Raw genomic sequence first — 121,758 nt, forward strand, 5'->3', positions numbered from 1 at the left:
CCCCGCCGCTCTCTCCAAAAAGGAGGAGAACCGAGGAGAAGAGAATGAGGTCTGTGTGGACGTTGAAGCCAAACTTAAGGCAGAAAAGGGGGTGCGTGAAAGGGTAAAGAGAGGGATCCCGAGACGGGAGAGGGACAGGCAGAAGCAGGGGGAGGGGACAGAAATGCTTTTTTTGGGGGGGAGTGGACGAGAGGCCATGAAGTGAAGTCATGGAGGCCTATACACTTGACTTTCTTTGACATGTGAAAAAGTAGGAGAAGTCAGAGCTCATCAATAAAACACTTCGGAGGTGAAAGAGGGCTCCCTAACAACCATCGCATTCCTGACTATGGGTTCAATGAGTAGACAAACGACGCTGCCAGAGAGTAAGAGAGAGAGAGAGAGAGAGAGAGAGAGAGAGAGAGGGAGAGGGAGAGGGAGAGGGAGGGGTGAGGGACTGGCCGGCTTGAATGGGGCCCTCAGTGGGCCGGCGAGATAATGAGCTGAGAGGACCGGCTCAAACTGTCACCGAGGGTCCCGCGGAGAGGAACAACACTTTGGCCAATACTCCTTCATCAAACAACCCGTAAACTAAACGAGCACATTCATCTGTTTCTCCTTCCTGCATTGTTTCTACTCACTTAGACTGGTGGCTCAGCCTATAGGCCTACCGTGAATGAGTGCAGCTTATATCAGCTAAAGGGTGGGGGGGGGGGGGGGGGGGGGTCCCCAAACATTTTCACGTCAAGGACCCCCGCCGTATTAGACATGCATTAGACCACAAACACCCCCATCGCCCCTCTCCAGTCCAGTCACCCCGTCTAACAGGGGGCTGCGGTATGACGGGAGCTTGTGTTGTTGGGATTTACTGTAAAAGATGAGTGGACACTCTGGAGGTGGAGTTACTCGTTGAATAAGCTCCAGAGCCAATTGCGTTTCCCAGATATATGTGATTTTGAGAGTGAGCTAAAATTAAGCCAGTGTTTAGGCGGAATCTACCACTGTAACAGATTATTGACCAGGAGATTGCACTTGTGCAGTTTACTTAACTCTCATAACGTGACAGCTGCGGGAAAGGCTTCTGCTGGAAGCCACGTGTTTTATTTGGGGTTTTTTTGTTTTTGTTTTTGTTTTATTTTATATATATATATATATATATATATATATATATATATATATATATATATATATATATATATATATATATATATATATATATATATATATATATAGGCAATGGAATCTGTAATAGTTAGACATCTTCGACTTTGATATCAAGTCTACATGTAAACATTTCACCAGTGCAACTCTCCAAAAAGCATACACTCACATCCGGAACCCACCTATTGTAGTGCAAATGTTCTTACCACTCACTTGTCACAGATTGCAGCTGTCAAAAAGTAAATTAAAAAAAAAAAATCACACCACTAACCGTTCTCTGCTGAAAGACAGATTCCACGATGTGTTTGTCAAGTAGTTTTCTTTGGAAACAATACCTCCAGTAGGTTATTGATTTATTTGGTTTAAGCTGTAAATCCGCACCGAGAGCTAATTCGTTGTCTCCGCTCAAGAGATTTCTGTATTTTCACTCCTCTCAATCTTCGCTGGTATGCCAACCAGGCCATCACAAGTTATAGCTACCAGGACTCCTTTACAATCAGATATTTACTCTGTCCGCGTATGTTTCTGTGTTTTGTTGAGGGTGGATAGAATTGCTATAGAATTCTGAAGGAAAAAAAAAAAAAACCTATAGGTGATGTTGAGAAAGCAATTAGCCCAATTCGGATTAGCAGCAACTAATGTCACTGGCCACTGAAAGGAAAGCCTAATCTGGTCGCTATTTTCCCCTGAGGCAATGTGGTATTTGTACCCCTCTAGAAACTTTGAAATACAAAAAAGAAAGAATGAAGAAAAGAGGGGATAAAAACATAGGGGTGGGGTGGGGGTAGGGGGGGGGGGGGGGTGGAGTGGAGAAACACATTGTTTTTCGATGGTGAATAGGGGGCATAGCGAAGGGTCAACTCACCCAATTTATTGTTTTTATTTCGGATTACAGTTTTGATTTCACATGATTTACACACTAATATCACATAATCCAACTATCTGATCTAATTAATTATATACATTTGGTTACTTTTTAATTTATTACTATTTATTTGGGGAATTTATAGAATTTTGGTCAGGTTATTCACATAATCTGTAAATAAAACCGGCAATGGACTTTATTATTATTATTATTATTATTATTATTATTATTATTATTATTATTATTATTATTATGCTTTTGTTTTAGGACGTTAGTGTGTTTACTGAGCGTTCTGTTTCAAAGAATAATTTTTAAAACACTTGCGTTGAATTGTGAAACTTTCATTCTATATGTTTTTTTCACATACACTTAAAACGTTCAATATTTTGATTAGATAATTCATATTTTATGACAGCATTGTATTTATTAATATATGTCATATCATATTATTTGTTCTGAAAATCGACCATTTTCGTCCTTGTCACATTTCCAATGTTGTTATAACTGATCATTAATAGTAACTCAGCTTCTTCTTAAGCTGTATGTTATTATTTCGACAGTTTTATTTGAAATAATATTCAGTAATTTTTTAGATTAAATGATGATTAAAAACATGATTAGGAATTATTATTGGTTTTATTATTATTATTAATATTATTATTATTATTATTATTATTATTATTAGGGTTTGTATTGGTCGTAGCCCTTCATTCTTGACTCATCCATCAAACACCCTCAGACTGTCACATTTATTCACTTCCAAGAAATTCATGAGGACAGCCTCCGTTTATGTGCATAAACCATCTCCACATTTATTCTTTTGAATTATGTCATTAACAATAATTGGAGAGTCGCATGCTTGTTCTACTTTAGCGCAAGCATTTCATCAATCTTCGGTTGTTGTTTTGTTTTTGTTTTTGTTTTGTTTTCCTTAACACGGTGGTCCACGTGGCGCGCGAGCCGCAACAGTTCCTTCGGCGGCTTCATTTTCAGCACATTGAGTGAACATAAAGAAACACAACTCCTCGAATCCATACAACTTTCTCTGGTGGAAATATTTGCAGATTGACGACAGTTGGCCTTCTGTTTCGGGTCTTTTGAGCAGAACCCTGTGAATATTACAGTTACTCTATTTTCTATATGCGCAAGATTTCTCATTCTCCTCAACTGTGTTAATCCATTTTTTTTTCTCTATCAAATCCACCCAGCCTCCTCTTGGTGTGGACTGTTTGGAGCTAGTGGCGCTCCAGCAGTCCACAGAACGTGTGTCGTCCACCAAAGCCCTCTCCTGGCAAAAGGCTGAAGGCTGGGATAAACATTGGGGCCAATGGTGTCACAGCTCTGCTCGGCAAGCGTGACTGGAGAAAACACTGAGCCAGACACAGAAGAAAAAAAAACCTCAACCTCGGGCATTTAAATAAACTTTTGTCTCTCCCAGCACGATTAATGCAAATAAAAGAACAATACATGTTCATCTGAGGGAAGTCTAGAATATTGTTCTTATTTTCTAATTATTTGCCAAATGCATTTTTTTAAGCACCAAGATCAACATTAGTCAGAAGCATGTCACGTTATTCTTGAATAACATGCAAATTCCTTATAGAACAAATTCTCAAAAGTTGCTCTGAAATCGGACTGAAAGTCAATCAAGCATCGTGAAGTTAAAGGGCTTTTGGTGTCAAGCCCGCAACTTGAAAAGAAGTGAACGTATTTATGAGATGGACAGCGGCTTTTCCCACTGAGCTGATGGATGCGCACGGAGGTGAATGGATCCCATACACGTTCAATTTACTGTACAGGTCGAAGCCTTTAATTTCCTCGGCGCAAAGCTCACGATAATGGGCGCCTTTAAAGGACTGACGTGCGCTTAATTCCTCGCTGAAGATCGCTAATTACACGCTGTATGTGCGTGTGAGAGATGACAACAAAAACGAAATTAGCTCGCTGTGTTCAACTTTGTGTGGGTGCGCACCTCCTGCAGACTGCAATGGAGCAATGTGGAGGCGCTAAACCAATAATTTTAGCCAACTTTCCCTGCGCATTGAGACCATAATCAATCCTGCACACACGCTCTCTTCTGTGCTGCTGATAAAGTACCAAATTTGGAAAAAATATATTCTCAAAAACGCGATTTTTTTTCATTTCTTTTTTTGTTGACTTGAGTTCAAATGGAAAATAGAGGCAGTCTAGAAAGTAAAGTTCCCCCCCAAACTCACCGGACAAGAGGCGGCAGGGCGTTTGACCGGTATCCTGTGCGCATAAAGCCGCTTCTTTCCTCCCCGGATCTCTCCTCCGTGTCACCGAAATACAAACTTATAGGTCCCGTTGAAAATCTACCTTTGAATCCGTCGTGGAGTTGAAATGTCAATGAGAGTGGGGAAAAAAATCTGCGGCTCTTACGAGCAACTTTCCCTTCAGCATCAGCCTCGCGCTGGCAGTGATTGGCTGGAGCGACGGGGCGACGTCATACCGTGGACAGGACGCGGCCCAGAATGGGGAAGTGCACAAGGTATCCTGCATGTGCAGCGCACCGGCCTGTTTACTGTCCCAGCGTGTCTGCTGTGTGCAGGGGCTGACAGCTTACTCACTCTGCAGGGACACCGCTCGTTGTCTTTAGTTCTGCTTGATATATGCTTATTCATTTGTGTATTATATTATTTCTTTTGTTTTGATCTTATACTGTCCTCAGCTGGCCCAACTTGTGCCAAATTTCAAAGAAAGGCTGCGAGCAAGTTTTTACTTGAACCTATATTATCACTTTCTCCCATTTTGCTATTTGTATTTATTTCTGTTTTTATGGGTAAAGCGTCAAAAGGAGTAGGTACAACTTGCTCCATTGCAAGTTGTACCTACCCCCCCCCCCCCCCCCCCCCCGTGAAACTGTGAGATTCAAGCTTAATTTGTCAGACAACAGCATGCCTCAGTCCCGTGCACTGATTTTAAGAATAGATGTTGCACTATAATAGTGACTGGCTGAGTTCATCCAAAACCTGAGACTATAATGTTTACATTTTGCTGGTCTTGATTTTGCAAGCTTTTACAAGACATCTGTTAACTTGAAAAGTTTGAACATTTCAGCATTACATCAACTTTTGTTTTTTAAACTTTGTATATTGGGATTCATATTCACACATTAATATTTCGTTTTCAAATCCGAGCATGCTCAGTATGCAACAGGCGTAAACAATAAGTCATTTCTACTGTAAGGGCCTATATGCCTCACTTTATGATGCAACGAGACTCCGCACATTAATAAAGCTACAGGTATAATAGCGCATGCTCAGTTCCAAAGACAGTTGTAAACATGAAATAAGTTTATAGACAGCACTGCGTTAAAGCGTTTTTCCTCTTCTCTTTTTCCCCCCCTTGTTTTTATTTCCACAGCTCTATAAAGTTGTCATGTGTGACTCATAATGGGACTCGAGCCTCCCTTTTTACTAAGGCAGGCTAAAAGCCTCAAATCCTATTTCACAACCTCTGATGTTTGTGTCAATTTGAACAAGACGGTGAGTAAATGGGCAACCGCGCCGCCGCTTGTCTCCCAGGAAGAGACCGGGGCAGCGCAGGTACGGGCCAGTCAGGACTGGCTGTGTTTGGCCCATTATTTGGAGGAACAGCCATTAAGAGGCCGCGATACTGTGCAACGCAGCAGGGTGCTCGACATCCGCGCTGGAAACCGCACGGCTTGGTCCCTGCTTATCAGGCTGTCAATAAAACGAGATGGGATACAGCGGTCGAGCCAGGTGCTCCCTTTCCCTTCCCACACAGCCCCGCTCTCCAGAAGCAGATCAGGCGTAAACGCAAATCTGTCCAGCCGGTTTTCCCTCTGCCGTCACCGTGCTGCTGCACAACGCCACCCCCCTCTCTCTCTCTCTCTCTCTCTCTCTCTCTCTCTCTCTCTCTCTCAAACCACACTGACAGTTCTTTCTATTTTGCAAAGCATATATTCATGATAATAACCATCAGCCTATATTTGCATGTAATATCCGTCTTTACTGCTGGATGCATATTTACCAACCACATACATCTCAGTCAAAGTTAAGTATACGATATTATTCCCAGTTACACGTTGATGTGTGTGTGTGTGTGTGTGTGTGGGGGGGGGGGGGGGGGGGGGGTGCACAGGCCCGGAAAACTAACATAAAAAGTTATGGGATGTTATGGAAACAACGTGCGCAAAGCTTTCCAGGGAGATGCCAATCTCTTGCTCGCTCTGACTGATCAAATTTAAAACAAATTGTGTAATGATCGACCTCCCCTCTCAAACCATGCAGAACATTATGCTGCCATAGTCTACGCCTCATGAGCTTATTGTTTACTGCCGCTGTAGCAGACAGAGAAAAATGTCCAGGGGACCGAGCACGTTACCAGAAAGCAGAGGGTGCAAAGCAAGGTTGGTGCAGCGGTCAAAGGGCGCGTTTCATCCATCCAAATTGGGATTAATTGCAATCGACACGAGGAGGTAAGTTCTCCAGCACTCCAAACGTATGCCCCTCCGTTTGATAGAGGGTTGTTTAGATGAAGAAAAAAAAAGGCATTGAAAAGAGTGTTCAGGGTCATTATTAACTTGATAGGCCCTCACGAGAGTATATCAGAAAGGCCAAAGTTATCCACTCCATGCCTGTTGGAGTCATCAGGCCTGTTCCCGCGGACTCTGCCACTCAAACAGCAGGCATGGGGTGCGCAAAGATGTTTAGATCATCTGATCATTCCAATTTAAGATACAGTGTCCAAAGATAATGCAGCCTAATTACCTCACCCCACCGTCACTCCGAGGCACACATACAGACGCACATAGAGAGAGAGAGAGAAAGAGAGAGAGAGAGAGAGAGAGAGAGAGAGAGAGAGAGAGAGAGAGAGAGAGAGAGAGCGAGAGATGGGAGCGAGAGAAAGAGACTAATACTCATCACTTCTCTCTCTTTCTCTCCCCTGTGTGAAATGTTTTAATAAGCCCTACGCGCTCTGTGTGCAGAGTTTGATTTGTTTTCTCTCCATGCTCCCCGGCCCTGGATCGAGACATTAGCCGAATTCCCCCGGGGTGATTGGATGCAATTTGTCCGGAGTAGACAGGCACGTCCTGGATGTTAGGAATTCACTTTGGCTCAACGTGACAAGTCTGACTTCGATCTACAATTGCATCTGAGAGTGCAGGGAGCGGAAAGATCCCATGCCATTAAGTGTTCTTCTGCCCCCTCATTGTATTCTGCAAAATAACAAGTCCATTCATTTGTTCACAAATATTCCATAACAGTTCAATTTGGGAAACCCTTAAACTCCTAGTGAGGTCTGTGTGTGTCGCTAAATAGGGTAACTGCGGTGGCGCACATGTCCGCCTTCTCAGATTGGAGAGGGAATGTCAAAACGAGGGGATATTTTTGCCCAAAATCTGTGACCCTTTAAATTAGATTAAAGATTGACAGTGGGCTGGATTTAAAAAAAAAAAAAAAAAAAAGAGGAAAAAAAACGGGGAAAAAGACTGACACCTGCCACGCAGACTTGCCTTTGATTGATTCTGATGCTTCGTGCTGGCAACAATAATGCTGCTGTTTTGCGCAGGGCTGAATAGGCGCATTTATCACTCACTTGCCAGGAGTGGCTGAAGTCAGTGTCCGTGTCGCGCTGTGAGCTGACAGGGGAAAATGGGAGCTAACGAGGTTGTCAGATGTCCTGACAAGACAAATGAGAGCTCGTCACTCCCTGTGCTTTAATAACGTTTAATGGAAACGTATTGCGCCGTTCAAAATAAAGTGTTACACATACCAGGGTCTGACGGCGACGCAGTTAATTACGCACGGCGAGGTAAATTATGCGTCAGCTAAAGGGTGTTGGCCTGAATTCAGCAGCACCAAAGAGGACTATCTATAAAACACCTATGATTTGTAGGTAGCAAACCAACTTGACCTTGGACTTTGTGCTTTTATATTCTTAAATAAAATATGCCAAATGAAATTATCAACGTTTCCCAACATGTCAGTCTATCGTCATCACCTGTAATGATCCAATTAAATACCCTTCATACATCGAAACAAATATGTCTTGAGGTTTTGTCATGTCTGTTGTGTAATGAGCACCACGTTTTCTTTTCAATATCAAAGATCAAACAATAGTATAAAAATGCAACACTATTTTATTCTCGGGAAGCTTACTATGAACTTTTTCACATGCTCAGTTCTCTCTTTAACGATCTCTACTTTATATCCATCCTCTGTCATTTATGTCAAGGTTTTGAGTTCACCTCCACCGAAGTCTGGTTCTGTGTTATGATGAAATGCAACCCTTGTCACCTGTCACAACCTTCGCAATGGTCTGCTCTGAAAGGGGGGGTCACCATTACTCATGCTGGAGCTGTGATCTGGCTGGGGGTTTTTTTGTACCCAGTACTGAGCACAGAGGTTGTGCATTCTTCTGTGTAATTCCTGGTGTGCAATATAGCCAACACAGGGTATGGTAGTTGTGTTCATGATACATAATCCCCAGGGTTGACCGTGGAGCTGGGCTCCAAAAGTCAACGATTTGTATCGATATTTTGCGTTCTATTGTTTTGTTTTGTTTTGTTGATTTTTATTTGGTAATCGGTGTTTGCGACCAGCTTGTCGGACCTCATGTCTGTTTTGATAAGATGTACCTGATGCACACTGAATACCGCACTAAAATCCAACACGGAAAAGAAAGGCTCGTCATGTAAATCTCTATGTCCCATGCGGGAGCGCACGTCACAGCACGTTGAACAAGCGCGCTGAGTGACAGGTGACTGAATGACATTTGTAAAGGCCTCATTCTGCAATGCTCCTTTCTCTCCTGATGGCAGGGGCGGTTTGCGTGCGTAAAAATAGACGTTATTTCGCTAATGCCATTACCTGGCCTCTGGCACTTGTCTTGTGCAGGGTCATAAAGGTCGGAGCACCTGCTGCAGAGGAGCGGAGGATCCGAGGAGGAGAGGTAATTACACTGCACACTGCCTGGCAGATAGATAGATAGATAGATAGATAGATAGATAGATAGATAGATAGATAGATAGATAGATAGATAGATAGATAGATAGATAGATAGATAGATAGATAGATAGATAGATAGATAGATAGATAGATAGATAGATAGATAGATAGATAGATAGATAGATAGATAGATAGATGGATGGATGGATGGATGGATGGATGGATGGATGGATGGATACATACATACATACATACATACATACATACATACATACATACACACACACACACACACACACACACACACACACACACACACACACACACACACACACACACACACACACACACACACACACACACACACACACACACACACACACACACACACACACACATACACACACACATACATACATACATACATACATACATATTTGTGCAAAAGCAAATTCAATTATAATGTCCCAATAAATGGGATGGCAGTATGGTGCACAGGCCAGTGACTCTATAGCTCCAAGCAAAATAGGAAACAGAACATAAAACAGCAAATGTGACAAACTCAACGCAGATCTGTGTGATATGCATAAATGGATGCAGCGGCGCAACGCAGTACATGAACTCGCACAGATAACTGCGCTATGTAAAACAACACACACTAAATCAGGCAATAACGACGACAAACCGTCTGGAAAATGGTCGCACATAGTGCAGCAAGAAATCACTTCGTCCTCCCCTCCCTCCCTCTCCGTGTCTGGATGACAAATCCTATCCTGAAGTAAATATTTTGAGGATAATTGAACTGATTGTTATTTGCAAGTTTCGCTGTCTTGAATATAAAAGCGGCGGCGCGCCTGTGCGCACTCATAATGACTTTCAGACCATTGGCAAGATATATTCATAATGTGGCGACTCTTAAATCACTAATATGCAATTCTCTACTATGTATGTCAGGGTGCATTATTGATTTGGCCTTTCTGTCTTTTTCGCAGAGCGCAAATGTTCTTTTAACACTGGAAATGTGAGTTGTACTGGATTCTGCAGGCTCTGAAAGGTCACAAAAAGCTCGTCTTTAAAATGTGACACACACTGACCCTTTCGCTGCTTTTAAGAAAGCTCACTAGAGCTCACTAAAAGCTCGCTAAAGCCTGCCAAACTCTGGAGGAAAGGGTGAGGGGGAGAGAGAAAAAAAAACTCGCGACACATAAAATGCAGGCAAAAAAAAAAAAAGAAAGAAAAGTAGCGCAATAAAAATGTGTGTTTGACAACATGTTTGTGACTTATTTCGGAGACACTTTGTTGTACCTTGAACGTATAGATTATTGAGGAGCTCTCTGAGAAAAATAAAGATAATTTTCGGGTCAGTGCTTCTCTATTGATCTCATTCACTCGCATCCTTCACAGGCCGGTTATTCAGCAGCACCCCGCTGTGGATACACACTACATTTCAGTCTATACAGTGTTAAGCCTACATCCAGGCTACAGAGAGCCTCTGTATGAACCACGAAACGTGTCTAAATCTAATCACAAACGTACCGTAATTAGACAAGTAATTACAGGCGTAATTAACAGCCTCTTTTCTGCGCGCTGTGCTTTGATATGGACGGGCAGCGAGCTCCGCGCTTTATGGCGCACAAGCAGCAGCGGCGGCGGCGGATAAAGTCTTTATTATGATTGCTGGAAACCCATCTGGTAATAGTCTTGCCCGAGACCTCCTCCCCCCTAATCAAGGTTTTAATTAAAGACGGTTGAGGGCCACAGAGAACATGAAGGCCAGTAATTAAGACTAACATTGGACCCTAACAGATGCAACTCTCCATGCGTTGGTGCAAGAAAAGAAAAAAAAGGAAAAAGAAAAAGAAAGAAGAAAGAAGAAAGGAAGCACACAGATTAAGAGTCGTTTATGCATTTGTGGAATATTCAATAAATAATGACGGCTGAGGCGGAGGATATCCATGGTATATTGAAGCTGAAAACAATTATCGTAGGGAATTTGCACCCAGTTTGCGTTAAGTCGCCTACAAATTTATCAGACTGACAAAAAAAAATGAAGATTAAACTCTAATGCTGCCGATAACAAGAGGGAATTTTCACAGTAAAATACAGTGTTACATCCTCCTTTGAGATCAGATGGGTTTTCCCATTTACAGGGGGGAGTCCGGGTGTTTGTTTTCATATTTCTTTGACATGTATTGATTTGAGGACAGCTGTAGGGTTTTGTCGCAGGAGAGAGCCCCCCCCCCTCAGTCACCTTGCATTAGTGTGATGTGTGCGCAATAGCACGACATCGGAGAGTCCAAACAGCAGGCCAGCTGACAATAGCATCATTAAAAGTTGACATAGCATAATATTCTTTGCTTGAATCTGTTCAGCTTCATTTAAAAGTAAAGCTATAGGCTACACTCATTGACTTATTTGTAAGGTTAGAATATAAGATGTAAACAAAACTTGTGTAAAATTTGTTTTTTTATGTATATGCTACGCGTAAAACTGCCCTTGGAATACCGTAGTTTATATCTCTGATCGCGACAGATCTACTGAAAAACCTCCCCTCACACACCTTCTTTATGCAAATAGATACAATAAAAATTCTGATGTGCTGTTATGAATATTCACATTTGCTCCAGTCACTTTCGACTGATCCATTATCTATCTTACGCACGGACCTTCATGCTCTCTTACATGCATTTCTTTTTTTCCTTCATAAGTTGCTTTTGCAAAAGTTAAGATTTCCCCCCCTCTCCTCCTTCCTCTTCAGATGGGAAAGCAGATGGGCAGAAGTTTAGCCAAAATCCCCCGCAAAGTTTCCTGTCTGCCCGAGCACCACTGGAGAAACCTACACGAAGAGTGCACTTTGGCTTCTCGACCTGGTCACATCTCCCTGAACAAATGGTAGTCCGCCATCAGGGCCCACGATGAAACACTTCAATAGAAAGAGTCTATCATTCACCCTTTCTTCCACAAGCACGCATGTGAGCGCATGAGCTCCTCCAGACAAGATTGCCCTCACTTTAACTCTGCGTAATTTGTTGTCTCAACTCAGAAAATCTACATCTTACATTCTTGCAATGACCTCTTGTTTCGGAGTTTCTGCATATATAATTGAATAAATAAGTCAAATTCACACAAATGACATGCTTCACATATAGTGTTATTGAGAGCATCAGTCTTTGGGTGAATAACGGTGTCCTCAAGTAACTAAACATTTAAGGCAACAAAAATAGATCTGGGTAACTTATATTCTAATCTGTCTTTTTCGGACCAGAGTCTGAGTCCTACAAACTCATCCTCGAGGATGATAAAAGAAGAGAATTGGCCAGTGTGCCGCAGCAATTTCCAAAGACAGCCCACTTGTGGAGCTTTTCTGCCCTCTAGCGCCCAGAAAGATAATTACATCAGTGAGAAAGACGTCGCAGACTGTTTAAAGATGCTTGCTGCTTTAATTTGCGCACTCCTGACCAACAGTGACCTAAAATTGTTTGCAATCGGGTGAGCAGGCAGAGATTGTGCAGGATGATTGCTTTCACAGTTTGAGCCCACAATGTAGGATCTGCTCCTAATGTGTCTAGGATCTTATGTTGATCTGTAATTTTGTTTTTAATGTATGTTTGGAATCACAGAACAATGGGGTCACATGGTGGCACTGCTAATCATCACTGTCGTTTTTCAGAGAGAAAAAAATGAAATAATGAGCAGATGAATTATTCAACTGACTTATCACTTTAAGTGATAGGGTTAATAAAACACAATACAAGTTTGACCATACGCATGACAACGAAGTCTGTTTTTCCATTATCTATATTTTATAGAATATATGGACCTGAATAATCTCAGAAACACCACAAACACAGGAACAATGAGCAAAATCCAAACATAAAGGCCCCCAAGTCAATGCTAAACACTGTTAAGATAAAAAAAAAGTATATGTTACGTTATTATTGTGAAAATTCAACTTAACCCAGTAATTTATTCTAATTGGCCGTGATGCTTGATGCCAAATCGTTCCGTTAAACATCTATTTCTTTTCTTTAATTTATATTTTCCCAAAACATTTCATTTTAATGAGAAGGTTAAAGGATAAAAAATAATCGGTCCAAATCTAACTAGAACACCCTATGAAGCCTCTATTATTAAAGCGCTTTGTGACTTCTTTTTGTAACAACAGTTTAACGTGGCTGTCGACTCTGCCTGCCTACACACAGGTGAACTTTCATAAACCGATGAGTCGTCAATCATCACTAACAGGGGATTGAATCTTGGTTTAGACTGCTGTGGGCCAGATTAGGTTTACCCTACTGCCAATGTGTTGTTAATAGTAATCCTCATTATATCATATTTTAGGTTTCCTCTGTTAACACCTTGGGCATTAAATATTTCCAATATTGTGCACAAACATTAAAATCCTGATAGCTGCTGACATGTATTGATGTTTTTTCATTCCCCGTCACACTTTGTTCATCGATGCAGTTAATGTATGTATGTAGGTCTCTTTTGTGTCAATAGAAATGACCTGTCATATCACCTCACTTTATGCTGGCAGACTACATACATTCATCAAGGATGTAATAAGGCTCTAAATGCCACAGTATGTAGCTCAAATGAGGTATTTTACACAGTCTTGCATATTGTGCTTATGTATGCTGAAATAAACTAAACCCAGATGGACAACAATGGAAAGATGTTTTTATCAGTACCTCAGCACTACTGGTGATTATTTTATGCAATAAACACATTCAATATATATATAGACAGCCATTATGATTAGTGTAAATGATCAATGAGGATCTTGAGAAATGACACTAGATGCAAACAGTAGTTTCTGGTTGATAATATTGCTGATAATAGTTTAAACTGTTCATTCTGCTTCTAATTAGTCCGGTATACCAATACAGACTGTTAAACATTGCTGGGTGTCTTGATTGTTTCCTTTGTCCTTCTTGTCCTGCATTTCCTTGCTTCTGTGATTTTAAAGGTCAGAAAATATTGCGACTGGAGATAATGGTCGTTGAAACTCTATTTTACACAGATGAAAGTTTGAGTTGAATATTTCTTGGCAACAAAGTTCGTCTCTCGCCATTTTTTTAGCAATCTTATCAAACTTTCCCTTGAAACGTTCAACTTTTATGTGACTTTCTCCACTTCGCTGCATGAACAGTGACCATTGGCCATCACTAACCCATCTTTTTCATTAACGCTTCATCACTGGCTATAGAAGAGCAGCTCTGTGAATCTTTCTGCTCCAGGTACATAAGAAAGAAGCAAGCAATTATCCTTAATATCGCGGTAATGTAAAAAGAATGAGACTTAATTTTCCATCTGGTTGCATGGAGGAAAATGTCAAATGTATTGGATTGAGACCGTTGTTTTAATCATTAAGGGAGCACAGCAAAGGTTGATGAAGGGGTTTCAGGGTTTTTCTGCTCATGCATAATTTAGCCTATTGATCAGGCGGACGCAAAGCTTGTGTTGCCAATAAATGTGTGTCACAGATAGTTCCATAAATTTGACAAAGTAATATATGGTAATGGCTTGTGTAGGGATATTAAAGTATGTTGGAGGACAGTGTATTGTCATTATAATTTGTAAAAGATTACTGAGATTTTAGAAGAGACATGGTTATGGCATCTTTAAAATACAAGCACACACACACACACACACACACACACACACACGTTCACTTTAATGTGCTGCAGAATTTTGTCTTGTAGAAATATGTTTCCTTAGAGGCTCTCTATCTCTCTTTTCCTCTCTCTTCCACACTTTTCCTCTCTATGCATGGAGGGAGGCTGGCATTTACTTGACAATTTCTGCCTTTAAGTGCAGGCTTTAAGTGCAGTGTTTTTATCTACACCTAAGATAGCTACGGACCAGGACAATTTAACAGGCAATTTAACTGACCGTGTGTTAGTGAAGCTGTCTGAGTCCCACTCTTTGCCAGAGCGCCATGGCATGATGGATGTAGGCAGTCTGGGCTAGGTGAAAAGACGCACACGCACACACGCACACACACACACACACACACACACACACACACACACACACACACACACACACACACACACACACACACACACACACACACACACACACACACACACACACACACACACAGACACACACACACACACACACAATCCTATTGAATACACAGATACACAGACGCACAGCCCTGCCATATTTTCCCAATACAAACGCATATGGGCCTATCCACAGCCAACCCCCTTCCATTAAGTCAACATCTTGTGCTGGCGGTTGGAACAGTGCGGGGCTGGAGTCAGGTCGTCCAAATCCGTCAGTAAGAGGAGGCAGAGGTGTTTGTCATCCTCCTCTCTGGGCACCATCCTCCTGGAAGAGAGAAAGGGGGGACAGAGGGTGGTGGAGCTATGAAGCATCTGGCTCTGGTAGCTCCAGCTGCAGGGAGAGAAGGGGACAGGAGCTGTGCTGCAGCCCAGGGGAGACACTCTTTCTGCAGCCAAAACCCCTCTGCTATCCCAGCTCCTGCATGAAACAGCAGAGATGCAAATAAGAGAAAGAGTGCATTTGTGGCCGGAACTGACAACCTAACAAAGTGAGAAAAGTTGTGCAAAGAAAACAACACATTTTTAGTTGTTGAAGTTTATTTTTCAATGAATTGAAGCTGTATTTTGATTGATCAGACTGAGCGTAAGTAGATGCAGAAATGAAGGCTAGAGAGGAATATGAAGAGCAACCACTTGTACATTCTCTCAGTAATCGCTATGAACCAACCAGTATTTTCTTTTAGAACATGCCCTTCAGGCTATTCACAAGATGCCTGCTGGTTAACCTGGGGCCCAAGGGCACCCCGACATTAAACGCATGAGATTATAGAGATAAACATGTGAACATCTGATATGACAAGGGTCCTGTTTTGGTTGTATGAAGCCACAAAGGGATCATCTGTGACAGAAAAAGGACTGCTGTTAATGTGGAAATAATCTTTGTAGCATGCGCACACACTTGAGCTCAGTTTACCTCAAACAAGCTGAGAAGGTGTAAAGAAAGTATTGTGACGCCAAGTGACGAGAATGTTGGACCAGAGGAAAATGTCACCCAAATGATGACCCATAAATCACAGGCCACAGTCACGCAGCCAAGGCCCGGAGACAGTCTTTAGCGTCTAACGTGAGCACACAAATGATGTTTAGCCAGTGGCGGACATTTAGCACCAGACTCCATCACTTCTGCAGGCGTTTTGTCACAGATGTATGGATGAGTCAGAGCCTGGGGACGGCGTTTAGTATTAGCACTTTATGTCTCAGTGTGTTCCAGGGTTTGTTCTCAGGGCATGTAGTTATGCTGATTGAAGGAAGGAGATCAAATTAGAAAAAGGGGATAAGAAGTCCTCAGAGGGGCAACACATGCATTGTTCTCGTAGTGCAAAGTGTGACCTTTATAAGGGGAAGATCTAGGGGGCTGAGGAGGCCCTCTTCCCAGGCTGAGATGTCCTCTAGAATTAATTAACCCCATTCCTCCATTAGGCCGCTGGGATTGCATATTAGATTTGGAGAAGTCCTGACAGGGAGTCTCTGCACTGTTCTTCTGATCCATGCCAGGTGCGCTAACTTCGTTTTAAAATTGACTTTTTGTGTTTGCTTGTTGTAGGGGATTTTTTTTTTTTTTTTTACAAATGTGGGTCATTATTTCCCTGTGATGGACTGGCAACCTGTCCAGGGTGTGTGCAGCCTTTGCTCACAGTTAGCTGGGATTTGCTCCAACATTCCGTGACCCTGCAAGATGGATGGATGGCTATATGGATGTATGGATGTATGTATGTTTGTATGTATGTATGTATGTATGTATGTATGTATGTATGTATGTATGTATGTATGTATGTATGTATGTATGTATGTATGTATGTATGTATGTATGTATGTATGTATGTATGTATGTATGTATGTATGTATGTATGTATGTATGTATGTATGTATGTATGTATGTATGTATGTATGTATGTATGTATGTATGTATGTATGTATGTATGTATGTATGTATGTATGTATGTATGTATGTATGTATGTATGTATGGATGGATGGATGGATGGATGGATCATTATTCATCTCAATTGTAGAAACATGATTGGGAATGATAGGCTAAAGATGACCAGTGACAGAGGTCACCAACAGCTTCAAACAAGGGATGTTCATGGACACTATCACCCCAGAGACAGAAGGTACATCCAGCTGATTTGCAGTCGTATCGTCTCATGTACAGCTCCGACTGACTTTGTATCTTATCGGCCAGCCACGATGATCCTGTGAATTATTTTCAACCTTGAAGGCCAAAAGAGAGAGAAAACAGGGCTCAAAAGCTCAGAAAAAGAAAAAAAAAGTTTTTTTTAAGAGATAGAATCATATATTGTTTTTTGACATCTTTGGGATCAATAAGCTATACCATCCAAAAGCCTTCACAGCATGAAGATACTGTTATGGTTAGTCAGAGAAGTTAATGAAATTAGCGGCACAGATCACAAGCATCTGTTTGATGTCACTAATGATATGTCAAGGGGACTGCTATGTGCTTTTGTTCTGATCGCCTATAGATGCATGTCTGTGTAATGTGATAAATGAGAGAACACAAATTTACCCCTCTTTCGGTAAAACCGGACCATTAATGTCAATCATGCCGATGGCTCCAGCAAGGCAGAGGGTTGCCACCTCACACAACAAGCGCAGGTCCCGACAGTCTCATGATGATGGTCCACAGACGGTCTGCCATAAGAGCCCCAGCTAATCCTTTTTTCATGGTCTTCATTACGACCTGTCAGGACATAAATTGATAGTAAATTGCCATGTTTATTAACACAGCACTTAAACAGCCTCCTTTACACTCCTGCCCCCTCGTGCAAATGTTAACATTTAACAGTGACCAAGAGGATCAATTAAGATGCTGCATGAAATCACGCTGCACTCAAACAAATACCCCCCAAAGACACACACACACACACGTGCAGAGAGAGAGAGAGAGAGAGAGAGAGAGAGAGAGAGATCCCCACATTCACAATTCCACCTTAATATGCCTCCTCAAACATTATGTCCTCTGTTGATGACCCCCTTTGAAGACCTATTCAGACAGACACTTGCTCGCCACATATTTTCAGCTCGAGTAACGATGGGAAGGAAGGGGCATGCTTCACAAAGCACTGCATCAACACAGTCTAGAGTCTAAGACTTGGTGCGGCCTTTGCCATATAACACAGTAATTACTAGATCAAATCTGTTCAAATTGAAGCAACGCTGTTCTGTGATCCCTCCTATACTAATCAGCACGCTGAGGTATGGCTGTGCGACTATAAATTGCTGACTTAATTAAAACCAGGACCTCTCTGTCATCTAATTACAGGGAGAAAAGGTTATTGCTTCAATGCAATTTTCCAAATATGATTCCTTCACAGTTATTAAAGGCTCAGGCGTCGTTTATTGTTTCAGATTTTTCAATATGGAAATGGCCCCGGTGACAGACGTAATGACTCGGGGAAAACGCTTCATCTCGATAGTGGCCTGGCACGGCCATTTGTCTAAGATAAGTGGAGCGGACAGGAGCGGGGAAATGTCATGGGAGGCATCCCATGATTGCCTCCACTTTACAGTTGTCATTAAACAGAGCAAAGGTTTCTTTTCTCCCATGTGGCAGCAATGAGAAGTTTATTAATCTATCCAGAATGGTAGGGGCGGTGAGTTATTATAACTATGAAAATTCACAAGGGAGTGGAAAATAGTGAAGAGTAATTTTGTGATGGGAGACTATATCCGCTGTTATTGTTCAATCTGAAGCTATATTATACCTCACCTCTGCCACCAACCTGAAGGAAAATGGTTTCATATGGAGTTAGAGAATCAGTGATCTTCCAGGAGATTCCCAAATGTCCTCTCTGGAAAGGTATGAACCCGCTCTCTGATCTCTTACGTTCCACTGAAAAGCCAGTAAAAACACCCACTCTCATCAACGTACAAAAGCTGGGGCAGCGTAACGCATCTGCTGAGGAGTGTGGAAAGCACCTTATTGTGGCTTCATTTAACATTTGCAAATCAAACTTTGATGACCTTGGGGAAGGTCTCTGACCTTCCCTGTGATCCTCTAAAAGAGGGTGTTTGACTCTAATTTGACAACCGCTGATATAGATAGATAGAAGTTGAGTGTGATGGATACAGCTAATAGCCTCACAGTGTGTTAGTCTACCTGTGATTACTGCAGTTGTCTTTTTGTCTTGTACTCGCTTGTGTTTTCCTATAATTTATCCATTCAACAGACTGATTGTTTGACCGATTCAAAAAAGACAATTTGGACAAAATAATCTTGTCCGTTGGGGTTACAACCAAAACACCTAATTCTGTTCAGTAGTCATTTCAAGTGTGTGAGTGTTCTTTGATTGCAAATATAGATTAGAACTTAGTGATTTTGAGAAACATTTTAATAATTTGAGATACTCTATTCAAAATGTTCCAGATGTATGGCCTAAAATCACATAAATCAAACAAAACTTGACTTGATCTACTTTCAATTATATGTAATAAATCTGCTTGAGCAACAAAGACACTCACCATACATTGGACTCATTTGTTACCCAAAATAAGAGCATACTTCTTAAAATTACATTTTGTTGTAGTAAGGATTACATGCACATACCTTCAAATACACAAACCAATATATAAGAGTATTACAATCTAGGTTACTGTCAAATTCACTTCCATTGTGCATGATCGCTGTTATTTATAACCACTTAATTATTCACATGTTCAAATGAATTGTTTACGCTTAAATGAACAGCAAAGCTTGTGTTGTAGAAAGCAACAACAAAAAAAGAACATTTTGTAAATCAGATAAATACAGTGTGTGTCTGTAAGCGTGGGGGCAAGAAGAGGCCACAACAGCACTGTATATCCTGGACACTAATGCTCTGTGTCTCCCACCATAGGGTTTTCTTAATTACATTAACCAAATGCATTCTGCAGCGTGTGCAATCTCATGGTTAGCTGAACACCCCTGTAGCAGCGGCTACCCCCCCCCCCCCCCCCCCCCCCCCACACACACACACACACACTCACACACCCATTGCTGAGTGAAATATTCATGTTGAAAGCCACTCTTACCATTTACTTTCTCCTCCAGCATGCAAATTGCCCGCAGTTGTTCAGCTATGGTACTATTATTTAAGAATAATATTCACTTAATAGCGGAACACATTAAAAAAAAAAACATTAAAAAAAAAAGGCTTTTGTCTCATATCACTGAGACACAGTTGTGGGACTGTACCGTTGATGCCATTTCATATTTGTAAAAATCCTGAATATTCTCCAAAAAAAACCAGCATTTATGTGTGTATTTGTAAGTGAAGTCTGGTATTTGTTTTAATGCGTCTCATATTGTATGTGGTTTACTTTTGATTTATATGTTTAGAGTATATTTGGGAGATGCATCTTGATGCAAAACTACATTTGTATTTCTTCATATCTGCACAACACACTGATTCAAATTGACCAGGCAGGACTAATTTAAATACATTAACTATTCATTAATTGAATAAAGAGGCTAGTTAGCCCCAGGGCCTCTTTATAATCATAAACTGGGGTGTACTATTTATGCAAAACAGCAAAGTGCCATGTGCTGGCTTATTATGCTAATGATGAATGGCAAAATACATGTTTCTTCTGCCCACGAAGGAGGATTAGGCATGGCAGTGTCAGCAAGTTGTTTCCAGGGTAGAGAGTCTGCTCTTCCAGATTACAGCATGTTGAGATGTGGCTGAGTAATGTGATTCTTCTCGTCCTCTGCAATGTAGATATGATCACACCCCCTCCCTATAAGCAAACTCTTCCACTGTCTCTTCCTCAAAACATTATGTTGAAAGTTGGGATTTAACTCAACTGGACCACCTTCACTGTGTCACAACAACTTTTCCCCTTTAGTGTTTCCAAGTTGTCTTTTGTTTGTAGGAGGGTTTCACTGACTGCAGCTATTTTCTGATACAATGCATAATTCCAAACAAAAGAAAGGTGAGGGAAAAAAAGCTTACAGTATGCCACAATGTATAAAGCTTTTACATGAGTCGAGATTAAACCATGAATCCATAAATTATGAAAAAAAAATACAGATGGGGAGAGGTGGAATCAATAAACATGCACACTGGACTTGGACTGGAGGAGGAAGTTAAAGCACACAAAAAAGGAGACACAGGGAGCAGCCCTCCGTCTAACTGTAGGTCCAAACTGAGGACATTTATTTGCTGAAGGTGACAAGGTTAACATGTCTGTGGAGAAAACCAAAGGTATAATAATTTAACTTTTAGATATCCTGAGGAGTGTAAAGGAAGCTATGTAGTTATTCTCTGCTAATGCCTAATAGAGAGGGAATGGAGCTGCACTTTGTGGCGGTCCTGAGCACTCACCTCATAGTGACAGTATCCCTCGTTGTTTGACTCCAGTCTGGGGGCCGAAGTTTGCATGTTCTCCTTGTGATCGCATGGGTTTTCTCGGTTTTCCTCACACTCCAAAACCATGCATTTGAAGTCAAATAATGATTTGTAGGTGGAGGTGAGAATGTGAGTTGAGTCTAGGATTTACTCAGATCTATCACGGCCATAGGATGGATAAAGCAGCATAAAAAATGGATGCAAATCAGTGGGATTTAATAAGTTCTTTCACTTCTTTTCAAATAGGTAAGTTGATGGGGTGTTGTGGCACGGGGGTGTAGGGCGTGAGTCAAAGTCCAGTCCAGACCTTTCTGTGTCATTTGTTCTCCCTGTGCATTGGTCGGTGTAAATAGGTGTGTGAATGATAGACTTGTAATATTAATTCCCCTTAAATGGATGGTTGACCTTGAATTGGCCCCAGCTTCTCACATCCATGCACTGGATAAAGCAGTATAGAAGATAGATAGATGTATGTGGATGTATATCAGACATGTATATAGACGTATTCATGGCTGTTACCAGTCCAGCACTTCTATTGTCATACCATTATACGTTTTTACATGTCCTGATATGAAATTCTGTTCCCGAGGCCTGGTCAATGCCAAAAAAAGTAGGTGTTCTGTCAAAGTTTTCAGTCAGTTATTTTATATAACAGCCATTATACTTTCCATCATGCTAATCAATTCATTCCTGGTTGTGATTTTGATTGTGAACAAACCAATAAGTAGTTTTACAATTTGTACTGATTGTATTCTGTTACCTATGGGGCTGAAATAAGTCTCAATCAATAAGCAAAGATGGCTGAAACCTAGGCTCCTCAGCCTCACTCTAGTGGCTCCATGGAGCTCTGTAACAGTTGATTCGATGTAGAATTTTTCCGACACAACAGACAATCAGTATATACCATATGTCACCTGCTTGGCACCTTTCACTGCAAGAGATTAATGTTGAATTTCTGACCCCAGTGGAAGAATCCAAGAAAAGAAAAGTTGTGAAGGGAAACAAGAGTTTAATTCTTTATTTGCTGTGGTAACTTTACTTTGAAGGTGAAACATGCTTTGGAGCTCCAAACACATTATTTTGGATGGAAGTTGTAAAAAAACAAACATTTTAGGGATATATTGTAGACCCCTGGTATAGACTAGTCATACAATAATCTGCACATCTTCTCCTCCACACAAACTCAAACCAGTAGTATTCACACTGTAAGGGGAAAAAAGTATGTGAATTGCTTTAATTTTTTAATTAGTTTTTTATTTATGAATATCAAAATTAAGAATATTCCAGCTCAAACATTTTTTTAAAGAGTTGCTAAATATAATGACTGAGTATATGCAAATCAATGACATATCTTAATGATAAACAATCTAAAGTTATATTGTGTGTGGAATGTTAATTTTGCAAAACAAAGCTGATAACAGAAATGACATGGTCTTGTGTGATGAACTTTATGGAAGCACAGGAAAAACTATATTGATTATGTGGTGGTTATTTTGTAGCTGTGGGGTCTACTTGTCTGTACACACACCTACGTCTAAACAACAGAGAAACATTAACAAAAAACTTCTCAAAGTTCCTCAGACCTTAAGTATTTTTATTTTAAAATCCTGGCTCCCAGGCTGGGTCGTCGCCCTGCAACGTGGCGCCTGAACCGTCTCGTGTTACCGACGTGCTCTGGACCAATGGGACACGGCCTCTCAGCGCAAGAAGGAGGGTCCTGCTTGAAACGGACTCTGCGATTGGCTGTACGTGCAGAGGCAGGAAATCCCTGCCTGGTTGCGTCCCTTCCTTCAAGGAAAGGGGGACAGGAAAGATTGCCCCAAAAAAACCCGTGGGAGTAAGGACCTGGCGTTTTTTTGTTGTTTTTTTCAAAGCGGACCTGCAGGTACAGGTGCCCTCTGCAGGTTTAGCTGTCGGAAGCCTCTGCAGTGTTAGCACTGTTACATGACGCTGCAGAAAGCAGGAGAACAGGCCAGCACCGGGAAGCGACTCTGAGCAGTGGCCCACAGCCCCTCTTTCATTGTGCTTGCTTCAGCCTCACCGCTCAGCCCGATGGCCGGCTTCGCCTCCAGCTCCAGCTTCGTGTGCGTCCTGCTCCTCTGCTCGGCTGTGGTCCACCCAAAACCGACTCTAAGGAAAGAGCGGGTCCTCCACGACCCAGAACTGAGCAGGCGAACCCACGAAGACAACAGGAGCTTCCAGTACGACCACGAGGCCTTTCTGGGCAAAGAGGAGGCCAAAACATTCGACCAGCTCAGCCCGGAGGAGAGCAAGGACCGGCTCAGGTAAGGACCGAGAACCAGCGCCTCCCCTCCCGACGAGCCTCCCCTAGAGATGTGCTTTCTGTTTGTCTCCGATCACGCAGCGACGATCCTCCTGTTTGCGGGTCTGTTGCGTGTCGCTGTGAGAGGCTGGGGACATTAAAGTTTTAACAACATGAGCACATGTGCCTGAGAAAGATGTGCATGCCAGCAGATCTGCAGCCAGATAAAACGGTGCATTACCACCCCGCCGACTCTCTTCGCACACACACACACACACGCTTTCATACGCAGAGTTAATTGCTTCTCGGAAAATCTTAATTATAAATCGCCATTAAAGAATAATTTGATGCAGATTTTTTTCTCTTTTTTTTTTATTTGTTGCCCTTGTGAGGTTGAGACACCTCCTACGGTGCTTCCTGTCACTAACTGCACCTCATGTGCGACGTGGTTGTGTTTGTGCGCCTCTCCAGCGACTGAAGAAGTGGGTTTAGGTTTTTTTTTTTCCTCCACATTTGCTTTAGTGACAAGTTGGCAGCTTGTGATAAAGAAAACTCCTTCCTGTGGTGTTAAGTGGGAGGACCCCTGCAACATCACAACGTGGCAATCCAAGTCTAAGAATACACCTCAGCTTCAGAGCTTTTTTTTTTTTTTTTACTACTAATTTGGGTTTCCCTGCTCCTCCCACTGGGGTAATCTTATTGAGGCCACGTCTTCTACTGTAAAAACACCCAGGCTTACAGTAGTGGTGTAATTTTACTTATCATATAATTGATCTGATTTGGTCCATGTTTACCCTGAATCGGTGGAAAAAACGACACTAGACACTCCAGATGTAAGAATCTGAATGAAATTACAGTAGATCTGTGCTTTGATCTTTTAAAACAGTCTGACTGCTCGTTCCTTTAGGGGGAAAAATGACAGTAACTACAGTAACTGACTAATACAGCAACTGTATCTTATGCTAAACGAAATCAGTAATCTCTTCTTTGTTCGTCCCTTGCAGTAAAATCGTGGACCGAATAGACAGCGACGCAGACGGCTACATCACTACAGCTGAGCTGAAAGCCTGGATAAAACGTGTCCAGAAGCGATACGTATATGAGAATGTGGCAAAGGTGTGGACGGACTATGACCTGAACAAAAACAACAGGATCTCCTGGGATGAGTATAAGCAAGCCACGTACGGATACTACCTCGGTACGGATCAGCTCGTTGTGCCCACACGTTGTCATTTGTTTAGTATACCATGTTTGAGATTAACTATAGTGTGATTTCACCTTCACCAGCCAACCCGGAGGAGTTTGATGAGTCCACAGATCAGTTCAGCTTCAAGAAGATGCTTCCTCGTGACGAGAGGAGGTTTAAAACGGCCGACCTGAACGGAGACCTGGCAGCAGACAGGGAAGAGTTCACATCTTTCCTCCACCCCGAGGAGTTTGAGCACATGAGGGATATTGTGATTCTGGTAAGCCACGTTCATCCCCATGATGTTTAAGTGTGATTAAGGCCAGACTGTTGTCTCACAGGTGTCTGGTGTACACTTATATAGGTGAATAGTGGCAGTTCCGAGGTAGTGTTCCAGTTTCACTGGTACACTATTTCCTTGGTCCTAACCATTTTCTCAGCACTGGGCATGTGTATTTCTACTAACAATAAATACATTCTAAACCATCTATGATATCCAGAAAGTCTAAAAAGTACCAGAAGACTGAGAATATAGCTTTCTGCGTATATATTAGTCATTACAGTGCACCTCGGGGCTCCAACAGTAGGACTGTCTGATCACAGACCAGTTTCTCCAGCATGTCAACATTTGAAATTCGAGCAAATGTTGAATATTGACAAAGCTTCAGATGTTCACACTGACAGCGGGATTTTTACTGGGGTTGATTTTAATCTAGCAAACATGACGTGTGAACACACTCTTCATCACCCGGGGCGCATTTCAGGTTCTTGTGTTAAAATCTCCACATATATATATATATATAAATGCTACATCTGAACGAACCCATAATGAAATTTTAACTCGCCCCTGAAATGATTGAGGTCCTATATTTTTTTGGAACAGGTCCGGTGGGACGAACCGACGGTCCCATTTCAGACTCCATCTTTAAATATAAATTTGGCTACGTGGAACATTGGCGTGGCAAACGTTAGCGGCAATGCACTATGCTGCCGTGTTCATAAAAGTTGTACTACCCATTTGACGGAGTTAATTATTAATCCCACATTTTTATGATGTTGCTGAATTGTTATCAACGGAAGGCTTTAAAGCTGTGGTGTCTTTGCTGATTGTGGGGGGGGGGGGTCTGGCAGAAAGTAACAGAACAGCCATGACCTCTCTGGCCACATACCCTCTTGCAGAGGGACGTTCTGGGCGGCGCATTTCGTCACAGGAGAAACTCAAGGAGGCGACTTTTTTGGGGGGGGCTTTTCAAAGGACGTGACTGGAGAGGAGCGGGGCAGCGAGCTGACGGCTCGTTGTGCTGGTCCACTAGCGAACATGAAGTCATCGGTCTTTGTGCCAGCTATTCACCTCCACGCTCGCACAACAGAGCACCTTTTTGTTTTCCATGTCCGGCTTCATATTTCGGCGTGCCGCTAACTTTTGTTGCCTCTTATCTGCTGTCTGAGGCCAAAGCCACAGTGTGCGACCGACTGGTAAAACGATGAACTCCCTTCTAAGAAAGATGGGTTTTAAGTGGTTTTTCTGACGCTTTCACAGCTTTAATAAAGATGTGTCACATGAGCACTAAGATGACGTGAAACGCATAATCAAGTTTTTTTTCAAATGCCTAAAAAATAATGGTCTCAACTCTGTTCCTTCTTTTGTAAGACAAACTCGCTTCTCTTCCAACTGTTTGTTTTCAGAACAATAAACATTTGTTCTTGTTTACCCTGCTCAGGTTAAGTGGTTGAAAGGAAGTGGATGTTTGTGTCTCCTTGTTTATTATTAGTGAGCTATTGGGCCCCAGGAGCTATAGGGCCATAAATCATTCATCGTGGTTCAGAGAGGACAATTCACCTCCAGGAAAGGATCCATCTGGTGACAGAAATGTAGGCCTGTGCTGCTGCGTGCAGGCTCTACTCCCAAGTGCATTGCAGGTTTGTGTGCACATACTTGTGTCACTGTTGGCTAATAATCAGGTCACACAGAAACCCTTTGAGTAACAGTTCAGTCAAACCCAGGACAAGAGGGAAAGAGAGAAGCCATCTTAAAGCACTTTTAAAGCTTGTGTTTGTCTTCGTTCGTTAAGAGTGTAAATCATCTTTGAATGCAGGGGTCTTGGCCCTCATCAGCAGTCTTGTAATTGTTGTGTCAGTCTGCCAGCCCAGCTGTAAGCCGGCGCTCAGTCGTACAGCCCGGGGCAGCGAGTGTTTGTCTTTATTATTCAAAGTGAAAGTTCTACTTCAGCTGACCCCCCCCCTAATGACATCATTAACTTGTTGTGAATGCAGGAAACTCTGGAGGACATTGACAAGAACGGCGACGGACATGTGGACGAGGACGAGTATATTGGTGAGTTCATGCAGTGCACGAAGGGGGGGAAAAAACACAACACTCAAGTAATTTCAATTAAAGTAAACCAGAGATGAAACACAGCTGCTGGTTTGAAGTAATCTGCCAGCTTATCAACACACGACACGAAGAAGAAAGTCCCAGCGGTGACGATCAAATAAAGTGACCTAAAAATGGAGCGCTCGCTAAATAACAATTTGCATTCATCCACAGCTCCTCAGGATCCTAATTTAGAGATGGAGAGTCGCAGCTGGAGGAGGTTTAGCATTAACACCGTGTTTCACATTCGCTTCCCACATTTCTAACCGGACTAAGCAGTAAAGATGTGGATGTCTCGGCGTCATAGTATCATAATGACGGTAGTGTTTCTAATGGATCAGGACCAGTTAATTATTCATTTTGATTGATTCCCCATTTCAATTTCTACGATCAAGTTGGTTAACGCAACCTCAACAGTGATAAGTATTGAAAACCTTAAAATTGTGGACGCATTTGATTTAATCTTAATAGATGTTTTAGTCTGGTTTTGTGTTAAAGAACCTTTGGTTGGTTTCATTGCTTGAGTTTGGTGTTTTAAGTGTTGTCATTAATGAATAGCTTTTTTTTAACATAGAAAAAGACACAATCAAACAGCTCCTACTGATATGATATTAATTTTGAACATAATTTTCTGGTCTTTAGTGACTTTCTTGGGTGTTTTTAGCTGCATTCCAAATGAAGAGTGTCATGATGCGAACAAATTCGATTTGAATGGCCTGTTGAATAAAATGTTGCTTCTCCTTCTACTTTAGTTATGATTCTGAACATCAGTTGTTAACGTTATGGATTTAAAAGACCAAATTGTTTTGTCACATTTTGTTGTGGTTTACAGCGGACATGTTTGCCCATGAGGATGGGGGTCCAGAACCAGACTGGGTCAGGACCGAGAGGGAACAGTTTTCTGACTTCCGAGACTTGAACAAAGACGGGAAGATGGACCAGGATGAAATCCGACACTGGATTATGCCACAAGATTATGACCACGCTCAGGCCGAAGCCAGACATCTGGTGTACGAGTCTGACCAGGACAAGGTAGGGCTGCTGATGTCTCTGAAGGTCACGTCCTACCTTCTCTGCCTTCATTCAGCCTCGATAAGAATTTTGAGCAAATGAGGAAACATTTGAATGAGGTTATGTTGTAATTTGTTTCACTGATTAAAAAAAAAAACTAACTAAAAACCATAATTCTTCTATTTCCTGTTTTCCAGGACCAGAAGCTGACGAAACAAGAGGTCCTCGAGAACTGGAACATGTTTGTTGGAAGTCAGGCCACCAACTACGGCGAAGACCTCACGAGGAACCACGACGAGCTCTGAGATGGCCAGGCGCCCCCCCCCCCCCGGAGGTGTGTGACGACACAAGTCAAGAGCCTTCGTCTCCACAGACTTAAGACTCCCGCACTTCCTCGCACCACCGCTGATGTGGCAGTGGGACGGAACGGGTTGGATTTCAAGCCAACTCTCGGGACTAAATATGAGGACAAATGCGAGTCGGTCCCGAGTCCGAGGGTCTGTTTCCGTCTCCATGGCAGCGGTTTTGTTCCTGACATTCAGGAGCAAGCCCAGACCCACAGGATGCACTTTCCATCGTTGGTGCCTTCCAGCTGCATCGCCGGCTTCACTGCCTCAGAGATTTGAATAGATAGTCTTGTTGAGAATAGGAACAGACACACAAACAGTAATTTTAATGTGAAACCACAACTCAGAACATTTCTTTATTTATTTATCAGCTAAAGATCTTTTTTTAAACTAAAAACTCAAGTGATGTTTCTTTGTTTACAGCCTTACTGTTCTAATGACTTAAATGATAAACGTGTTATTCCTCAAATGCTTTAAGAACTGTTACTGAACCGATGTTTATTCGCATGTTTTTTGCACGTGTTTGTTTTTAGTGCAGCCCGTGAACAACTCTTCCCTTCATACTTTGTTTGAAATGTATTTATTTCTATACTTGACGTCCTCCTCCACTACGAAATCTGTTTTTCTTCTTGTCGCAACAGTCAAATGGTTCAACTGAGGAATAATTTATGTGCAGAGATGAGGAAGAGGAAAAGCATCTCTGGTCTCTGAGCGAGTCCTGTGGGGAGGAGTTCATTTACTGAAAAAGAATATCTATTTCAATCTTAAATCGATATGATACTGAAACTTCTCCACTGGAAGATCCTCTAGAAATTTACTCCATAGTAAAAGAAAAAACTTGAGTCATCTTTTGTACATTACTGAAACTTAGGAGCTTCATAAAATGCATATATATTCACATATGCAGGACAATTTGAGTTAACTTTCAAGTTTTTCAAATTACATTTTACATGGATAAATCTTTAAAATATTGAAAGAAGAGCATTTTAAAGTGATTTAACACATCCTGGAAAACTCAAAGCTCACTTATATTTAGTTTGTTGTTGTTTTTTTAACCTTTTCTGATGTTACATTTGAGCTTCACCAGTTTACAACTCCATTTCGATTAAAGTCGATTTTCTAAGTACATCATTGGCCTCAACAAAGGGGAATAAAATATTTCCTGTCCTTGTATCTCTGTTGACTCCTTGTTTCTTGTCACATCACTCCAAATCTGGCAGACGTGTTGCCGTTGTTGTCAGCACCTGGCTTTTTATATAATAACAGGGAATTACTTGAGTTTGTCTTTTTGCCACTTAAGTGTTTGACAGGTGCAAGGTAGTAAAAGGCCTAGGAAATGAGCTTTGTATCAAAACACTGTCACTCAAAAGCTCTGTTTGACGCAGGCTAACTACCAGCATATCTCATGAGGACAAACGTTTACCATAAAGGCACAGAAAAATGTCCAGCATCATTTTAAGTGTTTTAGAAGTTAAGCACACTTTTCACCTATGTGTTTGAAGACATTGTTCCTTCACGAAACCTTAATTGTCAAAGAGATGGACACAATATGACTTATTTCCAAAGTAGGACCTTGAACTTTGAGAAATACGAACCAAGAGGTGGACACGTGAGGGAGAAATACTTCAACCTGGAGTTCTGGGCCGAGATCACAGGGGTGCAGGGGGCTTTGCTGCATGTGATGTGTTCAACATCTTCTCCGGGGTGTTTTGTAAGGTTATTTAGCAGGTCTCACTCCGGACCGGCTTCGCTTTGCTAAGTACTGGCAACTCGGGAACCATCAGCTGAGCTTTCATTTCTTTCCCTGCTTGTAGTGCACTGGGTGCAGGGTAACTAACTAACTCGGCTCCAGGAATAGCTGCACCTCATCAAGAAGGTCATTTTGGCAAGGTTTTTTTTTTTTTTTCATTTTTATACTATCTAACATGAAGTATCAAAATGTTGAGTTTATTTCATCACAATTTGGCTGTTTGGATGTTTCTTCCATATCAATTTAAATCGGCTTGCTGCAGTGAGTTGAACTTTAGCATGCAGTGTGGGCCCGTCGTCTCTCCTCCCCAGTGAGGGTAATTAACAATAACATGGTTAGCAGAAGCAAATAGCGGCTCACATCTTTGTGTCCATGAACTCGACGGTGAACCAATCTGAAAACGAGAAGTACTGCTAAATGTTCTTTTTCACACACAAAATTTGACGTTCTTATAACATTTGAAACTAGATAAAAAGTGAAATGAGTTGCTTGGCTTGCCAAACTGCCTATATAACTATATGCTTTGAAATACACACATTTACTCAGATGCTAGGATTTCATTAGCATGAGTCTGGGAATTCCATTTTTATATGGAGAAGTAATTTTAACATTTTGTGTTAAGGCGTGCTATTTATCACAAGTAATAAAATTGTTTGCTTCTTTCAAAATTGAAACAATGAGTTTATTATTATTATTGTCCATTAAATAAGAAATCCTCAAAGTGTACTGAATGAAATGTCTGCTATTGACACATCCAAAGGTTAAAACATAACATGGAGTAAATACTTAGTTGTTTTTCAAAAAACATACTTTGTATTTTCAGCTTACGATCTTTAAACTGTGGCACTATTGTTTGTATGTAATCGAGTGCAGTTTAATTCCTGTAACACAGGAATTGAAATTAGAGATCAAATTTCCAATACTCTTTCCACCAATTACTAATAATTTCCCTCTGAAGTCTGTCACACACTGTGTATCTGGTGAATGAAAGGTGTCCGTTCATAACGCGGTATTTTCTTTTTCTTTTTCGACGTCTCGTTTGAACACTTGTCATGAATCCCAGTGCATGCAATCACAGGCCTGCCGCATGTGCTCAGCAGTTCACATGCACACACACTCCAGGCGGCTAATGGCATGGGCTTTTCAAATATTCAAGTCTGCATTCAACTTTTGATTCATTGAGCATCAGGAACAGGCGGATGCTGTTAACACTTCTCATGACTAATTGCGGTCTGCACACTCTCACACAGCAGAGATGGAGTTGAGCTGACTCTCCGTTGCTGCTGGCTGTTGCAGTAAAACTCTGGGATGTAACTGAGAAAGCAGCTCTGCCACCCATCCTGTCCCCTCTGCCTGCTCATGTGGAACATATGGATATATGTGTGCCAGTTAGCAAGAGAAGTCAAGCGGGACCAATGCGATAAAGCTCATTAGGAGCAAGGGACAGGGCGATGTACTTGTGGGCTGTGTTATTATGTTGTAATGCAGGGTCTTCTGCAGACACCCCCCAAACTAGAAGCTGAAGCTGTCTGCAGAGATAGTCTCAAATATTTAGGTCATACTTTGCAGTTTTGGTCTTTTTTCTTCTTTTTTTTTTTAGCCACTAGAATACAGATACATTGAAAGTCTATATTTATAATTTTCAACAGTTTTCACCATTTCCCATGTGTTTTGCAAGAAAAAAAATCATTTTATAATTCACAATTTTCTCTATTACACTTGACATAATGACAAAATCATACTAGGAAAAGGCACCCCCATGATCATTAGAGTTCACTGCTCTGCTGTGAACACTTATGAAGCTCTCTGGCGCCCCCCAGAGGAGACCCACCCCACTCTGAGAGCCAGTCACCTTTAGCACCCTCTATTTGAATACATTATTTTCTTTGTCTAGAAAAAAAAGGCTTCATGGCAAAGGGACACTCAAAGTGAAAGTGTGGCCTTTAGTGACATGTATTTGGCCATCCTCCCAAATAAAATATTGACTTTATATTGCCTTGATAAAGAGTTTGGGACCTTGTTCCATACATTTCAATAATCACGAGGCAAGTCGCTCAGTGTACTTCCCTCTGGTGGCATATGTTGTTTACCATGCGTCACGATAAATCTGTGGATCAGTGCCAATGAGTGAGTGAAGGTGGATGATTGTTTGTGGCACGCAAGGGATGTAAAAGAACCAAATTTGTGTTTGCTTGGACACGATGGGGGCACATGGACTACCTGCCTCGTGGCCATGTTTAACAGTCTGCCCCCTCCTGTTTACGATTGGCCACTAATCACTCACACTGGGGGAGTGTGTGTACAGTAATGCCTTCGGACGGCTCTCATATGAGTGTCTGCGTAGATCAACCACACTCCTCTGATAATAATGAGCCCTCTGGGTGAGAGCAGGGTGGAGGCAGTGGGTTAGGAGGGTCATCTACAACCATGAACCCCCCCCCCTCCCCGCCATCCACTGTAATTTTCATTTAGTCTTGTCCACCAACAATCTCTTTCATAATGCACGCCTCTTTCCATATCAGCAATTACCAGCAGCAAAGCTTAAATGACTGCTACAATTAAACAGACTCCATAACAAAGTGCCTCCAATCGCCCCTCAGCCCTGCTGCTCCTCTCCAGCTCTCATAATCACAATGCCCTATTTTTCTTCTGAATGTTTCCCCACGCCCTCATCCTTCACTTTTATCGCTTGTATTTGTTGCTTCCACCCCGGGGGAGTTTTACCCAGGGTGAACGTTTTTAATGATATTTGGGCTATCTGACCCATTCTGAACTGAGCCTTTAGTTTCAAATCTCCAAGCACATTATATAATAACAAGTAGAGCCAAATAAAAACTTGAGTCTATGTTCATTTTTTTGGCTGTCCAATGCAGGGGTTACTAAAGTGTAGGTTGTGTAAGGCCAAGTAGTAATTATACCGGACATCCTAATGTTGTTTGCATGACAAAATGTTATTTTTATTAGCTGTTGGGAAGGGTTGGCCTGCCAGTTACACACTTTCAGTTTGATATATCTGGTAAATATTTTTAGCCTGAATCGTTCAGAAGTGTTGAACTGAATCCCATTAAATAACGTTCATTTATCTCCATTATACTGTATCATTATCATTTAAAAGGTTTCTCCATGACCCCCAATTTTTCCTGCCACCGCACCCCCCCACCAACCAACTAATGTGAACACAAGCAAAAACCTGATGCATAAATGTATATATTTATATATATTCCTATATTGAAACACCTTGTATCATTTAGAATTTCAAGGTCACGTCCAATTTAATATAAAAAAAAAAAAATCTAATTTATGTCCCTTGTGCATAGTCAAAGTTGTAGGGGTCAAGCTATGTTTTTGTGTGTCTTATAGGTTACTTGTGTTACATGTTTTATTTGTTGGTTGTTTTTTTTTTTCATTGTAAATTCCACCTTTTGTACACAAATTATCTTATGTTTTGCTTCTATCCCAATTAATAATTTGACACATTTGTAGTTATGAAAGCAACTTCCCATCCAGAAGAAGAATTAAACACAATGCCCCCCCCCCCCCCCCCCCCCCGAAAAAAAAAAAAGAATCATCCATTTTCTTTCAACATATTAGAAACACTTAAATCTTCTTAAATCTGCATATCAATCTTGGTCTCACTCAAATCCCTAAATTGAGTATTTCTGGGAGTAAGTGTTGAACTCAACATCATTGTGAGAGATTAAATTGTGTGCATCGAAAAGATTTTACTCTCATTCAGATGGCTGAAATCTTCTGAGTCAAAGTGAAGCCTTCAAAGCATTAACCTTCCTCATAACGTAAATATTTATAGATGATTTTATTTATTTGTTTATTTTTGTGTTCAGTTATGTGATTGATTGATTGATTGTACCTGTCTGTTATGTGAACCTCTGACAATTCAGATGCAATGTTTGTACTTCTGAACAATGAGGCTTGGGTCAATGTACGTTTCACGCTATCTCAGAGGAATAGTTTTCTTTTCTGTTTCTCATCACAGGACTTTACTCCTCCTAGTGGTCACTCTCGGACTTATCCCTGTATCTTTTTTTTTTTTTTTTTTTTTTAAGACTCATACTTGTGCTCTTCTATCATCGTAAGTTTTTATGTGCCCATCAACACAGTGTAGATAAGGAATTGACCATTAATGACTACACAATTAGAAAGAAGGCTTTAAAGAGCAATAGATTTCAATTTAGGAACCATAAACTCAGTGAGTTGGTAACTAATTGTAACTGCATCCAGAGAAATGGGAGCCCTTTTGGACTGAAGTCAGGGCGACTCAAAATCTGTATCAAACACCTTTTACATGCATGCCTCCGTCCTCCACTCATTCTGACAGGCCATTACAGAGCTCATGTGATATATTGCAGTGAGGAACTTTTCGAGTTTTAATTAAAAAGACGGGGCAAAGTGGCCAACAGTTTGGTTGTTTTGGAGTTCATGACAGGGAGGGTGGAGACCAAGCCGTCCCGGTGAGGCGGGATATCTTTGTACAAAACCGCTCTCTCGCTCCATTTGTCAACATTTGTCTCCCTCTTTCCCTGGTTCTCACTGTTCATGTCGCAGCATCTGGATACCTTTGGGATGGAGGAGAGGAGAGGAGAGGAGAGGAGAGGAGAGGAGAGGAGAGGAGAGGAGAGGAGAGGAGAGGAGAGGAGAGGAGAAATGAGGGGAGACGAGGCCTTTCCCATCCTGCTGTTCCCCAGGGCGCCTGCGTTGTGATCTTGCATCTCACATGATAGAGACACATCTAATCCTGTTAGAGGAGTTAATATCTTCCCGTGGAACAGAGGAGACAGCAGGAGGGAGAAAAGATGAAAGACAAAATGTTCGAGGAGAGATGGGAATATCTCAAATGCTCTGTCTGCCTCTATTTGCTGTCCCACATAGTGGTTTGGGGTTGGAAGTGAAGTGTGCATACGTCTGTGTTTGTGTTTCTGTGCCTGTGTGCCCCTCATGGGATGTTTCCGGCTGCTGCCTGCATATCTGACAGACTCCTCTCAAGGTGTTTTCCCCGCGCTGTCTTTCTGTATCTGCTCCATCTCTGCTCCCTGAGTGAGAAAGTTTACCCTCTAGGCCCCATCTGAGCTCCAGGCCCCCAAGGCCTCTGCATTCCCAAAGCTCCTATACACCGGAGCCCCTCAGGCTCCCTGGTACACCACAGGGAATACCCCCAAGAACCCCTAGGCCCCTCAGACTGTAAAGCAGCAGCTCTGCACAAGAGAGCTAGCCTGAGGGAAAGGGGAGGAGGTGGGGGTAGTGGGGTAGACTGCTGTCTGGGAATACAACTAAAAACATGCTTCACTTAACATGTGAACGCTTCCTGACAGCGCCTCCTGTTGGCGTAGCATTGTTTTTGCACGTGGGCCTCCTTGTAACCCTGTTAAGTTTCCTCTCTGGGGCCTTGACCTTGTTAACAATCCCTTGGGGCTGATGGAGGCCTCTGTGCACTACTTGTGCACTGACCTTTCCAGTACCCCGAGGTTAAGTAACATCTTTTTGGCCCTTAAGGATCGCTGCAGGAGCTGTATGTTGATGTTCGATGCACCTGGGACTTTATTAAACGACATCTCCCGCCCCGCCGTTTTGCCGCATAAATTAAAGAGCTTTCTATCCAACATAATTCAAATCAATAGAAAGTACAAGTTTCATTTACATCAATGGAACGAAGGGTGCTGTTTCATTGTGCTTCTATTGTGACAGTGAAGTTTTATCACTCTGGCATTGGGGGGGGGGGGGGGCTTTTTGTAGTGTTGCATGTGGATGTAGAGGCTGTGAAGCTAGCGGGCCTGCTGTCTTACAGATGTCTTGGGCTGCGCGTTACCAGGTGTACGTCACCTGAGATTACCCACGCTGACACCCCTTAAAGGCAGGCAGCCAACAGTACAGCTGAGGGGGCATCTGGTGGCGTGTGTTCGTGCGAGTGTGTGTGGGTGTATATGTGTGTTCATGCATTCAGATTGGGGGTAAAGTGTAGAGGGATGGGATTGAGTGCATATGTTGTGTTATTAGATATATACACACACACACACACACACACACACACACACACACACACACACACACACACACACACACACACACACACACACACACACACACACACACACATATATATAATTTCGTGCATACAAACTTTGTCTTCCACTAGGAATGTTGTATGGATCAGTGTGAGCTGGAAGCCAGTGTCTCATGTGTGTGTGTGTGTGTGTGTGTGTATGTGTGTGTGTGTGTGTGTGTGTGTGTGTGTGTGTGTGTGTGTGTGTGTGTGTGTGTGTGTGTGTGTGTGTGTGTGTGTGTGTGTGTGTGTGTGTGTGTGTGTGTGTGTGTGTGTGTGTGTGTGTGTGTTTGATAATGACGGATGTAATGACTGCAGACGTTGAAAGCACCAGATCTGTTCAGTCCACACGCTGCTCGGTCTCCAGTTAAGAGTGAACTGGAGTGAGTAAAATGTTCAACTCTGCTGTCCCTCTGATCTTCCTGCACCTTCCACTGCCCCTGCAGAGAGAGAACAAAGAGAAGCCGTCCTTAATCAAAGTGCATTGGATTAAGAAGCAGGAAAAGCAGAACATCACAGAGATACTACCTCACGGCCATTATGTGAATTGGAAAAACAACCTGAATCACCACATCAAATCGGCCTCTGACCCTGAAACAGGAGAAAGGTATTTTAATCTTTGCTCGTTGGCAAGTGTAACGGTCTGCCGTGGAAATGAAAGAAGCGGTGCAGGTGCAAGTGTGTGTGCTCTGTTACTGTATGGGCTTTCCTGTTAACCATGAGCAAATGCCCTCAGTCGATGGAGGTTGTGGTGCCCATGTGTTAACCCTTTCAGTCGACAGCAAAGTATACCGATGCAGGCATGTGCGTGTTTACATTGCTTTTCCAGGTATACAACATCATTAGCCCACAAAGACATGCAACGGCCCTTTCTGCCCACATTGACTCATATTTTATTAACACACCTGCTGTAGCTGAATCATCCCGTCTCTCATCGTCTCGCACACGAGCTGACACACAACCCCATCTACCTCATGTATATTTGATGGCCCCGGGCCTACTTTGAGCATGCCTTTCTTTTTCTCACTTTCATTTATATTACCATAACTATTGCAGCTAAATGCCACTAAGGCCACCAGTAAAGTGGACATGGACAATCTGAGGAGGGTGCAGAATGTAAGCAGTATTTAAATTGCATTCATAGCTCAAGTGCACTCTGAAGGCTGACACTGCCATCATGTGGCTCAAGCATGCAACACTTTCAGATCTGGATGGGGCACTTCAGAGCGTGCCTGTGTGAGACAAATTTGGGGCCTTTCCCGTGCAGAACGGGGGGGTGTAAGCAGTAGAGTACACAGCCTGCTGACACTACGGTATGTGTCTTTTCTAATGAGATTTATCGGGCTCCAGATGTTCCTGGTTATGAAGATGTGTGTCTGAGATTTAAGAGGTTAGACCTGCATCTTGTCAGAGTTGCAGAGGGGTGCTTTTTTACTGTCTGTCACCAAACACGCCCCCCTTTAATACCCTACCACCTCGCATAGGTGGCCTCTGACACCCACATCTCTTCTGTCTCTCACACACACAACACACCCTTTACCCTTCGCACTTATGTGAATGCAGATTTTTATATCTCAAAAAACACAGAACATGCCAAAATGAATAATTGTATTGTGAGGAAAAAAAACAGCACATATATACAAAATATGAGTGTCCATATACTGAAACAATGCAATGGTGATTAAATTTAGTGACAAAAAAAAACAAAAACAACATTTCTTAAATCCAGTTTACAAAGTCCAGCACATTTTCAACAATACATCAACAGGCCAGAGCAAGTATACTAAAATATACATTAAAAAGTGTACCAACATGTCTTCAACAAAAAAAAAAATTTAAGTCTTCTTTTTGGCTCAGAAATATTGTGGCATTGAACCCTCTCAAAGTCTAAGTGTTAAAGTCACCCAACCAGAACCAGATTGTTCTGGTGGAGGTGCATTTTGAAGATCTGGTAGGTCGTCATCAGTGAGTCTGATCCCACCACTTCAGAGGGCCTGGCGAAGCAGCACGACTGCTGACCGGGCTCCAGGAGTCCCCCTCTCCTCGCTGGCACAACATATTGTCACCTTCTCTTCCTCCTCCTCCTCCTCCTCCTCCTCCTCCACTCGCTGCTCAGATGGCAGGCTGCAGCTTGGTCAGGTTCCTCTGGTGCATGCTGTGGTGGCGCACCAGCTCGTCTGAACGGGCAAACTTCTTCTGGCAGTTGGACCAGCGGCAGGTAAAGGGCTTCTCACCTGACAAAGAGGGGATGTAAAGGGGGGAGGGGGGTGCAAGAGAAAGAATTGCTTTAGAGTGAATTCCACTCTTGGAAAGAAAAGTTAAAGTCAAGTAGACTACCTCAAGATAAATAAATCTCACTAAGAGGAATGAAGAAGTAAAAAAAAAATAAAGGTATACGCACTTGTTTTACCTGTATGAGTCCGAGTGTGTGTCTTAAGATGATCTGACCGTGAAAACTTTCTCTGACACGTCTCACACTGAAAGGGCTTCACTCCTACACACAGACAACAGTGGTTGGATTGTGGTACAGTTGGAGACGTGAACGAGAAGAGGAAGGTGGGAGTGAGGGTCAAAAGTTTAGATAAATCCCATGAGAGCTGTTGTGGGGGTTGCAAATGACATCACAAATGAGGAAGATTTAACAGTAGTGGTGGGGCTATATTTAAAGCACATTTTTCAGACAAATTTAAAAAAAAATAGTCTGCAAAAATGATTCCAACTTGGAAAAAAATATACATTTGAAGCCAACCTTTTCTTGCTGTTAAAATAATTATTATACTGGCTTCAAAATGACAATTGAAATGTTGGAACATATATTCGTATCGGGGGTGCAATAAGTGGCAATATAAGATTTTAAAATAATGATGTCGATTAGGTGGTGTAAGTTGTGTTTGAGGAAAATGTGTGTAGGGATTTGAGAATGCCTGTGTGTTTCCAGCTGCAGCAACAAAGCAATTTAATTACATAATTATTTACAGTCATGTGTGTTCATTAAACAGTTTCAGATCAAGTCAAAGTATATATCATCAAATATATATTTTTATCTTTGGGTATGTTTCCTGTGTTTGCTGACAACATTATCACAGGAATTTAATTTTACACAAATCAGTCCAGACTGAAGTGAACACGGTATTAATCTAAACTTTAAAGCCAAGTCTTTGAAAACGTGAAATTAAGATAAAGTGTCTTTATGCTCAGATAAATCTTCAAACATACAGGGGAAGAGCAAACACAAGATTATGTTTTTTCACCATGTTCCTTATTTAGTTGTCCAAATTTACAATGTAAGTGCAGGATGTTGAACTTTCTGTCCAAAAGAGACAATATTTCACATTAATATAATCCAAAATGTTTAAACAAAATAATACAGCAACTTCTTCAATGCAGCATTGTTTTTTTTCTTCCTAATTAAACAATTACAATTTAAGCATGTTACTTTAAATTGAATTAAAACATGTGGTAGTTTGTTCTCAGATAAGCGTCACTCCAAATGTCCTGTCCAGTTTATGATAATAACAAGAGAGAATACAAATGAAAGTCTGTTTTTAGACACATCACGTGAGGGAAAAATTCCTCAAACTCTTCTTTGACTTTATTATGTGTCAGAATGAACACATTCTTTATGATTCCGTGAAGGAAACCACAACAATGACTTGGATTTCGGAATAACAAAGCTCTGACAACTATTTGAAAAAAAAAACTTGTGAAAATATCAATCTCATATTGAAAAGAAACATAAAGTTAGACAGTTTATGATACTATATAATGCTTTTGAAAAATAATCCCACTGTTGTGAACCACAGCTCACAGAGATGAAGTAGCCAGACACTACATACTGTACCTGTGTGTCTGCGCTGGTGTCTCTTTAATTGATCTGAGCGAGAGAATCTGCGGCCACAGTCTGTGAAATCACACTGGTAAGGCTTCTCTCCTGCAAAATCATCCCCCACGTACAATTAATATCGGCATCATTACTGCAGTCAGATGGAGATCCAGGAAAAAAGGGGACATGCTATGTGACCTCACCTGTGTGTTTGCGGCCATGCATCTGCAGGTGAGACAGTTTGAAGTATCTCTTGCTGCAGCCGGGATATGCACACACAAAAGGTCGCTTCTCACTGGCCTCTGAAGACTTTGCAACTGGAGGAGCGATGCTGGATACCCGCCTGACATCCTTCAGGAAAGATTGACAACATTTGGGCATGACAATGAAGAAGTGACTTTATGTATTTATTAACTATGTGTATGCAGAAAGTCACATTAAAGCCCACAGACCGGAAGTCCTCTGAAGACGCCGTGAGTGTGAATGTGATATTGAGCACTGAGGAGCATGGGTGGAGGAGGTGCTGTGGGGTCACTGTCGTAGGAGGTTGAGTGGCCACTGGCAGGAAAGAACAAATTCAACAAAACATCCAAAGAAACAAGGAAATTAGACATTTGAGAGTTTTCCAAAGTGTGGGAGGACAACCCCCCCCGGCCACTCAAACGTCTTTCTCTAAAGTTCTTTTTATTATGTTGAATCGTCTGACACTCACTACAAGTCCAACTCTAAAAATATGTGTTTAATAAAATGTTAAATCACAGATTCTTGACCAAAAAAAAAATTCCCTAACGCCCAGATTCGCCCATCAAGCTCACTGGCTCACCCCGGAGGAAGCCTCTGAAAACCAATCGAAATATCTTTAGGAAGTTAATCAACGTAAAGGCCTGAATTATATTTCATGTTGGCAACTGAAAATCAACTATTTCACAATTTCATGTATTTTACAAAATTTTACTAAAAAGTGAAGTACATAGAAATTATTGTGTTGTATGTGGTGCTATATAAATTGAATTGAATTGAATTGAATTGAATTGAATTGAATTGAATTGAATTGGATTGGATTGAATAATGACTTATCTTTTTAGTTTTTAATTAGTTTGAATTAATAAAAAAAATGAACAGGATTGGTTGTGGATCAAAAGGTATTGTAGTCATACATTGCTTAAACTAAACTTAATCACAAGTTTAAAAAAAATCCTAACATGGTAAAGAAGTACTCAAGTAAAAGTATATGAAAAAATTTAGATAACAACTGAAAGCAATATTCACTTTTCAAAATATTTCAAATTGAACTGCATTGGCTATCAGAGGGATTTTATTTAATTTAATTTACTTAAACGACCAGATCAGACTTTCAGAGGTCCAATAATTATATGACCCCTGCCCCCTGTTAGTGTGATCGTTTTCTCACAGATATTCCATTTGACTCAGATCTCTTCATATTGACTTCAAAATTCTAATAAAGCCAGGTCTTTAAAGGAGTGAGGTTAAACACGGGGGAGAAGTGAACAAACAACATGGTTATTTTTATTTTCTCTGTGTCCTGTTTTCTCCTGACACTTAGCCAACTGCCCTGTGATGAAATCCTCCTCATCCACCTCCTCTTTATCACTACAAACTCTGGTCAACACAATTATATAGAATCAAAAAGATTCACCTTTTCATTGAAGATGCTAGTGTGTTCATTTGATTCCACGTTACGCACTCCAGCTGGGATGCCATTTGGTACAGGTTATCACTGAAAGACATACAATGCAGTGGATGCACACTATACCATTCTCTTTTAAGGTTTTGTAACGAGCACACAAATAAATTAAATGCGTATGAAGAGCTTTCGTCATGACATTATGAAACATTTTTGAGATTTGCTTGTATTTGTTCAGTACTTTTTTTGGAGGAAGCCTCACGATTTTTACATTACTCTGTGATCCATCCGTCCTTTTTTTTTTTTCCCTTCTAGGGGAATGAAGATGTTTTATTGAGGGGGAACTCCAAATGGCTCACTTATTAACACATCCTGTCCACCCACCGCACTCCTCACTGGCCTCATTAAAAACATGGACATTGAGCCATTCTTTACCTTGGCAGATAACACCAGAGCCGACTCATACACTCACTAAGAAGAGAAGCACACATGCTTGAAGATGCGATGGTGCACTCTGTGGGAGTGAGTGCCTCCGTGCCTAGCACACCGTGGACCAGTGCATGACATCACTCCTTCCCCGGTATCATTACTGGCGGAAGAGGTTTCGGAGGGGAATTCTGGACGGCATTCCTTGAGAAGTCCTTGAAGGAAGGATTGTGATGGTTCACTAATCAGCTCTGAACTATGTTCAACTGTGGAAAGGCTCACTGATATTTGACATATATGCAGTGTGTGTGCGTGCGCGCGTTCGTTTGAGGGTTTCCAGTTCATGCCACAAGCTGTAACAACACTACAGTCTTCTTCCGTCTTATCAGCCACTGTCCCAGTATTTGGGTTGAACATGTTCTTTTTCTCCAACAACATTGCAGGCCGGCATCTAAAGAATTTGATCCCAATTTACCCTTTGAGATGTTTTGAATCAAAATGGAAACAAGTTTGAAACACATTCAGAGATTTGGAATAGGCAGATTTCCAACACTGGCTTCCCTGCCCTTCTTGAAACTCCCTCCCTTTCACTGTGCTTGTCTCTTTTGCTTTTCTCCTCATTTTTCCTCAGGGTGGAATCGGGCACATCAGCAGTAGATCATTCAGTGTTTGTTTTGGCCTGCTGGGCACCACTGGGTAGCACTTAACCTCAGAACAAATTAGGATTCACAGTCCAGACAGTGTAGAGGCAAACATGGGGCTAATGTTGGGATCAGAGAGAGTTCACACTCCTCAAAATGACCAGCAAGGGAGCAGGCTGCATGCGGTGTCAGTGGAAAAAAAGAATAAAAAATCTGACATTAACTGATGAATGAGGAGTCTGAAAACTTTCAGGAAAAGTGGAATCGCGCTGAAGGGGGATTCACGGTAGAGTGAGTCAAATATAGCGGCAATAAACTCATACAGGGAGAAATAATTGTACCTGTTGTAGTTCCTCAGCAGCAGAGCTTGACTGCTCGGACAAGTTTCTGAAGGGTTGTGACAACCAAACATGGGATTAGGAGCTGGATACTGCTGGTCAACTGAACATAAGGAAACAAAGGATGCTTCAAAATGAGGACATGGCTAATAACAGTTTAAATAGTCACTTGATATGCAATTAAATTCACTTATGTATTTCTAACGTAAAAGAGGATGTCATTAAAAAGGCATTAAGACACAACAACATATCTTGATAAAGTATATTGGATTCATTTTGGGTGTTTTTAATGCTCTGGAATAATTTTTTTCTTCCAAGATGCCAAAAGAAATTATCTTTTAAAATCACAATGTTACCGAACCCCGAAACAAGATTTACGAAATGATTTACACAACTCGACATTTTGTTTTAAAATAAGATTAGTAACATACCAATGTAGCTGGAAACCGTGGATCATTTGCATTGTTTATTTTTTTAACATGACTAAAATGAAGCCAAAGTTATACAATTAATATGTTGTATTCATTTTTGTTAATTAATTTTAGTTGTATGTTATCACATAATGAGTTATATTTTTAAAAAAATTTAAAAATCATTCTTAACAAGACATAACACATCACAATAGTTCAGGACAGACATGAAACCCTTACAAATTATTTCTATTAAATTAATAAAAGAGTATTTCAAGGACATCATCCCATGCGCAGCTCTTCTTTTTAAAAACGGGACAAGTCAGTAAGAAACACCAACCATTTTTTTGTTCATATTGTAAATTAGTCCCCGGGAAGTTTTTGACATTCCAACAGAGTCACATTAAAACTATTTGCGAAAGTGATAATTTCCAGAGTCATTAACCGTATATTTGTTTAAAGAGCGAGACGTTGTTTATGGATGCATATATGAATGTGAGTGCAGACAGAGATGGAAGCAGTTGAGGGAAAATTCATAATAGCAATGCAGTTGTGATGTGAAAAAAGATGGGTTGTTTATGTAACCTTGCTGGGATGTGACAGTTCCCCGGTCTGCGTTGCGAATCAATTTAGTGAAAACAGACAGTTACCGATGTTGTTTGGTGGCGACAGCGTGTCCTCATGCTTGAAGGACAGGCTCGAGAGCTGAGCGGTGTGATGCGACGGAGTGTGGCCGTAACTGGGGTTGCTGTCTAAACCGACTGCGCCGTAACCTGAGAGAAAAAACAAAAAGAAACGCAGTGGGAACAAAAAGGATCTTGTTAACCTTCTCACACATGACTGTAACATTGTGAAAGTTGCAAAGACTTCAGTATCTGGTCTGTTATCTGTATCCTCCCTGGAAGTAGCTCTTCATCCTGGCCGGGTTACCACAGAGAGACATTCATCACATCACTAAATCCTCATTTCTTGTAACATGTTCTTTTTCCCCTATCTACCCCTGGCCTTGTCATTGTAATATTTATGGCAGGTGGAAAAATTAATTTGGCAAACAAGCTGCATACAGGTTAAAATGAATTACTGTTGTATTTGCTATGTTAAAAAAAAGGTTCAGGAGAAATTAATGTCTTTAATGCGGTTATTTTTAGTAGACAAAAAAAAAAAAACACATACAAATTGAAGCAGAGGATAGGTAAAAGTTGTTGATCATAAACTACAATATCTCAACTCGGTCCAAGAGAGATGCTGATGAGTTTCTTGGAAAAATTGGTCAGATCTTCTTAAATCCCCACAGGAGGCAAAAGGCCACGCTGACTATTTTACCACTTCATCAAAAGCTACTTTCCACTGCAGGCAGTCAGGGCTCACTGCCATGCATGCTCTTTGAGAGTCACATCAGCAGACACACACATCTTTAAAGCGCAGACGTCTGAGTAATGAGGATAATGAACCTCGAGAGAAAACAGACACAGGCCATGTTGACAGTAAAAGCATCAACATCGTATCGATGGAAACAGAGCATTTGTGTCTATTCTCCTGCAACTACTTTACAGGGTTCGCCACAGAAAGTCTCGGCACCTCGGTATTGCAGATTGATAATCATCATAGTTTTCAATTCACAAATTACCATTTATTACTACGTCACACTCAATATTTCATTATTTTGGGAATGCTTCTAAAGAAATGCCTCTCAATAATGTCATTAAACCATTGCTTTTGCTCTTTTTCTTCTTTAATTTTCTGTCAGAAGAATGATGCTGTAAACAGCTTTTAAGTGTAAACCTTTTTATATTTTGCATGCGCACACCGCGCAATCATAAAATCAGTGTCTTCGTTGTTCATTGTTGCTTCAATTCACCGGCAAAGATTTTTGGGGTTCTAAAAAAGTAATTCATTTTTATGTACACTATGTGTATTTCAAGTATTCAGTTTTTTATAGATGCAAAACACTCGGATTTTAATGCAGATGTCGTAATATGAATAATTCGCCACAGCAACAAAAAAAACCCACTGCATTTGCAAACCTGTAAGGATAAATAACAAGTCATTATTATTAGATAGCGCGATGCAATGCTTGTTTGAATAGAAAAAATATATTTTAGGTTTTACTTTATCAATTTATGATAATGAACTCATTTCATCTCTGTGACTGCTTCCTCATGTTGTCAACCTAATGTGAAATGCCAGAGTTGTGATTGGTGATGCTTACCCTGGTTCCTCGCTGCGGGCGGGCTGTCCTGCACGCAGCCAGGCAGGTAGGCTCCATTAGGAAACATCCTTGGCTGGCTTGTGTTTGGCTCTCCAAAGGCTCCAACCCGACAGGGGCCTGGGCCTGTAAACTGGCCAGAGAAGTGCACTGTGAAGGCCCCAAGTCCACAGTGAGGGTCCTCTATGGGGTCGCTGGTCCCCCAGCCGGGCTCCTGCTTGATGAGCGAGTGGTGGGAGGGCAGCGAGCTGTAGGGAGAGCCAGGGTGCAGGTCCAGCAGTTGGTGGGTCCACTGGCCACCGCCAACCGACATCCCACAGCCGCCACCGGCTCCGGGTAAGGATGGGACAGGCGCTGGTGGCAGGAGGGTCAGATCACGAATGTCTGACCCCATTGACATGGCTCCACACGGTTCAGTCAGCATTACTGTAGGCAGGTCAAGACTGTCCAAATAAGAATGATAGTAATCCACCACTGTGCACAGCTGGGAAATTTAAAAAAAAAAAAAGTCACTTTGTCATAAACTCCTAAGAGTGCAAAAAAAAAAATAAAAACAAAAATGATAAGGATGAAGTAAACTCAAAAACAAATGTCAGTGCTCAAAAAGCGCTTTTGCAGCCATCTTTCCTGCCTCGTGTGATGAAGTGTAGTATGAAATGAACTGACTGATGACGAAAACCGAGACGCCAAATTTCCAGGTCCCTGGATACCTGCAGTGGATTTGGAGAGGGAGTCTGGAAGGTAATACTGCCCCGTTCCTCAGTTTCTATAATGTCTGGTGTTCCTTATTCTCCTGAAGGCTCAAATACTACATAACTCAGTGAACAGGGGGAGGAGCGAGACGGGCTGAGCAGAGGATGACTCCCTTGCTTTGCCTCGGACAGGCTGCTCTTCTGAGTAGAGTCTGACTAACATAACATCTGCATAAGAGGGTGTTGCTCTTCATGCTTTGTTCCAGTTTAAGTGATACTGCTGTTGTATCTTAAGATGTTGGTGAGGAATAGAAATAAGGGTCCATGTAAAATATCTGCACAGTGGTTACTGAGTAATTTAACAGTTGAAACGTTCATTTTGTCAATGTCTGCAAGCATAATTAATTGTAACAAAAATTTTGGAGAAAATCAAATATTCACTACCCAGAGTGCATGCATGAAAACACCCGTCAGTAAAAAGCCATTAAAATGTTCCTAAAATGTTTCAAACACAGTAAGACGTAATGTTTTTCTAAATGTGCCCTATTGACACTTCCCTTAAATGTGCATCACTCTTCTGATTCATCTGTTTTCACCTACACACCACTTTCAAAATAAGTTATCAACTGAATGATGCAATGTATGCAAGTAAAGAAACTACGACAGTGAGTCTAAAGACAAAACAAGTCATAGCGGTGCCTTTTATCTTTACAGATTTTGATGATAAAATATGACCATTTGTATTTGCAAATTCAATTGTAGTCGTGTTTTTTACTCAGTAAATCACTTTTGAATTAAATGTACACATTCAGACACCGCGTGTTGGTAATTATTACTCAAAATGTAAAACTTGCAGAGCATGTATGATATACCCTGTAAATGTTCTCATTTCAGATATAGGCCGCTAAAAGCTAATAACAAATGATGCACATCCTTGGGGCAAAGCCACAGCACAAAATGGATAATTATTTGTTAGTATTGAAAGAGGTGTGTCTGTTTGTGTATAAAGACGCGAGAGCTTTTTGACCTGAACTCAAAGAAACTACAGCAGGAATCTGTTAACTTCTATACGCCTATAAAACCCAGACAGCTGCTGTGGATCTTTTAACGTTATAATATTTGTCAGATCAGCACTCGGGTTCCTCCTTTCCTTAAGAGCTTGAAGGATTCACAATGTGTTACAAATCAATGTTTTTGTTCCTTTTTTTTGTGTTAGTTTTCTGGAGTTGGAACTGTTCTTGTTTCCCCTAAAATCACTTAATTGTCACATGTTCCTTCGCCAAATGGCACTTTTCACTTTTAGGATGACTGTAAGACACAATTAAATATAATGCAAAAAGCAATCATTAATCTTCATAGGTGTCCACGAAGGGTACAAAAGCAAAGAGTGTTAAGCAGCGTCTGTCACCACCACCATCTGGAATATAGTTTGGGGTTCTTGAGAATGTCGTTGACCCCTAAATCAACTTTAGAAGAAATGGCGGGTGGGGGATGGACGCTTGAAACGGGCAGACACGAGGACAAACGAGTTGAGTCACTGTTAGAGTGATGAAATCAGAGGGCAAACTGCTGAAGTGGCGGTACCGGGAATATTATTCAGGCATTGTTGCAACATTAAAGTAATGCATGTTTCAGAACCACTTAATTTCAGTTAATTCCACTTTTCTAATCCAAAGTAGGCTGACAGAGGACTAACTATTGCTTTAGAGATTCAATAGCGTTTCGCAGGCTCATTTAGATGCAGTGCAAACAATAGAGCAAGAAAAAAAAAGACTATATAAAAGGGTTTGGTTTGAGCTGTGTGTTGAATTTATGTGTGCAAGCATATCTGATGAGGGCTATTACAATGAACATAATGCTACAAATATTCTTAAAAGCTAAATACAGATTCATCTGGGTGGTTTGTGGCCTTGAACAAGATTAAGTGCTCCCTGACTTACTCTATTCTCGGAAATAAACAAGTGCAAAGGCAGAACCATATCCCAGAGGAACACCCGGATATTCAGTGGATGTCCACGTAGCAGATTCAAAAATAGCAGCCCTGAAAATTAATTTCTCCAAAAACAATACTTAGTGGTCCCCCATCGCAAATAAAAACAAACGAAAAGAATGTATTTTGCCGACAAAAGGTTGAGGCACAATAAAAACTCTCTTTCCAAAGATGATAGAAGGAAAGCAAATGCAGTCCCTCCGAGCCAAGGCAAATTCTGGCTGTTTCTTCCACAGTGGAGTCTTTAGAGAGGATTCATCAAAGGTGACAGGGCCGGGAGAAAACAACCATTTCAGCTCCTATGACTAATGGCGGCCCCCAAATAAAGCCACTCTTCAGATCAATCTCTGGTTAACTCCGGGTTTAAAACAACATCACTGTGCAGAAGAAGGGAAATGGTCAATACTGCCTCTGACCCTCAACAAGAAATACACGAGACTGGAGCGTTCTGCAGTGGGATGACAAAGAGGGAATTCGAGAAGAGTTTCTTTCAGCCAGAGAGATGCATGATAAACTGCACTGATATGTGGCCTGGCAGGAAATGTGAAAAACAAATTGCTTTTTCCACTTTAACAAACATCTGTGTTTGTGCTTCTGCAAGTGAAGACGACCGGGATATTAAGCGGTTTCAATTAAAATCACAAACACTGTTGATTTAAACTTAAACTGATGCCATGAGATATTCACCCTTTTTTTTTAATATATAATATTAGTGATCAGTTTTACAACTGTTGTGAATTGATTGGCGCACCAACCTGCCAGAAAAGAACTTCCAGAGATGGTCATGTGTTATTTCAATGTGCTGACAGCAGTATTTAAGAAGCCCCAGTCCTTCTGTGAGCATGGAAACAAGTGGACAACAAACCCAACGCTGTGTTGTAATGTTTCATCATTTCTTTGCTATCTGCCCACAGCTTCTAGGGAATGGCTACTATTTAAAACAAATCTATGGCAGTGCAATCCTTCAGTGCTCCCTCCAAGCATTATGTGGAAGTCTGTAACAGCCAGACTTCTGCTTTGCGAGATAACGAAATATGAGCAGGTCCCGGTCACCATCAGCCGCGGTCCTAAACAGTTACGGACATGCTCAGAAGTATTTACTTTATACCTTAAAATGACTTTCTCTTGAAGCTTATGCCAAAACCCACTTTAAGTAACATCGACATTGTTCCTGTTCCTTTAAGCCCACACAGACAAACTGCAGTTGCCAGTTTTTAATTATCCTGTATCAGCTCTGAGCTCTCTTCAAAGAACTGCATATCAAACAAGAGATAAGAAACAGAGAAGAGAGATCTGTGGGAGAGTGAGCCTTGCCATGGTTCATGAGTCAGGCACAACACAGCTCCAATGATGCTTCACACACTTCTTGTCTTCATTCTCCAGATGACCACTGTCTCCCATCACCGAATACACAATTCCCACATCTCCCCGAGTCATTTACTAAGCATATGCTCCCGTCTCACGTGCAAGAGTAAAAATGGAAGAATCGATCAAACTGAAGAACTGCTGCATATCAGAAGTGATTGTGACACAGCACTCTCATTAAACCTCCAAAGATTTTCATTTTTTTTAAGAGTGTGTTGTACATACTGTTAATAGGTCAAGGTGTACTGTGCTTTTATATGTCAAAGTGTGCTGTACACATGTACAGAAATAGATTTGAGCTAATAATGTCTTTGTCAGTCTTTCAATAAATCTTGCCTCTGAACCATAACTCAATTCTAACTATATCAAAGGCACACCTACATAATAGAGTTATCCATAAAAGAACAATGGCGCCTGTGGTAATGTCTGAGCAATAATGTCAACAGATGTGTGATAATATAAAGTATAGTGCATACATCAAACAGCAATATCCAGAAAACAAGCACTCCGTGGAACAATTAAAATTGGTCTTTAAAAACCCAAGCTCTGAATTATGAATAACTTCGAGCTTAGATTATATCATGAAATGTTTAGCTGATATTCTTTATGCTGGCGTCGTGTTAACGTTTGCTGAGTAACTTCTGTCTCAACCCAACAGGTGCCTGTGTGTCAGGATCAAGGCCGACCTTTATCAGTTCTTTACGGTAAACCATGGCCTCTTCCAAGTTGTCACACCCAAGCAGCTGTGGTTGAGGTGCAAGTAGTCATCAGAAAACATTTCAGATATCTCTGGTGGTTACTGTGTGTTGTCATACCCTTGAGCTTCATTCTGAGGCAGGGTGCGCAGACGTTTACTGGATGACTCCGAGATATGTGCACAATGACGGGAAACTGTACCAATTGCAAAATTCAGCTGAGAATGTGACTGTCACCTCTGACACTTGAGTTCAGGGAAATGCCGCTTTCTGAAAGCTTCTGCAATCATTGTACAATGTTATAGTGATGTCATGTGGTAAAAAAAAATTTACAGGGCTGATTTTTTTTTTTTTTTTTTTTACTTTCTTATGGCATGGCTCTGTAAAGTAGTTTTGTAAAGATTTTGTGGACTGTCCAAAACGCTAAATATTGTTTTGAAAATTGTATGTATATATATTTTAGGAATTCTATAATTCTACACTAATTATAAATGATACAACATCGCTGTCATCACTATTTATCAGCAGTGATGCATACTTTTAAACACACACAGTTCACACACGGTTGAATGTGTCTGCTATTAGTACTTGTGAGGTGTGACATCAAAAGCTTCCAGCTAGACTTTGCTTAATACAACCACAATTGAAACTATTTTACTTCTGTACCATGCTTTTTTAATGCATAATGATTGCCAAGCTGGTGAGTGTGTGCGTGTGTAATATAAACACTCCATGGTAACAAAAGACCACTTCCTCAATGACAAAAGCCCCAATCCCACTGCAGTGACTCGATCTATCCAAGCAGGAATGTCAGAATTCCTGGAAGACTGCGCCTTTTACTTTTGCTGCTGCCATTAGGGTGAAACAGAGCACACACATTCCAAATACGGGGATTATTGACCTCAGATAGCTCAAAACTGCATATGCACACTTGAAATGATTGATCGCTGTGGTCTTCAGGGTGATATGAAGCTGGTCATCTGGTGATATAGCAAGATACCAATGGCATTTAATTTACCATTTTTCTTGTTCTAATCATGTGCGAGTTTGTTGTTCTGTGAACGGACCGTTCCCCACAGCCGAGCAAATGTTTTATATCAACACAAAACAAATCACTTTCAATGAATAAAATCAACAATTAAATAACTTCACTAACTCGGCAGTGCAACCAACTGCGACGAACCTATGTGATTGATCATCTCATCTGGTGGAAGAGGAGATAAGTGATTACAGAGATTAAACATTGAAACAGACCACAGGCGTCCAGTTTGAAGAAGTAACATTAACACTCAGTGTAGTAAGTATAATTGACTCAGGTTTATTATTTCCTATTACCTTTTCCAAAGGAAAAAGGTGTCTCTGGCAAATTAAAATAACATATAATTATTTCACATGTTGAATTTACAAATAAATGTTGAACTCTTTAAATTTCAATAAAAAAAAAAAAACCAAGGGCAAGGTGAGGAGTTTGACACATTGTGTATCACATCAGTTGTAAAGATTACACATCCAACAGAATACGCCAGTGGGACTTTATAAACCTTAGACTGCTGTGAACTCTGGACTCATCCATGTTTAAAATCCGGTCTTTGTTTATTTGTAAAATTTTATTTGTGTGTTCGTATCTGCAGCGTGTGGGTCAGCTGACAAGTAATTAACAGGCAATTTGCCCCGCCTAGGGAAATAGGAAACTTACTCATGCGATGCACTCTGACAAGGTCACTGGCTGATAGATGAGCCTGAGCAAGGGGATTTTTCAGAGACTATGAAGGCAGCAGAACTGTGGGAACCAGACAATTAGTGGGTGGAAGGTAGGCAGCCATGTTGGATGATGACCATGAGACTGGTTTACATGGATACTCACCACTTGGCTGGCTGACAGGGAGAAAGCAGACACCTGGACTCAACCAACACGCAGCCATTTATCTTTGAGGAGGCTGAGTAGGCAATTTGCCAGTAGTTTAGGAAGAGCATGTGCTCTGTCCTATCATGCAAACAAGGAAGAAGTCAACACATGCTATACTTTTCATTTTTAGCAATCTATTTGATACACATATATCCATTCCTATTATAAATTGCATTTATCAACTGAAGGGTTTTTGTTCAACAAATGTTATTCAAAAGAATTTCTTGAAAGAAAAACTAAATGTGTAAAAGAGTGTAACCTCAAAGTAAAGACAGTAAAAAAAAAAACGTGATTTATATCTGCCAATATTTGAAACTGTTTCACTCGTAAACGTGTGGCCCGAAGAAGCAGCATGGCAGAAAAAAGCAGACTCAACAAAAGGCTACCTATGAATTTTGCACAAACATACCAGCAAAGAAAAAAAAAAAAACATTTCTGTCATCAGTGTATGTTTGTGAAAAAAAGGTGATATCTGCTCCCAGAAAACATACATATCTTGAAGATACTACTTTGTTAGATTAACATTGGAATGATTAAAAACAGACTGAATCCCATGTACCAGGTACAGACTGGTTGGAGTTTAAAAGGTTACTCTGGACAAATGTCAATGTTATTTTCGGAACAGTCTGCCACGAATATTATTAAGAGTATTAAGCACCGTAACCCACCGTGGCATTTTAAAGACCTTTTAAAGAAGACAAAAACAATGTCTCACATGCAGCTGTGGCTTCAAAGCCTCTGAAACGCTTATTCTGGACTTGAAATACACCAGGCACTTGACCACAGCTGTTAATCAGATAATGAAAGCCTAAGAGTTACACAAGCACTCATGTGGAGAAACAACTATAAATTCTTTGCCATGACAGAATACGAGGGCAGGGAGAGCTTGAAGGTGAGATTTGGTACCAGGCACTTGCCTTCCCCTCCGAATGACGCATCATACAAGCACTATGGTGAAACTCTCCATCACCCATTTCCCATCAGCACACTATTTCAAAGCATGATAGTGAATTTCCCTGACTGCTGGAGAAATATATGACTTTCAGGGAACTGTGACATCCCACAGTGTGTCTTTGTAGTCTGTGAATCTCCACAAAAGCACACATTTTCATGACAGATTGACTGTTAGCAATGCAGCTTGGAAAGGAAAAACATTCAACAGAATCATCTTGGGACAGAGTCTGCTCAACACCCAAACTTTAGTAACCTGACTCCGTATAGCTTTAAGGTGACCTCCTGCTCCACTTACCCTCTTCACCTCAATCACCAAGTCAACTGCCATAGTAACAATACACAGGATCCCATAAGGTACTGAGGCCCAACACGTGCACCCAGAGGTCAACGGATGTGCAGTGGAAGAGAGTTGCCCTTTGACACTGACAGGGTTTCCATGTTGGACAGCCCAGGGTCAAGTCTTCCATGGTGGTCCACAAATAGGGACTGCAGCTCAATCTGATAACCTCTCTTGTGGAACACATTCACCTCCATAACTCTCATCCAAAACATCCAGGGTAGTCTTACATAGCGAAGAGTGATGTCTCAATCTGTGAGAAAGGAAGTGTTTAGGAGCCAGGTGGCTGAGTAGAAAGGGGGGCTTAGATAGAAGAAATATGGTGCCCATTTCAAAATACGCATGGGTGTCTTCTTAATTGTACTGAGCTTGTGTAGCATGGATCGTGAAGTTGTTAGTATCACCAGTGGGGGGGGGGGTTCTTAAAAGCTACTGCACCTTTAAGAACGTGACCCGGAAGTCAATGTGCGTCCCCTGCGACGCTGCCTTTTCTTTTCCGCTCGGGTCTCCTCGGCAGTGCGAGCGTGGATTTCATCATCTGGGCTCACAAAATACATCCAAAATGAGCGTCCCGGCTTTTATCGACATCACAGAAGAAGACCAGGTACGTCGTGTGCTTAGAAATCACATGAACTTCTTCTCGTTGGCGGATGAGTCATGAAATGAAAACTGTTAAACAGTCTTACTTAGCATGCTAGTTAGCTCAAATGCTAACCGCTTTCACATACAATGCGCCTGTTAGCTGCTGTCTGGAATGTCGGAAGCAGCACGTTCACGTCTATTATTCTATCAAATCTAGCATCGAGACCAATTATTTGACATTAGCGCCTGTTATCAAAGTAATTAATCATAGAGGCTGCCACATGCGAACTTTTATGTTGACTTTGTCAGTTTATACATACACTGCTATCTGTTTCGCCGCATCCCAAAGATAAACATCCGTGAATGAACAGGCCTTCATGGTCGAAAAATAACTATTCACTTATTGAGAACCACCTACTTTCTGTGAAATTTCGTTTGTTCATGCATGTCTCAAAGTAAAATTTGTATAACATCAACATGTTGTTTTTGCTGAGCGTAGCACTGTCTATGCTGCTTAGCTTCATTCATCCACAATGGATAATAAAATGTGACTTATTTCTTTAGGCTTCCGAGCTGAGAGCCTACATCAAGGCTAAAGGAGCTGACATCTCTGAGGAAAACGCTGAAGGTGGACTTCATGTAGATCTGGCTCAGATCATCGAGGCGTGTGATGTGTGCCTCAAAGACGATGATAAAGGTAGGTGGGGGAAAGTATCTCTGAGTGCACACGTTCTTCTCAGCAGGAGTCAATTTTAAACAAGAGATTAAAAATAAAAAAGCACAGATACAGAGTTCAGAAATACTACATTCCTGCATTAATTTTCCATCGCTATATATTTGGTCCTGATGTTTTCTTCTCCAAAATGTTCCAACTCTTGAGGACAAGCACACAATGAATGTACACCATCTTATATTTGTCATTTTTATTTGTCTTCAATAACATTTACTCCAGAATGGATTTCAATTTTCCCTTGTATTTGAATGTCTGGCTGTCTCTCTGCAGATGTGGAGAGTGTAATGAACAGCATTGTGTCTCTGCTGCTGATCCTGGAGACGGAGAAGCAGGAAGCTCTCATTGAAAGTCTTTGTGAGAAGTTGGTGAAGTTCCGTGAAGGAGAGCGACCCTCCCTGAGAATGCAACTGTGAGTTCATGCAGGCTTTCCTTATTCGAACAGGACCCAGATTAATCACACAGCCCGCTTAAAATGGTTAATGCTCTGCATCTTGTCTTGAAACAAAAGACAGTTGAGAAAATTGGTTAGTAATTATGTTGATCTATCAGCAGAGTTGCGTAGATGCCAGCTAATGAAGGTTTGAAGTCTGGCTCCTTTTTTCTTTTTCAAAAGTTACTTGATTATACGTTGTTTTTCTCTTCATCATGTCTTGGTGTTCACATACCCCACCCATGACTTCTAAGTATGAGCAGGCGTGACCAAAATTAAGCTCGATGTGAAATGACAAGCTGCAGTAATGCTGCACTTTCTCACAGATGGCTAAAAATGTGCATCTCCTGGGGGTTGGTCTTGAACGCAAGCAGGTAACTTATGAAGGGGGTCACCAGAAGTGCTGATGTATGTAATTTCTTTATGTTACAGGCTCAGTAATCTGTTCCATGGCATGGATGAGAACACTCCCGTGAGGTACACAGTCTTCTGCAGCCTCATCAAAGTGGCTGCCACCTGTAATGCCATTGCCTTCATCCCCACTGACCTCGATCAGGTAAATATATTCACGACTCTGAACTCTGAACAGCCGTCCAACAATTACTGGAGGGCGAAAAAAGTTGCCTGGGCTTGCATTGTTTTCTGTAAAACTTCCTTGTGACATGTTTGTCATCCTAATCAGGTGCGCAAGTGGATCGTTGACTGGAACCTGAACACAGAGAAGAAGCACACACTTCTGAGGCTGGTGTATGAAGCGTTGGTTGACTGCAAAAAAAGGTGAATGCCTGCTAATTAAAATGTTTATGAGCCAAAGAGGGAATGCAACTCTTGCATATAGAATAATTATTTCAAAACAATCATTATTGGTCATTTGTCTCACAGTTTAAGTATCTAGTGGAATTAACTAAGATTAACATTTTTTTTTAATGAGGTTCTGTATTGTTTTAGCGCCGCTTTCCAAGTGCATTGCAGTTTTAACTATGATTCCTTGTTTTGCAGTGAGACTGCGGCAAAGGTGATGGTGGAGCTGCTGGGGAGTTACACAGAAGATAATGCTTCACAAGCACGCGTTGATGCACATCGGTAAATTGTTACAAAATGTCTCCACCTGTCATTAGTCCTCCCAACAAAGACTCGCTGCTTCACGTGCGTTGGCGTTTTTCTTTTAGATGCATCGTTCGTGCTCTCAAAGACCCCAACACCTTCCTGTTCGACCACTTGCTCACTCTGAAACCTGTTCGCTTCCTCGAGGGAGAACTAATCCATGATGTGAGTACTGACGGAAGTGTAGGGTTTTCCACTATTTTATGTTTTTAAATTATTTACAAAGTAATATATTATCTGTGTTGTTCATGTTTTCATAGAGATTTTCTTCAATTAAACACGATGGATTCCTCTCTTAGTTGGCTGTGGAGACCACTATAAAACAAAATATTGTGCTGAAACAAAACAAAGCCAACTCGTGATTAAGATTTATTAAAGAAATGAATTTGTATGTGAATTGCCTACCGAATATGTTCACATAATTAAAACTTGAGCATCTCTGGTGTCTTTCTTCTGCTTTAACTGGTTAGACTCTTGTTTCCAATAATGAAATGCGTCAAGAATATAATAAACTAAAAGCCAAAGTGGAATTCCTTGCTTGTTAATCTCGCAACCCTTATCTGTACTTGAGTTGTGAGATCTGTTTATACGTTCCTATGATTTGATTTCTCCCTCTTTCTTTTCAGCTCTTAACCATCTTCGTTAGTGCAAAACTCGCCGCATATGTCAAATTCTACCTGAGTAACAAAGACTTCATTGACTCTCTTGGTAAGTTGTTGTAGGGTTTACTCTGCTCCAACTTATCTACAAACAACTGCCATGTTTAAATGCACTTAAAAAAAATAGTAATACTTGTAATTAAAAAGATGATTGTGTGTTTTAAGTGCCACTGGAGATTCTGGGTACTCAGCTGTTCTCTTTATCTTGAGAAAAGAAGTGTTCCACATGAGCTCCTGCACCGTGTCAACAAAGTACAGGAATGTGTGTGTCAGCAGTGTGACCTTTTCTCACTACTTTCGGTTTATGTGTAATTAAGAGCATGTGTAGGATGGACACCGAAAACAAACACGGAGTAATGTTTGTGTTAATGTGTAGATTACCTGACCGCCTGCTCCCGACCACAGAAACAATTCTCACAGGGAAACTCCCCGAGTGGAGACTAATTGACTGTGACTGTTGTGTGCTTAATGATCCCTGCGTGTTGCTCTTCAGGCCTGTCTCACGAGCAAAACATGGCCAAGATGCGTCTGCTGACTTTCATGGGCATGGCGGTGGAATTCAAGGAGATCTGCTTTGACACCATGCAGGAGGAGCTGCAGATCGGAGCCGACGACGTCGAGGCCTTTGTCATCGACGGTACAAACACTTCACTAAGTCTCAGATGCTTCTCCTCTTCTCGCAACTTTCGGCCGTGACGATGAATAAAAAATCAAACTACCTCTAAACAGTCATCAAGATACTCTTACTACATTGATGAGAAGTTTCCATAAACACACAGTACTTTACATTACACTATAATTGAACATCAACTAGCTGTCTACAGTAATTGTGACTAATTCAAAAGTGATCTCATTTTAAAATTCTGTCATTCAGTGATTTTTTTTTTCATGAGAATTCATCTGTTGCACAAAAGTTGTTGTTCTTCTCAAACTTAATAGATGCTAAACTAAAACTGATATGTATTCATTTCACGTCGTAACTTGTTTTGTTCTGTCTCCAAGGTCTGAAATAAGCTATAAACATTAATTTAAACACGTTTTTCTACTTGAGTAGTCACATTCCCAATCAGCTGTTGCCTTAGAAAAGAGTGAAGCATTTCATAGTCTTAAGTATAGATACTTGTTTTCCTCTACATTTCCTTTGTCCATCCCAACTATTCTAAAGTAACAATCCACCTATAATATCTGTGGGGAAACATGGAAGTTTTCTGTCTGAGCTCTGATGGTAAAGTTGTGCTTCTTCTTTACAGCTGTTCGGACCAAAATGGTTTACTGCAAGATCGACCAGACACAGAGGAAAGTTGTTGTGAGGTGAGTGCCTCCATCACTCCATGATCCATGCTTAATGTGTAGCGTTGGCAGTGTGTGTATAATCTGTTTCCAAATCTGAGCACTCCTACACACACACAGCTGCGGTGGCTTGTTTTCTTTTGTATATGCAGTTCACACTCTGAGCAGGGTTTTTGTTTTGTCCTTAATTAATCTGTTAACCACAGATTTTTGGGAGATTCTTCACGTAATATGAATGAGGTTGTTTTGGAAGGGCTAAAGCAGATATGTTTTTATGACCTCCAAAAAGATGTAATTGGTGTGTAACTAACTTCAGTCGTTAAATTAATCGACTATCTTTTATGTTTGACGTGACAACACGTGTGCGTGTTTTTCACGGTCCCGACGTTGACCGTGGATCAGTGGCGTTGTATTATGTCTGTAACTTCTGGCCTCCGTCTGCTTCTTTTGCATGTTTAAAAGCTTTGCTTTTGTGTGTCCCCACTTGCAGCCACAGCACACACCGTACCTTTGGCAAGCAGCAGTGGCAGCAGCTGTTTGACAGCCTCAGCTCCTGGAAGGGCAACCTAGCAACCGTCAAGACCAGCCTGCAGGCTCTGTCACCCTCCGCTTGATTCACCGAAAACCTGACCGTGTAGACTACGTGACATTCAATTCTTTACAGCTTTCAAGATTCCAATACTGAAATCTCAGCATTTTTATTCAACCGATTAAAAAACAAACAGGGAAGATAACCTGTGTCTCTTTGTTTTATCAAATATGCAACATTTTTAATTAAAAACAATTTTATGTTAAGTACATAGTTCACTATTAATGCATGAGGATTATACAGTAAAATCCTCTTGGGGAAAATACCTTACCAGATGTATTGTCTTTTCATACAGTGACTTTAACAGGAGCCTTTCCTCTCGCAGCTGTCGACATCTGGTTTGAGTTTAAGGACATTATGCCAGTCAGTTTACTAGATGAGCTGTGACTCCAGGTGAGAAATGGGCTGCAACAAGAGGGTCACTTGTCCTGAAACACATCAGAGGTGGCAACGGTAACGTGAACTCGAGATGACCCTGTCTGCTGAGGCCGGGGCTGCGTTACTGTAACGTCAACACTTTCGCCATCAGGTGATTCACTGCAACTGCAGTTTTCAGACCTTCTGCTCGGTCAACAGTGTTCAGCTGTAGTCAGCCGGACTCAACCGCCTCTTCATGTGTCTCACATGTGGGGAAAAAAACTAAACAAAGGTCACCTCAATCTGGACTCAACTTCTGTGGCAAAACGGTCTCTTCACGCCACAGCTTTGAAACTTGCAATCTAATAATACATGTGATATATGGCGCTGGCAAAAAGGTGTTGAAGGGAGTTTTGTTAGCGTCTCTTTCTGGGACTGGTTAAAACTGCAGACTGCTGACATTGCACTCTTGAAACAACCTTCACTCTTCTATTAAATGTAGTGTTTATTAATTTCATGTGTTCGGTGTTTTTTCCCCCATTATAATTTAATAATTCCTGTCCTTATCTTAAATATACCTAAACTCAATTGGCATTAGTGGTACACATTAACTCCATAGTGTGCTCTTCTTTATCATACCAGAGGTCTGTTAAATATCACTGCTCACTTCAGTCCACTTGCCCGCAGGGAGCAGCATCTCCAGCTCTTATCAGAGGGCGTAAATCACAAAACACATTCTCGGGAGCACGACCTCATCGGAGCCACCCGCAAGGTGGAGCACAGCGCAAATACAAACTAAAGCAGCAGAGGCTCGACGGGCTGCGAAGGCCCTATATCGTAATTTCCATCTTTCAGCTGACACTTGGTTTTCCTGAACGCAGTCCCTTCTCAGCTACTTTATTTCTAACCGTCTAATTTGTCTCATCGGGTTTTAAGCAGCAGTATTACAGACGGTCCCTGCGTGGTGTGGATGGTCTGTCTGAGCGCCATGACCCCTTCTAATAGCAGTCACTGAGGCAATTCTGGCAACGTTAAGTGCAAAAAATAAATGGCCTCTTACTGGTAAGCTGAGCTTATTTACTGGCTGTTTTTTGCACATTAAACCCAGTTAATATATATCCAGGGTGGTTGTTTACTTTAGTACTGCACTTACCATTTTAAGTCAATCTTATCTTCTATTTTATCCTTGTGTGCCATCTCCTTCCACCTCTACTTTCATGTCAAGGGTTTTACATAAAATGTGCAATAAGCTTAAGACAGCAGGTTTTGCACATGTGTAATCTTGCTTCTATAAGAACAAGTGGTTGAGGACTTAGTAAGCATAACAAATAAGTATTTACACATGAACTGTTTTTCTTTCACTCATTTTTGTTAACATATGCTGAAGAGGAATAATGATGTGGGTTCTTCCTCAGTATGTTATTTAAAAGGGGAAGTGCTATGAGAGAGGGATGTTATAATTGGCACCATATGGATTATACTGGACTTCAATGATTTGTAGGTTATAAGACTTGGACAGAGTGACCATGAACACCACACTGTGACATTTGTTTTTTTTTTATAAGCTACAATGACATGTAATCTACATAGTGGGGGTCATAACACACTTAGTGTAATGTAAGTTATAGGTACATTTTCTTTGGTTTTATTAGTCCTTGAACACGTTTGTAAGGAATCAAATGATGTATTTGACCCCAGACGGTTTTCTTCAACACAAAGTAAATTTAAAACATTCATAAGTGCCATATAAAAAATGTCTTGCTGGGAAAAACTGTTCAAAATGGGAGACTTTCTCATTGGATTTCTGTAGAGTGGTGCTATTGAGCAGCGCTTCGTTATAATTGACCCTCAATATGACTTACATATGTTTGAAAACTTGCAATGTGGACAATGGAGGCTGAAGATGCTTTGCTGGAGCAGAGAGCAAAAATTTGATTACGTATTATCTGACGGTCATCAACTCACTTGTGCTTAGTTTGAAAGAAACAAGATGAAATGAAAGAAGAAATGTTGGTCACTTGCCCAAAACGAGTTTATAGTTTCTCATATTAAGCCCTATTCATCATTGTAACTTATATTTTATAACAAAAGTGTAAGGACCTAATGTCTGATGTCACACAGTCAACAAAGTCTGGGATTTCTCATATCCCTCACCCCTTTTCTTCATATCCACATTCCTTTTGGTAAATCTTAGCGCCTGACAGTGTCCAGACGTGTAGCCAAATAGAAGAGAGGAGCTCTCACTGCTCTTCAATTAGCACCATCCAGTAGGCTGCAAGATAATGTTCATTTGTGTCCTATCTCTGCTTTACATAAACACTGTCCAAGAGGCCCGGAGGCTCTGAGTTCGATATATCTATTTACATGGAGAGTGTACAACATAAACACTATTATGGATGATACTAGACTAATAATGTGACATGCTCTGCTTTCACCGTATCATCTTTCACTGCACGACTGCATGTTTTCATGTTTGGAGCGTGTTGGGTGTTGCTATAGTGATAAACATTTTTGCTTGAAAACCAAAGGAAACTATTGCGTTATCACGGATACCTCTTTTCTGTAAAAATGACTCAGGTATTACTCAATGTCCCCGCAAACCCTAAACAGGATAAAGCAGTATAGAAGATGGATGGATATTACTCAATGTTTTCCCATACAAGGTGCTCGGTGATGTGGTCACCAACTCCTGAGCTACTGAGTGATCTTATGAGACAAGTTTTAGTACCTTTTTAATGCCGTGATGCCAAAAGATAGTGTTATGTCACAAAAAGAATTTGTGCCCATCCATTAAGCATTAATCTTTTGTAAACATGAAACAAGTCTCTGAGAATGAGGCTGTTGAGATGTTTAGACAAAGTAAAGCATTTGACCTTTGATTCCTGGTATGTCCCAAAACCGTGATACCATAGTTGGAAAAGTCACTACCGCAAAACAGTATTATGTTGCATTGTAAGCATTAAATAAGCTGATTGTTTAATAGAGGGGCTTCACAGAGTGTGGGAGGGTGATACCCGCTTTCAGGGCTTCATTCAGGGCTTTAACTGCAACACATCCCTCTCCCAATGCTCATGCAATAGTCCTACACCAAATAGAAATTTGTGGGGGGAATGCAACATTTCTTAATCTTTTACAAATTATGAGAAATAATGATTAACCTCAGTTAAGCTTCACAGCCAATAAAGAGCACAGTTACATATGACTTTTCCAATTCGTTACCAGAATATCCAGTAGTAGAAACATGTGCTTCCAAAAAACAAGTATGGGCTTTACCTTCTCTATATTTCTTTTTGGTGAAAGATTGAAAAGGAAATGATGACTGTTCCAATGTAATTATTTCCTTTTAAATTGTCTTTACCCTCAGATGTCCCTTGTTGTTCTAAGAACAGTCTTCCTGAGAACCAGAGAGCAACTGGAACTGCACACGTGCTACAGGAAAACTAAAGACATTTTTTTTTCAATCAATCCTTTAATTAATCTTTTAATAATGTTTTAATTTTTTATGTAACTTTCTTTTGTCTTTAATAGTATGTACTCTTCTTGATTTAGTTACTAATTTATATTATTTTGCATAGTTTAATTTTATATTTTATGAAATGTCTGTAGTCTTAACCATGTGTATGTGTTTGTGTATTTCTATGTTTACATGTATGTGTGAGGATGAGTGTGTGAATATATGCACATATGCTACTTGTCTGGATGTGCATTATCATGTTTATGTGTGTTTTGGCCTTTTGTGCGTTCATTGTGCTGCTGGGATGGGAGTTTCATTCTTGGGACTATTTTCTTTATTAACTCATGAATCACTTTGTGTTTCCTTCTTGTCTTGTATATAAGCGCTCAGTCATTCATTCATATTCACAGTGTTGAATGAAAAAAATATATATGTTTTTAGATAATGAGAGAGAGTATTTATCTTTCTGTAAAACTGCTCAGTCACAACTTGGCCCTCGATAAGGTTGGAGATGCAGACGTTTTGTGACCTTTATAATGATCACAGTTGGCCATCCCTGATGTGCACACTACCTCATCAATCACCGCTCACAAGAGGGTTTATATTTCCAGAACTAGATTCTGAAAGTGCTTGTCCTTCTGTGACCAAAGGACATTTCCTTCCTTCCTTTTTTTTTTTAACTTTAAGATATAAACTGGTGTGAATGTGTCCCTGTCAGAGGCAAGATTAAGAAACCTTAATCACTAATAGTCAGCTTTAATACTGATGTATGAAATATTATTGCCACAAAGTCAAATGTGTTAATTTCACAATTAGATGAATGTGTTTTATTGTTTTAGAGTTTCCCAAGGAAAGCACTCTGAATTCCGTTGTGTCTGAATGGTGCTATATAAATAAATGTGCCTTGCCTTAATAATGTATGCTTTTCTTGTAAACTAATATTTTGGACAGGTCTTTTTATTAATCAGAATATTGGACTGACTTGTACGCGCTGACTTTAAAATTGCTGTATTCTGACGTTTGTTTTCCTCGACATGTGTGGTTTCCGCTGCCATCTAGCGTTCACTTTGATTTCCATAATTCATGGTGTGATCCAGGTGAACTTGATCGATTAGTCGAGTCTGGCAGGTAGTTTAGGAGGAGCTGAAGGTTCATATATTGGGAGTAAACAAAACCTCCTTTTCTCGCTGCCGGAGCTGATTCAACTCTCTAAGAGACAAGTATTAGTCAAAGTTCAGTATTTGTTTTCTTCCCTGGAACATTTGAAAGTGGAGTCCCTGAGTGTTTGTGGGGAGGATCGGTGAAGAAAGAAAGGTAAAAGCAGCTGTCGGTAACTCTCGCGGACTCCTGAGTCATCTTATCAGCACGGAGGCCCCGGTTGGCACGCACACCTCGCGCGCACCTGCCGCTCCTTCCCGTACCTTTCGTTCTCTCCGCCGTTGACCTCTGACCACCATTATGAGCCACTTTCTACTGCAGGTAACGGGACAATATACCCTCACCTGTGGCCGGTTTGTGAAATGAAAGTGTTGGGAAGCGGGGCGGGCTGTCATTGACCCAGCCTCTGGTGTCCGCGCGCGCAGGTGCACGATTGACCATGTTGCTCCGTCTGATCGTCCTGTCTCACCTGCTGACCCGCGGAGACCTGGTCTGCGTCAGGAGACTGCTGCTCTCTGACCCCGAAGAGTCACGGGACCATGACGGTGAAGTGTCTCACTTTAAAGATTAGCAATCAATACAGTTTACTCACGCTGTTGTGTCAGTCCTTGGGTTGTCAAACGGCCAGTGCACTTTGTTTTTGTTGTTGTTGTTGTTTAAAAAAAATTATTATTATTATTATTATTATTATTTTAGTGTTTGTAAACGAGGGGGACGCAAACTCGTTCCTGGGTCGCCACCTGCTGTTCAACCGGTTTGACTTTGAGATTTTCGTCCCTGGAAACCTGGAAAGGGAGTGCTACGAAGAAGTGTGCAATTATGAAGAAGCCAGAGAGGTCTTTGAGGATGTCCCGCTTACAGTTAAGTGATGCTACTCTGTGGTTCTTCATAATGCACAAGAAGAGAGCATTGATTGTAAAGTTTTCATCCTTTTTTTCCCCTTTCTTTCTTTACATTTGCAGAATGATTTCTGGAAAAAATACATATCAGGTAATGTAGAGGTATTCCTATATTTCTTGTATAGGGAGAAAACAAGAGACAGCATATATAATAGGCATGACACAAATCATATGCTGTTAAGGGATATTTGTCATTCATGACACACAAAAAACCTTTGCTATTCATACTTTTAAAACCTGTTGCGCCACTTGTTCAACAGTGCACAGTGGTTTTAAAATTACAAGCTGGGTCGACAGCCAAAAGTCTTGGTGAAATTCCAGCTCTGTTTACTTTGTTGTGAGTTCTGATGACTCAATTGTTTTTTGATTTGAGGGAATCAAACGACAGTCAAATTCCACTTCAAAGCATGCAAAGGCAGAGAGTCTGTGTACGAGCTGGAAAAGTGGAAACACCCTGTTTTACCTTGCGTACTCCCATTGCTGTCGTAGAACTCATGGACTCTATGAATCCTCTCACTGTGGTTTGTGATTATTTACAGATAACAAGAACGAGTCGTCACGAGTCGATGTGACGTCTCTTTTGGTGGGACTCATCACTGCTGGAGTGGCAATTATTGTCGCTGGACTCCTCATTTGGTATTTCTGTCAAGCCAAATGCAAGAACAGCTTAAGCCGTGGAAAGTGAGTCAGAAGGGCCGTGTTACCCAGGCTTAGTTCTACTTGTCTCTCCTGATTCTCTTACAACCCTCGCAATTCTTCAGCTACACTTCCTCTGAATGGCACCTGAAGTGCAACGTGTTTGTAATTCAGTTTCAGAATTCATCAATCAAGCAGCCTGATAATTTTTGCCTCAGTGGGCAGAGTTTGGAAATGTTCATAATCGACAGCTCTTTAAACAAAAATCAATTGCCAAGTGTTTTTTTTAAAATTAATATTAAGTCACTACAGGAATATACACACAATATCGTGCCTCAATATCAGTAACAAGGGAATTTAAATAGCTTTACATTAATGGATATGAAAAGCAGATCCAGAAGCAAACAATGGAAAAAGACACATCGTCACATCAAACTAATGATTGCTTAACTGAAAGATCTTCAGGCTTGCCTTAAAGGAACTCGAGAGTTGGTACAGAAAAACTGGAAGCAGCTTCTGCATGTTTTGTACTAAAAATTTTAACACAGAAAGAAGGTTTGGATGGTTTGTAACACAACCAGATATATTGGGCTTAAAACTTTCTTTGCTTCATCAAACTCACTTTCCTGAGAAAGCGCAACGGCCCGAGACCTGGAGTGAAGTACATATTTGTAGTTTTTGGTCTTTCCGAATCATTTGTCAATAAAGACAGCAGTAATCCAGTTTCCTGAAGATAAAACCATGAATGAATTCCTCTCAATCCTGCTGAGACATCTATTTAATTCTATATTCTTCAGGCGAAAGAAGGATTATGGTTCTGGTCAGACTCGGGTCAGAAACCAAAGTTTCTGGCTGATGCTAGACTTTGTACTGGACTCTGGTCTCCTTGTAAAAGGTTGGCCTAAATCTGTATTTCAGCTATGCAGTTATTATTCGATCGAATAATTGATCTATTGTCAAAATACTTACAGCTCCGACTACTTTTGATCAAATCCTTTCCTGATAATATTGAACTGATAGACTTGCAATGAAAATGTGTACCTGTGTTTCCTGTTATAAAACAACGATAAAGTTTACTTGACCTTTGATACCTGAACACCTTAAGTAGGTCATAAGTGATAACGACATCCACTCTCCTCTCGCAGTTCTGTTCCAGTACGTCGGAGGAGGAGGAGTAATGCGACTTTAATTTTACGACGGCTGGAGGAAGTGTCCATGCAGCCGATCTTTCCCCCTGGATTCCCACCCCAAATGGAGGACCATGACCCTCCAGGGCTGCCGTCCTACGAACAGGCAATAGCAAGAACTGGACCGCACGACGCTCCACCCCCTCCCTATCCCGGGTACGTGTAGACTAGAGGCTGTTGTGTTAACAGTTTTGACATAACTCACATGTCAAAATTAAGTAATTCACACATGATTTAATGTTAGATTAATTGTTTGTTTGTTTTTTAGCTCACGACCTGGAACTATTCGCCGGTAGTCTTGAGACGTCTGCCAGCTTACAGCAGACACTTTACCACCAACATCTACACAATTCTTTTTTTTTTTTTTCTGTCATCACAATATTTAAAATGGTGCCTTGTTGTCTATTTTTTATTGCCTTGATAAAACTCTACTTCACCATTTAGGTATTATGGATCTGCTAAAGTATTTTTTATTCCTTCGTGATAAAATCCTCTTATTTTCCCTGTTTTATTTTTTGTTTTTTTAACTTCTAGTTCCAAAAAGTATCAAGAAGGTTTTTCTGGGGTGATTATGTTCTGTGCTGAACCTCCAATCCTGCGCAAAAAAAAGCAAACTTTTTCTTTCTCAATACTTGGTTATTAACTCATTGACAACTCTGAACGTGTGTGTGTGTGTGTGTGTGTGTGTGTGTGTGTGTGTGTGTGTGTGTGTGTGTGTGTGTGTGTGTGTGTGTGTGTGTGTGTGTGTGTGTGTGTGTGTGTGTGTGTGTGTGTGTGTGTGTGTGTGTGTGTGTGTGTGTGTGTGTGTGTGTGTTTAGGCTGACTGCAAGATCAGGATTATGTATAATTACACAATAAGTATTAATTGTAATGTCATTTTTTTGTAGTCCATCACTTTTAGTCTCTTTCTGAAGGAAAACCCATTAATTCAAAGCTTCTTTTTTTTGTATTTGCATGATGCTATTTATTGCTGTGAAGGAAATGCTTTTACCTATTTCGGGTTCACTGTGTATTTTAAAATGGTCTCCCTTTACACCAATCTTTGCGTAGGTTTACTTGTTGGCTATGGTGTCAGGAAATGTGTTTATTTCACCAGCTGATAAACTGCTCCAACAATTAAGTCATCATTTTCTTTTTAAAATCCACATTGCAAATGATTTGTAGATGTCTGTCACAGACATAGACATGGGCCTCACATAAGCAGTTTTACAGGATTTATATTTATGCTGAACAAAAAAACACTTCTTTTTTTTTTTACACAAAGTAATTAATATGACTGTCAATGGGGGAGGTTTGCTTTACCCTAGAGATGTATGAAAATTGTTCATTTAAGCTGCTGCTCTTATATGTAAAATCTTACGACTTAATGAGGATTTTTGAAGTCTTTTTTTTCTTAGGCATCTGAAAAAGAGCGACCTCTAGAAGTATAACAATTTTATTGGAATAAAAGTGATATTTTGATTATCTTGGTCTCTTATTTTAACAGTGTGTGTGTGATGGAGTCGTTTCAATGCGACCTCTAGAAGTATAACAATTTTATTGGAATAAAAGTGATATTTTGATTATCTTGGTCTCTTATTTTAACAGTGTGTGTGTGATGGAGTCGTTTCAATGCAGACCAAATAGTTTTTCACATATTATCTTTTGATCACTGACACTTTTTTTGTTAGCTGTACTCGATTCTTCAATTAGATTGACCATTAACATAAATGTGTGAACACTCTCATACTGCGGTCTGACCTCACACATTGTAAGAAAACATTGTCTTCACATAAGTCTATTAAGTTGTACATTGATCAGTGGTTCTGTCTTTTGCACAATTTACACCGGGTGTGTTGTCGACCAGTAAATACTTAAAGACAGTCTGTAATTGAACAGTTTTGAAGTTATTCCATTGATGCGAGCATCTAGTCTGTTTTCAGTCCACAAAGAAGAGAAATGGCAGATAAATTGATCGATAAAGACACAAGAAAGAGGTTGGGTCTGTTGATGTTCACTCACTACAAGACAGAACTGCCAAACTCCAGTAGTTCACTACTGCCTCCTGATGCACAAAGGTGGTTTTACATACATGCTTCACAAATTGCACTTTTAAACTCAAACAGTGATTATTGATGTTTGAATTTTTAAAGATTTGAAGTATGTGCGAGTTGATTTACAAAATTCAATAAACTATAGGTTTCACAGGTGATGAGTGAAATGAAAAGATATGAATTCAGAAAATTTTGACTTTTCTTTTCAGATTTAGTTGTGATAATTCATTTGATAATAGATAATATAGCCTATTCTTGTTGTAGCATTTCTCAGTTATGTAATTTGGGAAAGTTGTACATTGTCATCATAAAACATTCACATAAGGAATGGCCTGAAACTGTACTCAAGTACAAGTCCAATTAATATATCAACTTGCAGGTAAAAGTGCATAAAACACTTGAGCACATGTAGAAAGTACTCTTCTCAAACTACTCAATATCAGCAGAGTATCTATTAGTCTAACTAGCCCAATTGGATATTTTATCATATTGACATTATCAGGCAGGCAATTGATTTTATGTACTTGCATCAAATTTCTAAATTTGAAGCCAATTTCTCTGCTAAACAAAATACATAAAAATGACAGTTTGTGTACTCAGCTTGACTCAGCCCCCATCCCGGGGCTTCCACAGGGAGACAGCCATTTATTTACATTCCTAACTTATGATGAAACCACTTCTTTAGTGAAATTGATGATGGAGTTGAAATATTTACAGCATTGCTTGTCACAACGCCAGCTTTTTTTTTCTGAGTGTAAATATAAATACTGTGCTGCATTTAAATTTGGCACCATCATAACTTCATACGCACAGGCAACACTGTGGCAGACCTTCATATACGAACAAGTCCTGGAAACTGGTGAAGAATGCAGCCATCTTGAAAATGACACTAGAGGTCCTCCAAAGCAGCACCTGGAGTTTACCCCAAGTGGACGGGGCCTTTTGTCACTCCACAAGACATTTGCATTTAAAAAAATAAAAAACATTTTTAATGTGGGAGGAAACCAGACTACCTTTAGAAAATCCATATATGCACAGTTGGGGTGAGAGTAGATACTTGTAATGGTTGGCACTCTTGCTTCATAATATCATCTGTAAGGATCAATGCAAACGTGAAGGGGCTCAGAACTGATCCTTGATGTACCCCTCTCCTCAACAGTTTCACTGCCATTGTACCCAAACTACAAGTCGGGATCTTCTCTGCAGTTCTCACAAAGTGAAAGTGTGTTGGCTGTAATAATACTAGAGATGTTCTTGCTGTGAGGTGTAAATCACTACACCACTGTGCTCCCCATGATTTACGTTTGGAGTGAAATTAGCAAATAAGTAAGAGTTCAAAGTTATAGTTTCAATAGAGTCTCAATATCTGCTGTGAAGTCTTTTTAAAAAAAAAAGTATTATTTAACCCTTTGTAATACTGTCCAGAAATTTTGGGAGAGCTCGGTGAGTGCTGCTATTTTTACTAAAACATTTGAGGAATTCACTCAAGTTTAAAGTGTTTTGTTCCAAGAATCCAAGTTTATTTCAAATAAGTGTCTCAACCGAGTTCAAAGAGTCTACTTCAAAGTCCACGTCTTTGTTTAAATAGTCTTAAGTGAACTAAACTAATCATACATTATTAATCCCCATGGGGAAATTCTTTTTTCTGCACTGACCCATCCTATTTCTGGGACATGGTGAGCAGTCAGATTAGGGCACTCTGGGGAGCTGGTGGGGGTCAAGGGTCTTGCTCAAGGAATCTGCTGTGGGAATCAAATCTGCACACTCCTGATCCCAAGACCACTTCTCTAACCTCGAGGCCACCACTAGACAAATGTGTTAGTTAAAGGGGTTCACCAGTCTATTACAGAGGAAGAGGACAAGATTTAGGTGAGAGTGCAAACCAAGACACCACCTTAACTCTTACGTCTCCAGGTCAAGTCCTGCACCCAGAACAGCGTGACATGTGGGGTTCTTTGACAAGAGGTCATAAGGTTTGTGGGTGATTTGGGATGCCAAACACCAATATGGAGAAAAAGAGCAAAGTGAAGTTGATCTGTTTTTAAGCCCTTTATCTCACACTGGGAAATGTGATTGAGTAACAAAAATCACTCCATGAAATTAATCATGGATTAATTTTAAAGCACTTCACTGCATCAGAAATTCATTATTTCTATGTTGGATACCTTTGCCTTGCCTAAAGTATTGGGTGTTTTTAGGTTCAATGTTTCCAGGTCTGGCTGAAGTATCCCTGCGGATACTGGGTAAAGTGTCAGATCTGTTAGGCTTTGGTTACATTAATATTGTTATTTATTTTATTTCTTCTTGATAAAATGTTTCTAATGAATTAGTTCGACGCAGCAGACAAATTCCAGGGTGCAGACCCTGCACCGAGTGCACAGGGCATCCTGTAACCCCCCCCCCCGGAGGGACGACCCCGGCTCTGATAGCAGCCGGGAACAGGGGGGGTCAGGGGACGGCGGTCACGTGCTCCTCTTGGCGTGGTGCTGCTGGTGGTGGTGTGGTGGAGGAGCTGCTCTCGGGATTTTCTCGCCTCCTCCAATACTTGCGCTCCCAAAGTCGAGCGGCGTGTCTCGGGGCATTTCTGCACACAAGCTCCGAGAGAAGTTTCCGTTTAGCCTGCTAGCTGCAGCCAAGTGTCCGCGCCTCGGGGAGCTCCTGTCGGGACTAAAGTTACATGACGGGGGCGGGGGAGGGATGGAGGAGAGAAAATAGCGAAATCACCCCGGAGGAAAGGTGATACTTTATCCGGGACACGGCTGCTCTGACGGCGGGGTTCGTCGGAGTGCACGCTGCGCTGAGTGGACCGCGGTGGGAGAGACCTCGGGCTGCGACGATGTGTGCCCGCTGCCCCGCGAAGCTCCGTTGTTGGGGACGTGGATCTTTCGCCGGATGATGGACAGAAACTACCCGAGCTCCAGCTTCGCGGACGCGCTGGCTCCTCCAGCACAGACCGTCGCTTCGTGGGCCTATGACCGCGGCTCGGCTGCCAACAAGCCAAGGTAGGGGATGAAGGAGAGGGCGGGTCACCTTCTGAAGGAAACCTCGGTGATGGAGGGCCTAGTTTGTGGTGGAGAGGAGTGTGGGAGGAGGAGGAGGGCGTCCGTGTGGTTGTGGGGAGACATCGAGGGGGCTTTTGTGGGGATTTGATGAGAGTTCGGGGGCTTGACTTGTCAGTGGCTCCTTAGCTGTGCTAGTTTCGCTAGCGCTCTCTCTCTCTCTCTCTCTCTCTCGCTCTCTCTCTCTCCCCAGCATGGACAGGAGGAGGACGGAAAACTCTAAAACACACTTGATTTACATTAAACATCAAGTTGAACGACTCGATAGTCTTTTAAGGACCCTTTCGACCCCCTACAGGTGCCCCTCTGCGTCAGACGAACTACCAACTAATGCATGCTGGTACCTGTACGTCAGTAGGAGCACTGATTGTGATGTTGATGTTTCTAAAACAAGGGTGCAGAAATCTGAGCGAGAGTTATTGGTGCAAAAACAGGAGTTAATGCAAAGGTGAGATTCAATTTAGTGATTCACCACTGGCTGGTTGCAATAATGCAGACATATCCCTGGCAAAGCTGATGCATCTGCTACAGGAATTCCAGTTATTCACAAAAGTAGCATTAGGTGTAATGTTTGAGCTGGTAGAGCTTCAGGGCTACTCAAATGTTTTGTTGGATGGTCATTATGATGCTCGGTGGTGGTTTAGATCGGCCCAAATTCATTATGTAAATTATGTTTAATGTAAATCATTATTCCACGTGTTCCATTTGTTTTTTTTGTGTTTTTTTTAGGGTTATAGTTTCGAGTGAACTTCTATTTTCTGTGTCACAGATACAATTGGTCAACAACTTCTTAACCTGGTCCTTCTAGTCCACAGATGTTTACCCTCTGACAAAACAGCACCATTTAATATCACACTGACTGTTTTGGAATTTTTCTCAAGAGACATGAAGTGGTCTGTCATAGATTTTGAATCCAATTACTCCGAAACCAAGTTTTTTTTTTTAAATTTCAAGCATTAACAATCCTTAACAGGGATTTAACATTTATGAATATTTCTTTTAATTGTTTCATTTTTTTAAAGTTCAGAGAAAAAAACAACTAATTTTATCCTATATGAGCTGTAAAGTTTCAATGTACTACAACCTACAACAAAGGATTTGAGGTTTTCTCCCAGAAGGGATATTGTTTACCTCCACATTTATTAAGTTTAGTTAAGATTATGGCAAAAAAAAAAAATTTTCCCTTTCAGAATTCGTTATTAGTATTAGCTGTGACTTCTATGACTTTCAGAGAAACCAATTCAATGATAAACTTGGAATATCAATGAAATCATTCTGAAGATAGATTTAGTATTTGTGATCACTGATCAGTCAACACATTACAGAATGAGCACATGCAAGGAGTTTATTTTGTGTGAAGAGTGAACAAAAGTCACTTGGGCAATGATTAAATATTAAGATTTACCCATTTGTAGTTGTGATTGGCAGTGGGATTGCAAAATCTGACAAGAGATGAGGCTCATATAAGGCTGATGTTATGACTTGTAAAGCTTCGAGTGTTCTCAGGAAGACCTTGGGTCTCAGTCATGTAATGAGAAATGTAAGATGTTTGGGACCACTGAGACTGTTCTCTCTGTCAGTCTTTCAGCCAGCCTGAGCAACTGTGCTGGAAAGGCCCTGACCACAGTCAATCAAACAGAATTTTGAAGAGTTTTGCTGGGATGGAGAAACCTGGTTAAATATCTAAGCTCCATCAATGAGATCATCTTGAACCGAAACAAAGTGTAAGCCTTTCAAGAATTATGGTACAATTATTGACGTAGTTGGTTGAAGCTGTGGATTTTAGCTATTTAAAATGAACTTGTGAGGGGTGAAAGTGATAAGAGTGACTCCACTCTCATTGAGTGGCTCACTGCTGCCTATTGTTAATGAAAGCTGTGAACTGTACATTTGTTTTGTGCTTGTACCTCCAGTTATGGTGTGGCTCACCTCGATGCAGAGCTCCTCCAGCGGCAGAGCTACTCTTCCACGCACCAGCTTCCCACCTACACTACATCCAATATTCCTGCTACAGCAGGTGAGTGAAGGATGTTGATAATACTGTTTTTCAGGGCTGGTGTTGATGAAAAAAGGAAAATCTTTCTAGTGGCTTCTAGTCATGTGGATATTTTAGTTTTTGCATCCTTCGGCATTTTGTGTTAATTTTCTTCTATTGTCTGTTTTGGTTGTCAGGATCACTTGAATCGAACAGTAATACTCCTGAGACCTCAATAATGAGCTTCCTATCAGCCATGGAGTCGAGAAGCCTTCAGGCTGGTCCTGTTAGTGCCTCCTTGCTTCCTCCTTTTAGACCGCCATCATGGCCTGCTGGTAAGAACAAATCTGCTCACTCATTTACCAAAAGCAGCTCATATCAATATGATAAACTGATGTTTTACAACAACCTGTACATTTTACTTCTAGTCCATGCTCTCTCCCCTGAACTTTGTTTGTCTTCTCCTATGCAGGTACCAATTCCTCTACGACAGAGTTGTATCTTACTGGTGCGTTGCCTTCTACTGCCACCTTCCCCTCTCCTGCCACTCTGTCATCCTATCAGCACACTGGTGCCTACCCCCCCAGGAGTTATGCTACCAACCCTTCCCTGACTCTTCAGGATCCTGCCTTCAGCACTTCAACCAATGGCCTGTTTCCTCATCATGATTCCCTATTGCATCTTAAAGCCAGCCAATCCGTGCTTCCCACTGCCTTGGCCTTCAATCATCTCTCGACCCCTTCGTTAGGCTCATCTCTGCCGGTGCAGTCTTCCACTTACCGTTCAGCCCAGGAGTCAGCACCCCACCTCCTTCAACCACAGTTCAGCCTTCTACCTTCAACACTGTCTTCCCCTCACGGTGCCACTCAGCCCTTTGGGGCTACAGTATTCTCTGGCTCGATTGAAAGAGCTCTACAGCGTGAATGTAGTGTGATCAAACACCACCAGAGGCCTTCAAGTAGCCATATGGCCTCAGAGCAGTTGCCCAATTCAGACCAAGCCTTACAGGGGTATTTTGGCTCAGGCAGCCAAGCAGATGTGTCTTACCAGCAGGACCCATCTCGTCAGACCCCGGTAACTAGCAGCCCCTCCACAGGAGCAGATTCTACTCATGGAGTCCACACCTCGCCACAAGATTCCCCAACAGATAGCGTGTCACAAGCCTATTCATCCACTTTGTTATCGAAAGCTAAAGACTGCTCATCCAAATTAGCTCCACACTCTGACGGGGATGAAGAGAGTAATTCTCAGCGCTTGACCACACGCTCTCCTGAATCTTTCTCATCCCCTGAACAGAAACAGAATTCAGTGATTGCTAATCAGCACACTGTCGAGTTATCTTGCCTGATGTCCAACAGTTTATCTCAAACCTATATGACGCCCCACACACAGTCACAGACTTCCCATCCCACCACAGACAAACTTGCTTCACTTTACAAGACTCTTCCTTCACTCTCTGGTCAGTCTGACAGTGTTGCGTCTGTTAATCACACCCTTGTTTACTCGTCCACTCCTGAACTGAGCCAAGAGCAAGAGACTGAGTATGGAGCCCAGGTTCGGGGCTTGTGCCGTGGAGGTATTTCTGAGAGCTACTCCACATCTCACTCTCAAGGTGCCTCAAATGTGACTTTTACATCTCAATCACAGGAACAAGCTTCAGTGACTCAGTCCCAAAGCTACTTCACAGGTCAATCTCTTAATTCTTCTTACCAACAGCCATGTGGACAGGGTCTGCCGACATCAAATTCTACAGTGGATTATACCCTCATGCAGGCCTCAGTGGGTAGTAAAACACATGGTACTCTTTCCCAGGAGCAAGTACAGTCTCATAAATATGTCTTGTCACTACCCACATACAATTTAACTGTTCAAACATCACAAAATGATATAAGATCTTCAGCACAGGACACAAAGCCAACATACAGTAAACAGAAGTTGGAAGAGCTTCCACTCCAGGACTTTGGATCTCTTCAGCAATCATCCATGGAAGTCTCTGCAACAGATATCAATATGACTTCGCACAACAATGTAATCTATGTTGTGTCAAAGTTGGATGATCACCACAAAACACAAAGTGTCATTCGAAGCAACTCGCGTTCTGATGATCAGCTAATGGGAATGGGCCACACAAATATAGCACCGATAAAAGATGAAAGGTTGGGTCCTCTTAGTCAACAGCACATTCACTTAAGCAGTAACAATGGTCATGACACTGCCCATACAAAAACTACAAACTCTACTGCTGTGTCTTCACATCCAGCCCAGCACACTCTTCAACTCAAGTCTTCTGCGCCACATCAGCAAACCCAACAGGCCCTTAATCATATCCAGTCTCACATCCAGACTTCTGCAGCCCACACCCAGTTCATCACCGTACCAAGTACTCAGGTTCTCCTCGAGCCCAGCCAAATGATTCTGCTCCAGCAGCACCTTGTTCATCATAATCAGAACTCCTCAAAGGTGGCTTCAGTACAAGGCATCCAACCGACCCAAGGCTTGGGCCCTGTTCATGTCCAGTATCTTCAAATGGATCGAAACATGCTGGATCCTAGTGTCAATGGAACTGAGAGTCAGCAGCGCTCCCTGGTGTCTGAAACAAGCTCAGATTGCTCCTCTTCATCCAAACACCACTACAGCCAGTCGGAAACTCATCAGCCAATTGATGCCAAGAACCACTTTGCCCTGAACTCTATTTGCTTTCCTGACTCAGTGCTGCTTGGAGACGAGAGAAACATTTTGTCAAATGTTGACGACATCCTGGCTGCCACTGTTGCAGCTTGTGGCGTCGCACCACAAGACTTTGTCAAAGCCTCGTCCTCCACCGAGGTTGAAATGGCAGTGATGGCAAGCCCCGTTGACTCCAAAGGTCCCTTCCAGACTGTGGATATACGACACATGTCACCGAGTTTCTCCTCGGCACAGCAGCCAATCATGGCCAACACTAACACCCATTCCATGGCCATGACACTAAATGGAGTTCAGATGACAACAGACTGTCACAGTCAGTCCATTAACCACAACAACAGAACTGAGCTTGATGCCGACGGAGATGGGAGGAGCTCTGAGAATGACTATCGCTTAATGGGGCAGGTGTACGAGCCCTCAGACACCCAGAACAGAGCGAAAGAGAGTGGGAAGTGTATTAAAACGGAGGATGGTTTCATGGAAGTCACAGGTGGCGATGATTTTCCGAAAAAGAAGGTTCGCTCCAAGTCATTCCCAAAACAAGGTGGTCCTGAGGATGATGGCGGACTGGCCAGATCAGCCAAGCGTAGTGGGCAAGCAAAGCGACAAAACTCCAGGGGTAGTGATGTCAGCTCACCATCTGGCTCACATGGTGTCTATGAGGGCTGTGCGCAGCAGGAGAGAATCAGGCAGAAGATTCGTGAAGTGGAAGAGAAACAGCCAGAAGTCAAAACTGGCTTCATTGGCTCTTTCCTAGACTTCATCAAATCTGGCCCCAAACAGCAATATTCTCAAAGTCCTGCGCGAACAATCAGCCGGCCAAGAAAGTCCAGCACCTCATCTAAACCTTGTGTTTTGCCGCCTTTGCCTCCCAAAGTGCAGACTCTGCCCACCGTATTGATAGCCCAGAATACCCCAGTGGTTAGCACCCAGCAGAAGCGTCTGGATGAAGATCTCCAAAAGAACTTGGAGACGCTGCCATCGTTCAGCTCGGACGAAGAGGAGAACACTGGCAAGAACCAGGCTCTGAGGAACAGCATCAGCTCAGCACTTTCTGCTCTGGATGAGTCTGCAGATCGGAAAACCAGGACGGGTAATGACTTTTCAGACAAAACTTAAATATGGCTCTCTCTCGTACTGCTTTTTTCACGTTTTAGTCATACCAAAGTCATCCTCTTTTTCAATATCCACCTATAGAAAAAAACAATTGAGATGGCTAGGAATAGAGATATTAAACATTTATTATGACATATAAAACTGTTCATATTCACAAAGGTGCCTCCAAACAGCTTATATCCATTTTTTTCTGTTGATAAGTAGACATTTAATGGATTTTGAATAGTTTCTGGCATTTAAGCTAAAAAAAAAAAAAAAAAAGAATATTAAGACACTTTTATTCAAACACTTCCACTGTATTTGTGGCATTCTTTTCATTTATATTTGCCATCTCCAGTCAAATTGTCATTTTGTGGGTTTCTTTCTGAGGAAACAAAAGCTAACGCGCCTGTACTCGTTCAACCTTTCGTCAGATAACCAAATCCAAGGTCTGCTGATGAAGCCGGACCAATTCCCCACCATGTCACACGCGGTCACCGAGACCCGTTTGCCTCAAGTAGCCACTCCCACACACACTGTGAGCCCAGCGGTAGCATCACCGGTGCTCCCGGCCAAAGAGGAGTACAAAGAGACCCCACCAGACCAGTTGGCCATTCAGCTGATTAGTGTGGCCATTGAAGGGATGACTGACGAGGAGCTGTCGGACAGCGGTGGAGAAGGGATGTATCGGGAAAGAGACGAGTTTGTTGTCAGGAACGAGGATATCGAAATCTTGAAGGTACGAGTTGGAAACCTAGCATAAAAATGAATTGTAAGTCATGTTTTTACTCAAGTGGCCAAAGAGGAAGGGATTCCCGAGAGTAAAGATGCGAGAAATGAAAACTAAATGTGGCTTCTGTTGCCAAAGCTACACAGTGAAAATTATTGTCATCCTTTTCGAAGAGTTTTCTGTTGGGGCTGCACAACATTTTGCAAATTTGTAGCTATCGCAACATCAATGGCCACAACATAAATACAGCCGAAATCTGATGTGCAATCAATTATGCGTGCATGCACTGTGGCCACATGGGCACATTTAAAAAGTGTGAAAACCTTGTGAAAAGCTTCTGGTGAGAACTACATACACATGTGATAGGATGAAAAGAAAAAAAACTGAATAAAAAACACAGCCCAGCCACAGCTGGTGGGTAAAAGGAAAAAGCAGGCGCACTGTTTTTTAGAAAGAGAACAAATCTCATGTACCTAAGTTTTAGTTATGTTGCAGAGCTTGTCGTTACCACAATGTTTGCAACATAATAGGATATTACATTTTAACCTTATATTGTGCAGCTTTTTGAGCCAAGTGAAATCTGGCACATCACTTTACATGTGACTCAACGATTTAAAAAAAAAAAAAAAAAGTGCTGTCATTTAAGCTTGTGTAAACTGATTTTTCATAGTTAATTTTGCCCGTAATAGAGCGTCTGTTACATACTGACCCTTGTTCTCGGTTGTGTGCATGTGTTCAGGCGACAATGAGCGAGGGCAGTGAGCCTCCAGCCATCTGGAAGGTCCAGAAGGCTCTGCTGCAAAAATTTGTGCCTGAGCTGAGAGATGGGAAGAGAGTCTTCTCAGCCACAAACAGTGTAAGTGAGAACAGACCTGCCAGAACACATGTATGCTTGTTTATCTGAGGCTGCGTTCGCTCAGCAGGCAAAATGACCTGAAGCAGACTTTTTGTGACTCAGATATCTTCTTCTTTTTTTTTTTTTAAACCTACTTTTGCCAAAGCTTTAATATGTGGTTCTGTATCCAATACTCCAACTGATGTTTTGGTAATGCTATCTTGGCCTCAACAATGATGTCACATTTCGTCTCACGGAGAGAAAAGGCGTCTTTCTTTTTTGATAAATCTTCTTCATTTGGTCATAAACACACGTATCGCGTAAGGCATCATCTTCTTCTCCCATAGGCTGTTTCACTCTGGAGTCCGATTGTGGTTACATTTCTAGTACGGTAGAATGTGAAACGGCAAGCGTTAAACCTGCAGTATGACTTTTGTTTTTGTTTTTTGTGTGTGCAGTATCTTGGATACTTCGGTGATGCACAGACCATGTACCAGAGGGTGTATGTGAAATTTCTGGATACTGTAAACAAAAGGGAGTATGTACGCGTTTGTAGTCGGAAGCCACGCTGCAAGCCCATAAGCTCACTGAGGTATGCTGAGAGTGATACTAATATAGTTACAATTTAAAAAAAAAAAAAAAGTCTGCTCGAATGGCTCTTCACTGATATAACTCTTGCTGTTCCGCCTCTCAGGAGTGTTCAGGTGAAAACTTTGCTGGGGTTGACAGCCGCCCCCTCTTCAGTTTTCCAGAGCCAAAAACCTCGACCCAAACAACTTAAACCCCGGGCAGAGCCTCCACCTAAAAAGAGGAGGAAGTGGAAGGAGTTTTCTCCCACTGCCTCTGGATCATCTGCAGAAGAAGGTGAAGAAGATGGTGAGTGGAACTACTGGGGTCCCCCCCCTCCTCCACCCCCCAAAAAATAAATGTAGTTTGGCAAAAAAAACAACTTTTTCATTTCCCTCTTGTTGATTTAACTCAGAGTTAAACCCTCCATTGCCATTCGCGTCACGAATCCTCAACACACGAACCATGAAAGAAACATTCAGGAGCTTCGTGGAACTGCTCATCAGCGTCGCTTTAGATGAAGATGTGATGTCGGCACTTGAGAGGGCAAATGGTGAACGAATTCTCTCTGGCTCACCAGTATATGATGCTGCACCGTGATCGTCAGTTTGTGTCGCTGACTTTGTCTTGTTTCAGATGAGTTGCTGCTTCCCCACATGAAAAAAGTGGATGGGATGATAACGGACAACAGGAAACGACTGCTTCACAAGCTACACGTAGGACATGTCTTGAAGGTAAACCGTGTGTATGAAACTGTAATGTTTGCAACCACAAGTGTGTATTGTGTGTGTGTGCATACATGTTTCTGTTTTAAAAGCTTCCTTTACTCGGTCTCATGATAAAAATGGTGTAATATTATTAAACACAGAGTATTCCATGCTGTGCTTTTTGTAACACGCTCCATTAAAAATAGAATGCAACGTTGCAATATATGACACATGTTTTTCAGACGGCACTGGACAGCTTTCCAGAGATCTCAGTGGTGACTGAGCTGAAGAAGGATGGGGAAACTCCAGCTTTTAAGGTCCGTCTCAGCGGAAAGGCCTACAACAAAAAGACTATGAAGCCCTACAAGATGTCCAACAAAGTGCCTCAAGTAAGACAACCCGAGGTCACGGTGTTCTCAACATATGTCCAGCAGAGGGCGCAGTGGCACTATTGGCACTGCCTTTTTGTTCCGAGTTTTCAGTTGAAAATACTCTGTGAAGAGAATTTGAACATTTGATGAACTTTTCTCCACCTTTTTGTCCAGGAGTATACAGTCGACCAGCAGAAAACTCAGTGGTTCTCTCTGTACCACTCCTTGCAGCATTACAAGTACCACACATACCTCATGTGTAAGGACGAGGTAAGATCACGTTCAGCACCTCATGTCCGTATAAATGATAAATGACTTGAGAATGAGATTTCGTTGTGTTTCAGTATTTTACAGGTTTAACTCCAGATTTATTGTCCCACAGATTGCGTCCCTGCGGATACAGGCGGGAGACCTGGGGCAGGAGGAAACTGTACAGAAGTGTCTGCAGAACGGAGTTTGGGTAGAGGGGCTCTTTGACCGCTTCGGGGAGCTAATCAATCAAGTGCAGCAGGCCTGCCGGTGATTTAGCTTCGACAGGCTCAGTTTCGAAGAACCAACGCACAAACGACAAGTTCAGCGCTTATAAACAAGAGGACGCCTCGGGGCTCAGGCGCCACGGGGAGCTGAGGAAGCCGGAGTGAGTCTCCTCCTCAGTCCACAGAGGTTTAAATCAGGGACCCGCCAACTGAGTTGCCTGGAAAGTGTTTGGTAACCCGTTGAGAAAAAGCAGGGAAACGATCGAACAGAGTTTATACCGCTTGTCACTGCGTTCAGGCAAAAAGCAGCACATTGATCGACAGAGGACGAGGATTCTACTTTGGAAGACTTCCACGTTGTGCTTCTTCTAGACTTTGTAGGTTTTTATAGTTACGAGCCTGTCTTTTATTGGCCGTTTCGTAGATTTATATCGTTTTGTACTTGCGTGCGTGCCTGCGTGTGTGCGTACGTGTGTGTGTGTGTGTTTCGAGTGTGCAGGTTAAAGATGTGTGGGGTTCTGTAGCATTCAAAACACCAATTGTCATTCGTGTCCAATGATCGTAGAGCAGAGTCGTCTCATCCTGGTCCTGGAGGGCATAGTCCTGCATGTTTTCAGATATTGATTGAGTCCTTGATATCTGCATTGGGAGCAGGTCCTCTTCCGTGGAGCCTGCAGAGTTTGACTTTCCCGATTTTACTGTTTTCCAGAACAAATAAACCAAACACTGACTGTAAATATGCCGATTCATTCTCCTCACAGGTTTCGTGTTTATTGTAGCCCGACGGAAGCAGGTGGCGAGGAAAGTCTACTGCAGCCTCGCCTTTCGATGCCACTACATCTGATACACCGTACCTTTAAATGCCAGATCATACCCAGTAAATATGCACTAGATAAAAAGCAATCAGTATAAAGCAGAGCACAGCCGATACATAATGCAGACTTCAGACTTCTGCAGTCTTCATTGACCATTGATGAAGGCTCACATATAGTTGATTTTATTGTAAAAAGAAACAAACTTTATATTGTTATATATTATATGACCGTAGTTATATGCTGTTTTTAAAACGTTCATTTTATAATGGAGTGGCAACCTATAAATATGTAATGTACATTTTGTATAAAAGAAAGAGTTTGGAACTGCAGACATTCGGTTGTGGAAGAACAGCAACTGAATGTTGTATCTATATCATGGACTTACCTTTGCTGCAGACGGCCTGGGCTTTTGAGATTGTATTAGAATCAGGGCGGTCTCAGCACTGCTTTTTATTAATCTTATTATTGGAGGACAAGATTAAATAGAGTTTTTCTTTCTATTGTTTTACAGACTTAGGCCACATTTTATGACAGATATCTATTTTTCACAGACGTAAATATTATTTCTTGGTCATTACAGTTTTTAAGACTTTTGCATTGTCTTTGTCATGGTTTTCCAAATCTGACCTTTTTATATTGGTAACCAATTTAATGCTATAAAAAATGACTGTGTTCTTCAATGATGCAGTTTGTAAATAAAATGTGGCATGAACTTGATGTTCTGTTGTTTTTTGCTTAAAGAAATGTGATACTTCCATTTTTTTTTTATTGAAATATGTTAGAATTTCAATTATATCATGGAGGGTTCATCTCCCCATAGTGTGCCAACTGTGAGCATGAGCATTAGCCAAAGCTGTTGACCTAACGGTTACTGTGTCACCGAACTCATCTTCCCCTGGTGGAGAAACATCGCTTTAATTCTGAATTCAGTATTCCTGACCACAACATAATAGATGTCCACCTATTGGTAACATTATCTTGCAAAGAGTCTAAACTCGTGGCTAAAAAGGGCTTTAAAAAAAATAAAAATGACTATAATGACTAAAAGTTTAAAATTGGGGAAAAACATGCACAACAGCACAAAACTGTCAAAAAAGCCCCCAAAAGGTTGCAACAGCTAAAATCAGATCCAAAAACTTAATGAATGCAATATTTTGTCTATATCTAAACTATGCATGAGCTCTTGAGCTGCGTTAGCCTCATTTTAAAGGGAAGCATGTTTTGCGGCTCCACTTAAATTTGATATACTGGAAAGTGACAAAAACGGGCCTTGAGGGCAGAAAGGTTACAGACCCTTGTTGACTAAAACCAAAGACATTCCTTTATTTCTGTTTCATTTAAAGGGCTGCCATAGTTCTCACAAATCACTGAGTATACTCTCACAATTTTACCGTTGGGTAGTGAAGATTACATTTTTGTGGCCTTCACAATGACCACTTGCCCTGTATTGGAGCATCTTCCTCCAAATAATTATTGAGCTGGACAGTGAATCAGTCATTACAACCAATAGAATAGAAATACCTTCTCAGAAGGAAATTCCTTCTTCCAATCACAGTTTCACTCCTGGGATCACAAACAGTGGCAAAGAGCCAACATGTTTCTTTGCCCCTATAACTCTGCACAGTCTGTTCATGCTAAGCTTGTGTGGCTTGGTGGATGTGCACAACAAACATTGGCTCACGTCCCTCAGGAGGACGCGGCAGGGCCAGAAACTGGCCGCGATGCTCGCCCACCATGCTCTCATAACCCAACTATTTACTGTGAATGGGTGGCTGACGTTGTGTCGTCTGTAAGGGTCGTGGGGCTGTTGAATTAAATATAAGCGTACGGTCACAATGCAAAAAAAAAAAGAAAAGGAAAAATGACTGGCAATCCCCAAATAAACAAAAGTGTCTCTGTGTCGCAGCGCCGGCGGTGTGAGGAAAGCCTCTGTCCTCTGTGGTCTGGAGTTGGGGAGGATCGGGGGCGGCGGACAGCAGCCAGTCAGACAAGCGTTTGGGATTCCAGCACGGGCACAACTGGTGCAGATAGATACTGAGCGTCTGCTTTCCAGATGAAAAGCACATGAATTTTAATGCACTGCATTGTTCCATATGTGGGGGACGGACTGATGGGACACTTGAAGCAGCATGGGAATGTGAGGAGGGCACAGAGACGGGACAAATGTCTTTTTGCATAAGACAGCAGATCACTGACAGTCTCTAGTTTTTAAAATGTCCCCCAGCAAAATGCTCAAAACACTGATGATGATGATGATGATAATGAAGATTTAAATGTACCCAGTGGTATTAACACTTGCAGAGTTTGAAGCTTTTATCTGTGATGGGGTCTTTAGAGTTACAGTTTTTTTATGGGATTGTTTTCCCTACATTGTTATCTAGAATGCCTGGGGGTTTCAGGGCAGGTTCTTATTTAGAGGGCTTTAGGAATTTTATCGTATTTTGCCTCACCAACAAAGTTTTTACACAGGAAATGATACACATCAAACACAATGCACATAAAAATTGGTAGAAGCACGTTATATCTGTATTCCAGCTGGACACTCTCCTACTAGCTAAAACAGACCCACAACAGGTTATTCTTAGGACACTGTAATGCAAAACCCTCCATTCTCCACAAAAAAATGCTTCAATACAGTTTTCCAAAAGAAAGTATCTCTCTGTCTCAGAAAGTATGTTTGTAAATGCAAAAAGTCTCACTTTATGCCTGGTGGTCACAGTCCCCCTATTTACTCAGTCTGGCCAGAGATGGTAAAATCCAAACGGATTATGTAAGCAGATCTTTTATTTTCTAACCAGGTGTGGTCCTCTAGCATCTCTACATCTTACGTCAGAGCCTCAGGCAGAGACGCGATGTAACTAAGTACACATATTTAAATGCAATCATGAAATACTTCTATTTATTTAAAAGCTTTTCATATACATTTGCATTATTTAGTATGAAACTAGAAACACCTTCTTTCCTTTCATTTTGTCCCTTTCTGAATTATTCTTATGTTTTAAATACCTTTGGTTGAAAATGGTCCCAAGAAAATTCTTTTGCGATTTGTCATTACTTTACCTGACTAACCTGACAAACAATGCATTACAGATAAGTATTTAAAAGAATTACGCAAAGCCTTCTGGGTAAAATAATGGGAGGGCAAATATTACTTTGCCTTTGCTGGATAGGATTTCTGATTGTGAAGGTACTGACTTCCTCTTTTTGTTTCTCTCGTTCATTTTTTGGTGTCACTGTTGAGCAGGTTTGTCTCTCAAGGACTGAATTCAGCTGAGGAGTCGTTGACAAAACATCTACGTATGCTGCATTCAGGGCAAGAGTTGTGAAACCAGTTTTACCTTGAACTGATAATTTCTCACTTCAGACCTATAAGTCCATGATATCTCTGTTTAAACCTCCAACCACAAAAACTCTTTCTCTTTGTCGTCTCGAAACTTACTGTTTATTCAATAAAGTAACTATTATATTGCTGACTGGTAATTCTCAGACATGGCTTAGATGCCTTGTCTTTACCGCTTTGAATAAGTATTGTCGTTACACAGGACTGAAACTTGGGCATTCTTATTTAAACAAGTAAAACTTCTCATTGAATTTAGCATTTCTGAACGATCACCCTTGTTTCTATCAAATACAAAAGTTCTAAGGGGCCCAGAAGAAGTTCTTCAGCTCTGCTTCCCTCCACTGCCATTTGCATTCAGGGGAGAAACAGTGCTAAAGCCAGATTTAAATCACAGACTGCGGTTTGTAGTTCCTCCCCCAAACCCACAGGACCTCCGCTGTTTTGAATTCTAAAATGTGTATGTCTAAAGTGTATGATAGATGAATGAAGTGGATGGAGTCATTGGACACAAATTACAATTTAATTAGAATGTATGTTTTGCTTTGTTCACTTGGTAAACTGGATTTTAGAGTTGTAGTGGAAAACTAACAAAAAAAAATTGACTTCATTAGTTAAACCTGCAAAGCAGCTCAACAGCATGTAAACATATTTATCTAGAGGTTTACAATCAGATTGCAGTTTATGTGCTTGCGCTGCTTTCTCCTGTTATCCAGCTGGTTACAAGTTAATGTATTTATGAGCCGCTCTTGACCCTTTTCCCACTGAAAATAATGAAAGCGGAGAGTAAACAAACCGGTTTACCCTGCTTCCAAGCCTCGCCTCTCACCACGACATGTGTCTCCTGATAATAGCAGTCTACGTTTCAGTCTCCCTTTCCGTGAGTGACCAACATTGAGTGTTACAGTGTCGCCTTACTGCTTTTCCATTGTCAGACAACACCAGGAGAGACACGGCCCTAAGTTAAAGCCTCTGCTCATGGATTCTGTCCACCTTGTGTGTGTTTACTCTGAGGTGTGTGCTTGTTTACTTACTTTTAAATCCAGTAACAACCTTTCACGCAAAACACGGGGTGGAACAGCAACAGGGTCACTGCTGACACCTGAGGCCCCCGCTGGTACACGTTTCCTCTGTCTCACGTTGATTGTTTTGACTGAAGGACATCTGAAACTACTTGTCCGAAGTCTTCTTCCCATTAGCATTGCAAAGTATCTTGTCTTTGCTATAGAATGTGGGTGTCTGATTTTAAATGACAGATGTAGGTCCAGTGTAGTAGTGTAGACTCTAAGGCTGTGTCTTGGTGAGGGGAAATGTTGTGTGAAAACCTTTTAGTGTCTGTAACTTTTTCTTACTGAAACACTATTTTAATTTATTTAAATTGCTTAACACAAGTCATGAGAGACATTTATTGTGGGGTATGCATTAACAATGGCGGTAGGTTAAAGCACAATGATTCACTTTTATACATTTGATCAAAAATACAAATGATTAAAACAAATTAAAATATACATATACTGAACCTCCACTTGCAGTCTTATTGGCCACCCTGTGATCCCTCCTTGTTTCTCACTCTAAGTTCTATAGCAATCATCAGTTATAAATAAAGAATTGCACCTGAATTAGGTGTAGACTTTTTCCCTTCGCGACCCTAATGATCTCCTTGAGGTCTGAATTATACTTTATATCTTTTTTTTGTTAGTTTTTTTGTTGTTGTGCATTTAAGTCTCAATGCACTGTTACACTATTAGTCACACTCACTCACCAGTGGTAATGGAAAGAGGCTCCATTTGGGATTCAGTGACTTGCTGAAGAATAATTTAACATAAAAACCACCAATGGTGGAAGGTGACCCACTCTCCAAGCTCAGCCACGGTCGCCCTTTTTCATAGGTAATCTTCGTTCAGTGTGGTAGGAGCAGTGGAGGTCAGGAGACGACAAGTCGGGCTCAAACTTACAAACACAGGGTCACATCGCTAGCTTCCAGGCCATCGCTGTCACAAATAAATGTTTGTATGTCACAATAAACATTTCCAAAACAGTGTCTATTGGAAAAGCTGACTCACTGCACTTAAGAAGCACATGCTGAAGAGAACATATAGCAAAACATATTTTTATTTTATTTTAGCTTCGTTTAGTAAGAAAAGAAAAGAAAAGAAAAGAAAAGAAAAGAAAAGAAAAGAAAAGAAAAGAAAAGAAAAGAAAAGAAAAGAAAAGAAAAGAAAAGAAAAGAAAAGAAAAGAAAAATATGCAATACAATATAGTTTGAAACAAAAGATAAGTTTCCAAAGTTTAGAATGAAAGAGAGCAGACGAAAGTATGAACATACATACATACCTCTATATCCCACATTAAAATAAAAACCCACAGTAAACACAAAAAATGACCATAGTCTGAGGCCTGCACAGCCACTCTCACTTATGTCTGAGTTTTTGTACCATGACAAAACCATTTCTTTGTATTAGCACAATATGCTGGTTTTAATTACGTACTTTTTTTTTTTTTTTAAGTCTTGTTGATTGTTTTATAATTGACCTCTTTTTAGAGAAATGCAGCATTCCATTAATTTGGTCCTAAATCTTGGTTTTATGAAGTTTGCTGTTCCTTTTAAGTTATAGTTACTTTCTCTTTTTGCAAATCTATTATGGATAATGACCAATTAAGTTTTGTTAATGTACTTGTTTATGAATATATGGGTTTGTTTATGAGCTTTCTAGATAATTTGCAGAATACAATAATCTATGAAATTTCAATAATTTTAAATGAATAAATAATGAGATTGTTTTTTTCTCTCCCTCTGATTATCCTCATCTTCTTTTCTGTAAAATTAACACCGACTCTCTTTAAAAAGACAACAAGTTAACTTCAACAAAAGCATGAAAGAAATAATTGCAATAAAATAGTCAACGGAAACGGTCAGTGATTTTAATAGAATCTTGGTCCGTTGGGGGTAACATTCACACCGTTCTGGCTGACTATCTCACTTTATCACAGTTTTTGGTTTAGGAATATGTGGCTAAACGGATAAAGAGGGGAGGTAATTCACCTTTTGTTGAAGTTAAAGGAACCAGCGGGAGCCTCGTTGTCACGCAGGCAGGGCGGAGATTGGGACATGAATAATGGATCAGGGTGGGAGGAGACGGTTTCGGGGTTTGACCGCGGTGAGTTGCTCGCGTCACGTAGAGGAGCCAAGACCCGGTTTGAGACGCGGTTTGAATGGCTGTTTTTACTCAGACTGGAGGGGCTTGTTCATGCACAGACCACCAGGTAATACCAGCTCTTTTATCTATTTAATGATCACACTTAATGCACAGGTTACAGAGTGAAACTCTTAGAGTTTGGGCTTGTTGCTTATCTTACCCCCTGTAGTGATAGAAAACTTTTTTTCATATGTGTTGTTTTGTCATTTGCGTCATTATTTAATTAACTTTACGCACGCAGTGGGCTTGGGTGATCTATTTACTTAAAAGTCGTTTCATTTTTATCCTACATTTGTGACCAAAAAGACGAAATAGTGTGAATAATCTGTTGTCTGAATGTGGAGTGAAATGAGTTTAGAATGTGTCACCCATTACTAGGGGTTAATAGGTCATTTCCACATTTGTTAATCAGTCACTTGTCAGAAATACGAGTTGCCCTCATCTCCCTTCAAAAAGGCTGTTTGGCATTTTTCTCATTGCGGACTCAGCGCAGTGTTTGTGTGAAAACAGATGAGGCAACGGGGAAATGATGTTTGCGTAAAGGTCGCCACGGGTTCTCTCACAGGATATGAGGATTCAAATCCATACGGGCCAATAAGCCACCGGGGTTCAGCGTGTGCCCTAAAGCTTGAGTCTCGCTGGTCTCAGCGTGTTGGAGGAATGAAGGCATCTGTCACGGCTTATTAACAACCTGCTGTTACTGGTCTAATGGTGCCAAGCTGTGTTTTCATTACCTGTGATCACTGACTCTGACACTTGTTGCTGCACCTATTCGGTTGACTACAACGTGTTTTTTGTTTGTTTGTTTGTTTTACCTGTGCTGCTGCAGAATACAGTTGAGATTCATAGAGCTGTGTGTGCCTCCGGGATCACGAGGGGGACGACACTCCCCCATGTGTCCATTACGCGCCGCTCCCCTTGCGATTATTTACCTCCACTGAAGTGTGCAAACAAGACGCACTGTTGTGCAGAAAATCAGGGCACTGCTCTGTCACAAAGTCCCCTCTACTGTCCGAAGGTTCACCCCTTTCCTTTCTCTGTCAATTTCTTCATAAATAGGAGCAAGGTGTCAGGGAGGGAGATCAGCTATGCAAAGGGGCTCAAATCTCAGCCTGGCGCAAGCAACGAGAGGTGGCAGAGCTCAGCCGGGTTCCCAGGATTGCTTCGACCCCCACCTGACCTCCCACTTTTTTTTTCTTTCCTTTTTTAACAAGCATTAGTCGATATTGATCAGATCCGGATTTGATGTGTAACTTGTAATCCAGGGACCCCTGAGGGGATTCTCCAGATGGCCATGGCCTAACTCCTAAGTAAAGGATTTCCTTAATGCAGTTTTTCTCTAATTATCCTCACTAGTTTTTGTACAAGACTTCAATATTCAAAGTAACAGCGGATGGCCTTTTCCCAGCATGAGTTTGTTTTTTTTGCTTTTCATTTGGAATGACAAATCCTGACAGGAATATATACAATAGATTTAAACGCGCGCGCGCGCGCGCACACACACACACACACACACACACACACACACACACACACACACACACACACACACACACACACACACACTTTATAGACTGAAGTTATTCTCAGTACAATTACGTATAAAGACTTATTATTATATTATATTTCACATGATATTCCAAATTAAAAGCATTGAACGAGCCAGAAACAACAGTGATATTTGATTGCCTATGGATCAGGGCAGCTGAGACAATACGTTATGCAGTGTAAGGGCAATTGAAGGTCAGATATTTAACAATTTCTATTACATATTGGCTTGAGACAAAGTGTGAGAGTTTGTAGGACCTCTTAGAGCTCCCACACTTTCAAAGTCCCTGATTTACACCATTTTTGTCCAACTCATCAAAATCTTAAAGTCCATTATACAGCTGTTAATATTATATTACCACTTTGCATATGAATTGTTGCACTGTTTGAAATGTATTTATCTTTGAATAGCTCCTGCGTTGTTTTCCATGGTATGCAAATATTCAGCTCGGCTCTGTTTCTTCCAACCTCAGGGGAGAAGCAGTTTGACGTAAATGTAATTCATTAATCACTAGATCACCAAGATTATGTACCACACACAGTCCTTTGTTCTCAGTGAACTTTTCTTTTCTTTTTCTTTTTTTTTTAAATGAGCAGGAGAACATCTGCCTACTGTTTTCCTGCTCTCAGGTGTTTTTTTTTTTTTTAATACAGGCTTTACAGATGGGTCAGTAATTGCATTTGTCATGTTGGGTTTATCATAACATGGAGTCTGGCTGTTGCTGTCAGTGCCTGATTTACGACTCCTGGCTCGGTGGGTCTCTCAGATCCTCTTCTAACATTTGCTCAACAGGCTTTAAATGTTTCCTGTTGTGAGATGAAAGCCATGCTAGCACACTGAGGCCACCTTCTCTCCGTCACTGGTCTGGCTTTGGGTATGTAATTCCAGTCTCATCCCATCGCCAAAGACTTACCAAACACAGAAGTACAGAATCATCGAAGAAAAGAGATGCTTGCTGACTGTAGGATTTACGGTTGAACGTGTCAGCGTTTATTTGGCACGGATCATTTGCAGATCTTTTTGCGCACGGGCTGATGGTAACGCAGTCGCAGAACCATATCAGTCCATCTCTTGTGAGACAATTGGTAACAAAATGAGGATTGTCTCTGTTTTCTGATGCATTTCTGATTGAGTGACGTGAACTGTATCGACTTATTGCACTGTTTTCTGTTTTGATAAGACAATCAGGCCCTCGTGGCTGTCGTTGTTTGAGTTGAGTCCTTCACTACAGAAAAATCTCTCAAAAGAAAGTTTTGGGCTCAGTTCTTTCCCTTAGTGAGATGCAGTGATTCTGATCTCATGCTATTACTCCCACATACAGCCTCTAGAACACAGATTCTGATTATGGAGCAGCACACAGAGGACTGGGAGTGTGTGTTTGGTAAAGACAGACGGCCCGATTCTTTGTCATTTCTGAGAAATCTCTCCAACAATAGACAAAAGCAGAGAATGTAAGTTATGGAATAATAAGTAGATCTTTCGGAAAGCTGAATATGCCATGAAAGAGTTCCAGTGTAAGAAAAAGTTAAAGCTTATTTTTCTGATGAAATATATTTCTTTTTCTGATTCATGGAAGAAATGGGTGACGCACAAATACATGGCGGTTAGTGAGAAGGTCATGGGTTCATCTCTGGGCTTGGTTTTCTCTGTGTGGAGGTTGCATGTTCTCCCTGGGCTTGCATTGGTTTCCTCTCGGTACTCTGATTTCTTCCCACAGTTCGAAAACATGCATGTGAGGTTGACTGTGAATGTGTGTGTTTCCCTGTGGTTCACTGAGTATCCCCTGCCTCATTCCCCTTGGAATGGGTTGTGGTATTTGTCAAAATTCTGTTGATTTCCCTTATAAAAGGTAAAAAAACCAAAACAAAACAACTGAATATGCATTTGTGGGATGAGTAGCAGATCTGAGTACGTATATAGGTCACACTTTCTTCTCTCTTCTCTGCCAATGCTGAAACGCTTATGTGATTTATCACAAGAAGTACTGTTCTAAAAAGAAATAATTTACCAAACATTTTCTTACTTCGGTTTACGTTAAAAGTATTATGATTACAACGTCTTGCCCTTGGATTGCTTGTTGCTGTACCTATTGTGACTCATGTCATAGTTTTTCACTTTTATTACAGCCCTCTTTTTTGTGCCTCTGTTTGTTTACCCTTTTCCATCCACTCTTTCTTTTTTTAGAGCAAGGCATGGCTGGGAAGCCTTTCCGGGCTACCTATATCTGGACCAGCATCATTTCCAATCTCCACACCCATGTGGAGGTCAAGCGACGGCGCCACAACCTGAAGTCCTACCAGGACTGCTTCCTGGGCTCAGAGGCCGTGGATGTGGTGCTGGCACATATCACCCTGAACCGATTCTTTGGCGATGAGGCGGTGCCGCGCTACAAGGCTGTCCGTCTCTGCCAGGCCCTCATGGACTCCAGGGTCTTTGAGCCAGTGGGAATTAAGGTTTTTGGGAAGGAAAAGAAGAAAGCCACATTCGAAGACAGCAGCTGCAGTTTGTACAGGTTTCTGAGTCCAGCCGCAAGCTCCTCATCGCCGCTGACAAACTCCCACTCCACTGGTACTATTGAGAGCGGCTATGACTCACCAAGCATGAACAGGAACAAGAGCAGCTACAGTCCATCACGTGAAAGGTACAGACTCATGTCACAACATCTTCAGGTCCACTTTTTGATTCGCTTTGTTCTCCCCTTCTCCTCATAGCCGGAGCTAATCCTCAATCCGGTATGGCTTTAGATCCCCTGCCTATGAGAACTACTGATGCATTAAATTTTACTTTTCAAGTCCCATCGTGCGCTCACGTCTTGATAAAGGCCAGTGTCGAATTCAACTGTTGACTTTCAGACAATCAATTTGACCCCGTGAGATTTTTTTTTTTGGTGTGTGGCCATGATAAAACTTAAATGCAGCATTTTAAGAAATACAAACTGTTAAAAAGACAATGGTGCAATACTCTCATGTTTCATGTCTCTCATGGCCCATTGGAAGCTACATCAAACAGCAGATTTAAGATGGTGCAAAGAGATATAGAGAGAAAACAGAATTGTTTTTTATCAGCTGGTAACAATATATACATGCCAACATTTCTATGTTAAAAAAAACCTGCTTTAATGTGTATATTAGTATGCTACGGTATTGCTCGGTGAGTTGCAGTAGCTTGTCTAGTTAGGTTAAAGGGAAGACTTAAAGTTGAAGCTGATTTAATTTAAGAATTTAAGCCAACATACAGACAGCTTAGCAGAAAGCCTCTTGTCAATACACACCTTTACTTGAAATTATTGTAAGCCTTCAGTGCTGAGGGGTAGACTTGTTTACAGTGTTTATACGTTGTCTTTTAGCCCAATGTTAACCTACTTAGATAAAACAACAAAAGATTGATTGAGACGATAAACAGATGTCATTACGGAGCAAGATTAGTTCCTGTACACTTTTTCAAGTCTTTATGCTCAGCTGAAAGAACATGTGTCTAGAGCTTCCTTGTGTCAAACCACCAAACATGTCAGCTGACTGTCAGCATGGACGTCTTCAAAGAAAAAAGGCCAACATACTTTAAATCACAAAATCTCCATTACTTTGAAAAGATGGCATCGATTTTTAGAGGTTATTGTTCATCGCATTGCAAAAACAGGCTGGATGCTTGACACACGAGGCGCTAACACGTGGCCTCAGCAGTTTGTCTCTGCTCTTCTTTTCAATCTGATGCTGTGAGACTGTCAGATTGGACCAAAACAGATGTGATCGTTCTAACAGGATATAAAACATTCAGAGTGACCATGTGACTTAAGTGTTTAATCAAAGCTGGTTATTTACAGCGAGCGAGCAAATTATACCAGGCTGAAAGGCTGAATTGTGCATGTGTTTTAATGCTCATCAGAGAGAGCATTGTGGTCAAAATTGGGCAAGATTTATTTTTTATTTTTTTGTCTTTTTCATTTTGAAATGAATGTAATCAACACAGTAGCAAGCTGTGGCCAAATCTCAGGTACAAGCAAACATTGGTGACAAGCTGCTGCATCTGTTCTAGCAAAGAGTCTGTTTCAATTTAGTTCAATCATTTCCACTGATTGCTGTTATTATGGGACTCTTCAGACGGCAGGAGCTGAGCTCCCTCCCCAACTCCCCCGTGAAAACAGACCGATCACTGGAGGAGGTGCTGAGAAACCTCAACCTCAACTCAAGCATCACCCCTCAGATGATCAACCTCGGCCTCTCGCAGGAGTGTAAGTCACGTTCTGTGTGATGAGACACGAGAGCACAAACGGCAAAACAGACGCCTTGTTTTCATGTCTTTGACACTTACAGTGTTTATCTGTGTGTTTGTCACAGTGGTGGATGAAGTCTGGCACCAGCAGGCAGTGTTTAGACTGCTCCAGCTGATAGAGCTCCCCCTGTTGGAGAGCTTGTTAGAGGGCAAGGGCGCTTCACAAGCTCCCCTGCATGGCATGGACAGTGACCCGGACCTGTTGTACACATCAAGCTACCTGGACCGAGAGGTTCTGAAAGCCTTCAGCGAAGCACAGTAAGTACTCAAGATGAGGTTTCCTTTCTTTTTTTTCTTCATTAGCATTGCACAGTTTTCCTTCACTTGCTGCTCTGCAGAGAATATTTACTGGTTTGTGTTTGTCATGCTTAGTCATGTAGGTGGCAAGGTTAAATTCTTTTGATTAGTCGCTGACATAAACAAAACTAAACAGCAGTTACATGGAACAGTGTTAAGTCTTAAAAAAACAAAAAACGTCTTGAACTTGAAATATTTTTTAAAGGTTTCAGAGTTTTGGTGGTGCTTTTTACTTAACTTGGCCTGTTGAGAAGTGAAGGTGAATCTTTTACATTAAACAAAAAAAAACTGGCCCATTCTCAAATATTATGCTGATTAATGATACATCTACCCAGCACTCCACAGCCGGCAAAACAAATCTGATAAAGTAATAATGCCATATTCCTTCTCATATAATTAATTTGGTTTTATTATATTATTTATTATAAAGAGAATCTTCTTGTCGACGACTGTGTGTTTTCATTAAATTTTTTTGATGAATTAGAATTTTTACTTGTAATGGTGTATTTCTAAAGCTGAATGGATGGAGCATTTTTCCAGTGCTATGTTCCACAAAGTGTTCCAAATCAGCCAAGAAAGATGAATGCATTTGTTGACCACTAGTTATCCGTAACCTACACCTCATCTCACGCCATTTGGGTTTGTTTCATTTTGTTCATTTGCATCATGAAAGGAGCGGCTCTTCAACTTTGTTATACATTGTACAATGTTGATAATGGCCTTCTATTTCCCATTTCTATTCTATGCGGCTCCATTTTTACAAGTCTATTGACAGTTTTCAAAACCATTATTTCCAACATTATTTGTCCAGAGTATCGTTTTCCCACCTCTCTTTCGCCTTACCATTTCATGTTTGTTTTTTTTCTCTCTCCACTCATACTGTGAAAAGACTAAGATTGTCCTGACACGTTCCTTCTCCTCAGGGCTGATGCGTGGATGTCAGGGGCGGTGGACTGTCTTGAGTTTCTGCCCGATGATCTGGTGGTGGAGGTCAGTCGCGGTTTGGCCGGCTGTGCAGACGACCTGCTCCAGTGTAAGAAGCTGCTCTATCAGGCCCTGGCTCAGCATTATGGACACACACAACAACCGCCTCTGCTCAACAACCACATCTTCGATATCCACTCTGGTATCTCAGAACTGCTCGGTAAGAAGAAATAAAAAAACAAAACCATTAGCGAATGTGACTCACAGTTTAGGTTCCTTGGACTTGTTTTTACAAAAGGGACCGGTTTTTATTGATGTATTTGCTTTCCACCAACAGTGAACGGGAAACAAGAGCAAGCTCTGGAGACGTTACAGCTGAGCCTGAAGCTGCAGGACTCACGCAGCCGGGAGGAGCTGCGTAGGCTTCTACGATTCATGGCCATTGCAGCCACGCCACAGGAGGTCAAGCTGCACAAAGAGGTCTGTGTGCAATTAGTGCGATTATTGTCATGCATCATGTCCTAAATATTCACTAACACAAGGTGCTTCACTTAGGTTGAGAATAGAATGGCGGTGAAAAGGTCTTTCTCAAGTGCCATCGTGTACAGCAGGAGACTCTCCAAAGGAAAGGTGGACTTGATGGTTCTGTTCATGATGGATCACCACTGTGATCTCTTCAAAGTGAGTGGCCCTGATTTCTCTCTTCTGTGTGTTCAGTATGACGATATAGCAATCAGCCAAACCGGCAGATTTATAGAAATGTTGGTTATATAGGTTATTTTGATCACATATTATTGCAGTCTACTTGTTTTAAGAGCAGTCAAATACTACTGTTGCATCTCAAGACTCTGACTATGGCGGCCATTATTTTCCCTATGACTTTTTTTTTTAGATGACATAATTATCACAATTAAAATAGTATTATTGACACATTTTAGTTTATATGGTATGACTGTTGAAAGTCGAGATAAATAGTCAAGATAAATAGAGGCTGCATGGCTTATTTTTCCTTATTTTTCTCTCTCCTCCACCAGATTCCCGTCTCGTTACACAAGATGGTTAGTGACAGAATAATTAATATAGTAAAGGGGAAGGATCCAGATTTCATAACAGGTTTGCAGATTTTTCTTGTATCTTCTCATTTTTTCTAAATTCAGTTCTTGGACTAAAAAAGTGGTGTGAATGCAGATTGTTTCAGTGATTTATTCCCCCCCCCTCTGCCTGTCTTTACTGCAGGGTTAACATACTGCACACGATCAAGTCCTAAGGCCTACTCGGAAAATACCCAAAAAACTACTAAAGAGGAGCTTTTGTCCTTACTGCAGACAATCCACGAGAACCCCAAACTCTCCACCAAAGAAAAGAGACGGCTGCTGGGGCAGTTTTATAAAGGTCACCCGGAGATTTTTGTTCAGTACTTTGGAAACAGACTGTCCACTGTCAAGATGTTGCTACAGTAATATTTATTAGTCACCACCGAACAAGAAGCAAACGTGTGATATAATGTGCGAGACTGAGGTTCGGTTTTGAGAGTGAATGTTTATAGTTGTAAATAGTCAGGACTACTGAAAAAGAATGTGAAATTTAAATGTCTTAATAAGCTGCGATATTTAAGAACAGAGTCTTACATGTTTTGTTCAGTGCGGGACACTAACATGTATTGTCCTTGTCAGACTGTTGCTTTCCGAGAAAGACTAAATATACCCGGGATCTTCAGAGGCTTTTCACGTTGTCTGCAGTGCATCTTGATGGCGTTACAAGTCTGCGGTCAGCATAGAATTATCTGCGTATCACTTTTCAATAGGCAGATTCTTTGTGCATGTGCAATAGGAACAGTGTTAGTAATAATAATAATTAAAAAAAATGTTTTCATGTGGTTTCTCATATACATTGTGATGCAGGGCATAACTATGAGCGAGCAACCTTCAAACGGAAATTGGAAATTTAAAAGTCTGATGTTGTACTCCAGTAAACAGAAAGAGGCATTCATGAGTCGGCCCTCTGGCTCTTCTCTGCTGGTTGCAACAACTCAACAAAACAGATGTTGGTAGTGTTTTTTTTTTTTGCGACAGGAATCTTTTAGCTGCGTTTTAGTGGCATCTTCAGGGTTTGCTTCTAAATGAGGTTTGAATTACCCTTTTAATCATTTGAGGAAATTGCCTTCACATTTCCAGGTTGAAGCCAAAAACATCTTGTTTGTGTTTTGTTTTTTCTCAAACGTTCATACATTTACATGGCTGTGTTTCAATGCAACACGTGTAATTGAAAGGAAAAAAGCAACCGATGACTCCTGGAAGGGTATGTACTCTGGTCCCTCAATGGAAGAAAATCTTTGAGGGAATCTCTAATACTTTGACTCAGTGAGGCTTTTTCAGTTAAAAACAAAGTCTCTTTTTAAACCGAGTGGCAGAATTGTGACCTGATCTAATGCTGCTGTACTGTATACTACTGAGGTTCACTGTCAACTATAAAATGTTTTACACCCTGTCCTTCTGTATGATGAAAATAAAAAAAAATTCAAAAGATTTTGAGTAGTTTCATTGTTTAAGATTTGATTTGTTATGGGTGCATTGTAAATGGCATGGTCAGTCAATTGAAACAACATCCAAGCAATTAATAACCTGGTAGATTCTCAAAAAAGTAACTGAGTAATTAGTACTTCAGAGCAGCAGTTATTTCAAAACTGAGTAAATATCAAAGTAGATTCCAGGGTAATGTTATATGACTTTGTTTGTGTTGAAGACTGAGTATGAAGTTAATCATTTTCAGTAATCAACGTTAGATTAATCTTTAGGTGTACAGGTTACTCATCCATTGTGGAGATGAAATTTGATTTCAGAGTGGCAAAACATTCATTTACCAACTTAGTGCCACGGTTGCCCCCTACTGGTGGGCATAACGACTGTAGCTGCTGTGCTTCAAGAGAAGTCCACTCATTCATCCATCTTCCATAAAGCCCGAGAGCAGGGGCTTTAAACTCGCCCGGAGGAGACATGGAAAACATGCAGGGCTGTGGCCCTCCAGGATCAAGGCCTATAGGTGGAGGTCGGATACATCCTGGACATGTTTCCAATCCTTAACAGGAAATACTTCATTCAAAATAATTTGAAAGTCAATTAAAGGACACGTAGTTTCTTGAATTACTTTCCACTTTTATTGAGGAGTTGTAGTTCCTTCAGTTATCTAAAAAAACAAACAGGACAAAAGAACAAAACAAAAAAAAACAACCTTGCTTCCATTTGTGATCCGTGGAACACAACAAGGCCAAAACTGAGCTGTGTGCCAAAATCAGGGGCTGAACTTAAAAAAATGTACAGAATATTGTTCAGTCTTTAAAAATAAAAACTGTTGACAAAATAAAATGCACAAAAACAGTCGGGTGTGCATAAGGTACGTACATCTGGGTGACCGTGTGTGTGTGTGTTTATGCTTGTTTTCTGTACAGAGACAGGAACATAATCATCTGTTCAAGTTACATTCTCAAAGCCTTTACTGTGTTGGTTGTTTTATCGGATCCTCTTCTGTTGGCGCGATCGGTAGATGTCGTGTATTGGTGGAGCCACGGCTCCTTTGTCGTCCTCCTCGTCCGAGTCTGCATTGGGTCTCTTGAGCGACTTGGCAACGGCGTGGTTCTCCATGGATCCGTTGCCCTCCCCTCCGGCATCGGGCTGTCTGCCAGTGATCAGCTCTACGGCGGCGTCGACAGCTACACAGAGGGAATATGTCAGCAGCGTATCCGACAGTGGAACGACAATTTAGTACACCATATCATGACAGCTGTCATTCAGAAGTGCCTCGCTGGTCACTGATTGACGCTTCCATCACCACGGGCACGTGTTGCTCGCCCCGTCTAAAAGTGAAATGCTTCCCGATCCACTTCAAGTGCTGACAAAAGCAACTTACTCTCAGGAAGTGTGCATCTCCTGAACGTTTCCATGAGCTCATCCACTTGAACAAAGGGACCCTGCAGCAAGAGACAACCACAGACTCCTTGAATGCCAGCGCAGTGGGCGGGGGTGGGTAAACAGCTGCAGACGCTTCTTCTTCATTGCCCATCAATATGAGGTTGATCGCATTAAGCTGCTGATACTCACAGTGAAGCACGTAGGCGGAGGCAGCAACTTCATTAGAATAACAGCAGCGGGAGGGACTGGGAAAACTCCACCGGGGACGGGGTGTAAACCTGGAGCTGTGGGGAATACAACAAATCTGTGTGAGCGAAAATGCTCCCGTATCTCCTGATCAGAATCAAAAGGAAAAGATCAGAGATAAAAGGATCATGTGGACAGAAGCAGTTCATACGATCATAAAGCAAAAGGAGCATGTGAGCACAGTGCAGACCTATGAAACAATCAAAGGTCTGAATCCTGGATTGTAGAATCACTAAAATATATAAATCTTTTTTCTTTTTTTTTTAATTCTGTGATTCAAGACCCTATAGTCAGTATAAATACACAATTAAATCTTGTGCACTGACGACTGAAACTAACACAAGTTACAATTTGTAGTTTTAGAAAAAAAACTTGACACTCGTAACGACGACAATATTAAGACACAGATTCCCCGATTCTGACTACGTACGAGCGAGGTGACGTGGCTGGAACGGGATCATCTGATTGGTGTCTGGCTTTGGGTACTCGGGTTTACGGTCGGCCTCGTCTTTTGATGTTGGCGCAGAGGGAGCCACCACAGTCTCTGGAAGTAGTGCAGCCAGTTTGGCACGGGACACATCCTGCAAAAACCGAGCACTTCACATGTTAAATATCAGTTGATGTCACGAAAAAGAAAAGGGGAGCCCACAAAAGGAGAAAATCCACACCTTGTATCCTAGAGCCTTCAGCTCACTAGCGGAGCAGGGATACAGGTCCATGAACTTGTATCTGTCTACGAGTAAGGCCGTTTCTTTGCCTTCGTACTCGTCCTTGAAGGCAGTGAAACGTCGGCGCTCCACTTTCAGAATACTGGCCAGGTCTCCGATGTTGCTCTCAAAGGCCAGGAACCGAGCCCAGATCTCACTGAGGAGGACGAGTCAACAAATGTCACCAAGACCGTCACATGTGCGACTCATGCAAACAGAAGAGGCGCTACATGAACGGCTGACCCCGGCTTACCCCGACTTCTCTGGTGATAGGCTTCCTGAGGTGAGGACACGTTCAAACAGAACTCTAGTGTTGTTGTCCTCTGGTGAGGAAAACACAAAAACAACGTCACACTTGGTTTTACTGACCTTCATCACGTTTCTATTCATTTAAGACATCACTTTTTTTTGGGGATTTCACGTGCATCAAAAATAACAGCACAGATTTACATACCGTTGAGGTGTGAGAGGTAATCGATGTACGCAAGTATGTACTCTGGAATGTCTCCGTATTTCTTCAATCCAAGCTCGAAAATCTTAAAGGCCACTGATTTATCCTGTTGTTTAAAAAAAATTGAAAAAAAAGACACGCAAGCTTCCTGAGGAATTCAATAGCAGAGATATGTATTGAGACTGATACATTGTGCAAACATTAATCCAGTGGGTTTGGAAATGTGGTGGACCTTAAATAAAAGCAGGAGGAAAGTAATTTTTTTGGATACATTTGTAACCAGATTACTATGTATTTCATTGTGTGCTTTAAAGAAAATAAATATCATTGTCATAAAAAAAAAAAAAACAATTAAAAGGGAGATTTTGAAAATAGTCTTCAAGTGTAAAGGAGCCGTTACCTTGCTGCAGTAGTACTCCATCAGTGCTGCAGTCACGTACACATGGTGACGCGTGCGTAGATCCTCGCGGGCCTTTTTGAAGATGGTGCGGCCCGATTTGATGCCCTCTGCCCTCCGGGCGAACTTCATGTACTGGATGTAGACCAGCGTGGGGTCGATGTCCTCAATGGCCAGTAGTTTGTTGTAGATGCTGTGGACCTTCTCGTACTTCATGCGGCTCTGTGGGGACAGGAGAGGAGACGTTGCTGATGGGTCCTGGTGTTCCTTACTGCCTCAGGTAGGTAATGCCGGAACGCCAAATCCAAATACTCACTTCTTCATAGTCAGCAAATGAAAAGTACAGAAGCATGTTCTTTTTCAGAAGAGTCCCGATGGCACGCTCGTAGATGTTCGCTGCCTCATCGCTAAACAGTTTGGAATTATTCATGTCCTAAATGAGAGAAAAGCACAGCAATACATTTTCAAAGGGTCGGTAGAATGCCAGACTTTACAGTTGATTTATTTCAAAATAAATGACTGGTTGTATCCCTTACCCCTTTTTCTGCCAGTAGTTTGCTGGACTGCTCCAGATACTGGGCTGCTTCATACCATATGTCAGGATGATGGCCCAGCACGAGCAGGCACTGCTCATAGGCAAACATCACTGCAACCCACAACACAACAATTAACTACATCGTCTCGTCTGAGGAAATACTGAGTCACTTAATCTAAACCAGAAACTTACATTATTCAGATCAGACACTGTAGTTTACTTCTCTATCTTTTTGGATGCCAGTGGGATTGTGTTGTTAGAGCCAATAAGTTGTGCAAGAAATGAGCAACGTAGACAAACTTTGATGTTCACACACATGAGTTTCTGTGAGAAAAGTGAAGTGATCACAGAGGCCAAAGGTCAGAGGAGCCCCAGCTCTCTTGTTTCGAACACGACCAAACTGTACATGTCTGCCCCCTAGTGGCTAAATGCAGAATGAAATATCCATCCAATATTCACAGGAACATTATAAAATATATTAAAAAACTCATAACATAAACTAAAAAGTTTCAAGCTTCTTCTTTTTCTTTTTAATTGATTGGGATGATTATGGTCACTTGTTATCATCTATAGAAAACAAAAAGCCCTTGAATGGTTCAGATGTGTGTAAAAAAAACACCTTAAATGTTAGTTTTGAGATGAGATGAGCCAATCCATCATATTCCAATGATTTGTGATGCACTTATGAATCCCATTAAAGTGACATACCAGTACAATTAAAGGCCTCAGATGTGGAGCAGAGATAGAAAAATGATTCTAAAGTCATGGTGCCGTATATCTCGGCTACAAGTGGTCACCTCTCTTTGTGATGAGGGTCTGGTCTTCTGTGCGCAGTGGATTGCTTTTCTCCCACTGGATGTACTTCTTCCACATCTCTACTTGCTGTGCCTCCTGCGGGGAGTTCTGGGGAGGGACTGAGGGCGCATTCCTGTCCAGCCCTTTCATCACGGTCTCATACTCCTGAATTGTGCCAAACGCGGACCAGTATGTACAATTTGAGGAAAACAGTGCATATCAGATGGACTGAAAACAGGTCGGTACGTGCTTGTGACATTTCGTTCCGTTTCAGTGTCTCACCTTTGCCACCCTCCTGGCATTCATGTAGTCTCGACTCCGATCCTCAATCATCTTTTTGGCCAAATGCACATTGATTCCCTTTAATCCCAAAAGGAAAAGTCAGGTTTCTTTCCAGCGCTGGTACATTCGAAAAGTTCAAATGACACAATGAGAGGACACAGAAGAAATAAGTGTGGGTGGCTCACTCACCTCCTCATATTTGCTGTAATCTCTCCAGAGCTGCTCGATGTTGATCATGGGGTTCACGCAGCCTCGCTGATAAACCCTACGAACTGCGGTGATCCTCTGGTTCTCTGCATATGAGCCCACCGCCTCACTGATCAAACACCACACACAAGAGTCAATGGAAGTTCTCCCGGTACTGAATCGGGAGGGCTCACAACATCACAGGTGGAAACACTTACACTCCTTTGAGGAAGTTGATGTAGTCCACCCAAATCTGCAAAAGAGGCGACAGTAGTTACAAACGGCTCTTATTAGCTGGCACAGGCGACCAGATTGCATGTGTGTACCTGATAAGACATGATTTCCATGCCGATTTTATCCAGAGCGAAGTCATATGCCTGGGCCATCTTCTCTCTGGAGTAAAAGAAATTAAAGAAATGTAGGACATAACAAATGGATTTCACAGCAAAAGCCGCATATGAGAACGTTGCCTTACTTGTAGCTGGGAAGCTTCCCTTTGGTTTCTCGGACATATGAGAGGTAGCATTTCCACAGGTCAATGTGCAAGACTTTCATTAGACACCTCTGAAACAACTGTGTGAGCAGAAAGATGTGAGGTAAACAACTGGGAAGCAATGAGAGTAAAGGTCTACGGGCCCATGTGCATTTTGGGGATTTGACTGCAATAAACCCATGTTCAAACTAATATAAAAAAAGTGGTTGTTTATGCCATGTTGTGGGATTACCAGCCACATGGAGACAAGCCAGAAAAGCCCGATTTAGAGGGGGGTGGGGGCGGGGAGGTTCCAGCTTTCATCCAGCACAACACTTCAGGCATTCTGCTCGTGGCCTACTTATCAGTGAGCTCCTCCAAACTCAAGAGAAAACACTCAAAACTGGTTTGAATCGTGGAGGATGTGTTGAACTCGGACAAATTCTGAACAAAGTAGACATTTATCAAAAGTCTTGTAGGATTTATTGGTAATAATGAAAACAATAGAGGTGGGGGGGGGGGGGGGGGGGTGCAGAGGTGAACAATTAAATGATCGAAAATAACACAATGATTAAGGTTACATATATGTACTTTTGGTAATTATAAAAAACAACAACAAAAAAACAAAATGCAGGTTTGTAATAAAATCTGGAACAACTTTTCTTTTGTACCAAAAAATGAAAAACACACCATCTTCTGTGAGCTTGGTAAAATTGAAATGTTCACTTGGAACATGTGGTTACGGTTCTATCAGTTTCCACGAGTGTGATGGACACTTACCTTTTCCTACCTTGTCATAGTTTTTAGCCTTGATCTGCAAATGAGAGTGTAAATGCAATGTTAATACAAGTATCTCCTCTGCTCAAGAGGCGTTTACAGGAAGCATGCACTCATGCAAATGTTACCAAACACGCTTGCTTACACACACACACACACACACACACACACACACACACACACACACACACCAGAGGATCAACAAAGTGAAATTCACACAAGAATGACAAATTACGTTTGAAAAGGGGTTTATTTCCTTTATATTTGTGCCACAGAACCCACAACAGATAATGCAGAATTAGAATATTAATTAAAACAAACAAACCCCCCCAAAAAATGCTGAAAAGCAGCCGTGTTGTTTTCAACATCACTTTACTTTCACTGTTTCACTGGTGTTTCTGGGGGGGTTGTTGCAGTAGTGGACTTAATGTCGAGTTAATGAGATTGTTACTTGTTCTGCAGACCTGCTTTATCTCTCTATTATCATTAGTGTGCTTTGGAGAAGAAAAAAAACAAGAAATGTGCTAAACATGGCTTGTTGTGACAAAAAACAATAGTTGGCTGGAAAATATCCCCTACAGACTGAGAAAGGAGTACTGGGATGTAAGATTATATTTATCTGGACCTAATAAGGAAGAGGTTCGGGGGTATTTTGTAGAAAATGACATGACAATTTCTACAAAAAACAGGCTTGTCTCATGAATTTAGACTGAACTTTGTTGATAACTTATTCACAAACAGACAAATACTGACTTAATCGAAGCCCGTCCAACTAGTTCATTGTAAATATTGACTGGTTTAATCAGGGGTTGTGAGGCTCTGAAGGCTAAAATATCATTTAACACAAACAATGAACTGTTCCCACTATATAGCATATTCAAGTTATATGGTACAGCTTTTCCGTAGTTTTTAAATAAAGCAATTGGTAATCAATTTAATTGAAGATATTTTAGAGAATAGACTTTAAAATTAAACTGTACAGTGAACGCAGAATCAATTATCTTACATGTTCGACTGAAAATCAGAGGGTTTAGGTCATAAAAATACAATTTAAGTTTGTCTAAATAGTACATTTCAGGTTTCAGATGTTACACATTAACGCTGTCATTTAAGAAAACATTTACTTAAGTGAAAAAAACCATTGGATGCAAGTCATATGTTTTTATGTAGTTTAATAAAATAAATCGGCATTATTTCCCATGTAAAGTCAAATGTGTCATAAATATAAAGATACATTTCCATGCATGTATTAATGACCCCTGGTTGAGTCACAAACCACATCTTTTCAGATTCGACTGAGCACTTTTGAACATCGCCCAATTAATGTAAAACTCTTTTTTAAAAAGCTACTGAAGTCAATTTACTCAAAATATCTGCAACTCATCATTTAGGCACTTTCAACTTGGAGAAGACAATTAGGCAGTTACACATTAGGCAGGACGATGTAAGGGGCACTAGAGACCTAAACTCTTCGAGTCAGGGATGTATTTGGAATAAATTATGTCAAAAAGTGAAGGAAGGGAAAAAACTATGAATGACTTTATTAAAGTGTGAGTTTGATGGGAGATGAATGGGCACAACACTTGCAGACTATAAAGAAAGACATTAGAGTTAAGCTGATTAATGCCGACAGTTCCTAACTGCTGTTAAGGACAAAGTCTCATGATGTCAAGTGCATGAGAAACAAGAAATAGTTAAGACTCATCATGCAGCGTGTGGAGCGATCAAGTTGTGACATACATACTCGCACACCTCCAGAATCCCAGTTTTGCTTAAATCAGCACAAATTCAAATGGTGGGTGGGGGGGGTAAATTACTGGTGCTCTTATGAGCTCATTTAGGACAAAGTGATCTTACTTCCTGACATGTCAATAATTTGCACACAGTGCAGATGGTTAGCTATGTCATTTGTATCATGCTTTCAGATGTGGTAGGCAAAGCTCCATTATGATGCTTTTCTATAAGGAACCATGTTTTGGCATTTCTTAAGTCTCTGCAGTCGCGGTTTAACTGTAGTTCAACACTGTATTTTAGCCACTAATCCAAGAAAACAATTTTCAAAAAGCATAAGCAAAGTCTCCTGAAGCCGTTTGCCCTCAACGGGGTCCTTCAGTTATGTGCACGCACAAATTAATAACCCCGGGGGCTCAAGCTGTGAGCTGCTGGCCTTCGCTAAAAGCAACTTGGAATTGGGCGAATAAAAGCTTAGTGAATTCTACAAATTGGCCTTAAAAAGTGTGAATGATGAAAGAGCCATAGTGAGTTGCATGGTGGGCAATTTGTTTCTCAAACACACCAACAGAAAACACACTTGGCTGATATATGGATGGAAATTCATATTTGTCTGTATGTCTCCAGTGAATTACTGATTCTTCTTGAAGCTACAGTGGAATGCTGGGTCATAGGCTTAACTCAGTTCTGCTCAATGCAAATTTGTGGCATAAAAAAGAAGAAAAAAAAAGCGAAAGAACATTATGTGGGTTCGATAAGCTTGTTTCTGTTCTGCATCTGCAGTAAAAGTTCCAATTCTTTGCATGTTTTGACTGATAATAGGACATTCAAATTTATCTCCCAACACAGCGAAAGGGACACCCACAACCATGAGCTATGTACGAAAAAACAAGGCTTGCACTTTCAAAAAGCAAATCACTTGTATTGCATGCATTATCTGGAGATAATCATTATTCCTAATCTCTCATTGGGCCCACAGGCCCGTCAGGCGGCCGCATGTGGCCCATTATTGGCCAGGTCTGCTGAGTGACCGTCCATACTTACCACGGGGGAGGTTTTATACAAATATAGCAAGCCGAGTTAGTAAAACATGCTTTGAACTACTAAACAGTGATTTTTTTTCTTTTTAAAGCAAAAGTATCCAGTTGGCCTTTTCTGCAAATGATAACCTCCAAAGGAAAAACCTCAGGTTGGTAGTTTGGGTTTGACTAAGAAAGCTAGCCTCTTTAAAAAAAAAAAAAAAAAAAAAGGCTGACAGGATATTGGAGGGAAAAAAAAAAAAGAATTGGAATTTTGATCGGTGGGAAGCTGACTCAGTGGAACAAACGTGGGTAATAATCAGGCTAATATTTAGTTAGAGATTACTGTCTGCGAATAACCACAAATTGGCGACTGTATGTCATGTGTATCTATTTTTTTAAATTTTGCACCATTTTTGTTACTTTTAAATCTTAATTACAAATGGATCACTATGTATGGGCTGTATTTATTCTATGTTCACCACTCTAAACATTTCCATGAACATTATGTTAACTGTGTGTGCTACATGTATTGCATTCTGGCATTCAATGTTTTTCTTCAAAACAGTGTAGCACAAACTAATTAAATTGCTTTTCTTTTTTTTTTGGTAGTTTGGCTTTACTCGGGAGCAGATTATGGAATCATGTGAAATAACTGCGGTTTTAGCCTGAGGAGCCTCATCTTTCCCCTCCCATTTTACCTAAACAGTAAATATTTTTGAACACAACATCCCCACAACCAGTTACTACAAGTTCCAAGATAAATCTGCAGTTAATATTTAATTGACAGAATAGAGGTCACCATTTCCCAGAAATACACACTGGCCCCTCCACTCGATACCTCTGTGAAAGTTGTGTCAATGCATTTCATATCAGGGTGTGGGAGTGGTTTGCAGAGGTGGTGGGCATCAGGAATTGCTAGGACGAGTGGGTGGGGGTGGGGGGGGATATAGATATATACATATATGTGCAAGGGATAGTACCATAATCACCCTATTAATATCAGTAGCCTGTTGATGTCATCAAGGTTTGTATTGTCTCCAGGGAAAGAATGGGCCACACAAACAAAATACTTTGTTTATAAAGTCATCCAAAAGAAATGACACAGGAGGCAATAAATTGACACGACAAGTGAATAAAAGGATAATGCACTCCAAATACTATTAAAAATAGTTTTAATACTGTTGCAGACCAAACATGCAACAAATGCACTTTACCCCCGTTTAAAAAAAAACAAAAAACGACGCAGATATCGTTTTTGAAATCCTGGGAACATGAGAAATATTTGGAAAAAAAGTAAGAGGTTTAGAGCTAATTTCCCCTTTGTTTGGCTTTAAAGACACAATCTTTTAAAATAAAATAAAAATAAATAAAAAAAATGGACAAAAGCCAGGTACACTGCTTCCAAAAGTTCTACGTAAACTTTTTACTGCAGTTTTAAATGACTTTATTCAATAAGCTACTAATATTGTTCAACTAAAACTATGGAGAAGCTACAGTAACCAGGCTCTGCAGTGCAACAAAAGAATTGTGCCTTTAAACTTCACTGAAATAAACAAATTGGGTGTGTGAAATTCACATTGTTGATCATGTTAGAAAAAACCCAGCCATGCACACTGAAGAAAAGAAAACGTATTAACCTCAGCTTCAATGAATAGCTTCCAGAATCTGCCGGAACTTGGGAATTGCGAGACAAGTCGTTCATATGTCTTCCTCGCTTTATCTATGGGTTGGTTCTAAAGGAGGAGAACGCATTTACATTGAACACTATTCAACATCTAAAATTAAAGAAAAGCAGTGATGTCAATCATGTTGAGGGGTAGAAACGATGTAAGAGATGTTTTTAAACAAAAGAATAACTCGTGAATTCCCCACCCCAGCCACCCTTATTCCCCAGATTCCTTAACCCCCAGGAATACAACTCTGTGTCACTAAACCTGTGCTTCTCGAATCAGAATGCTCCAAGCGTCAAGGTCATATGGGTTTTCTTCCAACTTCTTCTCTGCCTTCTTCACCTTCTCGGGGATGTACTCTGTTGCAGCCTGCAACACAACACAACAGGACAAAAATGCTTGATATCTTTGAGGGGGGGAAAAAAACCCAATGTGATGGCTACAACACAAGCCCGGGGTGAAATAGGACCGACGAGACACTAGACGGAGACAATGGGCATGGGTGGATAATTCATTATTGGACCTTAGAAACACGTTTATACGATTGTACGAGAATAAGAAACACGAGACGAGTGGTTATGAGCAAATCAAGTTATCCACTGCTAAACACTGATCTTGGCTTAGATTAGCTTGTGCACGTGACAAGATGTTTCAACGCGAGGAAATCATATATGAAAGCACGAAACAATCATGTTCCAATATTGCGAAAACGCCCAATTAACCGTGGACGATGAAACTCGCGTTCAGTAGCAACAATGCTAGGCGTGCTACATGCTAACGTTAAGGCTTCACGGCAAGAAAACTCGAGTGATCGCTGCATCAACGCGACTTCGGTTGATATTATGGGGGAACAGGTCGACGCTGAATGCACATTTAAGAAAGAGTTTCTGATATTATCTGAATGAATGAACACACGGCGGAACACGCCGAGGTATGGATTTGTGGACTAGCTAGCCACGCAGTGGAGGTGCATGTAGCTACCTGGTCGGCTGCTCCCTCGGTCGTCATGGCTGGATGAGTGATCTGGGTAACCAACGCGTTACCGACTGGATTAATGTGTGAATACAAACGTAGTGGCGCGTTTTACAAAATACTAAATAATCGGCATAGCTTCACAAGAGGTCGATCGCACAGCGTAGCAACCACTCGCGGTTGAAACGGGCTCGGTGTCTTAAAATGGCGTGAACCATCCGGTGGTTCCGCTGCAACAGTAGCCACACTTCCGGTGCGGCCCTTCAAAACAAGTACAATTACCAAACCACAAATCCGGGACGGGATTTTCAAAATGACGTTCTGCGCCCAGGACACAAACGACGCAAAACTAAGTAAACAAGAGCGCAAACTTTTAGTTGCCCTTAACTTTCCACCTCTGGTCAAACGCCATTTACAATACTTAAACATATGATGATTGGTCATCCAACAAAATGTTACAACAGCAATGTTCCAGAAGAAAGAGGAAGCATAGGGGATTTTATTGCACGTGAAATAAATGCAGTTGAGTACAGAGGAAAATACCTTTGTCTACAAAATACGTGTATGTCCTTTGTGTCTCCTTTCAGGTGATTCAATCAATAGCAGATTGGTTTTCGTTTTCTAATTCAATCGAAGTTTAATGGCGACTTCTCACTCTAAACATTGGCATTTACTCGCTTAATCTCTATTCCTAATTATTTTATGTAAACCTCTATTCCTCTCATGCAAAGAAACATCGACGATGCCATCAATTCTTTTCTAAAATTCTGAAATATCTCTCCACAAAAACGCAACAAAAGCCGATTATGTCGGACCCAAAGACATTCGCCTCGTGGCCGGTAGGGGGAGACACACGACGGCCACCAGGAGCGCGCGCTTGTATGTCAGCTACCCAAACAGACCAGAGCAAAGAAACGCAGAGCAGTGATCCACCAGCAAGTAAACAGAGATGGTCTTTCCCACTATTCAAAACTTTTACAAGAATGTATCCAGTCTACGTGAACAGTATGCGTCCTTAATCTACACGCAAGCATCAAATGTGTTGGGTGTGGATTGTGTCAGTAGACCCAAACCTTGTCGAGAAAATGGAGGCAACGAAGCCAAGCACGAAGTTATTTGCTTCTGATGTTATATCGGGTGAGACAGAAGGGGATCAATACACCGGCCTCGTGATGTATCCTTCCCGATAAGCTAAATATGGTTAATGCACGTGTGTCTCGAGTTCCCTCGCTACCACAACAGCTGTGCTCACTGATGATAAATCAAGTTGGACAAGAAGTATCCACACCTGTTCTCCAGCTGACCAAGCCGAGTGGTTTGTTGTCTGAAACTGGGGTGGGGACAGATAAGGACTGACAAAGGCAAATGTCTTTTCGTGGATTAGATTACAGCCTACCTTCTCAGACACTGGGGGTTTAGGAGCAGCTTTTTTTGTCAGCTTGAGGCAGACTGACCATCTGAGCAGTCTGGTCTATGCAAAAAAAAAAAAAAAAAAAAGTAATGGAAAGTAAAAACAAATAATAAAAGCAGTAATACTTGGGAAACATACTCCAATAAAATACTTCAGACACGGTTTTTAGATATCGCTTTTTATTGTGATTATACCTTTGTTACCATCTGAGCATTTATAAACACTTAAAGACACTGAAACGATTTCTATCTTATATACAACTGAAAAAACAACTCCAAAGTACTTTACAACTGAATAAATAAATCCATCCGCAAAACCATGTTGTCTGAAGTAATCTTGTGTTTGTGAAAATATTGTTTAATTTTACAAATGTTATTAATTTGCATCTTTTTGGTATATACAAAATATGCTATAAATAAGGACAACTATTTAAAAAGACACTGTGGCAAAAAGCTTTATTATACATATAATATTTTACAAACGGCTTGGGGATCCTATAATGACTGGTTTCAAAAGTATGCAAAAGTATTGTGTGAAAAGTGGGCGAAAAGGTCTCTTTCCATCATAAAAGTGTGGTGTGATAATTTTCAATTAAACACCCTGATGCGTGAAGAAAGTTTTGAGGATGTAAAATAGATCTCGAGGTAATTGTGCAATACATACCTCATTTGGTGTTGTGGCTGTCATGAATAAACAGTGTGGTGTACTTTAGAGTTGTAGCTGTCTTGAATAAACAGTGGACTGCAGAGTTGTAGCTGTCGTGGATAAACAGTGTCCGTGTCTCCTCTGAGCTCCTTACACTCTGCTCTGGGATCGATTGGTCTGGTCGGACTGATGGCGTCAGTTCACAAACATTTGCCTTCAGTTGCTGCTAGAGAAAAGGGACATGTTAGAGGCTGGCAGGGCCGCGCCACGGCACGTCTAGACAGGGGAGCAGACACCCTCTCAGAGATGGGCAACACAGCCCAAAGACAAAGGAGACGAGTGTGAAGAGTGTAGCTACAGCCCGGGCTCGGTGTGGAGGTCCCGGACGCTCGCATGCAAGAGTTATTTCATGTTGAAAATGTGGGAGATGGTGGCGTTACCGAGAGCGATCTCTCCCTTCCTGTCGTCTAGGACAAGATGGCAGCAATGCAGGCGAACTGTACATGCTATGGATTTATAAGTCCATAACATGTTCAGAGAAGCCCTGGATTATATTTATAGTGACTCTATGTGAAGGTAAGCGATCGAGTCTCGGGGGTGGCTGAGAAATGGGGGGGGGGGATGCTTCGATCACACCCTTTTGAAATGGGTCGATGTGGCGTATTACCAAGTCATAACTTAGCTACAAAGTTAGCTAGCGAGCTTTTTGCCGTGTCAACGGTTTAAAAGATCGTCCCCTACGTTTGTTTTCCAGTTCAGCGTTACTGAAAATGTATTTACTAAAAAGAAAAAAGAAAAAAAACAAACAAAAAGAAGGAAAAAAAACCCCCGTCGCGTTATGATAACCGGATACAGAGCTGCTTGAGTTGCGTTGGTGGACATTTTTAGCTCAGCAGTGTTTGGTGTCGGTGTTGTTTCACTGTCCGTTGATTCTTTCAACTCTTACCATAATATTGATCGTTTTATTAATCTGTTATGAGTTTCCTCAATTACATTTCCACTTGCGTTAAATAGACTTTAGTGGTGGATTACTTTTCAGGCTGTCACCAGGCACCATTAACCGATATATTAAGTTGACGAAACATTGCACAGGAAATGAAAAAAGATTAACTCTAATCTGAGTTTACGAAACCGTGGAGATCTTTCCCCATTGTACTGTGTGACATTTTAGGTTTGTAGGCTGCCTCTTATAATGTCACTTGTTAACATAATAGAGTTGGGTGTATGCATATTAATAATTAAAAAATAAATAAATTCGAAAGATCTTTGTGGTACTTTTCAGTAATATACAGTATTAATAGTTTGTTGATGATTTCAACCAATGTGCTGGTTTTTGTGACTTTATCCTCTTTTTTTACTTTATGAGAGCAAAGCAGCTGTAAAAACTAATTGCCAGTGGTTCTTGTTTGCAACTTAGCAGGCATGAATAGTTAAAGGCAGGCAACAAAATCCAGCTCCTGTTTTAAGGGCAGATCTTTTGGAACTACTTGTCCAGGGCTTAGAATCCAGAGCCTATGACTACAAGCTAAAATGTTGTTATTCTGCAGTATTTGTATGTGATACCTTCAATACTACAGTTTCTGTTTTCAACAGAACTCATTTATTTAGACAACTATATAAAAGTAATGTATTGTTCACAATACGGTGTTTTTTCTTCTTCTTTTAGATATGAGGATCACATATTTAAAGAAAACAGTACCAGGCACACTTAGTTCAAGTCTGTAAAAACACTTGGATGCAAATATATTTTGTTAACTTAACAGTCCAAATTCCATTCTTCTGAGCACGCATTTAAAAATATTCCCGTTAGCGAAGCCGCACCAGATGCTATCTGCACATACTGAGAACCTTTGAGATGACTGTGAGTACAGTGAAGCATTGTGCTGCAGTGTTTGTGTGATTCACTTTGCATAGATACTCCTGTTCACTGTACGTTCCCATGTGCCACACTCTGTATTTTATCTGTAAAACCGCAATAGCAAGGTTGCTGGTAGTGGAAATGAAAGAGGAAGGCGAGGGCCTGTAATAATTGTGCAAACAGTGTTTTGCTGTACAGTAATTGTTATTTGTTGTTGTTAAGGAGATATAATGACTACACAGATCTGCCGTACTGGGGGAAGGTGGTTGTCCGCGTAACATTGTGGCCAACTTAACGTCTGGTTTTGGAGTGATATTATCTAGAGGCGTGCTTACAGACGGGAGTCAGTGGACAAAACAAAGTCATTGAGAGCTTAGGACCACCATGACAACAAGCTGCAGTGTTGGCTCTTGCATTACTAAATATTTGAGTGGCGAATGAGTGAATGCTCACTTTGACTCACTGTGCAGAGTTAACTCGAGGCAATTGGATAAACAGGTAAAAGCTTTGGACATATGCTCGAGTATAGCGAGGAGTGCGGTTAAACATTTTCCCGAGCTCCCTTGTTTCCAAGCTGGTTTAATTAGTGTAAGAGTTTGTATGACGTTATGATCGATGATTTGCTGATCGATGTAAACGCTTGTTTGGACGGGTCGGATTTCAGCGTGTGCTGCTCGGTGACAGCTGCTACACGTCCGAAGGACTTTACTGGCTTGTTGCGGGAATGTAAAAAGCCTGTGTTATTTTGTTGAGAGGAAATTTGTGACATTTCCCCCCCTTGCTTATTAATACATAATGACATTTTATATTTGCACATTTTTATAGAAAATAAAGTTAACCTATATACCTCCTGGGCTGATGAAATTCAGATGTTCTTTGACTCCCGGTATGCATTCATCCCCTTGTAGATTTCTACATGTTATGTCGAGAATGCAGAAGGTGTGGAGTCCGTCTTAGTCAACAGAGTAGCTTTAATACTCACCAGTATTAGAGGAAGTAAAACCTCCGTCATAAGCTCTCTTTTTCTGTTACGGAATAGCTCCTTCTCATTAAACTTGAGGTTATCCATAGTGGAGATATAATTTCAATTTGTGTGTTTTTTATTGTTTTGTTTACATTTATTATTATTATTTAATTAGATTATTTATTTTTAGCATTGCTCTCAAATGTGTACATGTGCGTGTGTATATATATATATATATATATATATATATATATATATATATATGTCCCAAATGGTTTGGTACATGTTCAGTGTGGATGACGGCTCGTTAGTTCGGCACGTCCTGAAGAATTCAAAATATTACCGCCACGAGTCTGTTTATATCTACATACTTGCACTTGAATGAGTTCCACTCAAAACATTTTGGCAGCGCGCCACTTGTTGTCCATCAGCTCTCGCAGGCTATAGCGGTGTTAGCCTGCTCGACCTGTTTGGGTTTTATTCAGCATGTGTTCTCTCAAGCTAAACCTTTCAATACACCATCCTGCCAAATGCAGTTTCTAATTTCTCTGCTTTGTGGCACTTGCATGGTGTTGACGCTGAAAGGACTTGTGAATCATTCTATCAGAGACGATGTCCACAGTGTCGAGGAACTAAAACAAAGCTGTACCTTATTTATTATTATTATAATTTTTTGTTAGGTTTATTTTCTTCCTTCACCAGAGCAGGATTGCGGTGAGGCACGTAGCAAAATACACCTTGGGACAAGTTACTGTTGCATTCATCCATGTATGCGTTCACAAATTTCTTGGAGTTCAAGTTAAGAAAATAATAGGAAAGTTCTATGAATTGCAGGAGAAAGCGAGAGTACTCAAAACTCCTGTAAACAAAGGAATGTCATGAAGTTAGTGTGTTGTCACCTTCCTCTCACAATTAATGTATTAGTCCTGCACCACAAATATGAACTTTCTTAAAGTGCAGCTGCCTGGATTACTTTTGACTGAAAACCTTTTGGAGCCAGTTAGTTGCTTTTGAATATCTTTAAACACACCAAATCCGAACGGCATCACATTAACTTTGTGTATTTTCGTACGTCCAATTCACTCGACCTGTAGTATTTTAGTGTTCTATACTGTACTGAGCAGCAGCTAATGTAGGAACGCTCAATGACGGTCATAAGTTCACTGCTAAAATACCATGAGGTCACATGCTTTCGAAAAAAGACGGCCTTTTTATCCAATAACTGTGGAAGATCAGGTTCACGAGACACAGGCGTAGCCCGACTGCGAGCTGTGAGGTTATAGGACTGTGATCTGAGGCAGCAATCTCTGTTTATTACTGAAATGATGGCTGCAGTAAGTGAGGACTAAAGTCTACTCCTCGGTTATTTTTATAGGGCCGTGTCAAAACAAAGTGCACTCTATGACTCCACATTTATGAAAAAGTAGAGGGTGTTGAAGTAGAAAACCACAGTGTTTACTTTAAATGGCCAAAAAAATTGAATGACCAAAGTGATAACTTCATAATTTAGTCACACACTGAATAGTTGTGTTAACTTTGTTCCCTCTGTCACGTGATATTTGCATTGATATGGTGAACCCTCTGGTGTGGTAAAGCCCACGGGGGCTGAAAAGAAAAATCCATCCATCCATCCAATGTTCTATACTGGCTTTATCCAGGATAAGCTCAGAGGGACTGAAGCCAACCGTAACCAACACAACAGAAGAGTGGGTACACCCTTGCTGGATCACCCTTTCCACCGTGTACCCCCCTTTTGTGTTTGTCCTGCGAGCACTGGCCGGCAATCACCGCCACTCATGTCCAAACCAATAGCAATTTCAGAGTTATCTATGAGCCCAACGTGCATCGCTTTAGATTGTTGGAGCACGCACGCACGCACACGTTGGAAGAATATGCAAGGTCAACACAGAAAAGCCTGTTTGGCCAACTGGTTTGAAAAAGGAAAATTCTTGTTGTTGGGCGACGGTTCTAAACATTGTGCTGCTTTCTTCTAACAATCGTTGGAGAATACTATCAACGCGTTGACAGTAGGGACAAGCTGAGATCTAGGTTTTAGTAGATCCATGAAAGCTCTGTAAAGAATAGGACTATCATTAGCGTATGAAATATTCCCATAGAAATATATTATCCAAAGATTAATTATATCAAACTAAATGCTTTTGTTAATCAGTGACACACTTTTTCAGATTTTTTATTTTTTATTTTTTATGTCCTGAATGTGAGCTACCACACACATGACACATGGAAATCACACGATGTTGGCAAAAGCTTTTGATATGCTGTAGAATGGCAAACATTATATTCATAGCGCACAGTCTAAGTCGCAGTGCTTACATGAACACAGATTCGCTTCGAGTGCTGAAGTGGCATCGCCATGACTGGTTTCTAAAGTTACTGACTGCTGGCATGTGTGCACACAGCACACCTGCCTCATTTGGGGTCCAGTTGCTCCCCATCTGTGGTCGGAATACATGTTGGGATAAGCCTTGGGGTCTGGGACCCCCTCCCGTGTGGGGTTTCATCAGAGATCACAGGGGTGGCCCGAGGGTTTGCCTACTCTGTGGCGATCAAAATTAGATTACCACATGTCAAACAACACTCTTAATAAGATAATTATAGAATCTCAAACAGGCACTTTAAATGGAAAAAAAAGAGGTTTGGATACATTTTCATATATTTTCATGCACACAAAAAATATTTCTCAAAAAAACAAACAAAAAAAAAAAGCAACAACCACTAAACAAAGCTGAGCAATGTTTTTTTCTGCAGGCTAAGGAACTTATGGACAAATATAGTGCTTTACACAATTTGTGCCATTCTTCCTCCACACTGCTTCTCATTTTTGCTTTCGTGTAAGAGTTGAGTCTGGTCTGCCGCTCTTCTTAGAGGCCATGTGGCGGGCTCCACCTCCAACGGGTTCTTTTTTTCCCCCTGCAGTGGAAAAAGATGAGCATTTGTGTCTGTCCTCTCCCTTCACATGGTCGTCTTGTGTTAAAGTTCTCACGCCTGTTCATAGCATTTCTTCTCAAGGCACATTTAGTTTGTCACCCAGTGCCATTTGGCCATTGTGGACAGCTGTCGACTGTTTATTTTCTTTTTCATTTTTGATTGTAAGCAATTACTTAGCGGCTCAGACTTGCTAAAGAAGTTTTGCAGCATTGAAGGATATAATGCAAGGCCACTTGAGCCTCGTTTAAGACCAGGGGAGCGTCTAGCTTCAGACGGTAATAACAGCCTCAGAGTTAGAGTTTTGCTGCTGATATCCCAACAACTGTCTATTTCGCATCTTCAGGTTGAACGTCTCTCTTCTCACCGAGTGAGTCTATTTTGTAGCTAAACAAATGAGTCAATTATTTTGTCTTGTTTTGTTGATTCAACTGGTATTTCAATCTCAAGTGCATCCTCCAGTGTAAATAAATATATATATAAAAAAAACGTAATTTGCCATGAACTCCTTAGAGATGTTTCCCCTTATGATTTGCAAGAATGCAGTTCTCTTTTTCAGATCATTTAGAAATGTAGTGGTTTGGAAATTGTCGGTGTCAAACATAAATTAATAGACTGTAGTTGTGATCCTCGTGTTGTTCAGATGTAATTGGCAGCTAAGGTAACAGACAAGATTACTAAGGCGTGCTCTTGAAGTGTCCTATTGTTTCCATGGGTGTGTCACTTTTACCTTTGCCCAGCGGACTGCTGCCTTGTCTGCATTCTGCAGCTCTGAGCATGCTCTCCCTCTATAAACTCTCTGCAGGAATGCACACTAATTATGCAACAGTTACTGTTACTGAACCACACCAGTTTTGCCCTTGTCTGTGTAGGAGGCACTGTTACTCTGGTGACACTAAAGTGGGTGCTTTAGAATCACAGTATTGATTGTTCCTATGTTTTAAATCCGAGGCAGATGAAGGCCAAGTTGTAGCACAGCTATGTAAAGGCCATGGACAGTGATGTTTTTAGCGTTAAAGAGACGGTGGATAGGGCTGCTGTTATGAGGTTGCAGTGGTGTGAAACACTTGTGAGTTATTTTGAAAACTTTTGTGTAGGATGTCTGTCGTCTATCAGTTTCTTTGTAAAATGTCGGGAAAACCCATTCCCCTTAAAGGTATTGTTACTGCCTAGATTTTTTTCCCCTTACATCCTCAAAACCGTAACTGCAGATTCTGATTATCACAGTAAAAGCAAAAGTTTTGAGTAGATGGAGTCCAAACTATTATGTTATTTATCAATGAGATAGTAGTTTGGACTGATTTGACAAGGATTTGACTCTTTAACAGCAATTGTTAAAGCAAAAAATCTTTTGTAAAGCAAAAAAAATCAGCTGTTAGAGTTATTGTGGTATTGACATCTTCATGGTGAGTCAAAACAAAAGAGTCCCAACATCTAATATTAACATGTGAGAAATACCACATTTATATATTTGTTAATGGCAGAGTTTTTACAAGGCAATGTAAAAAAAAAAACAACACCCATTTGCTATGAATCCTCTTTTCCAACAAAAGAAAAGGGTTTAAATGTAGTTGCCTTTCCAAATATGTTGCATATGTGTTTACGCACATATTTTGTTCATTCTGACTGACCCAGGCTCTTGTGATTCTTCTTGTAATCCCAGACCGACTCCATTTTCAGACCAGTGCTCCGTGGGGACTTTACCATCTGTTGCAAGACCACTTGTTTTTGTGTGGCTGAAGATAGAGCTCAAGCAGTGTGTTTCGACTTGTCCTGTAGCAAAGGGAATTTTGGGCCAGTCAGATGCCTCTGCGATGGTTTCACTTGATTGGGGGGTTATCTAACTTCTGCAGTGCCCAAATTTGCTAAAAGTTGCACTTTGGCGCTCGGCTCTAAGCTGTGTCCCAATTCAGCTGCCACCTCTTTAGAAAATTGCATTGGAAGGCCGATGACGTCAGTCGTCGATTGACAACGCGATCCCAATTCTGCAGCTCCTTTAAATGCAGCCCACAAATGTAGCTTTGGTTTCCAAGATAGCAAAGGATCCAACAGGTGTATCTTGGTAACCATAAATATTACAAGACTCATTGCACATCCGAGCCTATTATTAAAATCTGTTCTAGTTTCATCAAGTTCAGTTTCTTAAACGCCCATTTTAGAATGTCAAAGTGTATTATTTTCAGATTCTCTGCATTGTGGTTACTGCAGGGCAGCTAGAAACTACAGGCAATGCACTAAATATAGGTGCGTTAACATCGGGCCCAAAAGCAATTACACACATTTCAGCGAAAACTGTGTGGAGGGTAGGGCGCTATCTGTTTCAGGGCTAACAGATGAAGAAAGACACTGTGAGGAAATATTTGAATCCACGCATATTGGATTGACATTCCAGTCATCACATTTAAAAATTTTTTTTTTTTTTTTTTTTTTAAGAAATGCATAATCCACGCATTATTCCCCCGGGTGTTCGTCATAGTGTAATGATTAAAGCTTTTTAGTTCAAATAAATTTTTTTGGTGTCATTTGGCACTTTTTGTTTTAGCGATGGTTGATATATTCTAATGAAGTGTGGCCAACTGAGAACATTGTAAACAGTGCCACCAAACAGTAGCGCAGGGTGATTGTGCAAAGAGCTGTCAAGAGAATTGGTTGACCTTATCATGCTGCTCAGAATAGTCAAAGGGGTAGCTCAGCGCTCTACTGCTATCACAACACAAGTAGGCTTTCCATTAGGGATGTTTATTTTGGGCAACTCCACAGAGGCATAAACATCTCAAACCGTCTCACCTGTGTTTGTGTTTTCACAAGTGTGCATGACACTGAAATCAAAAATATTCATTCATTTCGAAACAGATGTTTTTGAGTAGTTGGAGAAGCAAGACATGGTAGTGGCTTGTTGAAACACAGGAATCCTAAAAAATTATATATGTATAGTCTGGGTTTTCAGTAAACAGTTCTGCTAATGTAGCACTCGTTGAGGATAAAACCTTTGGAGTTTGGAGGCTTGGATTTGATGGTTCCCAATGAAATGAGGTCACAGACTTAAGTACAGCATACTGACAGTCTGATACAGTCACAGTGCCAGTTTTGTATGATTTTTGTTTTTAATGTAGTATTGTCACCATCAATATTTTTCTCAGTTTTTCCTATTTGGTTGACACAGTACCGTTATAGAATATTTCAACGAGATGCAGTTATTGTCCATGAGCATGATTTGCGTTGTCCTTTCTCTAACACACACATAAGCAGGGTGGGGTGGGGGGTAAAGAATGAACCTTATCTGAGGTAGGTGTCATCATGCTTTGTGACTTGGTTGTTTCTGTCTGTCTGTCTCTCATCCTTACTTACTCACCATTGGTTGCCTAGAGACCTGTGGTAGGATGCATGGAAATGGCAGCAAAAGGTCAGGCAAACCTTTGAGAAGTTAGTCATCTGCGGTGTGGAGGTGCTGGTGGATAGAGATGAATAGTGTAGGTTTTCTGATACACCCCACAACCACATGCTCTGTTTTTCTCGTCAGTGATGAGTGGACAGAAATGAGCAGTCTTGGTCTTTCTTCGTTTGTTCCATTCCTGTTAATGAAAACGTAACCCCAATCAGCTACACACAGGGCTATTTCGACCATTTTTATTGTTTTTTTTTTTTTTTGATGAGTGATTAAACAGTATTACTCATCCTGACCAACATATTACTCAGGACAAAAACTACTGTTGGGTTTGTGGTTGCATTTGTGTTTTTTAATTATATTTTGCCCATCTTTGTGAAACAGTTGGTGCATCTATGCTTCTAATCATCTGTTGTCTTCTATTTTCTTTTCAGGTATGGCCTCACAAGTCTTGGTCTACCCACCACACATTTATCAAACCCAGACAAGTGCCTTTAGCAGCGTGAAGAAACTCAAAGTCGAGCCCATCAGCTGTGTGTACCATGACAGGGCACACCCGCGGACTTATCTGAACAGCAGAACCCTTGGCATTGTGCACCCAACGAAACAAGCCCACTCGT

At 41.2% G+C, this 121,758-nt stretch overlaps 8 protein-coding genes across 9 annotated transcripts in view; 6 read left to right on the forward strand and 2 right to left on the reverse strand.

The window, feature by feature from the left end:
- Window positions 1-23,243: 23,243 nt before the first annotated feature.
- On the forward strand, window positions 23,244-29,692 carry rcn1 (reticulocalbin 1, EF-hand calcium binding domain). The gene is made up of 6 exons (XM_080495580.1): window positions 23,244-23,653; window positions 24,636-24,829; window positions 24,919-25,097; window positions 27,092-27,152; window positions 28,024-28,223; window positions 28,400-29,692. Exons 1-6 carry the CDS (start codon window positions 23,421-23,423, stop codon window positions 28,505-28,507), a joined length of 975 nt encoding a protein of 324 aa, XP_080351706.1. The 5' UTR covers window positions 23,244-23,420; the 3' UTR covers window positions 28,508-29,692.
- Window positions 29,693-38,466: 8,774 nt separating this feature from the next.
- Window positions 38,467-46,267, reverse strand: wt1b (WT1 transcription factor b; the record flags this gene model as incomplete). Its single annotated transcript, XM_080495569.1, has 9 exons — window positions 38,467-38,588; window positions 38,756-38,848; window positions 40,196-40,285; window positions 40,381-40,528; window positions 40,630-40,735; window positions 41,835-41,915; window positions 43,231-43,330; window positions 44,288-44,410; window positions 45,847-46,267. The coding sequence occupies 9 exons, from the start codon at window positions 46,265-46,267 to the stop codon at window positions 38,467-38,469; spliced, it is 1,284 nt and encodes a 427-aa protein (XP_080351695.1).
- Window positions 46,268-54,253: 7,986 nt separating this feature from the next.
- eif3m (eukaryotic translation initiation factor 3, subunit M) lies at window positions 54,254-59,314 on the forward strand. The gene is made up of 11 exons (XM_080495556.1): window positions 54,254-54,386; window positions 54,929-55,061; window positions 55,368-55,506; window positions 55,960-56,083; window positions 56,210-56,304; window positions 56,527-56,610; window positions 56,697-56,796; window positions 57,258-57,339; window positions 57,784-57,927; window positions 58,541-58,601; window positions 59,071-59,314. The coding sequence occupies exons 1-11, from the start codon at window positions 54,345-54,347 to the stop codon at window positions 59,192-59,194; spliced, it is 1,128 nt and encodes a 375-aa protein (XP_080351682.1). The 5' UTR covers window positions 54,254-54,344; the 3' UTR covers window positions 59,195-59,314.
- Window positions 59,315-64,156: 4,842 nt separating this feature from the next.
- Window positions 64,157-67,556, forward strand: prrg4 (proline rich Gla (G-carboxyglutamic acid) 4 (transmembrane)). Its single transcript, XM_080495598.1, has 7 exons — window positions 64,157-64,459; window positions 64,564-64,683; window positions 64,835-64,998; window positions 65,101-65,128; window positions 65,577-65,718; window positions 66,819-67,016; window positions 67,129-67,556. Exons 2-7 carry the CDS (start codon window positions 64,578-64,580, stop codon window positions 67,154-67,156), a joined length of 666 nt encoding a protein of 221 aa, XP_080351724.1. The 5' UTR covers window positions 64,157-64,459; window positions 64,564-64,577; the 3' UTR covers window positions 67,157-67,556.
- A 3,906-nt stretch (window positions 67,557-71,462) lies between these two features.
- Window positions 71,463-82,920, forward strand: qser1 (glutamine and serine rich 1). The gene is made up of 13 exons (XM_080495484.1): window positions 71,463-71,895; window positions 73,866-73,969; window positions 74,125-74,262; window positions 74,400-77,705; window positions 78,142-78,446; window positions 79,177-79,293; window positions 79,731-79,864; window positions 79,967-80,148; window positions 80,255-80,392; window positions 80,476-80,573; window positions 80,789-80,935; window positions 81,092-81,187; window positions 81,300-82,920. Exons 1-13 carry the CDS (start codon window positions 71,786-71,788, stop codon window positions 81,438-81,440), a joined length of 5,016 nt encoding a protein of 1,671 aa, XP_080351610.1. The 5' UTR covers window positions 71,463-71,785; the 3' UTR covers window positions 81,441-82,920.
- A 5,793-nt stretch (window positions 82,921-88,713) lies between these two features.
- depdc7a (DEP domain containing 7, paralog a) lies at window positions 88,714-98,258 on the forward strand. The gene is made up of 9 exons (XM_080495524.1): window positions 88,714-88,809; window positions 92,476-92,932; window positions 94,389-94,519; window positions 94,626-94,818; window positions 95,781-96,001; window positions 96,119-96,261; window positions 96,337-96,462; window positions 96,816-96,894; window positions 97,018-98,258. Exons 1-9 carry the CDS (start codon window positions 88,794-88,796, stop codon window positions 97,239-97,241), a joined length of 1,590 nt encoding a protein of 529 aa, XP_080351650.1. The 5' UTR covers window positions 88,714-88,793; the 3' UTR covers window positions 97,242-98,258.
- Window positions 98,259-98,988: 730 nt separating this feature from the next.
- On the reverse strand, window positions 98,989-110,117 carry cstf3 (cleavage stimulation factor, 3' pre-RNA, subunit 3). Its single transcript, XM_080495604.1, is given in 21 exon segments — window positions 98,989-99,487; window positions 99,685-99,745; window positions 99,876-99,970; window positions 100,363-100,513; window positions 100,601-100,796; window positions 100,893-100,962; window positions 101,094-101,196; window positions 101,491-101,709; window positions 101,804-101,920; window positions 102,024-102,133; window positions 102,820-102,982; window positions 103,100-103,177; window positions 103,289-103,415; window positions 103,504-103,538; window positions 103,612-103,678; window positions 103,761-103,858; window positions 104,538-104,543; window positions 104,545-104,571; window positions 108,925-109,020; window positions 109,222-109,326; window positions 109,939-110,117. Coding segments are annotated over 21 exon segments (2,151 nt in total). The 5' UTR covers window positions 109,966-110,117; the 3' UTR covers window positions 98,989-99,287.
- Window positions 110,118-112,224: 2,107 nt separating this feature from the next.
- hipk3b (homeodomain interacting protein kinase 3b) overlaps window positions 112,225-121,758 on the forward strand; it is a 46,304-nt gene continuing 36,770 nt past the window's right edge. For both annotated transcript variants that reach the window (XM_080495499.1, XM_080495500.1), the window contains exons 1-2: window positions 112,225-112,561; window positions 121,573-121,757. In XM_080495499.1, coding sequence (XP_080351625.1) covers window positions 112,489-112,561; window positions 121,573-121,757 — 258 coding nt within the window. In that variant the 5' untranslated portion in view covers window positions 112,225-112,488. The remainder of the gene's footprint in view (window positions 112,562-121,572; window position 121,758) is intronic.

This window comes from Blennius ocellaris (genome assembly GCF_963422515.1).
Source record: "Blennius ocellaris genome assembly, chromosome: 1".
Classification (NCBI taxonomy): Eukaryota; Metazoa; Chordata; class Actinopteri; order Blenniiformes; family Blenniidae; genus Blennius; species Blennius ocellaris.

Coding starts and splice junctions, on each gene's coding strand:
- depdc7a (XM_080495524.1), top strand. Junction 94,520..94,625: donor CCTCGGCCTCTCGCAGGAGT/GTAAGTCACGTT, acceptor TGTTTGTCACAG/TGGTGGATGAAGTCTGGCAC. Junction 96,262..96,336: donor AGGTCAAGCTGCACAAAGAG/GTCTGTGTGCAA, acceptor TGCTTCACTTAG/GTTGAGAATAGAATGGCGGT.
- rcn1 (XM_080495580.1), top strand. CDS start 23,421: ATGGCCGGCTTCGCCTCCAGCTCCAGCTTCGTGTGCGTCCTGCTCCTC. Junction 25,098..27,091: donor TGAGGGATATTGTGATTCTG/GTAAGCCACGTT, acceptor TTGTGAATGCAG/GAAACTCTGGAGGACATTGA. Junction 27,153..28,023: donor GGACGAGGACGAGTATATTG/GTGAGTTCATGC, acceptor TGTGGTTTACAG/CGGACATGTTTGCCCATGAG.
- eif3m (XM_080495556.1), top strand. CDS start 54,345: ATGAGCGTCCCGGCTTTTATCGACATCACAGAAGAAGACCAG. Junction 55,062..55,367: donor CCTCAAAGACGATGATAAAG/GTAGGTGGGGGA, acceptor GTCTCTCTGCAG/ATGTGGAGAGTGTAATGAAC. Junction 56,611..56,696: donor GCACGCGTTGATGCACATCG/GTAAATTGTTAC, acceptor TTTTTCTTTTAG/ATGCATCGTTCGTGCTCTCA.
- prrg4 (XM_080495598.1), top strand. CDS start 64,578: ATGTTGCTCCGTCTGATCGTCCTGTCTCACCTGCTGACCCGCGGAGAC. Junction 64,684..64,834: donor AGAGTCACGGGACCATGACG/GTGAAGTGTCTC, acceptor TTATTATTTTAG/TGTTTGTAAACGAGGGGGAC. Junction 64,999..65,100: donor TTGAGGATGTCCCGCTTACA/GTTAAGTGATGC, acceptor TTACATTTGCAG/AATGATTTCTGGAAAAAATA.
- qser1 (XM_080495484.1), top strand. CDS start 71,786: ATGATGGACAGAAACTACCCGAGCTCCAGCTTCGCGGACGCGCTGGCT. Junction 79,294..79,730: donor TCTTCTCAGCCACAAACAGT/GTAAGTGAGAAC, acceptor TTGTGTGTGCAG/TATCTTGGATACTTCGGTGA. Junction 80,393..80,475: donor GGCACTTGAGAGGGCAAATG/GTGAACGAATTC, acceptor GTCTTGTTTCAG/ATGAGTTGCTGCTTCCCCAC.